General features: G+C 42.4%; 3 protein-coding genes and 1 pseudogene across 3 annotated transcripts; all 4 read right to left on the bottom strand.

Moving 5' to 3' along the window:
• Positions 1-14997: 14997 nt before the first annotated feature.
• Positions 14998-75640, bottom strand: LOC121835149 (actinia tenebrosa protease inhibitors-like). Its single transcript, XM_042289109.1, has 7 exons — positions 75617-75640; positions 75323-75440; positions 29971-30207; positions 27202-27375; positions 19921-20076; positions 18249-18419; positions 14998-15203 (listed from the first exon to the last, which is right to left on the bottom strand). Exons 1-7 carry the CDS (start codon positions 75638-75640, stop codon positions 14998-15000), a joined length of 1086 nt encoding a protein of 361 aa, XP_042145043.1.
• Positions 75641-79350: 3710 nt separating this feature from the next.
• On the bottom strand, positions 79351-89453 carry LOC121835128. The gene is made up of 4 exons (XM_042289092.1): positions 89327-89453; positions 87808-88011; positions 85558-85734; positions 79351-79391 (listed from the first exon to the last, which is right to left on the bottom strand). The coding sequence occupies exons 1-4, from the start codon at positions 89403-89405 to the stop codon at positions 79351-79353; spliced, it is 501 nt and encodes a 166-aa protein (XP_042145026.1). The 5' UTR covers positions 89406-89453.
• Positions 89454-109973: 20520 nt separating this feature from the next.
• On the bottom strand, positions 109974-111911 carry LOC121835148 (annotated as a pseudogene).
• Positions 111912-118008: 6097 nt separating this feature from the next.
• Positions 118009-133695, bottom strand: LOC121835127 (papilin-like). Its single transcript, XM_042289091.1, has 7 exons — positions 133638-133695; positions 133088-133294; positions 130964-131140; positions 128533-128709; positions 126818-126988; positions 122020-122208; positions 118009-118091 (listed from the first exon to the last, which is right to left on the bottom strand). The coding sequence occupies exons 1-7, from the start codon at positions 133678-133680 to the stop codon at positions 118045-118047; spliced, it is 1011 nt and encodes a 336-aa protein (XP_042145025.1). The 5' UTR covers positions 133681-133695; the 3' UTR covers positions 118009-118044.
• Positions 133696-136649: the final 2954 nt, after the last annotated feature.

The following is a 136649-nucleotide window of genomic DNA, read 5'->3' as shown; positions in this document are numbered from 1 at the left end:
TAATATAACATGGAACAATCTTAAACGAAAATAAATGGGGTTTTGCCACACAACCTTACACCGACCTTTACGAAGCCTTCACCAGTAACGTCACGAGTGACGTGAGGAGGGAGGAGGATGGGAGGGGGAGGGACTGAGGGGGAGTAGAGGAGAGGAGGAGGAGGGGGAGGAGGGAGACGAGGGGCATGCCCCTCTCCATATTCTCCTTTCCTCCTCAAGAGCTGCGCTCTAATTAGGCACTAAGGCGAATTGTAAAACGCCTTTCAAAAATATACCAAAGAGTCAGACGAAGAGGACGGACAGGACAAACGAAAGATGTTTGTCCTGTCAGTCCTCTTCGTCTGACTCTTTGTATATTTTTGAATTTATTACCAACGCGCTCAATCCAAGTTTAAAACGCCGTTCTTTCTTTTTTTTTTTTGTTTTTTTTTTTACTCTTTCAGTCTATACTCCGTTTCACTTTAAGTGGTTGGTTGCCGACGCTAAGGCACGATGGAGCCAATCAGGCATCGTCAAAAATGCATTGTCACAAATTCCTGTTTTTTGTCGGTTTCCTACCGCCGACTAAACTAATTACACATAAAAAGCGCGGGCAAGGGGGTTTTCATGCACAGTGATTGGTTTAGCAGCGGCTAAACACTATGCGTGATTGATTCAGCGGATGGTATCACATGCAGATTGGCTATGAGCACCGCGGAGATGCACTTTCAGCACTTCCTGATTGGCTCTATCAAATCGTATCGTCCACAGCCGAAGAACGGTGTATCGCACTATATGAAAAGCAATAAATATCCATTTATGGTAAGTGTCTCACTTAAAACAAACGAAATTCTGACCAAAGCGTATACGGGTGTCGAAAACACAAGTCCACGCGAAACAATGAATGGAATCCGGAAATAATGGCATCACTTCGAAATATATATATATATATATATATATAAAACTGAGAAGAAAAAAACCCTTAGTGAAAAACAGCAACAACGGACGATTTAATCTTCCACGTTTCGGCCGGAGTCCGGCCTTCGTCAGGAAGCTTCCTGACCTTCGTCAGGAAGCTTCCTGACGAAGGCCGGACTCCGGCCGAAACGTGGAAGATTAAATCGTCCGTTGTTGCTGTTTTTCACTAAGGGTTTTTTTCTTCTCAGTTTTATACCCACGCCTTCGGCCTCCCGCCACCATGCCCGTTATATATATATATATATATTTCATTTTCATTCATTTCATTTATTGTTCTCTCAGGGCCCGAAGGCATTACAGAGAGGAGTGGGGCTTTTTTTGAACGGAAACAAATGAGTATAACGATACATAAGGCAAGACATAAAACAAAAGTTATCGAACATCAAAAAACTTAGTAATGGCAATTTTAAAATCAGTAGCATCAGTTATCGAGACTATGGGTGCAGGAAGGCGATTCCAATCTATTGAGGTCTGAGGGAGAAAGGAGGCATTGAAAGATGAGGTGTTACACTGGGGGACGCCCACTTTTAGATGGTGATTAGTTCGTAGCGAAATGTAAGATGGTTCTAAGAATAATGTTTGACGAAGTGTTGGATTAGAGAGAAACATCTTCTGAAAACGACAAAGCCGGACTATTTTCCTGCGAAGAGAGAGGTTAGGCAAGGAAAGGGATGCTTTCATAGATGTGACGCTGGATGTGCGATGATAGTTCGAGAGAATGAAACGAGCGGAACGATTTTGTATGGACTCAACAGTACAGTGAGACCACTTAGTTACTGATGACTTGCGAAACACAGGGTGTGTCTGATGATGTTCACGTGTCCTACTTGCTAATTTGCTCTTCGGCGTGTGTGTATTCGTTTCCAGCCTTCTCTTTAGCACTCGGGGAATTTGGCGAAAAATCATCACCAAGAAATACTCAGTAGGGAAGTGCCAGCGACTCGACACAGTCATTGCATCACTTGTGCCTTTCTCCAAATCAACTCGACTCCACTTCAGAGCGAAGGTTTCGTGCCTTGGCGTTCGAAAACCTACTCGGGTTCCCTGTCGCTCGACACGTGTTAGCATTGTAGGTAGAAGCGTTTATTTCCCTTTTTTGCCTTAATAAATGCTGCGGTGAAAGGGTTTAGGGTACAGGAGCGGGGGACAGAGGGCCTCCATTCTCCTCCGTTGGCCAGGTTGGTGCGACGGCGCAAAAGGATAGATGTACGGAACGTTCAGGCTTGGTGTTTTGTCTGGGCTCAGTGGTGGAGAGCTGAATGCCTTGAGGCCGCGTGCCGACAGGGGGAGCTGCAGGGTCCTGAATGTACGCGAGCAGCGATCGCCAGAGTTCGATGGCGGTCACTTTGGGGAAGGAGGGGTCCGGGCAGGCCCAGGCATGCAGCGAGGTAGGCCTGAAACTCTGCTGGATGGTAGCCAAGGTACGGGTTCGGGGCTCCGAGTATAGCGGGCAGTCCGAGAGCAGGTGCTCCAGATAAGCGTTTTTATGGCACAATGCGCATGTACCAGGAAGGTTAGTGGTGTTACTTTCGAGGGTAACTCGGATCTAATCTGTCGCAGACAGCCTACTATAATGATCAAGGGGTCCATCAAGCCATCAGCACGGGCTCGCGTGTCTTGTGGCTTGAGTGTCCGGAACTACAGGTTTTCCCGCTCATCTTAATCCAAGCGACGGCCAATATAATCTAAGTGCCACCCAATTTATTCCAAGTGCCACAGAATGTAATCCTTGTGCTACCCAATAGAATCTCGGGGTCAGTCAATTTAATCCACAGTATATGTATGTACTTATGGTCTTCAGTGGTCGCGTTTCGTTTAAACATGTGCTAACTTTTAGATTTTGGGGGGACAACTGATAATTTAATCACTGCTGTGATTACTCTGAGTTACTAGTCTCACTATGGACAAGGATTAATCGATATGCTGATTACTCTTTTTGTAACCTCGAGGCATTGCGGCGCACTCGAAATTATTTTAGCTGAATGAACATTTTGTTTAATCTTTCTTATTAGTCGCCTTATTGATACAATTTAGAGAACTGCAATTTATGATTGCTTTTTTTACTTCGCGCTGATATTGACGCACTGATGTTATTTAATGTTTAGTTGACGTAGGTTTTCACTTCTAATCATTTCGATGTATTAATAACACGATAAACATGATAAAAGTTAAACAAGCATTCTTATTACTTAGTCGATTACTTTGACGAAATATTGACAAAAGTATAACTTGGTAGAAGCTCATTTCACATTCTGCTTACTTCTTGATTATATAGCTATATTGACGCGAATCAATTTAGAGTACCAAACATTTTCATTACTCAGTCGATTACTTTGATTTATTATTGGCAAATACGACGTTATATAAGTTCAGCTAAGATTTTGATTACTCCTTTAATTACTTTGTGTTCTTATTGACAGAGTTGATATTAAATTAACCCAATTACTTTGGTCGTTAATTTTTATCTTCACCCGATATGTTAGTCTACACAAATGAATTTATATCAGTATTATTTACGTGTGGATTACTTTGGGTAACTAGCGACCCATTTGATTTTTAATTATTCGTTTATAACTGTAACAATACTTAAAAAACAAGCGAGCCCGTCGTAATTCATGGTAATAAAAACCTGAGGCTCAGGTTTTTATTGCCAGAAATGTTTGTACACCAATATATGTTTTTGCTAGGGTTATATACCAGTATATGCTGTTGCTAACAGTGTATTGTTGCTAACAAACAATGTACTTATTGCTGTTACATTATTGTTGTAGTTGTAAAAATCTATACATATTATGCAATGCTAGTTTATTGCGTATTTTGTTTCTTGTGGAATAAATGTGTAGCGGGCAGATTCCAATCTGCTCAACCAGAGATCCTTGAAGTTCGCAAGTATTTTACTACACCTCTTAATTACAGAAACAGAAACATAAAGCATGACGGTCGAATTGAGCGTCACAGCGAGAACTTGCCAGTTCCATTTCCGACTTTAAATTGAACTACACTGCTATGTTCCTTCCAGACCCCATGCTGCTAAAAAAAGAAAGTGGGAGGAATCGTCCGTTTGATGACGAAACTATAATCCATATACGCATCACTCTGTTTTTATTGATTCAATGCCTGTGGCAATCTTTAAATATTACTATAGAAAATAATGTATGTCTATTATTAAAACAATATCAGAAGCCCGAACAATGCCGTGCAAGTTTGTTTATATCACAATAACTCTCAAAACATCTCAATCGCTACAACAAAACGAAAATAAAAAAAAAACCGTCAAGGTAAAGAATTTTTTTAAACTGTGCTCGCAAAACACAATGTCACCCGTGCAATCCATCCTTCGATCAAGCTACGGTTTAGTTTTTCAAAACAAAACTGTTATAAGCACAGTTCGGAAAATGTTAAACCAGGCACCTAAACTGTCTCCAGCTCGGCAAGTAGAAGATATAAGTTCCAGTCTTTAAGCAAATATAACCAGTTTAAAAAACTGGTAATATTCCAGATTAAATTTTACCCACACTGTTAAGAGGCTGTGCAGATGGAATTATACCAAATCTCTTTACGGAGTTATTTATACAGTTATTTATTTGTTTACTTATGAAAGCAACCCACACTGCCAAAGTATAATCTCTTGCGGAGCCACACTTGCACGGAATTCATTCCAATTAATCGACCGTATTTTCCGGTGTATAGTCCGCGAACTATACATGCATAAAAGTTGAAATTTTACCCGGTGCGGACTGTCTACAGATGCGGACTGTAATTTTTTTTTGTCTAGATCGTTCACTGTGACATGACGTGAAGGATTTAATTAATAACGGAGTATATTAATGTTGACTTATATATAATTCAAGCTTCTCTTTGAGCTAGTAGAGCAGGCATTGGTCAAGGTGTGCAATGTATGATTTTTTTTTACGTCCTGACTAGGCACGTCAGGACTATACACAGCGTGCGGACTTTCTAAGCAGAAACATTTATTTTTATCTCAAATTTTCGTCTGCGGACTATGCTCCGGGTGTGAGCTATAGTCGGAAAGTACGGTAGTTGTAATCGATTCCTTAATTTTTATAATAATAATTTCTTAATAATAATTAATAATAATAATTAGTTATAAGTGGCACAGACCACTCCTGTATCAACCTTTTTTTCTGGCGATGCGTAGATTTTGCAGGAGCGGTGTGACCTGCGTTTCCAAAACACCTTGTATAAATAGGGAGGCGTATCGTCCGTTGTAAAACGAGCCGGAAAATTGACGCCTGCACATAAAAAGCTCACACTCTCAGTTCATGTGCACTGAACAGGTCAGGTTTAGCTCGTGAAATTTCAAGGCGTCGTTCTTTTCCTGTAAAACATGAGAGTAAAGGCTTGACAAAGTTAAGGTTGGGCGCGCTCGCGGGTAACCGAGACAACGACACTACTTATTTGTGGCGCGATCTCCCGACAGGCGGAGCGAGCAGACGATACACTCTGTTGTTTGCTCGCTGCACCTATCGAAAAATGGCGCCGGAAAAAATAGCGTCTTCAACTTGGCCGTTTGTGAACGCGTCCAACTTTGACATTGGCCCGTTATGCTGCTCTTATTGTTTTTACAGCAAGATAACTGCGCGTTGAAATTTCCATTGTAGAACTGAACTGCTTAGTGCACATTCGGGCAAGGTTTGACATTTCTATGTGGAAGCGCTGATTTTTCCTGCTCGCTTTCAGCGGAAGATCTGCTAGGGCCCTTTGTTTTAGGGTAAAACCCAATATAATAGTCAAACCAGTTTATAACGAACAGCAGGAAACGTTACGGTCAGTTCGATATAGCAAGTAGTTTAATATAGTAAAAACCTTTTACAACGAACTTCGGCGACCGTTCGCTGTAAGGCGAGAGCGTATCTTTCTTTCTCATATCTCAGCTTCCACCTTGTAACAAAACGCTGGAAAGTTGTTCTTTTTCGCTTGTGTGCAGTGTTTTTTTTTGTTTTCCTTAGCTTACCTCCCCTTCTCAATCACTTCTCTTCGTTCTCAACCACTTCGGGGTGAAGTTTTTGTTTGCTGTGCGTGCGTGCATATATATATACATACTTTTTTTTTTACTTTCTTACCTTCTGATTTTTGTTTTCTTTGCCAATTTTGTTCGCGGCTTGGGCTTTTGGCATTTTTTTTTTCTTTCTTAATATTTTTGGGGGGAAGGGCCAAGCTAGAAGACGATTGTTTGCGCGTTTCTGGAAGCCTTCACGGGGGGAAAAAGTTCGATATAACCAATATGTTGTTCGTTATAAAAAGTACTTTTACATGCATTTTTATTTAAATATTTTGTGAGTTCTATATCGACAATACCTCGCTGTACGTGGGTTCGTTCTAAACGGGTTTCACTGTATTCCGGTTTATTTACCCCGAACATGTTTTTTAATGCGTTAGCGTAAGAACGCTCGTTTTGACAGAATCCCGACGGTGTCTTTTCTTCGTCAGTGCCTGGGAGAGAGGGAGAAGGAGAGAAGTGCACCCCAAAACAAAAATTCGACGTTCAGTCCGCAGACGTTCAACCGACGATAGCAACTTTCAAGAGCAGCTTGATAGTCGACCGATACAACTCATTAAAATAGCTAATTTACGCATTAAAAGCTAGAACAGTAAGACAATCAATGTTTTTTTGGCCCTGCTGCGAAACTTTAGTGTTTCCTTTTTCTTCTAGTCTTCGATACGCATATTATCTATTTAGTACAAATATATCCAACAGCTGTGAAGCCGATCGTAAAAGTTGGTAACTCCAGCTCAACGTCAGTGGACTGAACTTCAAAATGTAGTTTTGGGGTGTTACATTTGGGACAAGGGGTGTACCCCTATACGCCCCCTATTTCTAAGAGTGTGTAGTTACTACTTTACTTCAAGTGCATAACCTCTCATTTACTTTGTACTTTATTTTAAGTACACTTTAGATATGCTTTACCCAACACTGCATAAAGTACACTTTGAGCCGCATGTGTTGGCTAAGTAACTGTGTCAGCTGTGCTAAAATTTTGTTCTGTTGAATTAAAGCGAAGGTAATGTTTTCTGAAAAATTATTATCATTCAATTTGGGCAATTTGAAATTGATAAAGCAGACGGGTTGTAGTTCTGCACTACTTAGACATAGCTATTTCAATGTTAACCCGTTAATGCTGGTAATGTTCAACACAAGATTTCAGCTTGACTCTTAAGATGTTTTGCAGATGCAATTTTCCCCATAGCTTCTAAATATTATGTAAGGAGTGTTTGGGTAACCCCTTCATAAAAGACGGCTGGTAAACGACACTCATGGTCTCTGTGCACAAGACATGATACAGAAACAATGCTCCAGTTGCAAAGTTCTTCTTTCAGCACTTTTCCACGAAATAAAAAAGTAAAAAAAAAAATGTTTTACTGATTTTTTTTTTTATTTTTTTTTTCAAGTTTGTTTTGGCGGACAAATGTAGCGCTTCTCTAGGGCTTTGTCCCTGCTTTCGTCCTGGCGGGTGAGGAAGGCATAATACAAAACGCGAAATTAAATATATTGACCGATCCCCCAGTGCCCCCCCCCCCCCCCCAACTCTGTGCTCCTCAAGTTTGTTTTAGGCCCATTGCTTTTACTTGAATATAGTAACAAATGCAACCCGTCAGCCACCATTTATTACTTTTTTTTTATTTGCAGATGACTCCGTACTTTACCAAGAAATATCAATACAACAATTGCAGGCACTTTAATTTTATTATAGGTATTTTGATTTTCTCTTCGGGTTTCCAAATTATTGTTGCTGGAAAACGTAAAGAGCGATAAGATGACGTGTCCTATAATTTCTTGACATCTTTGTGCTTGGCTGCAAGTAAAGTAAACAATCGTTATTTGTGTCCTTTTCTTCTATATTTTCAAGAACGAGAGTAAAAATAAATAGTGATTCACTGGTGTGATACGAAGCAAATAGCATCCGATTACAATTTTCAAAACAACATTGCTTATATAAATTGTAAATAAAACATAGCGTGTGAAACGTTGATGATACCTGTTTGTAAAGTAATCTTAATCTGTTAAACTAAATGGAAATACGGTGAATTGCAAAGTAAATTAATTTTACTAATGAATGTTTTGGCCCTTTGTATCTGATCCAAGAAACGTAGATGAACTTTACGAAATACCGACCGAACTAAAGAGTTTTTGAAAGAAATAAAAATGATGATAACGTTTCGATGCCAAAATTGGTGGTGCAAAAAACTCAAACCAGGGAGACGTTATGAACAGAGTTCTATTCCTGTTAGTTGTATCTCTTCTGTTTTTTCATCATTCACGTTAAGAAACGCTCTCTACATACACAGTTACATGGTACATATTGCTGTCCAATTGCTGTACATTCATAACAAAGTTGGGATATAAGGAAAATAAAGCCTGTAAATCAAAATGATCCGACTACTTCAAAGTGTGCGGCGAGTGCATTTTCTAGTGGTTGGCAAGAAGACATTTCATCCACTACAGCAAAAGGAAAGCTGAAGCACTTTTTAAAAACACCTGAGCTGGGAGCTTACTTCTGTACTTTCTTGACCCCGTAAGTTCAGTTATCGTACTTGGGCAGAAGTAAACGTACACCGCATTTATAATGCAAAATATGTGCAGCGACTGCCGCAGGGCATGCGACGAGCCCCTCTGCCACCTGTTATCTGTCCGAAGCGTCCTGACGTCAACGTCGGCATCGCCGAGTCAGCTTAGTGGCCATCAAGAATCACCTGACCCCGTTGATGACGTCACTTCTGCTCGTTTTTCTCTATCCTCTCACGCTCTCCTGCGCTTGGGGCACCGCAACGGCCGGGCCAACGCCGCCTAGAAGACAAGGCCGTAGTGGTGGCATTTTTGCGTTACCTGTAAAGGCCAACGCCGGACACAGATTCGAAACGAATGCTCCGTCAGCGCTCGGGTTCCAGTCAAGTTTGAGCCGAACGTTGCACGCAATCGTCGAGTCGGAACTGTACCCAGCGTTGGCCTTCGCTGATGACGACATCTCTATCAGCACTACGGCTTTGTTATCTATGAGGTGTTTGCGGGGCTGCCTCAAAATTTTAATTGGCGATTACGACGCAACTAATAATAAGATCAAAAGAAAATTTCAAACATAATTTTTTAACCGCCTACATTCGATGTTTTACTGATTTTTTTTTTCCAAATCAAGGACCTCTTCAGCTTCCCTTTCAATAGCGCGGGGGTGGCTTATTAAGTTCACACATTGCTTCGTGATTCTATCTTTGGCGTACTTATTGACTAATTCTCCACACTTATTGGCTAATAGCGAGAATGAGATTCTCGGGATTCGCTATGCCCTACGTTGCTTAAGCGTTCAGCGACTATACATATTTAGGTAACCTTTCATTTATGTATATATTGCAATCCACTTATAGCAATACTAAATATAACGATGCGCCACTTAGTGCCCTATATATATATATATATATATATATATATATATATATATATATATATATATATATATATATATATATATATATATATATACACAGTGTATTTCAGAGAACGCAGGCAAAATCGCTCCTGCGAAAACAACTCATCGCAACTAAAAAAGGCTTGTGGCGTTTTGGTCCTGGGCCAGGGGCTCATTTAGGAAAATTATTAAAGTTCAGGAGAGTTAAGTTTTAGTTATTTTTGCGTAGTCAACGTTTTAATAATGTGTTTAAGGGCATGTTTTAAATTAGGACATTGCGCAGCATAATCGAAAAACACTAGATCAACAAATTGCGGAACGATAGAAGGCACGCGAAGCATTTTACGGCGTTCTGAAAAACCGCACAAATTCGACGGGTTTTTAAGTTTCGGTTTGCTATCGGAGCGCATCTCGGCCCCGGCGGCATCGCGCCCCGTGGAGAGATACTGCAACCAACACGTTCTGCGTTGTAATCGCGCGACGCAGCAGAGTCTGGTTGCACTGTCTCTCCACGGGGCGCGGTGCCGCCGGGGCCGAGATGCGCTCCGATAGCAAACCGAAACTTAAAAACCCGTCGAATTTGTGCGGTTTTTCAGAACGCCGTAAAATGCTTCGCGTGCCTTCTGTCGTTCTGCAATCTGCTGATTTAGTGTTTTTCGATGATGCTGAGCGATTTTCTAATTTAGACCATGCCCTTAAACACATTATTAAAGTTAATTACGCAAAAATAATTCACAATTAATTATCCCGGACTTTAATAATATTCCTAAATAGGCCCCTGGCCCAGGACCAAGACGACCCAAGCCATTTTTCGTTACGATGAGTAGTTTTCGTAGGAGCGATTTGGCTTGCGTTCTTTGAAACACCCGACCGGACATTGGGAGGCCGAGAGTTCAAATCCTGGTTTCGCCGTTTCTTGGCTTTCGGCGGGTTCCTGAAAACTTTGATTCTTTGATTAATTGGATTATGTACGGTTCATTCATCTGCACATATTCGTTTATATATATATATATATATATATATATATATATATATATATATATATATATATATATATATGGGTGATTTAATCTCAAATTGTGCAGGCAAAAAAGGTCGAATTTTTAATTCCGCTGAAAAAAATATTTGTAATGGCGTCGCCTCTAGAAACGCAGTCGCCGCAAACCGCAAGCTCGTCGGATTTTTTGTTCTCGACTTACAAATTTTAAAAGAGGCCGCGGCGGAAAGCAGTGTTTTTCAAAGCCGTCGTGGGTTGGATGTTTCGCTCAATCTCCCGCCATGAATTTTCATTTCACATTATATTAACTTTTTTCAAGCACTCTTTAAGCACAGGTAAAAGGCTCTAATACCATGAAATAATTTTAGGCGTTTTGCTTTTTTTCTGTAAAAATGTCAAAACGCCCCATCGCTTAATTGTTGACATTTGACAATTAAATACTGGCGATCTACATGGGTTGCATCCATATGTTTTATGCCTATGGAGAGCCCAAAACACGCTCTTTATATATATTATGAAATGACTCAGGTGTATAGAATATTCTTTACGGTACGTTTACGTTAATTTCATGCTAAACCAAAAAGTACCAAATCTGAAATAAATTTTCTCGAAGAACCCTTTTTTTTTTCCTTCAGTTTTTTAAATGTAGATATGATAGTTGACTACTCGAAAAGCAAGTCGAGAAAGTGTGTCTTTTGTTTTGTATGTTCTATATTTAAGCATCAATATCGTACAAAAACGTGTTTTTACGGCTCTAAACAGACTTGCGAATTGCGCGTCTTCACAAACTTGGAAATATTTCTGCCTTTTTTCAACGTTCCCACATAAAAATGAAATACAGTAGTTCCGCCCTGTCATATTAATTCATCATTTAAATTTTATTAAAGGCAGCAAGCTACATTGGAGGAGTTCAAACGAGAAAGCAACACTTCTTAACAGACAAGCAGGCGTCGTAAATTTTTAATGTGTAGAAATTGGCAGACGTCGTATAGATTCGGGGCCCTCATTGGCCTGCATGAACGTCCCGCCCTTTCGGAACCAGCAGATTACCACGACCTTTCGCGCTCGTTGTGTTAGATAGGACGGCCCGTGACAGTAAAGCGAGCAGCGCATCCTGTGTCACGAGGAGTGAAATGGTACTAATGTGTCGTTGACGCGGCGAACAGTGACGGCCACCCAGGAGTCAGTCAGTCAGAGTATTGCACAAGGGAAAGCAAAAGAACTGTTGGCTGGGAGGATGAGGACACCACGGCCTTACAGTATCGACGGTCAACAAAAGTTCTGCCGGCCAAAACAACGCCGCGTGCGCGCTAAAACCGGCGGCGCGGGACAACAATCCCGCAGACGCACACACGAAGATGGGCCGGTTCCGTTAGGGATGTGGGGAAATTTTGAAACCAGCCATCCGTGCACGCGTAAAGGGGTGTCCAAGCAGGACACTACAAAACGCACGACTCCGACAAATCGTGAAAATTGAAGCGGGAGCGTCCACTTCAATTTTCACGATTTGTCGGAGTCGTGCGTTTTGTACTGTCCCTGTTTGGACACCCCTTAAAACGACACCGCGTATTTGCCCAAGCTTCGAGCGCCCTACCCTTGAAATGGCCGTGCTTTATCTCTCTCCGCAGGGATCCGATAGCACCGAAGGGTTATCTCTTTTGGAAACAGCAAAGCCCGGAGACTATAGTTGAGCCGAAGTCAGCCTCCCTGTCAACTGTAACCGATTGTGAAGAGTGGTCTTCGTCTGAGATGAAAAGTTAACGCCGGCTGACGCGTTCTTTTGAAAAAGGGAAGGAGAAAGAGAAAGTTGGGGAGTAACCACAGTAACTACCTCGAAAGCTCCTCTCCCGACATGAAGCTCGAGGCATTTTACGTCTCGGTTACCTTCTCGCGCCCCCCCCCCCCCCCCCCCCCCCCATCGCTGTTCAAATCTTTTCTTCACTCTGTTCCGCACAGCCACGACACGCTGCTCAAATCTATTCTTCACTCTGTTCTCCACAGCCACTGTTCCGCACAGCCGTCGTGGCTGTGTGGAACAGAGTGAGGAATAGTTTTGAGCATCATCTGGACGCCGTCATCCTGCCAGGCTTCAGTGTCGTGGGACTGGACTCGGCGTCGTTCAGATGAGACTTTTTTTTATTTGGTGTGTGTTTCTACGCCCCGCTGAACGTTGTTTCTCGGGCGCGGTCCTGCTGAACTTTTTTTTTATGTTTTTTTTAAATATTTGTTTGTTAGCATTGTTTACTTGTTGGGGTTATTTCGTCAAGGCGTAGCGGCCGGACGGTGCTGTAGGGAGCGTGTTCGCGCGCATTTGGTTGTGTCCCGTTTAGGGAATGCCCGTAGGAGCTGGTTTTTGTTCTTGCCGTGTGCGGCTGAGTTTTTGCGTCTCGATTATTTTTTTTTTTTTTTTTCCTTTACGTGTCGTCGGCTTTTTTGTTTGACTCTCCACCAGGTGTGGACCTATCGCCATGCCACCGCTCGAACCTAAATCTTTTACTTTTTTAGCGTAATTTTTGTTAAGATTAGAGTTGGGTAATTTTATTCTTATTTATTTATTTTTATTTTCTACCCCTCTCCATCACAATCTCTCCGTGTGTTTCGGACCGTTTCCGTGTCTTCACTTTTGTGTATTACGGAAGTGAAAGGCCATTTCCTAGTGATCTGTGCGATATGCGGTGAACGAACCCTAGCGTATTGCTTCGGAAAAAATTGTATATAATATATCAATGATGTGGTGACTTTCTATGTCTGAGTAATATGACAGCTAATAGCTAGTCATGTTAGTTTACAGTAAAAGGTTTATAAATCGAAGCAATACAACGTCTGTGCCCACTAGGCCTGCTGATTTGATTAGATATGTTTCTCGTGGTTTCCCGCTCTTATTAAAACATAAATAACTATTTAGTACCACGAATTGCATTTATAATTGATTACAAAACGCAGACAAAAATTCAAGAACGCTTTTTTCACAATTAATAGAAACGCACGGGTCGCTATGTCTGACTTAGGTCTTACAAAACGAGGTCGTCTTTTTTCGGATATTGAGGCTTAAATATATAACATACAAACAAAATACACACTTTCTCGACTTATTGTTTGGGTAGACAACCGTCATGTCTACATTTTAGATAAAAAATTTTTTTTTAGAAAATAGATTTTAAACATTACACTTTTTGGGTTTAGCATGAAACTAAAGTAAAGGTACCGCAAAGGATATTTTATACACCTGAGTAATTTTATAATATCTATAAAGAGCGTGTTTTGGGCTCTCCGTAGACATAAAAAATATTGATGTAACCGAAGTATATCGCCAGTATTTAATTGTCAAAGTTTGTCAACAATTAACCGAGGGGGCGTTTTCGCGATAGAGAGAGAGAGGGAGGAGGGGGGCTTGAGGCACGGGTGATTGGCCGCCAGTGTTTTACGCGCAAACGGACCCCGCCTCGGCGATCATCCCACTCTCGGAGATTTGCTTGCTGACGGCCCAACCGGCGTGCTTTTACGCGCGAAAATTGTCAAGGGTCAGATCCTTTTGGTGCTTGCCGCGGTGTTGGATTTGTTTTCGCCGCAAGAACTGTTGTTTACCACCAATATCCGCCATTCATTTTATCACCGCTGCGCTCCTCAGCGATTGTCCCCATAGATGTACATGTCTCCTCAATGTAAAACGGAGCGCCGGAGCGGCGACCTAATTGCATCGCAGCGCTATCTAGCAGCGCCGGCTGCAACTGAAAGGTGCCGTCTGCGCATGCGCTCGCGCCGTTCGCGGTGTCCTCCGTCTTTCTTGTTTGAGCCATGCATTATCGGCGTGTCGAGCTGCCAAACGCTGTTCCGATAAACACCGCTAGGTGTTCGGCTCACACGCGGAGATAACGCTGAGGGCAAGTGGCAAAGGGCCAGTGTTGTCGATGAGCACCGCCCCTTGTGCTATCAGGCGTCGATTTTAGGAAGATTGTTGCGCCGCTCGAACCACCGATAACGTGTGGGTCGGAAGAAGAAAACGGAGGCCCCAGCGGAAGGCACGTACGCATGCGCAGATGTAGCCTATCAGTTCCAGCCGGCGGTGCTAGATAGCGCGGCGATGCAGTTAGGTCGCCGCTCCGGCGCTCCGTTCTACTTTGAGGGGACCTGTTTGTCGCCGTCAACGCTGCTGTCAAAACCCCAACTTATCTCACACAGCGAGCACAAAAGAGTCACTGTCGTCTCTTGCTTGGAAAAGAGCGGGACGTTCAATTAGGCCAATCATGACCCTAATTTTGCTTCATAATTCTACTCCGTGATAAAGTTTTAATGCGCGTCCCGGGAAGGTTTCGGGAATCCCAATTTGGTTCAAAAAAAACCCATCACAGATTCCTGATAAACTAAGGAACTCTTCTTTTAATAGCAAGAAAGTCAAATTTTCGGTTCCGCTTCAGAATTGTCACCTTAACAAAAGCCATGGCAGAAGTCGCACCGTCTCCGTGGATTACAAAAATATAATTTGCCAAAATATCTACGTCAGGCAGTAGACTACACAAAATATAATAACAACGAAGCTCGTGCAATAGGGATACCCTATGATTTTGTAGCAACCGCTATATTGTTTGAACTGTGCAGCATGGATTCTCGCGGGTTTTGTTTTCGTCAAATATGAAACGAAGACTTACGCATGCATGCCTCCTTACAGTCTTTGAGCCACTTGAAATTATTTTTATTATTTGTATTCTGCCAAATGGCGACCTGAGTGGTTGTCTGACATTCGTTTGCGGTTATATTGTAATAGTAACGCCTTCTTCCAAAACCAAGTCTTCCCAGGTCTGGAGGTTGCAGGCAGCGGCTCTCCTCTTTACCTGCAAATACACGTTTTATTTACTAATATTGTAGAAATATATTTATTATATCTTCTTGATAATTCACAAGAAAGCGTTTTTAATATTTAGAAATGTCCGTTGGATTCTGGGGAACGATTTACAAAGGTTCTGTTTCGACGTCGTAAGCATTATAAGGTTGATTTGACACCGGTATAGATGACAATTGTGTGGCTCCCGAGGCTTTGTACCCGATTCGTTGTAGTATCTACAAATCGACCACAAACATGGTCTTTTTACTAAGCCTGTGGCAACAAAGTCAGGCCTAACATTATTCTTCATATTCAGGCATACGGACACAACAGTTAGTCGAGAACTTAAAAGGATACCGAACCAAAAATCCGGGTCGAAATTATTTGGTGCAATTTATAGCACATCACTAACTTATGAATAACATTTGATTAAGGACAAATGAAGTGTACGCTTAATCAAAAGAGAAAATTGATATTCTGGGGTGCAACTGGTGATTGTTTTCAGAAGCTGGTTTCGTGACGTCACGATCCTCGCCCAGCTCCCTCCTCGACGGTCGGCGGTGAACGCGGCGATGAAACAGCCGACTGAGTTTGCGTAGAAGTCGTCAGGTGTGAAACAAATTTAAAAGTTATCCCATAGCATAGCGCTGCGCAAAACGGTTCATGACAACGTAGGATACAGCAACAGGTCTGCGCGTGCGATTCCACACAATGTCGCAGTGCGGAAACTTTGAACTGAATCTAAGCAGTTCGCCCTTTACGGTTTACGGCAGGCGTTGGTCTCTGTCGAAAGCGACTGTTTTGTGCGGAAAACTATGCAGATAGGAACTATGAAATAAAACACAAGTTAACCAAAACTATTTCGGGGTTTCAACCTACCGGTAAGAAATATCAGCGTGAAACCTAGCGGTATGTCCTGGCGTTTTACACGGAAGCACAGCAAGAACAATTCAGCGGTGCCACGGAGATACACCTCCAGGTAATTGCAGCGCATCCTGTGTCACGAGGAGTGAAATGGTACTAATGTGTCATTGACGCGGCGAACAGTGACGGCCACCCAGGAGTCAGTCAGTCAGAGTATTGCACAAGGGAAAGCAAAGGAACTGTTTTCAGTTCCTTTGCTTTCCCTTGTGCAATACTCGTGCAATAGGGATACCCTGTGATTTTGTAGCAACCGCTATATTGTTTGAACTGTGCAGCATGGATTCTCGCGGGTTTTGTTCCTTTGGATCTCGCATTCCGCACCAGAGCAGGCGCGCTGCTACATGTGCGACAGTTTGAGACGCTCAAGTTTGTACTTCCCAAAACGAGTCCTACCAAGTCCCTTTGCGAAGCAGCCCCTGGGAAACGAGGGAGACCCATAGGCGTAGGTGTACCAAGCGTTCTGCATCCTTGGGTAGTTTCACGCGCCACCGCTTCATGACGGTAAAAGTGGCGCTGCGGCCGGGTTGCCGGCGCATTCCCGCTCAAAGCGACATGGCGTGTCTAGCGGCGAAGCCAAAACTACACGCGTAAGACGTGTCGTGCAAGCGCGTCCGTGCAACGCAAGCGCTGTTCGAGACGGCTGCCTCGTGCTTGCAGCTTTCGCGGTGGATTGTGCGTGAGGTGTTCTGGAACATGATTTGGAATAAACGTCATTTGTGTGTACTTGTGTTCTGCTTTTTTTTTTCTCGGGCTGCAGCTTTGTTTTCACGTACGCGCATATAGCTCATTTCCAGTCCCGTTGATACTTTTCAGATACAATCGGCGATGTTTTTTGTTTTGTTTTTTATTTTCCTTTATAAACCAGGATAAAGAAGTACACCACCTGTTTCGCGCCCCTCTGCAAGACGGGCTGGCTACAAGTCCGCAAGACAATGATCGAGAGTGTCATTTTGTTCTGTGCCCAAAGATCCTGAACCTTTTTTGGAAATCGAAGATCGCGCTTCGGTGGAACGACAAAAAACTTCTACCCAAGTCAGAAATTTCTGAACTTCACTTTGGAAAAAAATTCAGCGTCCAGAATTTCTCCCACGTCATCAATGAAGAGGTCACCCAACTCGTAAGAGGTTGTTTCTGCCTAACCAAGTATGCTATCCCCTCCATCCTGTTTGACGTCTTTGCATACCTTTATTTTTATTTTAAAATTCATATTTACTCCAAGTTTCAAACTTTAGTAGATTAACAGGAATAATTAATTGCGTCCTTGAGTAAAATACCAATTTTCTGAACTGCGAGAACGACTTTTTATAGCAGCCAAACCGCAGCGCTTTCTCGCCGCGCCTGCAACCGAGACCCTTCCGCGAACGCCATTGAGCGGCGTCATGATCGAATGCCTTGTATTCAATTTTCTGCTCGTTACATCTATTCCTATAGCCACCATACTGTTACTACTCTTTAAGCGCATCACAGGCTGCCTGAAAACTTCTGCCGACAACCGTTGTGTGGCGCGATGAACGCGAAAAACTGCAACTCCCTTGTTCACCTTTTTTTATTTTTCACTGTTGACTGTACAACAAGCCTGTCCAGAACGATGTGCGAATCAATGCGTACAAGAGTGACGTGATTGTTACGGGCATCTTATCTTCACGGCAAGACTTAGGCAAGGTCACACAGGTGGTGATGAGATGCCAGAAACGCTTCTCCGCGCCATTCTACTACGGATCCACTTCCTCAATGCGTCATTCTGGCCAGTACGTCTGGCGTTCTTTCTTCGTTCATTTAAAAAGACAAGCGACAAAAATGCGCAAAAAATGAATGATAAGTACTTCTAAGCCCGTTGTCTTTTCTTAGCTTGTTTAAATTGAAGACTGTCTTAAAACTGAAATTGTGGCTTGAACCATTCATAAACTAAAAGTTGATTGTGAGAGTTTAGTTGATTTGTCTTATTATTGTCATACTTATTCGCCAACAAATGTACTACAACTCCGATAAACATGCAGCTAAAGCTGTATCAGTTCCCATTTCTAAATTTGGTCGTGTTAAAAAAACAATCTAAAAATGCGCTAAAATATACAAGATCTTTTTTATATTTTTTAACATTAACAAATTAAGCGAAAGCGTATTCACGACTTACTTGAACATGTCTCCCAACACTTTTTGGCCGTTGGGAAGTTGGTAACATCATCTGAACATCCCATAATTTGTTCACATTTCTTACTCTTTGCATTGTACCAGTACCTAGCCTCCACAGTGTCACAATACTTTGATGTGAGAAGGGGAATATTGCACTTTTTCTGTACATACCCTTTAAAAAACAGAAACACACTTTAAAACACGCATTATTTCGTATCTAAAGGAATTGAGCCATTCAGCGCACCATTGTTTCATAGACGTGAACTCCGGAATGCATCAGAAGACATTTGTCACGTAGTAATGTCAGGTAGATAATAGAAGTACATAAACCATTCTAAAATGCGGATCTTTCAAGCCTTACATATTCCATATATAATCATGAGATACACCATACATACAGTATCCAACTGCCGTCTTATATACTCCGGTCCAACTAAAGATCTACCTGAATTTTCTTCGGAGGGTGTGCCAACGAATTTCTTAAAAGAACATTAAATATTTTAGTAAAAAAGACATATATCTAACTAAGTAGATGCATACCTGGTTAAAGTTACTGCTAGCTTCATTTCACAAAAAAAAAAAAAAAACCTGTATAATGTAAAGCAGCTGTTTTTTCTTAATCTGCACAGTTACGCCACAAAATTCAATTACTTAAAAACATAGCGCACCTCTTTGTTTTTTTTTCCCCTCCGAGCTTAAGAAATTAAATTCACACATTCGCATAATTTTTCCTCGAGTAAAACACCCAGTAAATTTAAACTATCACTATTTTTTTTGTAACGCATCTGATGGAAATGGTTAGAACGTTATACTCGAAGATGTGAAAAAAATTATTTCCAAATCTCCGCTGTCCCTCGTTGAGCCAAGCGACGGCACAAGTTTTCGCCCAAAAATTCAGCTTGCGTGATAACAAGGACCAGGACGTCAGCATGTAAAGCGGTATGCAGAGTGTTACAGCCCAGACGTCTTTTACCAGCTGACCCTCTTCTATATTTTAGAACACAACGCTTTTCGGCCTGGATATTTTCCAGGCTTCCTCCGTAGGCTGCAGTGACTGACTCAACGTGTGTTCTTCTGGCTCCGGAGGAAAAGCTGACGCACATTTCTTATTAGAGTAATGCGTGTTTTTATTAAGTTTATGAATAAACAATCTAACAATAAGCGTATCAGCGAACATCAGTGTGTTTACTTCAATGGTGTGACACCTAGTTTAAGAGGTTTAGTACAATATTAAAACCATCTTTCTGAAACTAAGCATTATCACCACACGCGAAGAGCACATTTGAGAGGTCAGATGGTATCAAGTGGATTGTGCAATACATTTGAACGGCTTTGCTCGCCGACGTATTTCCAAGTATATGCAGTCAACATATATGAATACCAATATCTCAAGTCGCGTTACCTTTAGCTGAATGGTTTCAAAGTAAGGAGGTTAGATAAGGGAGTTGGTTATACGAGAGGAGCATGGTTCTTATACCAAAGGTTTTATACAGGATTTCCGGATATTAAGCAAACTAATCTGTAACGGACTCATTGGAAAAACAAGCCTACGTGAATACAACTTCATGTCCGCGTTAAAAATACATTCAGTGAAACGGAATTTGTATTTTGAAAATAGAGCATATATTGTCTACTTTCTATGAAACAGAAAAACATAAAAATATTTCACTTACTTGCGCAACGTTCATAACAAGCCTCTAAACTGGTAAAAGGACCACATTTATTTACTGGGTTTTTTTCACATGTTTGTGTATCAACATTATACCGGTAGCCGGTTGAGCGGCCGCAATTCACTGCAGCTGATGGAGCACACTGTCCGTATTCTGGATCTTGAAGCAATTATTAAGAAACATCATTAATTGGGATCAGAGTTTAACGTGGCTTCAAAGTTCTCATCAAAATACCTTTGCGCGATATTTTCTTATGGGCGCTTTTGTATATTATTCATCGTTTCTCAAATCTCGAGTTTGTTTCGCAAACACTGGTACCGTGCGTGTTCTCTCCCAGAATGCATCGCACTCGCGGAGTGTCGCGCGGTGAACCGTGGTCGATGGAACTTGCCGAGTGCAACATGATGCTGTCGCCATCTATGTGGTAGCAAGAGTACCGACCTCAAACCGGAACTAGTTCCCTGCTGTTCGACATGACAGGCGGGTAAACGAGACAATGCGGTCACTGCAATATTTAAATTGGCGATGATAAAACAGATCGATTGGCGTAGAATTATCTACAGACGACGTATGACTCCGCCACACAGTGACAACAAAACAACTTGTAAGAAGTGACAAAATATGAGCAATCTTTCCAGTCTAATATAGCTGATTACACTAAAGGAAACACCCTTGATAGAAATCGCGTAGAAGCTTGATCAGGTCTAAGCGTGAACGACTAAAAGGTCACGGTTTCAAACTAGTCCTCTGGATCCCCCAGCAATACGTTTCAAGACACCTTCGATTTTGGTAGCCTACAGGTAAGTGGGCCTTGATTCCTATTGCAGTTAGATCTAGAGCATTCTGGAACACAAAGACGAGGGTGCAAAATAACTCGTGTAGGTAGATACTAAACATGTTGTTTTACCCCCAAGCCTTGGTAAAAATTACCATTTTTATCTTTCTCGGCTGATTGGACGCATCCTCGTTCTGTCGGGCGACCTTTATCGAGAATTATTGTCCACTCGTGAGTCCACAATAGGCCACACTTGTGCAATAAAGTTTCATTCGTAAAGGCATGAGAAATTAGCGGACGCTGCTGCATGCGTTTGTCCCGGACCTTTCTTTACTCGTCGGTAGATGTCAGTGACTCTACGTCAACAAAAGGGCTCAAAACTTGCAAAAGTATTGGTTGTCGATGACGTCCTTTATAAAATAAGAGTATCACAATTCAAGCTCACGTTTGATTCCGTTTCCGCGATTTCTAACAGGAAATCCACTTTTTTCCTTCTTTTTTTTTTTTCGTTCCGCTTTGTGCGATTGTCAGCTCGTAGCAGACGAACGCCCGTCGTCTGCTCCCGCCAACTCTCGCACCTCGCCTGAGCGATGCTTGATGGGATGACATTCTGGTGCACGCTCGATTATCTCGGTACAGCAAGTGCATGCACGCATGGAGTGCCAGCGCCGAAATGAACTCGGAAAGTGCAGTCACTATTTAAGTGCCGACCGGAACGAAACCGCTCCACACTGGGAGTGGGCGCGCGTGGGCATGAGTGCAGTGAAACAAACTCGCTTTTAGTGAACAGGGTATGTTCTTAGAAACACATAGACCCTAAAAGCGGTCAAACTATTCCACGTTCGTTTGTCAACATTTCAAGCTACTTTTTTCTCGCCGCTTTGCTGCAAAAATTTCCATTGTTGTAAACTCTAGCAAATCTTCATCGTCTGCACTAACGCACAACACTTCGGAGCGCTAATCGCTGCAATCTACGGAGGGCGCTCGGCGAATGACGGGGCTAATATTATGTTTCGACTCCAAAAAAACGTTTTTCGCTGTGGCAACCAGCACGGTAAAACGTCATACTCAACGCACTAATGCAGACAGCTGTTTCTAGGTCAAAACATACCCAGCCCCATCATTCTCCGAGCACCCTCCGTAAATCGCAGCGATTAGCTCTCCCAAGTTTTGTCTTTGGTGCACATCATCAAGATCTCTTAGAGTTTAAGTAGCTTCACAATACAACTGCTTAGTATGCCCGGTTGCTTTCTTTATATTCATAGCGGTTTTTAATTTTTTATGCATTCAACATTTCAAGTAAATGAAAGCTGAACTAAGCCAATGCTTTTTGCGAGAGATAATGCCGTTCCTTATCGTAACGATTGATATAAGCCTTTCTGTCGAGTGAACTCCATCGGAAGCGCTGCGCCAGTTAAGGGGATGCTGAACCAAACCATTTCAGTGTCCATGATAAGTGGCGCACGGTATTTTCACGAGCCAGCAGTCGCCGATGTGCCCGAGCACACGTAACGAAATTGACGGCATTCACGCTTAAGATGACAGTTAAATGAAATAAAATAAAGACGCTTTCCATCTCCACAGTGGGGTCTGGTGTAAAAGGTAAGCGATTTGTTGGTCTAACACGCAAGTAGTTTCAATTGTAAAGGTGAAACGCCTGTTTTTATTCTCCTTTAGCCCGAGGCCCATACCTATTACTGTTCTCTCAAGCGCGAATGGGGGACTATAATGTCAATTTCGCTGCGTGCTCTCGCACCACGCCGGCCACTGCTGGCTCCTGGAAAGATCGCGCGCCACTTATTATAGACACTAAATCGTTTGATTCAGTATCCATTTAGGATAAATATTTTTAAACGTTGCTTATTAACTCTTTAATTGTTATAGTCAGACTTCGAAAGTAATTTTGTAATTGCCACGTTACTTCTTTTGAAAGAGATTTGTAATGTAATTTCGTTACAAAACATTGGTAATGGATTACTTTAATTACTAGTTACTCTTTAAAACTATGAGCGTAATACAGTAACTGGAGCAATACGAGCAGAACATTCAGCAGCATAAAGAGAGTAAGTTCAACAAATTAGAAAACACCATGAAGGGGAAAACAGCCGAAAAGAAAACACGATTTTTTGTATGAACGGTCACTAGAACGACTAGAAAAACGAGCAAGACATGTACAAATTATACGAAAGACAAAGATCAAGTAAGACAATGCCGAGTAGGCTCCCCGTCGCCTGGCATCGTGTTTTTCTTCTTCTCCCGGGCAGGAGAAAGCTCTTTGTGTTTATTATTTTTTTTTTTACACCTTTCCAACTTTGACGATCCCCGCCACCTGCACATATATCAAACGCGAGTCGATATTCCCCGATTCGCGGGTTCAGAATTCACGTAACAGACGATGTAGCCTCGCGCGAGGGGGTCGAATTCCCTTTGTCGTTGATATGCGCTACGGTATTCTAGCACACCCTAGAGGCACGGCTGAAGAGCTCCAGGTGCAAGGCTAAGAGCATTGTCTTCGAAGGTACGGACGATACTTCTTTTGGTTTCCTTGTCTGGGCATGGTGGTCGAGCCCACCTACTCACTTTACAGTGGAAGGGGGGGGGGGGGGGGGTTAGACCATCTAAGGAGTGCTGACAGAGAGAGAAAAAGAGAACGTGTAAAAGTGGTGTGATCCTCTGTTGTTTTGTGGGACTGATGGCCACTGCTTCCCTCCCTCTCTATTCCCTTCCCTCCCCTGGCCTCCACAAATATTGGTATGAAAGTGAGAACCAATGATCGATCGATAACACGTAAACGCCACTTTTTCTCTGATTGCTCGAGTTTTCGGTCATCAATTGACCGTCGTCTCCATGGGCATCTCATAATGAGACGCTTAAAATTCAGGGTATTAAATATAACGAAAACCTAGAGTTTCAGTGCATACTTCGTTTGCCAAAAAAAAACACACATCGTCATCAGCAAGAACAACAAACTCTAATATACGGAAACACATCAAGGTAAGCTGGGACACCTGTATTCTGCATTGGCTATACATATTAACGTTATAGCCAAGTTTTTCTTTTCTCGTGAATAACAGGCGAAGCACCCGAGTCAAAAGGGAGCTTTCGTAGGTCGCTTCATTAGCTCCGAATCTCGTAGCGGAGGTAGAAGCTGCTACTGGGCATGCGCACCGCTAGCTTTGTCTGCACAATTCCTGGGATTATTTCTGGAGGCCGTAAGCTATAGCGGTATGGCGGGTGGGGTTGCAGCTTTCGGTGCCTTGTCAGCTTACAGGCGAACGGAGTGCACCTACACTCTTTCACTTAAATACAATATTTTATTTTTACAAGGACTACCAGAATACGGGCGTATGAAAAATGAAATGTTGTGTTGCTGAACATTTTTGACAAATATCAAAATTGTTTCTATTGTTTGCTGGATAAGTGTACAGAAAAAGTAACGTGAAGGTAATTTGTAACGTAACGAGTAAAGTAATACGATACTTTTCAGCAAAAGTAATTTGTAACGGTAATTCATTACATTTGAGGCCTGGTAATTTGTAGTTGTAATCCATTTCATTTTTTCATGTAACGAGCACAAGTCTGGTTATAGTCACCGACAGCCTAAGAGACTTAGGGCGTGGCCTATCGTGTTCACGCTTCTTGCCTGAACGACGTATGCCTTTGTGATTGGCTCTTCTGCGTTCCTATCAGCTACCACCGCAATCTCATTGAATGTGCGGCGATAATGAGATGACCGGGACTCGCCACGCAAAGCGTTCCTGCGCTATCACTGACTATAGATCTTCCCAATATTCGCCTTCTGGGCGCCGCTATCGTTGTCCGCTGGGATGTGGAAGGCGTTCCGAGCGCGCAAAGTTGCTCTCTTCCACAAAATATGAGATGCCGCACAATGACACCCATAGTCCGGTCACTCAGCATTCTACGCCTTGGTAACAGGAGCTGGAAAGGTCTATAGTTTGATCTTTATCATGCCCCAATGGTTCCGTTGAATTCAGTCGCAGCCGATAGGGTTAGCATGCAGGATTTTTAAAAATTTAAACCTCACCCTTTTAGCTTATAAGCTCTAATATACACCTCTAATATACATAAGGTTTTTCTCTAGGTAGAATCTATTCTACCTAGAGAAAATCCTTATGTATATTAGAGGTTTGTCTTCGACGACCGTATGCGAAACGACAGCAAAATCACCATTGAAAGTAATAGGAGAGCGTCCCAGGCTGCAAAGAGCATTGCGCCAATATTGGCGTCGGATCGGAGAAATTAGGCCAATTTCATTCTGATACTGCCGATATTGGCGCTGGATCGTGAAGATCGGACCAGTGTGATGAGGTCGATGTCGGCGGAACATCACTTGGGTCGGCCAGCGCCACGCTAATATACAGTATCTGCAGCGCCGTTTTCCGGTAATTTGTCGGCTCTGAACCGGCTATATCGGCCGGTATTAGGAATTCTCGACCGTTTCTAAAACGATACCAATTATTTGTCGGGTCTGAACCGGCTATACCGGCCGGTATTAGGAATTCTCGGCCGTTTCTAAACGATTCTGAATCGGTCAATCGCGGCTGCCGCCGCTGTTGCCAAGGGCCGCGCCGAGCAATCAGCGGCTGGAACAGCGTTTTTCCGTACAAACAAACGAAAAAAAAAACATTTTTGCAGTAAGTTTTATTGGAGATTAGTACAAAGCGGGGGAGGCGAGACGTTTTCTAAATATTTAGTTTACAAGGTTTTGCGGCACAATTAATAGTGTTTCTATACGACCATGTCTCAGCAGTGATTTCAGGTAGCGCGTCCCGACCCAGGTGCATGCTAACTTCGGCAGCAATTCGCGGCGCGTCCGCTCGGGAATTTGGGGTGGCACCCTTGAAGCCACTCCACCGTATATGTTTCGGCTCCGAAATAGCCGATTAAAGCCAAAATAGAAGTCACGTGCAGTTCGTCGAGTAGCCGGTGGGGGAGAAATGGCTGCGTTGCGATCGCTATTAGCTCGGCTTTCGAATACGAATCGGTGCCATTTTTACAGAGAAGGCTCTATGGCAGTTGCCCAAATAAGTGATTCTTTTTTTTTTGTTTAGTAACGTTGGCTTGGCACAAAGTCCGCTAACACCGCAGCGGCCGCGGCCATGTTAAGCGATATTCCCGCATATCCGCCGAGCTCTCTATCGATATTTCGCCGGTACTGACCCATTTTCAAAACGATCGTTCACCGATACTCGCCCATCTCTGCCCAGTACTCAAATAATATCGCCGATTCTGTCCCGTTTTTAGAACGATCGTTAAACGATATTCGCCCAACACTGGGCCGTGGTGCGAAACATGATATTGACCCAATATTGTGAGCAATTTTCCCCCGACGCTGGTTCAGTGTCGCCGTGCCGCCTGGTCTGTTGGCTGAGCATTTTGAAAGGTTTTTTAACGCAAGTATGGACAAATGACACACAAGAAGAAACACGACAGACATAGACGGCGTTCGTGTCTGACGTTTTTGTCTGTCGTGTTTCTCCTTGTTTGTGCTTTGTTCATACTTGCGTTCAAAAAACATTCAATATCAAAATAACTTTTTCTATATAGCTTCAATGTGTAGTTCAGATTTATCGCACATAGCGATTAATCTCTCTCTTATCGGCTGTGCCAATATATCTAAGATTGAAGCGGATTCGCTTGTCACTTAGAGTGCCAGGCTTCCATCCCTAAAATCGGTAAATTACTTCATGCCTCGCTGGCTAGTCTGCGTTTTTTTTTTTTTCATTCATATACTATACAATTACGGTTTGTTTTTATACAATAACGTATAAAATCAGCGGAGGACACTTATGACTGTTTACGTGTAGGAATGCAAAAGCATTCGTACACGCAGCACATTCCTTCAAGCAGCGCGCCCCGCTGTTCTCCGTAAAGGCCGGCGGGGCCTCTGCGGACGCGCGCGCGCCACCCTCTCTCTTTTACTAGCGCGCGGGCCGCAGCGCCATGAAGAGGGCTTCTCTATGGGGTGGCGGTCCTTGTAACAATGACGCGTCGAAGCCAATGAGAATGTATTGCTCGTTTTGCTCAGCCGAAATTGAGGTGCCGCTTTTCACGATTACACGGTCCATGAAGCAGTTAATACTTTCGCATTAAAAATTATATCAGTTCAAACAAACCACCGTTTAATATACCACAGAGCATTCTAGTCGTCATTTTGCTTGACATTCCTGGACATTTCCTTTGTAAAACCCAGGTAATGTTTACAATGAGCAATAAACAGCAAGTTCAAAGTAGACATTTTGTAAGCACCTCCGGTTTGGTTTCTTTACGGGAAGTGCAGTGGATAACATGGCTTCCGAATGTATAATATATTATTCGTTGCGCAGCATGCTCTTTTTAAACTCCAGTATGTTAAACACCGGTATCAGCATCGAAACTTTAAAATATAAACAAATTTGAACAAAAATAAAATTCGGTATTGTTCTTAAATAAACGACCTTTAAAGTTGCATAATTCGAAGAGTTAGTTTAGGATGCGGTCATACATACCTCTACATTTTTCAATACATTTCATTTTACGTTTGAAGATATTGGGTTCATGTTCACCCGCTCTAACTGTAATATCTATGCATGCTCCTTGGGTTGAATTATACGTTGTCGCTGGAAGACCCCGTGTCCTATTGATGTGTGGAGGCTCTATAAAGCACTCGAGAGGTACTGTCCCTACGAAGTAAAAATAGTAAAAAAAAAAAGATATTTGTTACAAATATTTCATTAATCTTTTTTTTTTTTGCATAACAAGTTTTCTTAAAAGCACATAGGGTAATATCACGCTCATGTTTCTGGAGTATAGATGCGATATGAGACCCTGGTAAACTAGGGGATGCTGAGTCACGTAACTCGTTTTGTGGTTTTTTGCCAGATATTGTAAGATTGTAGTTCAAACTATAGATAAACTCGTTTTCAACACGATGTGTATATATTTAAAAAAAACTCAAGTTGACCCACGTGGCAAAGTGTCAGAACGCTTACACGCTAGTTACGACAAAGCTTCCCCACAAAAAAAACATTGGAGCATTATCAGGAAGTTCGCCCAATTAAATTACAGTCTTAGGTGATGAAAATAAAGTTATTTCGAATATCAGTGGAAAACATACAACGATAACACAATTAAACTGAAGCAATCAAATTGAAGAAGTTTTAATAAGCTGGCAGGCGCATCAATTTGGAACATCCTTATGAGTATCAAGATTGGTCCTAACTGGTTTTTATATTCTTAGTGCATGCTAGCCCGAGTAAAAAATAAACGACATCTAATATTCAGCGTGAGAGGAAGAAATAGGGACTACCCGTTTAAGAGTTGCCACCACGTTCGTGTTTGTTAGGCATTTCGCCAACTTCTACATAAGAGGGGGACATCGAAGTTGAATTAGGTTCCCGAGACTTCGGTGATGTAAAAAACCTAAAGATGTTGGCAATCCCCTGTAACGCCGAATTAGAGTACAGCTCTTGAGGAGGAGAAGGGAAGGGTTCTGAGCGGAGAAGGTGGAAAGTCCCCCGCTACTAACATGGGTGTGGATCGACGTGTGCCTAACGCAAGTCGCAGAAAATGCACATCTTTGGTGACAGCATCGCGTGTAAATTTGACAAGAATTTAGCGGGGCAATTTTTTCCCCTAACTTTGCGGGCAATCTTTTTCCACAAGATTTAGCGGGCAAATCTTTTCCGTTAAGTTTAGCGGGGAAATTTTTTCCACTAGATTTAGCGGAGAAAGGTTTTCCGTTAGATTTAGCGGGAATTTGTTTCCACTAGATCTAGCGTGGATTTTTTCCGCTAGATCTAGCGTGGATTTTTTCCGCTAGACGTCACACGTTCAAAATGCACCGCGCGGTTACGCCGACGGCGACATCGCTTAACCCGGAAACGGGCGCCTGAGAGCTGAGCACTAAAAGACAAAATCCTAAAATGACTACGGGTAAATCATTTATGGTATTTTAAATTTGTGCATTATCTTTTAATCTTTATAGTCAGACCTCCGATATACCCAACTATTGCATCATTACTGTAGATCTTGGTGCAAAGTTGACGTATTTTATATGCTACTTATTCTGTTGATTTGCATCAGATCAATTTTAGTCTGATCAGACCCCGATTAGATTGCGATAAAATTGAATAGTATAAAAACATTAAAAAATTAACTGTGCATGAAATGTACTTAAAATAACAGTCTAAAAGCCTCCAAAAGATTCCGAAAACGGCGTGAGGGATACTTTAGAGTAGCAATAAAAATCTGCAATAATAGGGTATAGTTAAAAACCGAAATTTCGACAAGTCTAGACCAATTTTGGGTTTTATGTGATAAAAAAGGAACCGTCTTGTTTAAAAAAAGCAAGCATCTTAAAAATAAGCTATTTATCTCATAAGCAACAAATTTGAAATACATATTTTCAAGCTTAAGCATGTGAATAGCATCTTTAATGAAAATAAGCTTGCTGAACGTACAACCCTGTACAGCAGCAGTTAAAAAAACCTCGAACAACCAAATTAGAGAGTGGAGCTACTTGTTTGCCAGTCAACTAATTCTAGAAAAAAAAACTACCAAACTTTTTTTTTTTAATATTAAGCCTCCTCTTCTGGTAACATTGAGTAATCCAACATGAGTCTTGTCGCGCGAAGTGGGCTGCTTCCACGGTTTTACACCCGACAGAATTTTTCTGCTACTAGTTATCCTTGTTCCAGCCCTTTATTCATAAGATACGTTTTATAAGTCTTATCTGCCTATATCATTCTCAATACACAGCTTTTTGCGTGGTACATAAAGTAGAAATAAAAACTAAATATATTTTAAAACTCAGCAATGTGTTTGGTTTATATTTATTCTTTGTTCACAGTTACCTTCTGTTCCTAACTGCAACTTTAACTTTTTGCGATAAACTAATATCCAAAATCTGGAATATTTTGAGCTAGATCATAATATTCTTACTTATAATATATTACAGTTTGATAAACGAAGTTTTTTGACGAGTAAAACAAATTGTAGGACGTTTTTAAAGACGCTCCCAGTCATTACCAATAAAGGCCACACCGCCGCTGTGCATTCCCTCCGTAGTCAGTAGGCAAAGGAGAGCGAAAACTAAGTCGTAACTGTGCACGTTAGGTGACGGTCGATTCAGCTTAAGCGAAAATACGGTTTCTTCAACAACTACCGACACAAAAATAGATGGAGTAATATTTACTCAGAGAACTGATCGTGGAAAAAAAAAACATTTCTCAGTGTTCGTTGAGCTAAAGTCATGCAATACGAATGGCATCACTTACCCCTGCATATTCTCCGGCATTCTGTTACAGTTTGAAACTTGTTTTTCTTATGATCAAAATATGGATCAGGAAAGTGGAAAACACGACACTGGTCTCTGCTCTGGTCGTAAAACCATCCTTGTGTAAGCGCCCAGCCTCTGGAAGTATCTGGTGGGCCATAGCATCTGCTTTCTACTGCCATCGACGAGGCATCCTCTCCACTGTCTTGATAAGTTCCCTCGTCACAGTAGCATACTCCTAGAAACAAGATGTTGATATTGATAAAAAGAGAATCAAACTTACTTTTTTTTTAATTCTGAAGTGAACGCTTAAACGCACTATGCTTGAGCATCGTCACCAGCGTGGGTCAAGCAGTTTTTTTATTTAAGTTTATTGATCCATTTTTTCTTAGTCATGAACATTTGTTTCAGACATTTTCTTAGTTTGGAGAGTTGTCATGGGTACAATAATTCTTAGTACTATGTTTTGTGGGTTTTATTTTGTGTGACACCTTTGCCCCTCTAATAAATGCCCGTCACGAACATTTCAGGTGCAACGAAACAAAATTTAATTGGAATGATTGATTTATTTGTTTCTTTCTTTTTTTTGTGCTCATCAGCAGCTGACGCACAGCATGAGCTGTTTATGTTACAATTGAAAACGAGCGTGTTGGTTAATAGATACAAAACTTGAAAGTATAAAACAGAGAGGACGAGGACGAGAACAGGACATCTTTCATTTAGCAACAACATAGAATGGCACAACGATAAAAAACCGCCCCCAAGGGTCTCAGCGTTCTCAAAGAGGGAAAGGAGATACTAGTTATGAAGGAAAGGGAATACACTAAAAGAAAAGTTTGAAAAGCGCATCAGTAATCAAGTTATTTTTCGATTAGTTAGAATTAACCTTGGTCATTGTCAGTGAAATGCAGAATTATTCTTGTTTGCAGTCCAAAAAGGGAATTGTACTATAAATATAAGAGTCTAAAAATCTGTAGCGTCACGACGAGGTGTCAATATTCTAGTTATCTCTGGTGCTAAGAATTCGACCTCTGTCTTTGTCAATGATAATGACGGTGCAGAAATGTTGTTGTTAACAGTCCCCATGGCAAATGACTCGATGATTTCTCTCCCAAATCTGTTGTTGTGCCCTCCCAGTATCTTAGTATTAGAAAAATGAGGAGTACAGTCATCGCATGTGCGGCTGTGAACGACAATGGGGTGATACGACTCGGTTGAAGCCTTTGATGCTTCCAAGTTATGTTCTCTGAGTCGGTGGTTGACGCATCTCCCAGTCTGTCCAATGTACTGACTGCCACAACTTAGTGGAATCGAATACACCTTCCTTTCTTCGCATTCTACGAACTTTTTTGCATGTTTTACATTGCACCCTCGGGGACTGTCGCTGCCATTAACCTTTTTGCACATCTGTTTGAGGCGCATACGACAAGAAAAAACCACACTCGTGTCGAACTTGGACGCAATAGACCTTAGACGGTGCGCGGAATTGTGCATGTAGGGAATCACAGCGAAACGACCTTTCTTTTTTAAAACAACTTGCGGAAGTTGTGGTTTGATAATGAACCTCTCAAGGGTGGAGCGAAGTAGGTCAGCAGGAAAGCCTGCTTTTTCTAACCTCTGCTGCTGCAACTTGAGGCTACTTTCGGAGAAATGCGTGCATGACTTGGAGAATGAGGACTTGAAAAGTGACCTTACTATTCCATGCTTAACGGACTTGGAGTGAGCACTGGTGAAAGGGAGGACTGGCTTCTCCGACCTCTGCTGGAAGGCCCAACAAACACCTGAGGAATGAGGATGCAATCGTAAATCCAGAAATTGTAATCCTTCCACTGAAGGATTTTCCCGGGTAAAAGTAAGCCCTGCCGCACAGTCTTTGAAAACTTCAAAGATGCGCGTCCGCTGACAGCATCTTTGAAGTTTTCAAAGACTGTGCGGCAGGGCTTACTTTTACCCGGGAAAATCCTTCAGTGGAAGGATTACAATTTCTGGATTTACGATTGCATCCTCATTCCTCAGGTGTTTGTTGGGCCTTCCAGCAGAGGTCGGAGAAGCCAGTCCTCCCTTTCACCAGTGCTCACTCCAAGTCCGTTAAGCATGGAATAGTAAGGTCACTTTTCAAGTCCTCATTCTCCAAGTCATGCACGCATTTCTCCGAAAGTAGCCTCAAGTTGCAGCAGCAGAGGTTAGAAAAAGCAGGCTTTCCTGCTGACCTACTTCGCTCCACCCTTGAGAGGTTCATTATCAAACCACAACTTCCGCAAGTTGTTTTAAAAAAGAAAGGTCGTTTCGCTGTGATTCCCTACATGCACAATTCCGCGCACCGTCTAAGGTCTATTGCGTCCAAGTTCGACACGAGTGTGGTTTTTTCTTGTCGTATGCGCCTCAAACAGATGTGCAAAAAGGTTAATGGCAGCGACAGTCCCCGAGGGTGCAATGTAAAACATGCCAAAAAGTTCGTAGAATGCGAAGAAAGGAAGGTGTATTCGATTCCACTAAGTTGTGGCAGTCAGTACATTGGACAGACTGGGAGATGCGTCAACCACCGACTCAGAGAACATAACTTGGAAGCATCAAAGGCTTCAACCGAGTCGTATCACCCCATTGTCGTTCACAGCCGCACATGCGATGACTGTACTCCTCATTTTTCTAATACTGAGATACTGGGAGGGCACAACAACAGATTTGGGAGAGAAATCATCGAGTCATTTGCCATGGGGACTGTTAACAACAACATTTCTGCACCGTCATTATCATTGACAAAGACAGAGGTCGAATTCTTAACACCAGAGATAACTAGAATATTGACACCTCGTCGTGACGCTCCAGATTTTTAGACTCTTATATTTATAGTACAATTCCCTTTTTGGACTGCAAACAAGAATAATTCTGCATTATCACTGACAATGACCAAGGTTAATTCTAACTAATCGAAAAATAACTTGATTACTGATGCGCTTTTCAAACTTTTCTTTTAGTGTATTCCCTTTCCTTCATAACTAGTATCTCCTTTCCCTCTTTGAGAACGCTGAGACCCTTGGGGGCGGTTTTTTATCGTTGTGCCATTCTATGTTGTTGCTAAATGAAAGATGTCCTGTTCTCGTCCTCGTCCTCTCTGTTTTATACTTTCAAGTTTTGTATCTGTTCATGTTATATATCGTTAACATTACGACAGCGGAAATATAAAAAAAACGTCAATCTTTTGTGTCTTTATTGCTTCTCCAGTTTGTAGTCTTCAGGAAGTCTGCATTTAAACATGTTGTGTTTGCATTCTGTTGTAATATAATTCATTATTCAGAATTGCAAATATATTGATGATAATGGAGCGTGACCTGCCCCACGTGATTGGCAAATAGTGGCCATTAAAGCTGACGCGATCCCAAGAGTGAATTTAAGCTGCTAGCACTTAAGAATCGCACTTTGTTGCTTTGGAAGTGATGTCTTCACAAAACGAGTCCGGTAGGTGAATCTGCATTCGAAGGATGCCTATTTTTGTAAGCTTACATGTTAAGAGCACACTATAAATTCTAATAAAGCCATTTGCTACATGCGTACAAAATATATAGTACTACTACCCAAAGATTACTTACAAGGCAGAGTAATGCTCTTCGAGACAACATGCGCCCTGCCTGCTTCAATTACCCTGCCGAAATTTAGAATTTCAACTAAACGCAATGAATACCCATAGTGCGCAAGGTGACTTCAAAAAGCATGTACTTGATAATAAGAAATAAAGTGAATCACTCGGCTCTGGACGCATGCGCGGCGTCTCATATATCGTGGAAGACAGGTACTGCGTGCGTAGAACGAGTCCAGTAGGCAAAGATGGCAGCGCCCAGAGCGCAATTATTAGAGAGCTCTATAGACGCTTTACACACGTGCCAGATTGAGCCGCCATAGCCGCCCTTCTCTTGTCTTACCGAGATGTCGAGCCACTGAACCGGGCGTTGACGGGTCTTCACAAGGGCCTATGCCGGGCACAAGAACACAGTAGCATCTAAAATGGCAATAACCTGTCCTGCTGTGGTAATGATGAAGTGAAGCGAACGGAATAAGAGGGAACAAAAACTGAAGGTCAGTTATGGCGGCGCCCATGCACAGCTGCTGTAAAGCGTCTATACTTCGTTCACATTTAGTCCGACCCGATTGAATCAATCAGGCAGCGCGAAACGTGTATTGCCATAGCTCTCGTAGTCTCTGTGTGTTTGTTATTACCGACTGAACCAATAACGCACAGTGACCGCAGCGTGATTATGAACTTTTTTTGTGTGTGCTTGATTGATTTAGCCGGTGATGATAGCAAACGTACAAGGACGACGAGCGCCATGACGACGCATTTTTGATGCTGCTCGATTGGCTATACCTGCGAAAGAACACTTTGGCGCGGCGACACGAGGTGCGTGCTGAGGCACTTTCCCCATGTTTTTCAATGGACGGACGCGAACAAAAAGAGTTCGAAATACGAACTTAATGCAGAAAGCTGGTTTTCTCCTGCGCCTCATAATTTGACGAGCATTACACAAAAAACGAGTTTTGTTCGCCATCCAGCGCCCTTTTTATTTTTTTTTTTCTTATCTGTAACACGGGTTTAAAGTACCAAACTGCCTTTACGCTATGTTGTATATGAAGACTTGGATAAGTTACAACTACGACCCCCGGTCATTTTGTTTGATTACTCAAGCCCCAATCAGCACGCGTTGTAGCGTGTGCGGCATAAGGGCTCTAAAGCAAAAATCTAAGTCAAAAGGGAAGTAGTGCACGTGCCTTTGCACTTGCGTTAGGCAACGTCTTGTTTTGGATATATACTTCGAATATTTTGTACGCAGAAGCCGAGCTCGTGTGTGCGACGCTGTTCGCGCACACGACATCCGCGCTTTTCAACAATTTCCCTGGGCAGAAAATATACCCTTTCAAAAATTCAATGTCATCTTGAACCTCAAATAGCAATGCAAATATTGCTGTTTCTTTTTTTTTTTTTTCTTGCTAACGGCGGTTACAATCCATTCAGCAACGGCAGACGTACGAAATACACGTGGTCTTCCCTGTAAAGTTCTTCTCTGTATTCGGGTCAGTTTTGTTGGTGTCAAAAAACCTATTGTCATGAGCTCTCTGAGGTAGTCCGGGCGCGGCCGGACTGGATTCACTCGCTACTTTTTCATCCGATATTTTACGTTACATGAGAAAGCATGCGCATCTCTCTGAGTGGAGGCGCTGGCAGACTACTATTCTCGCTGTTCCACTCTGCTAACCCTGCTGCTCAAGAGGCTCTGCTTCACATGGCCCATTGGCGTACTATTGTGTTTTGAATTGCACTTAAGCATCGGGGAGGTCTTGTGCAGTGTCTGTCCACCATCTACCCCAAGGCTTTCAATTTTTGCCCCGAGGTTATCGATGCCCGAGGCTGTCGATCAGTCAAGGCGCGGGTTCAGCCCGATCGATAAGACCACCAGACTTTCCTGATGGACCATCAGACTTTCTTGATGGTCCAACAGACTTTCTTGATGGTCCATCAGACTTTTTTGATGGTCCATCAGACTTCCTGATGGACCATCAAGAAAGTGTGATGGGCCATCAGATACGTTTTGATCGTCCGTCAGAAGTTCATGACGGCGCCTAAAGGCCCGTCGGAAATTATTGATGGGCCACCAAAAGTGGTATGATGGTTCATCAGACGCTCTTGATGGTCCATCAGGCTTCCTGATGGACCATCAAGAAAGTCTGATGGGCCATCAGATGCGTTTTGATGGTTCATCAGAAGTTCATGACGGTGCCTAGTGGTACGTCTGTCAAGACATTCTTGATGGGCCATCAGAGCTAACGTAATGGTCCATCAGAACTTCTGACGGCGCCTGACGGTTCATCGAATTTGTCTGATGGTTCATCAGACTTATCTGATGGCCGGACGGACATTCTTGATTGGCCATGAGAGGTGTACTGATGGTCCGTCAGAAGTTTTATGGTTCATTTTGGGTCCATATATCAAACGCGTCTGATGGCCCGGCCATCACGACTTTCTATGCACACAATGTTTATATCAAAAGTGCTTGATTAATTGTTGCTTACGGTATTCTGACGGCGCCTTCAGAAACGTTCAATAACATTTAATATATGGGTCGCACACGACATATATACCAGAATGTGATGAGTCACGGGCTCGCGAGGTGCTGACACAACTAATGTCACGCGATTTCTTTTTACACCCTGAGCCCACAATTCACCGGACACTCTGGGTGCGTCTGCAATCAATCATACGCCACACGGAAAGTCTTACTTACGGTAGGGTTCATCGTATCCCATATCCTGCATCAACACGTTTGATTGTCAGCTTTCATCGCCAACGAAACGTCGACAGACTTTTCGCCTACACGTGATGTTTTATTAACACCGTATCCCGTAGCCCCGCGACCGTTGTAGTGCGCATCGGACGGTCGCGGCGGCCATTAACTTCGGCTTCAAAAACAGACCGCGCGGCCATAGCTTTGCTTCGCTCCGCTCGAAGGTTATGCAATCGGGGAATGCGCCGCCGCATCGCTAAATGTGCAGGCCAAAGCCAAAGAGGCTCGGCATCTTTGGACACAACGAAATAGGCGATTTGAGGCTATGTCGCGAAAAAGAAGCTGTTCATGAATCTCGCGTATGATATATTATGGGGTGCAGCCACGTGATCAATGGGTTGGTGTGATTTTTTATTAATATTTTACGCGCGCCGGCATCGCATGTTGCCCGCTCACAGACATGCGCGTCCGATCTTGTACGGTGTGTGGTTCGAGGAAACGCTAAACTGGTCATGTCACATAAACCATGTTTGTGGTAAAATATCTAGATCAGTTGGTATTCTGAATAGAATTAAGCGTCTCCTCCCTAGCTGGCTCAAGCGTCAACTATATTGCAGTCTTGTTCACTCACATCTTCATTATTGCGTGTTAGTTTGGGGTCCACTACAAAAAGAAACCTGAATAAACTCGTAATTCTTCAAAAGAAAGCAGTTCGCTGCATCGAAAACTTACCTTTTAAAGAGCATACTGCCCCTTATTTTTCAAAGTAATCCTTATTGCGTGTTGAACACCTTTTTAATGTTAAATTGGCAATAGAAATATATAAAAATATAAAAAATGACCAAGCCACATTTCATCAGCAGTATCCTCGTAAAAAAAAAATACAATTTTAGAGAAGATAAATATGACAAACCAAAGAAGAGAACAAATTATGGAATACAAAGCTTGGAATATCATGTACCTGAATTTTTAAACAGATACCGGGAGATTGAAGAAATTATTATAAGTGCTTTGTCGTTTTTTAGCTTTAAAAAGAGTGCAAAAAATTACTTTTTATCGTACTCTCCTTAGTGATAATTTGTGCCTGCCATTCTGTCATTTTAACTTTAGTATGTATTTAGTATTGTATAAAAGTAATCATTTCTGTATAGGCAGTTATAAGTGTTTTGTATGGTCAATACGTGATTGCTTTTGATATGTCCGTCGTTGATCAGTTATTTCATACATTTTCTTTCTTATGATTATTTTTTTTTCTGCTCAGTGATGTGTAGGGCTGGGGCAGCCTCGTCAGGCGGCGTTAGATCGCCTTTTGCTTCCTCAGCCTAGACGCAATGTCTGAATAGAGATATTGTTATTATTATTATTGTTATTATTATTATGATTATGATTATTATTATTATTATTGTTGTTATTATTATTATTATTATTATTATTATTATTATTATTATTATTATTATTATTATTATTATTATTATAAGAATAAGAATAAGAAATTGCGCGCTCATCGAAAGTTTAAAAAGAACGATACCCCCGAATTAAAATCAGAATTTGGGCACTTTAGGTCTCTCTGCAAGGAAGTTTTTAAACGTGATCGTCAGGCGTACACTGATTCCGTCGAGTTGCAGCTAACTAAAAATCCCAAAGAATTCTGGAAGTATGTTCGCTCTCGGTCCCAGAAAAAAGGTAGAGGAGAGATCACCCTGCTGGACTCACAGGGAAACTCGACGACAGATGTTTGTGAAATTTTTGCACGCCACTTCCAGTCTGTTTTTAAGCATCATCCAATCCCTTCAACTACTGCCGCGCCAGCTGTCTCTGGGAATGCATCCTGTATTGCACTCTTTGACGAGGAGCTACTGCATGAGTGTGTAAAAAAAATGAAACCATCATTGTCTTCTGGCCATGATGGTATTCCGTCAGTCCTCTTGAAGGCATACAGTGCCATATTTATTCCTGTTCTAGTACAGATTTTTAACAACTGCCTAAAGAATGAGGTCTTTCCCGCCATGTGGAAAACGGCACTTGTTGTACCTGTGCATAAGTCCGGTCCAAAAACAAATGTGTCGAACTACAGACCTATATCTCTTCTTTGCACATTTTCGAAGCTCCTCGAAGTGGCACTACACAAAATATTGTCATTCAATCTCAAGCGTTATCTTATCCCTAACCAACATGGATTTATGGCGGGTCGCTCGACCACAACTAATCTCGCCTGTTTTATGTCAACCGCTGCTCACGCCGTCGCTAACAGAGGCCAGCTTGATGTGATTTACTTTGACTTGAGTAAAGCGTTTGACATTGTTAATCATGAAATGTTACTGGCTAAACTGTCAAAGCTAGATATTCACAACTCATTGCTTTCATTGCTCGAAAGTTATTTGCGTGACCGGAAGTGCTTTGTTAGCTCGAATAATAATTTTTCTGCTACTTATGAGGCGACAACGGGTGTGCCTCAGGGCTCCGTTCTCGGACCTCTTCTGTTTTCAGTTTTTGTTAATGATGTTTCGACTGTGATTCGTCACTCTTCATTTCTTCAGTACGCAGATGATATTAAGATGTTTATGGAGGTACGAGAAGACCGAGACTGTGTTTTGCTACAGAGAGATGTTGATGCTTTTGAAGAATGGTGCCGGGGGAATGACCTAAAGATAAATAGCTCTAAAACGAAAGTCGTGTCGTACACTCGTAAGACACATAGCATTGTATTCCCATATGTTATTCAGACAGACCTTTTGGAACGTATGAACAGAATCAAAGATCTTGGCGTAGTGTTTGACAGCACCTTAATCTTCTCCAGTCATGTGGATCACATCGTGAACGCAGCTCTACGCACGCTCGGTAGTGCGTGCCGCATCACTAAAGAGTTTATTAACCCCTGCACATTTCTTATACTCTACAGTGCATTGTGTCGACCACAGCTTGAATACGCTTCTGTTGTATGGAATGGAATTTGTGCCACAAATTCCTTGAAAATAGAACGGGTTCAGAACAAGTTTCTTTCCATCTATAGACATCGTTGCTCAGCGCGCATTGTACCCACCACTACTGATGTCCCTGTCCCTGTTCAGCGTAGCGTGGCACTACCTACCCTGCTTCGTAGGAGAGAACTTGCCGATATCTTATTTTTATACAAACTTGTCCACGCCGTCACTGATTGCACGGTATTGACGTCAAGAGTACTCTTAAAAATTCCTCTAAAAACAACAAGGCAAAATGCGTCCTTCTGCAACAGGCGTCTACTCAACCTCCACGATCCTGTGTCCAGACTTGGGCATACTTATAATTCTTCTTTTTCTGAAACACTCGACATATTTAACAATAACACGCTGCAGTTTGTAAAAACGTTAAAGGCCATCACTTAAATTAGAACTGTATGCACTAACTTGCGGCGTTCACGCCGAAATTCCCCACTTTGAATGCATTTTTTTTTTCTTTCTTTCTAGCAATTGGTGTTGGCGGTAGTACCCTTAAGCTTATCGTATGTTGTGACTTTGTGTTTACTTTTTATAATTTTTAAGTGTATTTTTCTAGGGCTTGTCCGTTGTTTGTGTTGTCCGTACTATTGCTTTATACCCTGTTCTGCCTTACATGTTAACACAGTGCACCTGTACCAAGACCGCAAGGTTGTTCCCGGGCACGAATAAAAACATTGATTGATTGATTGATTGATTGATTATTATTATTATTATTATTATTATTATTATTATCGATCTACCTTTATTTGCAGGGCTAAGCATTCTAAAAAAGGCAGTGGTCCGAATGTCCTTTCACCTCGCCAACTACTCTGTCTCCGTGCTATCGGCATGCTACTGTTCGATAGATAAGTTCTTTTTCATGCGAGATGCACGAACAAACCTTTTCCGCAATCCTAATTGCTGTCTTGGCTTTGAAATATTTTTTTTCTTGGTAGATTAAGCATTATTCAACTAAAAAGGGGCAGCGGTCCACTGCGCTCCTCATCTCCACAACGTTTCAGTCAGCGCGTAGAAGTTACTTGCTCTTCGAGAAATACTCGGTGTATGAAGAGCGCACTTGAATGTCAGTCTCCGGTGGCGCTCCTGTCCGTTTAGCGAACGGAGCGCCAAACTCTTACGCTCCGGAGCACGGACTTAACGCGCTTAATGGTGGCTGACGCGACATGAATGCATGCAAGTCATGTAATGCGTTGCTTGCATTGATCTCGCATCGGCCGCCGCTGCTTGCTAAGCAATTTATTTATTCATAATCCCAAATGTACCCACTAGAAACCCAAGAGGAAATGGCAGCTGAACGGCAGCTCAGGCATCCGCAAGTTCACCCAAAGCTGCGCGTTCCAAAAAGGTCCCCCCTTGTGCCCTCTAATGCAAAGCGGTTGTGGAAATTCTGTCACCAGAATATACATTACCTGTCTACATTATGCGGTGCAGCCTATTCTACTGGGAGGGTTGGAAAGCTAAATTTTAGCGCTAATTTATTTTTAGACGTGGTCTACGTCAGGACAGAAGCTGAAAGTGACGATGTTGCGGGGCTCTCAAAAGCAGCGTCAACGACGTTTGGCTAGCAGTGACCAAAACGAGCACGGAACTAACCGGTCTAACAGACACAGAAAGAGAACCGATCCTGCAGAAAATGCGAGAGTGGAAAGCGGCTTGGGAAAGCCAACACTCAGCGTAATGTCATGCCAAGTCCTTAACATTTATACTTAATCGCGATTGCTCTGTTTCACCATTTACGCAAAGTTTTCCGGTTTACCAAGATTTCTCCATTTCACGAAGGCCACTAAAGCAGTCGGGCGTTACAGGGAAGACAAATAATCAACTAAATCGCAAACAAAAATAGCATGAGAATCCAAACGGACACCTGCAACAATGTGTCGTCATGAGTTTTTTATATGGATGCCGCGCTTTCTGGCTAGACCCCAATGCACATGAGTAATGCTGCTAGGGGGCACACCAGATAGTTTGTAGAGTTGGTGTATACGGTCCTTCCTAAAATACAGCGTATTTTATGTTTTAAAGTTAGGACTCGGATATAACTAATGTAAATAATGGGAAGAACATAAAACACAAGGACGGACAAGACGATGTCCCAACTGGCAGCAGACGTTTAAGAGGATATTGCAGCTACCCAAGCTTTATGCATTTCCAAAGGTAACTTTTTGGTCCGACTGCTCAGCAACGACAGCACAGATTGACTTCGGGGTGGTTTTATTAAAAAGATAATCAGAAACCAATTTGCAGCGCGGTCGCATATTTCCCGGTTTTGGGGCGCGGGAGTTTTTACGGGAGCTTGAATTCCTTCGAACTACCCACTTTTTTAACCTTCTGAAACAAACAGAGGAATTTTTTTACAAGGCGTTGCGGAAGGTATTTTGTTTCTGAAAATATCTCCAACAAGATTTTGGTTCCATGTATTTCAATAGGGAAATAAGAGGATTGGGTTTGCACTCCGATGAAAGCCTGAAAATTGCCTTCCTCGATGGATTTCATTATCTCTCTTGAGGAGCCATTTCTGAGCAACCTTTCATAGTTGTTTCACTATCTAGGTCATCTTTTGTCAGTACTCAGCGACGGACTATTCGCATAACCCCATTTCCTTCACTCGTGTTCAAGGAATCCGAGTGCGAGGTTTGCACAATATATTTATTTTTGTGTTTCTGTGTTTAGTTAGCGATGTGAGCAGAGCTGCGAGTAAATCACGCTGTCGTAGTTTTCGCAAGTACCACCTAGGAAAATGTAAAATTAGCGACACTTTATTTTAAACCGTATATATATTAATATATGTATATATATATTTTTTTTTTTGTCGTGCTATATATTGCTTGCTCGAGTCAGTGGTGTAGCCAGGGAAAGGGCCATAGGCTCCTTCCCTGGCTACGCCACACGCTTGAAACGGTATTTATTTCTTTTGCACTTCTTTTTTTTGCATCGATGTTGTCTTGGTTCCTCAGGGCTAGCAATCTGATTCAGGTAGGTCCAGCATGGCGCCGCAGTAGCATGGTGTCGGAACAGAACAAAAACAAAACTGACAAACGAAAAATAACGATATTTTTAGGCGGAGAGAAAGCGTAATCCAAACGTTATTTAATATTTCGTTCCCGAGGAAAACCAAACACATTTTCTTAGCAGTTTTCGGCTAAAGAAGAAAGTGCGAAGTGTTTCAGCATCTTCTGGTCCCTTGAGGAACCAGAAGATGTCCTTGAACTGTACCTAAAAAAAATTAATCTGACGCTGGCGCGCACCCCCTTTTGAAGAGTGAGCTAGGCCCACACGACATAGCTGAAAATGCCGAAAAGGGAGCCACGCCTTCGAAGAACCACGAATGTATTGAGATTTTGGGAAGAACGAGAGGAACGCCAATCAGAACTGTACATTTTAGCGCAAGTAGCCCTCGGTATATGATTGATACAGGTCAGCGTGAAGAGGATGCATTCTCGGCGTTGAAGCTTATTTAATCAGAACAGAGGTTTGGCATTTCACCAAGTTCACTTGGAGATATGTCGGTTCTTAGATCATACTCAGTGCCTTGGGTCGTTCTAGATGAGGTCGTTCTAGATGAGGGGATGATATTGCGAAACATTTTTGTAGGAATAGGACCATGTGCTTTTGCCAGCAACCGCGCAAAGATATAATGCTTCGAAGTGGGGTACCAGGTTTATATGTTTTTTTTTGCAGAAAAGAATATAGAAACATACTGTAGAGAAGGAGAGCGAATGGCACTTCTTTAAGGAAGAGGGGTTTAGGGCATCAGAAAGACGTTTTGCCTCCATGCGAAGTGATCCTGAAGGACGCCTTTGACCGGGAAGAAGTTCTTGTTTATGGCAGGTGAGACTTTTTCTTCTAGTAGCTGTGTTCGAGGACGACGAACTCTCCTGACTTGTCCGCTTCGGGGACTGTCAAATCCGTTCGCAAATCTCTTGAACAACAGGGCGCACAAGATTCCTTCTGGTCGAGCTTCTCCCATAAAAAGGAACTAATCTTGAACCGGCCGGATAAAACCTCGGTGACTAACCTCTAGAACCTTCGCTTCGACCCGATGAAGAGTAACCAAGTGGTCCCCTTTTGAAACTGGGAGGGGCGGCGAAAACTTTGAACCTTATGAAAGAAGGGCTTCAGTTGCTGTGGAAAGCTTGACGTATGAGAGATTAATGGAAGGGTTCCTTTGGGGCTGGGGTCGAGGCACTTGATTTTCCGACGGAGAAAAGTGACCCAGGAGAAATGCTAGTAGTTACTTTCCGACTTGACCAGGAAGATGTAGGTGCCTCGGGCGAAGAACTCCTCTTCAAGAAGCCTTGTCATCAAGGGGGAAAGCAACGCTTGCAACAAACGAGTCTCGTGTGAGATTTCATCCCGTTCAATCTGCACCTTATTTTGGTTAACTTTCCATTTGCAGGACTGGAATCGAAGGACTTCGAGGAGTAAACCGTGAACCAACTTCTTGCGCAGGCAATAGCTGAAGATCCTCAGTCGTAGTTAAAGAAGGGTGAGCTTGGACATGAAGAGAGAAGTTTAAAAATAATCCTCAGGAGCAAAAAAAAAAAAAAAAAAAAACCGGCGGCTCCGGCGGGTTTATCGGGAAACAGGACAAAACGAGGCTTATGGAAATGTATATATACATAGAATGGAGTTTGTGCTGGTAAGGTAATGTGAATAACGGGAAACACATAAAACTCAAGCACAGACAGGTTCATTTCCACCAATAAAAACTCCGACCGGTTGTTTTTTTTTTTTTTTCGTTTGTGTTTTTCGAAGAAGTAGGGCGAGGGACGCGTTATCAGGGAAGGGGCAATGAAAACCGTACAGCATGGAGGAAAAGGGCGAAGGAGGGGGGAAGGGCTGAATAAACTGCTGGAGGAAACAGGGGGTGGTCATGGCTGAAGTGGCTGAGTCTTGTCCGTCCTTGTGGTTTATGTCCTTCCCATTATTTTTGTTACCCTTACCACCATGTTCTCTATTCCAAGTAAATGCAATTAGCCTTGCGTTTACCCGCTAATCATTCCAGCTAGAGATAGGTGCTCTTACGTCCCCACACCGTCTCATGTTCTCCTCTCTCTCAGTTTCTAGCCATATAGGCACCATGAGCCTGCTAATTATAGCCTTCTAATTATAGAAGTAATCTTTTCATCTCCCTCGAGTTTTCTGTCGCATCATATTATCCTGCTCAAATTTAGAACTTCAACTGAATGCAAATAAATACACATAGTGGGCGAAGAGACAGCACAAAGAAATTATTAAATTGTATCAACTAATTCGTTTGCGGTAAATCGGCATTCTTAGTATTTTTTATGTTAATGAAATTATAAACACATAAATGAAGTACCGAAGCACGGGATAAAAGCACACTGACTATAGCAGAGGTAAACGACCCAAAGGGCAAGAATCCATTCTATAAAGGCATTAACCCCAAAGAGTCCATAACATTTCAAACACAGTGGCACTTTCATACGTCCAAGCTTTGTTTTCTTTAATTCAAATAAAATTTGATTATAGTTTTGTAGAGAACACCAAAGCGCGAAAGTATTAGCGTCAACACGCGATCGCCAATCTTTACTGTTTCTTTTTAAGTGTTATTATTTTAAAACTATTGTTGTGGGAAACGTTCATTTGAAATAATAGAAAAAAGCAAAATTTTAGCCCCACCAATACCCTTTTTAAGTAAAATGTGAAAAAACTGATGTCCCGTTCTGACTAACAGTGCCGGGCAGTGTAGATGAAGCGTAGCACAGCTCTCGCGCCAACAGGCCTGGACGTCAGCGCATCCTCGGCGTGGCTCCAATAACGTAGCGGCAACTATATTTCAGTTCACATTAAGATGGACCGCTGCGGACGTTATGACCCGTCCCAACCAGTTCAGCCCCGTGAACTAATTACGTCACTACGCGTCCCGCCCGTCACGGCGCTCCTTCGAAGATCACGTGCAACTCACACTGCACAGGATTGGTCCCTATGGCTCCTAACGTCCACTCAGGTCTATCGCAAAGTGAAACGGGGTATAACACCACTTCTCAAAACGCGACCAACTATTATTTCTTGTCTTTTTCTAGCGTATTTCGTTTCCTTTTTTTCCCGAAGAGATGAATACATTTTTAAATAGCAAACACGTTTCACCGATGCTCGTCCGAAGCCACATACGCGAAGAGAAAAGCAAAAACACATACTGATGGCCAAAAAGGAAATGAAGGCTAAGGAGCATGTGAGAGGCATGATTTTTGAGCAGCTCATGTTTGCTTTTGTAAAAATTATAAAAGCAAAATTACTTCTGTCAAAAAAACTGTTAAATGTGATTTTAGATTTTGATATTTCACGTGACTTGGAACTTTAGGGGAGACTGAAGGAAGACGAACACACACATGAAATGTCGTACATGAGCTGCATTTGAGTTTGAAGGCTTTCTTGGATGACCGTTTCCATTTTTATGGCGCAGAATGATTAATTTTTAGTATTGTTCTAGCTAATCAGAGTTTTCTGCAAGTGACTTGACCAGTCGTAGCTCGTGAATACAGATACGTATAATAGAAATTTATCACATTAGAAACTGACAGTGCCACGGTATATCTGCAAGATGAGAGAGATATGCAAACTAAATCGATAAGAACATCTAGAGCATGTAAGTTCGAATGGCGGTAGTTTTACAAGGACAGGTTTGCTAGAATGCTGTGCCTGTATATATTGTCTCCAGTAAAAAGTGTTTACTTATTTCAAAGCTTTTTTTTTTATTTTTTATAAGTCTCGCACGCCGCTCAAATCGATAACGTAAAGTTTTGATTGAAGCCCTTGTTAAAAGGCATAAATCTAAAAAATGTCAACCGAGTACAGACATATATGGTAGGGATAAAACTAAATGAAAGATTATCAACTTCGCTGACTATGCAGGCAAAGACGTTCGTGTATTGTCAAAATAATCATTGTATCTGTTTGTCGAGAAAACATTTAATCGAAATCTAAAAAAAGGAAAGCCCCGTAGAAATAAATCAATAGTGTACTTTTAATATCAGTCAATATTTTTTTTCACCGTGAAATGAGCCGCAGAGGGCATTATGACCCATTGAAGCTATTCCAACACCGACCGAGTGTAGCGTGACCTTCGGGATGAGCACACCGACGTGTGGGGCGTGTGAACATGTCCAAAGTGCTGGATTGGCTGGAATAGCCTGTAATATCCACTGTGCTACACCGTAAGCTAAAATAAAGTATAATTAGAAATTAAAGGGCTCTTTAAAAGCAAAATCTGGCAGTCCTAGTTTTCCCGCATCTACCACCAAAATAAAGGAGGGCATGTAAAATAAAAGATTGCATGCATATAGTAAAAACTTGCGCTGCACTCTTAAATAAATACTAACCAATCGCTGCGACGACGGAGATCCACAAAATGTTCCTCTGCATTCTGAAGTTCTTCAAGATTCACACTGTTATTTCACTGAGAATCTGTTGCGTTTTATATTTCTTTACCGTATTTTTGACCTTTTATAGACGGAACTGAAAAGTAAAAGACGAATATAGTAATGCTATGAACCTCTCGAGAAACAAGAGCCAGCTACGAACGCATGCAATTTTGCGCCAGACGTGCGAACTTTAAAATTACATATTTCTAAGTACGTTCATAAGTGAACACATGTTTGGATATAAAAAAACAAAGGTAAGTGTGATTGCCTCAGGAAGCCAACCATGGTTCCGTGATGCTTTCTCATTGTAAAAAAGAAATGCTTCCTTTAAATTGTATTTCTAAATAGAAAGAGGAACGGCCAGTCAGTAATTTTATCTTTTTTATATAGATGGTTGATGCTATCAGGAAGCACAAAGCGGAGCTGCGTTCCACGGCAGGATGTTGACCGACACGTTTACTATACTCTCTCAGAAAAAAAAAAACCGTAGCTGAGTAAGATGCGGGGGGGGGGGGGGGGGGGGGTGACAAACAATATTATGACATAATAAAAGTTGCGAACGTGTTTCTTTGTTATCGGTGTCTCTCAAATGAGCACTACAGAATACAGCATTCTATTTATTAATTTTCTTATACCTATAGGACAGTCTTATATAGGCCTCATATGACTGAAACGGATGTCCTTATTTGGTGGCTCCTGATATGGGCATACCAGAATTTGTACAGATATTGCCGGGCCAGATATGACCTTATATATTATGTATGCCAAATCTGGATATATCTGCCGATATCCTGATATATCCACATATATACTTTTAGAAGTCCACTTATGTCATTTTTGTAAGAGTAGCCTTACACCCTGTTCCGCCCCTCCCCCCTCCCGTCCCATATAAGAACCCAAAACTTCAGTTCGAAATACAGCGTACTGACCGGAGGTACCAACTTGATGCTGAGTGGGGGCTTGATGGCGGCTTGATGGCTGAATGGTACAGCTTATTCAAATAGCTAATGTACGTGGCACTAAGTACAAAAAAAGAATCAGGATTTTCTAGGCCCTACTGCAATACCAAAGAGTTTTCTTGTGTAGTCTTTTATGCGTCCTTTAGCTGTTTCCTAAAGTTTTACCACATTGTTATCAAGCACCTCAAAAAGGGAGTGTCTCAAAACCTCCATTTGCATTTCGTCCCATTCTTATTTGGTCCTTCTCGTTTGAACCTTCTCATAAGATTCGAATTAGTTTTTTTCGCAACTGGGCCTATTCTCATTTGGCACGCAGGCAAACTGTGGAGGCCCTACCCTCCACAGTTTATTAAGTTATCGTGAAACGAAGTATAGTTGGGCATGCTTCTACCGTCGTTAACCCTTTGCGTCTTTGTTGTTGAGCTTCAAACCTCAACCTACCGTCAGATATATGTCCGGCCCTTTGTTTTTGGGTAAAACCCACAATTTTTCTATATTTAAACCCCAAATATGTTTTTTTAACGTGTTAAAAACGAATATTAACCGAATACGGAACACAAATGTGACCATTTTCACGTTTTTTTTTTTTTTTGGCATTGTAAATATGTGGAAACGTGTTGAATGCGTGCATGATACAAGCGATAAAAAACAAATTCATGCAATATTTTTATTTTTGTATGTGATGGCAATGTTCAAAAGAATGCACTGGCCAAGACTACTGAATGGCTCTCTGACGTTGCAGTACGTTTCAGCCGAAAGTTTTACTGTTGAGAAAGCATTCTCTCAGCGTACATCTGAAGACAGGAAAAGTCTTCTTACAAAATTTCTTGAAACTTGAAGTCACCAAGTGAGCTGTTATATCACGCTTTAATTCTATTTTCTGCATATTAATGACTGGTTTGTGTACCTAAAACATTCCATGTCCTAAAACCAATGAATACTTTTTATTCGCGGAAGGCAACGATCGAGTGCTGGTGGCCGTACTTCTGTATTCTCTACCTGTCAGTACTATAGACCTTTCCAAACGTCGCCCTCTGCGCTCTGCTATCTTTGTGTACTGGGCTGTGGAAGGCGTTCTGCGCGTGCGCAGAAGTTCTTTTTCACGACATGTGAAACGCTGCGCAAGCGTCTACAGCCTAGTGAGTCAGCATATCTCTCGTGTGGGGGGTAAGCTCCATCTTTAACACCTTTGTTTTTTGTCAATTTCCTTAGGCAAGTACTAAGAAAGAATAGGTTTTATGAGACTATTTTCATTGAGATTTTAAAGGTTCTACTGTAACGTTTTGGTGTAACGAAAAAGTGACATCAAACAGCGTTATGTCTATAGGGAACCATAGGGGCGAAATGAGAAGGGCGAAACGAAAACAGGCTCAAATAAAAAGGTTTGAAATGCGAAGGACGAAACGGAAAAGAGTAAAATGCGACTGGTCAAAGCGAAAACTTTTTTGCGAATAGTTGTTTTCAGAAGGGCCGAGTGAGAAGAACGAAACGAGAACGAGCTCGAATGATAACCACCCCTAGAAAAAGATCGGTACGTCGAACTTAAGTTTCTTGGGTGCATATTTTTTAACAAAAGGGTGTAAGACGACACCCTTCTTGATTTTGTGGAGAGTATAGTCATTCGTAGCTTACCTTATTTACTCAAGTAATAGCCGCACTATTTATGAACAAGGCCCTTGCGTCTACTTTCCCACAGAACACATACACAGCCAATCATTGCATTTGCGCATGAATAACATAGCGAATAACGAGATCGAGAGCGCGATTCTCCATACAAATTCAATTTTCACAGATTGTATCTTTGCACGAAGACGTTATCTCTGCCCTGTAAAGAGCTGAAATCATGTTATAGATCCCGGTCATTTGCAATCTGCTAGCTCCGCAGAAAAGCGAACCCTGAGGTTTTCTTCGTAATCTTTGAGGCTATTACTCGAGTAAATACCAGTGCGGCTATTACTCGAGTAAGTACGGCATGAAACACGGGACGCGGTGAGTCTTGAGAATCTCATTATCACTGCACAACACCAATAAAATCGCGGTACTCGTAACATGAAAATTCGGAAGACAAATAACGAAGCAACAAGCGTGACCACAATAACCCCCATCCTGCACGTCTTAATCTCTCAGGGGCTTTTTTTTAGTCGTTCAAACTATATTCCTAGTTTCGTTTTAAGCTCCACCGCAGTCGATGCTAAGATACGACATAGCCAATCAGGAGCCGCCAAAAGTTCGTTGTTTTTCACGATTTCCTATCACGGGCTAAGCCAATCACGCACTTTCGCTGTGAGTGATTGGTTCAGCCCGGGATAGCAGATGCACAAAGGCGTTGAGCGCCGTGACGATGCACTTTTGGCGCTTAGTGATTGGCTTCCTTGAATTCTAGGTTCCGCCGATGTTGGACTTGAAGCGAAACGGAGTATATCATTGTAAAAAGCAGACGAAATGCTCACCAAATCATTCGGGAACTCCAAGCACGAGTATTTGTCAAATAATAAATGGGATCTGGGAAGAAGCGAATCACTTAGAAATAATTTGTTAGACCACTATCTAGTCACTGATGTCCTGAGAAACGAGTTGTATTATTTTCATAGAAAATTTATTAAAAATTCGACTTTTACCAGACGACTGTGTTGCATACCTGGTGTGTGTCCTACTTGGTAATGTTTTCTTCGGCGTGTGTACTTCACATTCTCGCCTTCCTTTCAGTACTTCGGTAATTTGGTGAAAGATCGGCACTGAGAGTACAAAATGGGGAAGCGCCGGTGCTGCATAGCATCACTTGTGCCTTCTTCCCAATTTACTCCATCTCACTTCAGAGCAGACTTGGGAAGTAATCCGTTTCAAGTAGCCGATTAGTTATAATTCATTACTTTTTCAAGTAATTTTGTAATTACCATGTTACTTTTTTCGTAAGTAATTTGTGATGTAATTTCGTTACAAAATATTGGTAACGGATTACTTTAATTACTCGTTACTTAAAAATATGAGCATAATACAGTAACTGGAGCAATACGAGCAGAGCGTTCAGCAGCATAAAGAGAGCAAATTCAACAAAATAGCAAACATCAGCAAGGGGAGAATAGCCGAAAAGAAAACACGATCTTTTGTATGGCCGCTCACCAGAACCTCTAGAAAAACGGGCAAGGCATGTACAAATATACGAAAGACAAAGATCAAGTAAGACAACGCCGAGTAAGCTCCCCGTCGCTTTCCATGGTATTTTTCTTCTTCTCCCGGGTAGAAGAAAGCTTTTCCTGTTAATTTATTCTTGTCTTTTACACCATTTCACCCTTTTCAATTTCCTCGACGTCTCCCGCCACCTGCACAGACATCAAACGCGAATCCCTACCCCCTCGATTCGCAGGTTCACAACTCACGTAACATACGATGTAGCCGCGCGTGAGGAGGTCCATTTATCTTTGTCTTTGATGTGCGCTACTGTATTCTTGCACGCTCTTAAGGATCGGCTGAAAAGCGCCCGGCGCGAGGCTAAGAGAATCGTCTTCGAGGTTACTGACGATACTTCTTTTGATTTACTTGTCTGGGCACAGTGGTCCAGTCCACTCCTCACTTTACAGTAGGGAGAAGAGGTTAGACCACCTAGGGAGTGCTGACAGAGAGAAAGAGAGAACACGTAAAAGTGACGTGATCCTCTATTGTTTTTTGAGACCGATGGCCACCGTTCCTCTCGCTCTCTATGCCCTCCCCTCCCCCGGCCTCCAAGAGTATTGCCAATATTCGTTCATATTGGTATGAAAGTGAGAACCGACCAACGATCGTTAACCCGTAATCGCCACTTTTTCTCTGAGCGGTCGAGTTTTCGCTCATGGAGCGACCTTCGTCTCAATGACCATCTCTTAATGAGATGTTCAAACTTTGGGACATTAAGGAGAACAGAAACCTAGAGTTGCAGTGCGTACTTTGCTTGCCAAAAAAAAATATAATACATATTGTCAACAACAAGAACAACAAACTCTAATCTAACTCTGATCTACGGAAACACGTCCAGGTAAGCTGGGACCCCTGCATATCTGTATTGGCCGTACATTGTAACGTTAGAACCAAGTTTTTCATTTCTGTGAATAACGGGCGAAACACCCGAGTCCAAAGGGAGCTTTCGTAGGTCGCTTCTTTAGCTCCGAATCTCGTAGCGGAGGTAGACGCTGTTACTGAGCATGCGCACCGCTAGGTTTGTCCGCACAATTACAGGGATCATTTTCGGGGGTCGTAAGATAGAGGGATGGCGGGTGTGGTTGCAGCTTTTGGTGCATTGTCAGCTTGCAGGTGAACGGAGTGCACCTACACTCTTTCACGTAAATACAATAGTTTATTATTACAAGGACTACCATAATACGGGCGCATGAGAAATGAAAAGTACTGTTGCAGAACACTTTTGAGAGGTATTGCAATTATCTGTAGAGTTTTCTGGATAAGTGTATGGAACAAGTAACGTGAAAGCGCTTTGTAACGTAACGAGTAAAATGATTCGTTACATTTCAGCGAAAGTAATTTGTAACGGTAATTCATTGCAATTGAGGCTCGGTAATTTGTCATTGTAATCCATTACATTTTTCAAGTAACGAGCACAAATCTGCTTCAAAGCAAAGCTTTCGTGCCTGGACGCTCGAAATCTACTCGGGGGCCTTGTTCCCCTACTTCTGTAACTGCACGATGTTACTTTCTGGAGTAAGTCGTATCTGATCGAGTAAGATTTGGAGAACAGTCAACTTGAAGGATAAACTCCTTGGAGCGAAAACAACAAAAAAAAACGAATTTAATTTGGGCGGCGTTCCTTCTGGACGTGGCGTCAGAGAAGTGGCTGTTGCGCTGTGCGCAAAACGAACGTGCCGCCGCGCGAACTTGGTCGGTTCTTCGCCGCATATCCGCTCCATGGAGTTCAGCCTTAACGCAGTCAAAAGCTGCTTCACAAATGGGCCTTGACGAGGCCGTACTACTGGACTTTCTTTACGTCACCGAAGACTACAGCGAGACAGAGATTGGATGCTAATCGTTTGTCAGCGTTCGGTTAGGGTTCGTGTAAAATCAATGAAGAGTCGAATATTGCCTCACCGTTCGTCTTGAAATCCTGCTCGATTAGTGATGTGACAAACTCCACCCGAATGCTCACGCAGCTGCACTTGTGGGATGGTCTTCTGCCACAAGAATGTGAAACCGGAAAGATGCCAGCTGCAGATCACATAACATATCTTCTGTTGAAGTTTATAAGTGCAAGACGTTTGAGTTCAGGCATGTGCAGATGTGATTTTAATAAGCAAGAAGAGGTAAGCGCCATTTCGCAGATGCCGTACATAAAATTCGAGAGATATGATTAATTGCTTTACATTTATTTGGCCGTCAATGGCCATGTATTAACTTTCACAAATTAAAATAAATACGCATAAAAGGTAAAACCAAGAGAAATCAAAATGTTAACTTAGCTAGCACGTCGAATATAAGCGAACATGCGCTGGAGAAAAATAGCCTTTAGACTTATGCGTTACAGTCCGAATTCGTACCATGATTAAATAACGTATTAGTTCCTCGTATTATCGAATTTTTAATACTCTGATCAAAAGAATTATTTGTCAATGTCAATGTTTAATTATAATGTTTTATATAATAAAAAAAACATCAAACGATGAATCTGATCTCGCTTTATAGTTTGCCACACGTCAAAGAATGCAGAAACTGTTTCGTGCAATGTGAACTAGCAAAACATGGAGACCTCTGTTTAGCTATTGACAACCAAATATGCATTGCTGTGAGGTAGACATTATCGCCACAATTGTGGGAGTGCAACTGAATTATAGTGAGAACGTTTTCATGTTGCCGAAAGTGACCAGCAACTCCAATTTGTTTAGGCTATTTACGCGGAAAATTCAATGCACCTAACGGAATTCGCTGTTTCTGATAACCCACATTTCCCTCGGCTGTTGCACATGTGGACACTTCTTGAGCAACACCACCTTGCTATGTGCTCCGAGACCTTCTTAAATTTACTTGTTTAGTAGTATTGGATGACGCTCATCAACTTTTAATACAAACCCCGAGTTAATTTTTAGTCATCATAAAGCTCCTCAGGCAAAACTAATTCATAGCTTCCAATGATAAAAATTGTGTACTTCACTACATAAGTCCCTCATGAATGGCACATTCTCGAACTCTGAAAGATGCTTCCACGAGGGCCTTACAACCTTTTCTGATCAAAAGATTTCAAACTGTTTTTTAATGTCCGACAAATTTTCAAGCGCGTTTATCGCTTTAAACGGATAAAGTGTACTCCTGACTTATTCGGTAATACTTCTTTCATCCCCTTGAGTAGATAGGAATGAGGCAACATGGTATAGTAGTTGGGATGTGTAGTCTTGGAAGAAACGAGATTATCCTGCTCTGGTGCACCTTTACAGTCTCACAGAAGCTGTCGCTACAGTTCGGGGATACTATAGCCAGGAATATTAAAAGTAATTATCTTGAGGGTTCTACTTTATCTATTAATTTGGGGAAACTAAATAGATTATATTTGATCTGCTTTGTTGCGTGGCATATATAATCATACTTGGGTAGTAATTCAATTACCGTGATTAAATTACTGTTATTTAATTAATTTTTCTGGTAATATATAATTGTAATTAACTACTTCCGGCTAAAAGGAACTGTAACTGTAATTTAATTACTTTCTAGCGTCAGTAATTACAAAATTTACGCACAGTTACAATTACTTTTGAAAAACTTTGCGGCGCCGACGGAACCTTTCTGTAAGCCTCAGCGTTCGCACAAGCGGCCTAGCTCTCGGTGAAACACTCGCATAAAGACACCCACTCACACACACGCGCAACATAAATAGTGTCGCATTGCTTGTTGCTTTGTTGCTTACACTGCGGGCTGAGAGACAATCCTCTTTGCAGCCTACCTCAACGGCTTCGTGTAGCGCCGTGTGCTATGCGAGCAGAAAACAATAGCGTAACCATGCCAAAATATTGAAAGTAAAAGATTGAGCTTCAGCGTTCAGCCGAGGTTGGGAATTTTAATTATCTATGAAGTTACATTTCTTCATTTTTTGCCCGTGTTTAAGTCCCTCTTCCAGTACTGTCGCATATTTGTATCTTTGTATTATTGTCAAGTTTATTTCCTATTTGTTTTACTTTGTATTTTATTTGCATAAGTATATTGGAGACACATCGCACCTCTGAATATTGTGTTACCAATAATTCGGGAGCCGCGATTCGGTTCTTATATATTTCGGAGCCATATAATTTCAACTTAATGCAAATAACTTGCAATACCATGGTGTTTGTATGGGAATGCGGTCGTGTTAGCGCGTGTGGATTTTAATTTTATATTAACACTTGCAGAATATTCATATATGACTAATTTTCGCATTTGTAATTGCGTGGCTAACAAAAGTCTGTCAACCCATTTTTTTTTCTTTTGCGATCTGGTGTCTTCCAGCATATGAACTAATTTATTTTACTTATTAAAAATATCAGAATGTGGTACATTATTGCCCCAAATTGTTAAGTTCTATCATTAATTTAACAACATTCATAAAAGGAAAGTACAACACGTGGCATTTACGCAGCGATGCTTATGCCTCTTCAAACATTAGGGCAAGAAATGAAGAAATACGTTGCATTCTATACAACTCGTTTACAGTTATATAACCCGCGTCGGGTCGCTCTCAGAAACAAGTAATTGCAAAGTAATTGCATTACTTTTGGAAAGTAATTTGTAATTGTAATTAATTGCTTTTCACGTAGTAGTAATTATAATTGTAGTTAAACTAGTTTTTAAGGCAATTAATTTTAATTGTAATTAAATTACATTTTGAAAGTAATTTTCCCATATATGTATATAATACAACCTTTTAGGGAGAAAACATGAACGGACGGACAGACATGTATTGATGGTTAGTTTATCTTTTCCCCCTAAATGAGTGCCTAGTATAACCAACCTACTCACTGATTGTGAGGATACAGGGACACTTTGTCATCAAATTTTATTCACCTTAGTATTTCAAAAGTAATGTTTACGCATATTCAAGGAAATCATTAACAAAATCAAGTAAAATATAATTTTATTCATTTATTTACAACAACAAAAAAAAACTTGCAGCACCGAAGCTCTGGCATTATTAGCCCTGAAAGCCAGCACAACTACCGGTGTGGTCATTGTGCCCTGATTGGGTGAGGTGTACCGTGACGTTAGGGAAAGAAATCCGTTACGCGGTCTCGCATCCGGCTGGCTTTTCCTGTTTTGCAATCATGCTGACGTACTGTTCATTGCCGCATTGCAAATCCCGAAAAGAAGCGGAATCAGCTTTCAACACTCAAAGACGTCGAGGTTAAAGAATCAAACTAAGGACGGGAAAGGCACCGTCAACGACTTTCTCAGTGACTTTCTGTCACTTTTACAACAGCCTACTACATGCTCACAAAGCCTGGCAGTTCGACGACGGAGCCACAGAGTGCCCGGTCAAAGATTTGGACCACAGAGCATCACAGAGCGACCCCGCAGAAAGGCGAGACGCCCAGCTGCTGCGTCGAGCCGCAGCGGGGCGCCAGTCATGTAGCTCTCCTCTCCTCCATTGTCTGCCGCTCCACCTTTTTCATTCCGGCAGCCGCTTCTCGTGGCGATCTGCCAGGCTTTGTCAGTATAAAGGAAGCTATGCTATTACATTTATAATTCTAAAGGTTAAAGGTACCGACAGCTATCAGCGGAGGCAATTCGGCCGATGAACCTCCCCGTTTATCCACACGACACAAGACGATCGTGCGAGGGGTCTGTCAAGCGGCGGCGCAAGTGTTTTTGCTGTTCCTTCCATGTTCATGCGTTAGGAGAATATTACACCCCGCTTTGTAGGAATTTAAAATGCATTTATATCAAAGGCCTTTGGGCGGTTGGCAAATTAGCTCGGGAACTCGATTTTGCGCGTGCCACTCTGCATGCGCTGGTTCGCGGATGCTTTAAAGGCCGTGGGCCTGAAGGCCTTTGAAATGCTCATGGACCAGGGTAGTTTTACATAAATGTAGCTTTTTCCTGAATCAATTATATAGTTCGTAAACGTATGCAGTCATTTTTTTTATTTTTTTATGACACGCACAAATACTGGAACTGTGTTTGTATGATAGCAGGAAAAACGGCCGAATTGTCCCCAATTGCACATATGAGATGTATTAAACTGCCCAAACTATGCGCAGCAACGTAGCGCCGTAATTTCGAATGTTTATACTTACTCATGTGACTATTTATTTATTCATAAAATACACCGTTCAGTTTGAATTGTCATTTCCAGACAAAGGTTATCTTTTTTCAGGTCCCCAAATCTTCCTCGGCCACCAAACTCACTACAGCTGAACTGTCTGACAACAAAAAAAGACCGCAAGAACAGCAAGCATTCGAAAAACTGCCCACTCAAGGATGGTGGACTAGTTGCAAACTATGTGGAACATTTGAAGGATGACAGTTTGCCGGAGCAACGCTTCTGGTATTTTAGCTTCACGCTAATTTTGGTTTAGCTAAACCTTATTGTTAGACCCTGTAAAACGAAAATAGTCGAAAAGGGACTAATAACGTTCTAGACATTTCATTTACGTTTGTTGTACCTTACTTGAGGGATAAAATAAGTCCACGTATACCACCAGTAGAATCCACTGAACTGCTATCGGAATCCAGCAGAGGTCAAATGCGAGCAATGTAAACAGATATTAATAAATAACTGACATATGCCCGTGTTGCTTCTTTCTTTACTTTGCCCCTGTGTTCGGGCTGTCTCACTTGTAACTTTCTCTCCATGGCCCGGACTATATTTAACTTGTTGCTCGAGCAGCAACCAGCTTTTCTGTTCCGCCGTTTTTGTTTAAAAGCGGAAATACAAATTTAAAAAAAAAACGCAATAGTACACATAACTTGTAAATTCATACAGACCATCAGCAACATTGATTGTGTGAGTTGTAAGTCTATCGTGATGCTCCAGCAAGTGTGGCCATATTTCTTCCTTTTCATGTACCTGATGTGATATATGCCCTGCTTGCCCTGTCAACCATGCCTGAAATGTTAAGTGTAGTTTTTCCTGCAGCTACAGGCCATACATCAATGACACCATATATGAAAATTCACTCTTTTTGCGAAAAACGCGCACAAAAATGTAAATAGAAACGATCGTGCCGAAAACTAACATCGTCAAAGCCTCCACAAGGCGAGCGGGGCGAGCCAGGAAGAAATTGTGTCCTCGGCGTTGAGTCACTCGGGTTCGCCGTAAGGGGCCGGGGTAAGAGGTTTCACTCTGAAGTGCTGTTTATACTCTGACGTTGAGCGCAGTGAACGCAGCGTAGCGCAGAACGCGTGCCTTTCATTGGCCCTGCAACCAGGAACTCCATATCTGCGACAAATCAATATCTGTGCGCGCTGCGCTACCCCGCGCCCGTCGACGTTACGTTGGAGTATAAACGTACCTTAAGACAAGATGGAAGAAAAAGGCAGCAGCAGCGCGTTTTCCTCCCTCCTACTGAATTGAAATGCTCGTGGAACAGCTGGAACATGTCCGCATGGGCACTTCTCGTGCCCATGCGGACACGAGAAGAAGGGAGGAACGAGACGTTTTTCTCCTTCTCCAGGCAGACGGGAGGAAGAAAACTTCCGTCCTTCTCTTCCATCTTTTTTCGGTGTCGCTTGTCGAGCACGTCGCGCACGTTGTTGAATAAATCTTGTTGAGTTGATTGAGCTTCAGTGGCAGCGGTGGCCGCCTGTAATTCCGTCTTCTAGTCCAAACGTGCAGAACATTTCGGTTGCATTGAAGTTTTTACCACTAATTTTATCGAACGAGCAAACGAAGCCGCCAGAAACAGCGAAGTTCCGGACCATTGCCAGCAACGCTACGTACACTGAGCTAAGAGGGCCGTCTCCGGATTGCGGAACCCACGCGGCACCATGCGGACCATGCGGAACGATGTGTCCACTGCAGTCTTGTTCCCGTTACTTGAAAAATGAAATGGATTACCGTTACAAATTACTTAGACTGAAAAGCAACGGATTACTTTACTCGTTACGTTACAAATTACTTTTACGTTACTTTTCCAGTACGCATATCAAGAAAGCAATAGAAACAATTTCAATATCGTCAAAAATGTTCTGCAACTTTACTTTCACCTTCTCATACGCCCGCATTATGGCAGTCTTTGTGAAAATAAAATATTGTATTTAAGAGAAAGAGTGTAGGTGCAGCCGCCATCCCGCCAGCTTAATGCTACCGGAAATGATCCCTGGAATTCTGCAGACAAAGCAAGCGGTGCGCATGCTCAGTACCAGCGTCTACATCTGCTCGGAGATTCGTAGGTAAGGAACCGATGTTCGAAAGGTCTCTTTTGAAATAGGCCTTTCAAGCGTGAGCGCAACGTCTCAAAAGTTGCGGTTTCGAGGCTCTAGCTTTCACGCACTGTCAGCTTATGCAAGAGCATTTAGTATAGTTGCATGCAGTACTGAAAAATGCATGGGCGGAGCGCTCGTTTTTAAGCTTCGATTTAACGGATGGTCGCACACTCAGACTGTACCGGTTTCTATGTTACTTTAATATTTTTTAAAAGTACCGAGTAATGGAAGTAATCCGTTACAAATATTTTGTAACGAAATTACATTACAAATAACAGCCGCAAAAAAGTAACGTGGAAATTACAAAATTAAAGTAGCAATTACAAAAGTAACGGATTACAAGTAATCTGTTACTTGTACCGGATTACTTCCCATGTCTGGTCCACAGTGGATGAGTCGAGGGTTGACGACGTTATGGAAATCGCGGAAACTGCGTCCAAGACAGGCAGGTTTTGCTGCCGGGTGCCTGGGTGCCTTCTGTGCTGATTTCGGTTCTGTTTTCTGATGCCGAGTGCCAACCGGCAGTCAAAAGTCGTTCTGTATTTCTGCGAGTCAGCAACATAGCAGCAGCAACGCGATGGGACGGTTGCGCGTTGTAAACAGAATACTGGAAATATTGCCAATGTGACCGACTGTTTGCGTATCAGTTGTGTAACAACAAGATGAAATTACGTCAACTGGCGGGCATTGATGCTGCCGGTCGGGCCGTGATCAGAGGGGCGGAGTGCCCCAGGTTGACATTCCGATTCTCGTTGAATAGTTCCGTCCGTCAAGACCACGTGATGGATTACGATGCAATCGATCGACCTGCGGATAGTCATCGTAACGCTGGTCTGAACCATAGCTCCTATCGTAAAGTGGCCAATGTGACTGTCGTCTGCGGTGTCCTGTTGTCTCCTTACCGAGAGCGATTGCGCTCTGGGGAATGGACTGAACAGTATGGAAATATGACGTTAAGAACATATATTTACCTATTTGGAATTTTTGCATTAAAAGAGGATTGTAGGTATAAAATCGACCAAGAATCCATCCCTTCTTTTGCTGTTTCAATATACTACGGTTCCTGGTAAACTGCCCTCCAAGTGGCGCGCTGGGATGAGCGCTAAAAGTTTTCAGGCTCGTTGCGGCGTAGTTGCGTACACTTAACACTTGCCGCAATTCGCGGCTTTGACTGCATTCAAGTTGATCAAAAATCGATTTGTCTGTCCGTGAAGCTTCGCTTCCACCTGATCGAATACCCCCTCGGCTCATATTAATTCAAGACGGCAACGGCAGCCGCACACAAACAACGCGATTAAAAAAAAAAAAATACGACAATAAAAATATTGGTTACGACGTGCCGTGCGGGTAATCAAACGAATGGCGTTGAACTGCATTGGAGCGGCTTGATGTTTTTGCTTTAAAAAAATTACGGCATCAGCGTTTTCTTTTTACTAAGAGAATCATCCCCTGAGCCGTTCAAAATGCTCTCAGAGGCATGACATTGCTGGAAAAAAATCAACATGCTGAAAATATGTTTTATTCCTTAGGTAGGCACCGAGAATATCCGTACCTTCAAACCGACCAGTATTAAAGGCGGAAAAGCAGATCACAGATGTAGTTATCGGGTTAGCGTGCTGATGCATTGATGTCCCGGGTGTCGTATTGTTCATTTTCTTGGGTCGTAAAAATATCACTTTACATGCTGTCAGCCTCTCGAAGGTAACTTTAATGGCAGCTCGCATCAGCTTTCCTGTCTCTATATCGCGAGTCACCTCGGCTTTTATCACAATCATCGTCCCAGTGGCAGATTTCTAAAGATAATATTTCCAGAAAAATTTCTTAAATTTGTTTTCGATTCTGCAGCATACGCTTGACCACCATACGAGAGCAATGGTAGTATTATGTAGGTATCACTGCAGCTTATCATTCCAATCAGGCAGACTTCGGTGTCTTAAGTGGTGCTCCAGAATATAAGATCTTCGTAAAAAGAGCAGCTAAAAAATGTAGGTATAAGATGCACTTAAAATGATTTTCTGTTTCATAATCAAGCTTATACAGTTTTTTTTTTTCGGTAGGGGCGGCAATAAAAATCAACAGGATATTCTTCTGCACTACTATCTTCTTCAGGGCTAATTGCTATTGTGTTACTGCGAATGCGTTCTGTAAATTAAGAGTTTCTTTGTTTTGTTTTTTTCCGAAATGAGCCAAATTTATGTGATGCGAAATGGAGCTAAACAGAAATGATTGCTTAATGGACTAGCTTTCAGCCCTGTACCGTGGCTACCTTTACACTGTTTTGTATCGCATAATATGGGGCCGATTTGAGATTAATACATTTTGGAGACGATAGATATCCAGATAAACGTACTCTAATTTTCAGCCAAAATTCGCTTAATTTCAATTTCTGTATTTGGCTCATTTCGAAAAAAAAAAAACTGCTTCTCTTTAACCTCACATGAAGGAGATCTGAAAGTAAAAGAAAAAAATAGCAATCCTATGAATCTTCCGAGAAACAAAAGCCAGCGCCAAAAGGCAAGCAACTTCCGCATGGTGTATGAACTTTGGAATGACGCATTTGCTTAAGCAAAAATATCCTAAAGTGAAAAAGCATAACAACAAAATATGTTTATATTAAAGAAAAAAACAGCAGTGAGGGTGATCGCCTCAGAAATTCAACGATACTTTTGTGCTGCTTTCCTATTGTAAAATAAAAAAAAAAAAAATATTTTTCCTTAATTTTTTTTTTTTTTTTTTTTTATAGAGAGGAACAGGATTTCTATAATTTTATATTCTTTTTTTAATAAATGGTTCAGAGTGCCTGAAAACACAAAGCGGAAGTCCGTTAAACTGTAAGACAACGACCGGGAAGCAAGGCGCGTGAAAAGTTTAAGACAGATCCTGTATGTTTTATCCGGTCAGTGACGGATCTTTTTTTTCTTTCTGTTGTTTACCTTATACTTTATTTCGCTTGAAGTTCAAGCGAAGCCGACGCTAGGACACGAGGAGCCACTCAGGCACCATCGAAAGAGCATCGTCACGGGGTTCCTGGCCTTTGTGGGTTTTCTGCTACCGGCAGAAGCAATCACACACACACACACACACACACGAAAAAAAAAAATAAAGAAAGCGCGCGAAACCACGGGACATTTACTGTGCAGGATTGGTTTAGCAGGCGATATCATAGCATTGATGATGAGCGCCGTGCAGATGCACTTTTAGCGCTGTTTGATTGGATCTGTTGAAGTTGAATCGTAGCGTCCGCTGTAGAAGAACGGTGTATAGCAATCTATGAAAAGCAGTCAATATTCATTTATGGTAAATATCTCACCTAAAACGAACGATATGCTGACACAGTATACGGGTGTTGAAAGCACAAGTCGTTGCTAAGTAATGAATGGGATCTGGAAAGACTCGAGTTCCTTCGGAAAAAATTGTGAGACCTATATAGTCACTCATATATTAGAGAAACAGGGGGCATGTCGCATTATGTCCAGGTGTACTGCTTGATAGTCTCTTTTTCGGCGTGTGTACATACGTTTCCAGCCTTCTCTTTAACACTTGGGTAATCTTGGTTAAAGATCGGCTGTCAGCATAGAAAGTAGCGAGCCGTTGGTGACCCAACATAGTCGATGCATCACCTTGTGCCTTCCTCCGAAATCACCTCCATCTCACTTCAGAGCGATGGTTTTTTGTATTGGCGTTCGAAAACCTACACGGGTTCCTTGCCGCTCGGCTCGTTTTATTATGTGATGTTACTTTCGAGAGCAACTCGGATATAATCTGTAGTAAACAGCCTACTATCATCATCAAAAGTGCCATCAAGCCATGAGCACAGGCTCGCGTGTCTTGTCGTTCGAGTTTTCGAAACTAGATGTCCTAACGGCCGAACATGCTTAAATTCTGCTCCTCGTCAATAAATATCTTGACGGGCTGAACCAGAATTCAACATTGGCGACTAAAACCAAGGGCTCCTGAGGATCAGCGGCAACTCCAACTACCGAAGCGTGGTGGACACCAGCAACCACCGCTTTCATGGCCCTAGGACGTTTGACTCCGACAAGGAAGTGTAGAAACTCTACCAGATAAGATTTCATGCTTGTTTGGACGTCGCGAAGATGACTGCCGACGTCGACAAAAATAATTTATTGGAAGCTTCACTTTGGTCAACCACGTTTCAGATGTTTTGCACCCTGGTTCAACCTCTAAATTTCTCCAAACTAAGGTATAAAGACCTGGTCACACAGCTCCAGGATCACTTCGTCCCGAGGAAATTAAAAAGGGTTCGAGCGAGCCAAGCTATTTTCGGCACGTCAAGAGGAATCGGAAAACCTGAAAGATTTCCTGACAAGACTGCGGTCTATTATTGTGACTTGCAAATGTGATACTGAAACCAACGCCAGGAGTTGTTCACTTTTGACGGCATTCATTGGTGGTCTCTATGACTTACGCATCCGGGCACGTTGAGTAATGGAGAGCGATCAGTCCCTAGACAGTGCTCTGCTGCTGGCTGAGTCCTACACTAAAAAAAAAAAGCCCATGCGTCCACTTTCCCGCAGAACACTCAAAGAGCCAATCACCGCAAGTTAAGTAGGTAGCACAGCGAATGACGATGCTGAAACATATGCTTAGACCAAAAAATACAGTCTTAGTTATGAAATTATAGAAATGGAAAACGTCACGCTTGCATTGCCTAATGTCACAACTCAGACTGCGTTTTTTAGTCTAAAGATATGTTTCGGCAGTTTCTTCGCTGAGCTGCCTTCGTAAATTTCTGTGATTGACTCTCCAACTGTTGTGAGGGAAAAGTGACGCACGCACGTTTTCTAGAGTGCACCTCAGGCCTGAAGCGGAGTCCCGCCAGTTGAATCATCCAGACAAAAATGCGCTGCACGTCCACGAAGTAAAGCATCCTACTTCTGGCCAAGCCAAGTGTTTCCGGTGCCTCAATAGCAACCACATGAAGTAACATTGTCAATATTGGATAGAAACCCGCCAGAACTGCGGCAAGCAAGGTCAAACAGCGATTTGCGCTCCAGCGACCGCAACAAACACCGGGGAAATCGCAAACGGGACGTCGAAACCGTCATATACCTGTTTGCTACTCGCAATAAAGACGACGAATTCACCACCTGTCTTGCTCAAGGGATCCCCACTGATCTATAAGTGGACACTGTCTCCAAGCTGACGCTAGTGGACATCGAAACCTGGGAGGAGTTAGGATAGCCGCCACTCGAGCAGAGTGCAACCTGTGTTGCGCTTCAAGAACCAGAGAATTCCTCTTAAGGAACCATGTGTTCTCAGTGCCACACTAGGCCACCAGACAGCACCGCGGGAAGCTGTGGGGACAGGAAAAAGACACACGAACTTGATTGGGCGAACGCAGATCGACATGCTCAAGATCGATTTGAACAGACTATTTGTTAGATCCGTTTAACTGATTACACACGCCACTCGGGAATCAATGCTCGCGCGATCTTATATTTCGTGGCCAATGATTGACCAAGAAATCGAGATAGGAGCACCATGGACTACCAGAACAATTCGGTAGCCAACAATGAACAGCAGTTCATAAGTTTCCAAAGTAAGCCATTTCTGGCTCTAAACGGCATTTATCATCTTCTCACGCCACCGAATCATCCCAAATCGAATGGTCAGGGCGAGAAATTTGTGAGGACGTTCAAGATCCGCTCTCCGCCTGCAAAGGTGAAGGACAGCTGGAAGAACCTGCAAGATTTCCTGATGCGACACCAGATTACTCCCCACACCTCCACCAGCAAGCCACCATGCGAAATTTTAAACCACCAACACTAAAGGACGGTCCTCGATTTCTTAAAAACATAATTTAAACCTTCCATGTCTCGAAAGGTCTGCCCAAAGAACTCGCGCTCGTTTGAAGCATACCAAAAAGTATAGATCAAGCACCGGCTGAGAAAGCAGCACTGGATAAAGGGCGGGTTTAAAAAAAGAATTGACAGTTGTTTTTGAGGTCCTGGAAAAGAACCGTAAACTTCGACGTGTTCATGCTTATTACCTGAAGGACCGAGTGACATCAGATGTTTCATATGACCTCGTGTTTCTGGTCAGCACAGATTAACTAGAGGAATGCCCCGCGTCTTCAACAGACCTTCTAATGCCTGCGAGCCTCAGAGGTCCACCGTATGATCTGCAACTCATTCCATGGTATTCTTAGTGAAGACGCATAGCACCCCAGCGGTTCCAGTCTTCGAGACAGGAGAGATGTAGCAGAGGGTCTCATCAAGGGCGCCATCAAGCCCGGAGCACGGGCTCGCGTGTCTTGTGGCTCGAGTGTTCGGAACTAGATGTCCTGACGACCGGACATGCTTAGATTCTTCTCCTCCTAAACAAATATCTTGACCGGCTGAACCAGACTACAACATAATCGAGTAAGATTTCGAAAACAGACAACTTTAAGGTTATTCTCCGCATATTCGCTCCATGGAGTTCAGCCTTAACGCTGTCGAAAGCCGCTTCGCGAATGGGCCTTAACGAGGCCGTAGTGCTGGATTTTCTTTAAGTCATCGAACACTACAGCGGGTCAGAGATTGGAGGCCAATGGTCTGTCAGTGTTCGGCTGCGGTTCATGTAAAATCGATGAACAGTCGAGTATTGTCTCATTGTTCGGCTTGAACTCATGCTCGATTAGTGATGTCACAAGCTCCACCCCAATGCTCACGCAGCAGCATTCATATGACGGTCTTCCGCGTCAAGAATGCAAAACCGGAAAAATGCCAGCTGCCGAACACATAAAATATTTTGCGTTGAAGTTAACAAATGCAAGGTCAGTTCAGGCACGTGTAGATAGGAAGTTTAAAAGGCATGTAGAGGTGAGTGCCATTTCGCAGGTGACGTGTATAAAATACGACAGAGGTTTTTTAAGTTGCATATTTATCTCGGGTCACTATTCATACATGAACTTTTGATAATTGAAGTGAAACACACCTAAAATGTAAGAGCATGACGCACATATTCACGAGAAATGAGTGTGAACTAGCACTTCATAAGTTAGCAGGCATGCGCCTACAGAATAATGACCTTCGAGTTATGCGTCACAGTGTGAATTCGTACCATGCTCAAATCCCATGTTTGTTCCTCTTGTTTACGAAACTTTGTTATTTTAAACAAGAATATTATTTGCTAATGCCAATTTTTAACTTGAATATTCCATAAGACAAAAAATAAATATTGAACTATCAACCTGTTCTCGCTCTAGTTTGCCACGGATCACAGAGGGAATGTGAACTAGTAAAAACATGGGAACGTATTCTCAAATATAGAAGACAAAATATCCATTGCTCTGAGGTACCCATTGTCCCACAATTGTGGGAGTACCAGCGAATTATCATCAGAGCGTTTTCCAGTTGTCGAAATTAACCAGCAACTTCAAAATGTCTAGGTTACCTATGCAATAAATGCAATGCACCTGGGGTATTTTTCCGTTGCTCATCATCTGCACTTTCCCTCAAGTGTGTGACATGTGGAAACTTTTTGTCAACACCACCCTGACATACACTCTGAGACTCAAGTTTACTGATTTAGTGGTATTCGATGAGGCACACCAACTTTCATTACAAACACTGGGTTTATTTTGACTCATTAAAATATTCAACATCCAAATCTCACTCGAAACTTCATAGACTAAAAGTTATGTATTTCACTACATAAGCTCTTCAACAATGATTGATTCTTCAACTCTGAAGGGTGCTTCCACGAGGCATATCCCTTGGAACTTTTTGGGGTCAAATGATTCTACACATTTAGTGAATGTCCGGCAAAGTTTCAAGCAGGGTTATGGTTTTAACCCAATAAAGTGTACTCGTGACTACTCGGGTAATAATTCTTTCATTCCCTTGAGTGGTTATCAATGAGACACTTAATTGTAGTTTGAATGTGTTGTGTTGCTAGAAACCATATTATCCCGAGTACTCAGGTGCACCCTTACGTTCCGCACAGAAGCTGTCGCTACAGTTCCGAGAAACTCTAGACAGGAATATTAAAAAGAATGGGCTTGAGGGCTCTACTCTTTCTATTCATTCGGAGAAACTGAATAGATTACATTTGATAAACTCAGTTCTGTGGTTTATATAATGCAATTATTTAGGGGGAAACATAAACGGACGTACAAACATGTATGTTCGTTATTTTGTGTTTTCTTCGTAAATGTGTGCATCGTATAATCAACACACTGATTCTCACCTCTGCGTTACATAAACACCCTGTCTTCAAATGTCGTGTCTTCTTAGTACTCCCAAAGCTACGGTTCCGCATATTCAGGGAAATAATTTATGAAATCGAGCAGAGATATTTTATTTATTCATTTATTCATCCATTCATGCATTAATTCGTTCGTTAGTTTGTTTATTTGGTTGTTTGATGGTGCTTGTTCATTTCTTTATTTATTTTACAGAAAAAACCTGTAGCTCCGATGCTCCGGCATCATTAGCAACGATAGCAAGCACAAACGTCGCTCCGGTCGACGCACCCTGATTGGGTGAGGCGTACCGTGACTTCAGGGACAGGAGTCCGCTACGCGATCTCGCACCCGGCTGGCATCCCTGCCCCCGTTTCCTGGTTTGCGATCATGCTGACCTGCTGTTCAGTGCCGCAATGCAAATCACGAAAAGAAGCCGGTATCAGCTTTCACTACCGAAACACGGCGAGGTTAAAGAATGCATAGGAAATCAAACTAAGGACCGTCAACGTCGGCCATTGTGTGCCGCAAGCATTTGGAGGAGCGGGAATTCTTTTACCTGGTGTACAAGAAGCTGGATAACACCAATGCCAACGCGCTTCCGTACATTTCTAAGTGTGTTTTTCACTTTTATCATAGACTCCTCTATACTCACAAAGCCTGGCAGTTCGACGACGGTGCCATAGAGTGCCGTGTCGCAGATTTGGAGGGCGAATAGCTGGTGCACAGAGCATCAGAGAGACATTCCTCGGAGAACCTGGACGCCAGAGCACATCTCTCCCAGTGGCGAGGACCCGAAACGCACTTTTTGTGTGTTTCGGGTCCTCTGCGAGACGCCGGAGCAAGGCGAAACGCGCCGCTGCGGCGTCTCGCCGCAGCGGGGCGCCAGTCACGTGTCTCTCCTCTCATCCGTTTTCTGCCGCTCCACCTTTTCCATTTCGGCGACCGGTGGCGCAAGTGTTTTTGCTGTTGACTGCATGTTCATGAGTTACGAGAAAATTACACCCCGCTTTGCGGCCATGAATGGCTTTCGGGCGGTTGGCAAATTAGCTCGCGAACCCGAATTTGCGCATGCTCTGCATATGTTGGTTCGCGGATGCTTTGAAGGCCTTGGGTCTGAAGGCCTTTGAAATGCTCGTGAAACAGGGTTGTTTTATATAAATATGGCTTCTTCGTGAATTAATTATATTGTTCGTACACGTATGCAGTCATGTTTTATTTTTTAGGAAACGCACGGATACTGGAAATGTGTTTGTATGCTAGCAGGAAAAACGGCCAATTCGCCATCTATGAGACCTCATATAAAAATTTACTCTTCCTACGAAAAATGAGCCTAAAAAGGTAAATAGAAGCGATCGTGCCGACAACTAACGTCGTCACAACCTCCACAAGGCGAGCGGGGCAAGTCAGGGAAAAATTGTGTCCTCTGCGTGAAGTCACCTCGGTTCCCCATAAGGGGGCGCCACGTAAATTTCTCGAGGCTAATAGCAGCACCTGCTGTCAGCCTCGAGAAATTTACGTGGCGTCCCATATATAAAAACGCTCAAGAGCAAAAACACAATGACACTTAAATACAGAGGACGGTCTGTCAATAAACAAAATACATACACGTCGCTACATATATTCAGAAAATGTAAAATGACAATCCTTCTAATAATCAATATCGTGGCCTATTGCGTTAGTTTAGAAATAAACACAGTAGTTTCGTGGGTATGTTCTTTATCAAAGTAAGCCTCAATTATTCCAGGCAACGACTGAGAACCTTACTCCTTATAAATTTTATAGTTTTGACGATAACGCAATGATATAGTGCAGATAAAATGTTACAAAAATATCAAAACTCCTACACCTGGCAAGCTATTGACGCAAAAGGCTAAAAATAACGTTTGCTCCGGCACGTTTTAATGCACTGAACATAGGCGAGAATCGACTTTGATTATCTTAAATTCGTTAAATCTAAATTTTCCGTGTTCATGGTTGTGGACGGGGTGACCTTACCTCACATCTGAAAACTGTGCGAGATTGTCAAAAGTAGACTACGTATACCAAATGCCAGTTTCATTTTCATTCCCGTCACGAGTTCTAAACCTTAAAAAAAAAAAAAAAACTAAGATTGAAATATATTTATTAATCTTGCGGTTCGGTCAGATTCTCGCATGTTTTCTAGAACACATCTTATATCTAAAAGTGGCATATACCTTTTTTATAAGACTTTCTGTCTTTAATGGCTAACATATGACAAGGGAAGTGTACAGTGCGTCTCCCGGACCGCAACTGTTCGGAGCAATGATCCCCAATGCGAAAGTCCCGTAAGCAAACGAATGAAATAGGAGGTAACTTTTTTTAACATTTAGATGCAATTTTAATGCCACTGCCCGTGTATAAACTTCCGTGAATTACCAATAAAATACACATAACAAACTTGAAGAGCATGACGCACGTCACCAAAAAAATGTAGGATGTTGGAACGCAAAATAATAAGTAATAAAATGTAAAGCATTGTATACAAAATCCTTCACTTTGCTGTTATGATCCACAATAAGTGAGTGTCCAAACTAAAACAAAATTCCGTCTTAGTTCCTCTCGGAAACAAAATGTTTATTACGCTAAACAAGACAATTAGATGTAAAGGCCAAAACACATACGTGACTTGCTCTGTGAGGTAGTAAATTATCTTTGAACAATCAATCAGTTCTCGTTCTAGTTTTCGACGGATCACAGCGCATGCAAAACTGCCGTGTATTATGTTCATGTTTGCCAAGTATAGCGAATACGACATAGGGGAAGGAGGAGCGGGGGGGGGGGGGGGGGGGGAGTATCACATGGAACACCACTTTGTTGGACGTTGCTCGCGGTGTATCCTTAAAACAGTGCTTCAGGACAACGTTCTCAGGTATTTCAAAAAAAGTTAACGCCGCGCGTGCACAGCGTGGATCGGTGCTCAAGGTACGAGAGCGCACGGCTACCTATAGCTTTGGCTTCGCTGCCTGCGAGAATTGCAGGAAGATACACGTTCAACATCCGCTCTACGCAATCATATTCGTTGATCTTTAAAGACGATAAATAAGAGCTACTTCTCAGCATGCTCTGCGAACACCGTCCAACAATATGGCGCCCCGTGCGTGACCGAACAACGGCGGATGCAACCGGAAAGACCGGCAGGGGAGAGCAAAGCGTGCCACGGAGAAGCACGGAACGCCTTGAGGCCACAGACTGAGCGCGGTCGCAGACCAGAAAAAACGCTTCTCATAACACCAACCGATTGTAACCTAAACAGTTGAACAAATATATCCTTGCATTATCCCAAATTCACCGGTACATTACAACGGCGACGAGGATGGGATTCACGCAACAAAGACGGATATAAAAAAAACTGAGCGACATTGGAACAAAGGAGACAGTTGTAACGTGAGCGACTTCCCATCTCGAACCTAAAGAATACCTCGCATCAGGAAAATTGAAGAGTTCGATCAAAAATCGGAATCATTGTCTTCGTACATCCAAAGAGTCGAAGTGTTTTTCGCTGCTAACGACATTCTGGAGTCAAAGCGAGCAGATATTATTCTCACTATTGCCGGACGAGAAATGCACGGACAAATAAGAAACTTGGTGGCACCTGCAAAACTAACCACCAAGACTTGTGTACACATCGTTCAACCCGACGCCCAATGAAACGGTTGAACGCTACAACTTCTACACCGGAAGCACATGGAATACGAAGCCATCGCAGACTACGTAGCTGAGCTGAAACAACTTTCCCTGCAATGCAACTTCGGTGTTTCTCTCAACAACCGGATCCGAAAAAAGCTCTCTGACGACATTAAGAACGGAAACATCCTCGAAAAGCTGCTGGCTGAACCGACGCTGAAATTCAAGGCAGCGGTGGATGTTACCACTTCGATGGAGTTAGCCACGAAAGAGCGACACCGAGACCCAGCAAGGTGTCAATCACTTGGCCCCCATGGGCGGAAATACAAGACGTCACTTCCGAAAAAGGCAATCGAGGGAAAAGGAAAATCTCGCACAAGCAGGATCCCCTGTCACAATTGCGGCATCAATAATCACGACCCTGAAACCTGCTTTGCAAGGAAGAAGACTTGTAAAACATTCGGAAGAACTGGACACTTCCAAATGATCTGCCGCGACAGGAGAAGTGATCACCAAGATTAAAAAAAAGGAACGATAAACCAAATTTCACTAACCATTTCACCACACAGGACTCGAGAGACAAAACACCGCTTTACTTCAACGACTCAAGCCACCCGAAACCCATCGCAGTAACCGTGGAGATTTGCAACAAACCTCTTCAGATGGAAATCGACACATGCTCACGCGTGACAGTGATCAAACTATAGACGTTTTAAGAAATTTCTTTATATATCCACTTGACACCTTCGGGAATAACGCTGAAGCCGTACACTGGCAAGGTTATCGTTCAAGAGGGAATAATTTAAGTGGAGATGCGGTACAACGGGCAAGTCAAGCGTCATGAAATCCAAGTGGTGAAGAATGGGGGACCTGCCATACTGAGAATGGCATGGGTTCAGGATTTTCAAGTGAACTGGACGGAGGCACACAGCGTGGGAGCAGAAGTCTAACTCTCGCAAGTGAGCTTGAGAAACACGATTCCCACTTTGAAGGTCTGGGAGAACTGAAGGACTACGCCATAAAACTCTGCGTGAATGAACGTATTCAATTAAAGTTTTGTCAGAACAAAATTAGTTCCATACGCTCTCCGAAAAAAGATCGAGGAGGAGCTGGATCGTCTTGAGAAAGACTCAATCACTCCTGTGATGAGGAGTGGGTGGGCGACCACAATCGCTCCAGTGATGAAAGGAAGTTGACAAGTCCATATATACAGTGATTACGAGGTTACACTCAACTCAGCCTTAAATCCAGATAAGTACCCACTACCAAAAACTGGAGATAACTTTGTGAACATTTTCCATGGGGAGAAGTACACCAAGCTGGATTGCGAACAAGCCTACTTCCAAATACCTTTGCGGAAGAATCAAGAAATCTCACCGTGATCAACACACACAGAGGACTCTATCATGCAAACAGAATAAGTTGGAATAACCCTAATGTCAGCTGTCTTCCATCGCGTCACTGAAGATCGGGAAGTTGCCGTGCGGAGGCGCAATTCAGGAGGATATCCTGGTAACTGGCACGAACGATCAACATCACCTGCGGAACCTTGACAGGGTACTGCAAAAACTCAAAAATAGTGGCTGTCGCTTGGGAAAGGAAAAATGCTGCTTCATGCAGAACTCCATCGAGTACCTTGGATATGTCGTATGCATGCAAGGAATCCACCCAAATCCCAAGAACATGTATGCAATCCTACAAGCGAAGGCACCCAAAGACTAAAAAGAACACAGAGCATTTCTGGGACTGCTGAACTACTACGGAAAGTTAATCGGGAAAACAACCGACATTCTACATTCGCTACATTAATTTCGGCGAAAAGGTAAAAGGGGAAATGTCTGAGATTAAGCCAGGAAGCCTGAACAAAGCGAAGGAGCCACTCATTAAGAAAGGTCTGCTAGTGCACTGTGACCCTGCACTTCCTCTGGAACTGCACTGTGACGCATCGAGCCATGGCACTGGTGCAGTACTTCAACACGCACTTCCTAACCAGCAACGGAGGCCAATCGCCATCAAGTCAAGAACGCTTTCCAAATGTGAGCAAAACTACTTTCGGATTGACACAGAAGCGCTGAGTCTAGTAGAAGTCGTAAAGAAATTTCACCAGTATTTCTTTGGACGCCGCTTCAGGCTGTGGACGGACCATAAACCTCTGGAATCGATTTTCAATCCCAGTAAGGAAATCCCAGGCACGGATGCAGCAAGAATGCCGCGATGGGCGATCATCTTGTCAGGGTATGACTTCGACATAAAGTATGTGCGAGCCGATAAGAACGTGGTCGCGGAAAAGCAGCCACGGCTCCTAATGACTGACAACGGCGCTACAAAATCAGAAACTACAACAATGGCCGAAATTAAATCTCTCCATCTAAAAACATATCAAGCACTTCCACTCACAAATAAGCTAATGAGCAGAAAGACACGAAAGGACACCGTGCTGTCAAAGGTTTTACGACTCACCACGGAACGATGGCCGGAACAAATAAATTCCGATGACCTCGAGCATTACGTCCGTCGCAGAACGGAACTAACCGTGGAGCTCGACTGCGTAATGTGGGGAACACGCGTCATCGTACCCTCGAGGTACTAAAAACACGTTTTGAACGACTGGCATCAAGGTCATGCGGGAATCACAAAGATTAAGGGAATGGCACGAATCTAGGTGTGGTGGCCACTTTTGAATCATGATATCGAAACAATGGTCCGAAGTTATCGACCGTGCCAGGAAGTCAGCAATGAGGCACCGAAAGTTCCCATACACCCGTGGGAATACCCAACAAATAAATAGTAACAACTGCCTGCAGACTTCGCAGGACCCTTTCAAGGAAGGAATTGCATGCTGATCATTGATGCCTACTTGAAATGACTTCGGACGACGACTTCGGAGGCCACCAAAAGAGTGTTTTTAACTCTCTTTGCAAGATATGGACCGCCAGAAAAGATCGTGACTGTCAATGGCCCGCAATTTCTTTCAAGCGAATTCCGAAATTTCATGACAAGAAACGGAGAGCAGCAGTCATTCTAACCCCAGAACCATTCCGCAACGAACGGTGCAGCAGAAAACTTCGTGGGAATATTCAAGAAGTCTGCCAAGGCAAGCCTGAAGTCGGGGCTGACCATGGAAGAGGCATGCCATAACTGCTTGGGGGCATACCGGACGACCCCGCACACGACAACTGGCTCAACACGTGTTAAAATGATGACCGGAGACGAATTGTGCACAAGGTTCGATCTTCTTCGACCATCAATAACGGAAGTCGTGTGATCAAAACAAGTGAAACAGCACGCCTCGCGCAACACTAAAGAACGACGCCTACATCATAACGACCAGGTATGTGCAAGAAACTACAGGAAAGGCAAGAAATGGCCGAAAGGCGGCGTCGTCCGTGCTCTAGGAAACTGAACATATGAGATTCGCACAAACGATGGAAATACATGAAACTGATACGTCGAACAGCTGAGACACGTAACCAAGGAGGAAGGGGGTATATCTACGAATCAAGAAAACAACCTCAGGCGCGCAAGAAGATCGAGAAAGTTCGCCCTTCCCGCGGCATCAGTCAGCGAAACGGTCTCCGATTTCCAGTGCCGACTTTCCAACCACGATTGAAGACAGTCAGTACGATCCTGCAAAACCGGAGGCAGGCGCTCCAAGCTGGCCTACCACACCGCTTAAAGGCTCGATCCAACAATATTAACTTGGAAAGAACTTACAGTTTTTCATTTTTGCATTGTTTATGTTACCAAAAGGAACAGAGAAACCGCCTAATTCTTTTGAAATATCGCGATTCCGTTTCGTAATAGACAAGAAAAGAACGGGAATATTTGGCGATTCGCAACCGCGTGGTGGTGGCCACGAGAACTAAGTCGTGACGCGGAAGGTGTATAATGTAACCGGTTGGCAAAATGTGTCATTATTTGCTCAATATTCTAATGTCATCTTTGATCAATATTGTCGCTCCAACATGAGTAAATACGTCAAAAACCTCATGTCCTCCACAAAGTTGTACTATATTCAGTTTTAGGGGTGCCATCCGCCCGATGTGAAAAAAAAAAAAAAAACTATTCCTCCCTTCAGCCTCACCTCGTTGTGCTACCACGTCAGTCGAACTTCCTCGCAAAAAGGCAAGCGCTTTGCTCTAACCCCTCTCCCCTTTTCTATAACGCTCAGTGTCTCAGACAAACTTTCAAGGTCGCAATCTGAATCGCCAGCAGAGGCCGCGCGCGCTGAAGGTTCTTAGTCTTTACTACCAGGACGAAAATGGCAATATGATTGCAAAGAAAACAGTGTTTCCTTATTCAGACATACCGACTCATCACAAAAATATTTTGTAAATTAAAATTTTGAAAATTATTATTTAGAAAAATGATGGTACTCAATTGAGTCCCTGGGTAGTCACGTCGTGTGAAAGTTAAGAAACCAATTTTTGTTTTGCAGGCACAAAAACATGTTGCACTTTAAGCACCTGACCCTGGTCTTTACCGCACAGCCGAAGTTTCTACATTTCATTGAACTCCCTAGTTTCATATGGTCAGTAAAATGCCTGAATCCATCTAACCTGGCATCATTGTTTGGTATTGGAGCAGGTGTTCTGGTATTTCTCTGTCCATCTGTAGCAGACCTCGAGACACTTTCAGCAGGAACTTCACGTGAATTTTTTGCTCTGATGCGAGTTTCTGTAACGTCAGCTTCAACATCAATTAAGCTGAGCTTCTTTCATTCTCTGTCCTCTAATTCAAAGTCCCTCAGGTATTACACCCACGCATTGCATACTGCCATGTCCAAGAAATGGGCGAAGAGACGAATTGTCCACTTCTTAGTCCAAAGCGATACCCGGTAGTACGAAACGTACCTTCATAAGGTCGATGCCTCCCATGTTGATATTGTATTGAGCAACGACGGCAGGTCGGGCAACGTCGACTTTCTTGTGCTCCTCCTTTGACCACCTTTTAAGGGGGCGATGCAACAATTTTTTACTTTGCGTAAATACCGTTAAGAATGGGTCCCTGACGTTAATGACCTATAAAACACCCGTTCGTTTTTCACCCCACGCTATAGGAGTCTCCGAAAAAAAAATAAAAAAAAAACGAGCAGCGTTCACTTCCTCAACTCGCAGCCAAAACAAGCGGCCACGTGATCTGGAGCAAATTATATGCCGCCAATGTTGATCATAGCCACGCGCTGGGGTCGGCAAAGCACAGAACACGCGCTGAGCTCCAGACATTGTTATGATTCGGCTATTGTAGTCGTTGCAGCGGTTGGACACGGGTCACTACCCGAATACCTCTCGAGCTAGTAAGTATTAGAGCACTGCACGGGCCGGAATTTCTAGGCCCGGCCCGACCCGGCCCGGTAGAGACACGGCCCGGGCCCGGCCCGAGCCCGACAGAATTTTAGATTTCTAGGCCCGGCCCGACCCGGCCCGAAAGAGACACGGCCCGGGCCCGGCCCGAGCCCGACAGAATTGTTAATTTCAAGGCCCCGCCCGACCCGGCCCGATAGCTGTAGCCCGAAACAACCCATTTCCCTTTGAACCCGTCCTGTTTCGACCCGCTCCCGAAACGAGCTCCCCATTTGAACCCGTCCTGTTTCGACCCATTCTTTAAACACCCTTCCCATATGAACCCGTCCCGTTTCGACCAGTTCCCTAAAGGCCCTTCTAGTTTGAATTTGTCCTGTTTCGATTTATTCCCTAAACGCCCTTCTTATTTGAACCAGTTTCCGAAACACCCTTTGCGTTTGAACGTGTCCCGTTTCAACCTACTTTTATAAGGCCCTGCACATCGCAACCTCTTCGCAAAAAGTCTCCATCGTTCTAAGCCTGGCCTGCGCACCTTTTCTGTTTAAGAATATGTTCTGAAGTAGCTTTACATGTCAACGCGTTCTTAAAATATACAACCCTTTCAGGCAAGCTTAAGTTTAATATATTCCTAGTTAACCCCTTAAAACGTTTGTTTCAAGATGGTTCCCAAAACGTGCAAGCGCGGAACGGACTTTGTACACTACGCGACACCGATACCGCGAACAGGACGTTGGCTCTTTTTTCGAATTTTACTTCGAAATGGTTTTAGTAGGCACCAAAGTATACCGCTTAGGTCTGTGGCCCAGATGAGCACTTCTAAAGACACTAATATTTTTGAAAACAGCGTTTTGATTCTATGAGATAAGCATAAAAACACGACGATCGCTTGTTCGCGCTAATATTGGCGACGAGATCTTTGGGTGGCGCCGCCTCGCGGATGCTTTCTGTAACCTAGTCAGTAGGATGCTAGCAGACGACGCTATATGTAATCGTATGAGACATTTCTGTTAGTTTACAGCAGGGACGATTGATAATTATTTTTAAAATTTTATGACGTGTCATGAGCTTTTGTGGGACTGAACGGCAGCCCCTCCTAAGCTCTCTTGATAGATACCAGCTTTAAGATGTTTGAGAGCAAGCCTAGAACTTGGTAGCGCGCGCGCAGTCCAACGCGGATGCGCGGTTGCGCTGGTAGTGCTTGCTGACTTTCTTTTGTTCTGGATTAAGCGTGTGGCGATTCTTTGTCTGTTAGTCCTGATTAGTTTAATCTAATTTTAATCTAGCAGCGTTAAGTTCGCATTCAGCAGGGCGTGAGGGGACAACTGTGCACGCGCGCGTTGTCGTTGTGGTGGTATGGAGCTCGCCGATACCGACGCTTCCGTCCAAGGTAAGGAATTAGCACGGCTCTGGAGTTGTTTCCAAGCATTCGTACGGAACTGCGTGAACCAAGGGTACACGAAGTCACTTTCATCGAAGTGCTTACTACATACGCGAGAGCTTTTCGAGTTCGTCTTGCCCATTTTCAACTTGGTCAGCCACTCCTTTCTGACTTTCCTGTCGCGCGGATAATAATAAAAACTTGCGCCCGTCTCACCGTGGTAGGTGTTGCACTGCGGTACCGAGCAGTACACCACCATCTCGGCGCTTCGACAACGCGTGAAACAACCTTTGTCGCGTCTAGAAAACTTTAAAAGGAACGATCTCAACCACCCGAGCACCGAAACGTAGCGCGGCCGACCTAGGAGGAGGCATCCACCAGTCCTACTGCTTACGTCACAAACGATGATGATGATAGCTGGAAAGCGCCCCCTATAGTTCGCACACGCCGCCAATAGTGTCGCGCTCTCTGCAATAAGGGAGTCTTAGAATAACGTACTCAAGCACTTTGGGCAAGCTAAAATTAGCATCGCCATAGGTTTTACATCGCAACGCTATTTTTACGGTACCCAAAGCGCTTGCGTACGTTTTTCTAAATCTTCCTAATAGTGAACTAGATATTTTTGAGAGCGATGAATCAGACAGGCTGACAAGCATATGACTGGGACTTTATTTTGTTTACAACTTATAACACAACCCTCGCTCACACGGAAAAAGCTTGAAGGCTTTCTAGCTTCAAGATGTCTTTTAGTTATTATTTTTAACGACGCTGTAGTGAATTTGCACTTCGCTTTTTTTTTGTATTCAATGAACCTAAAAGATTAATGTGCAAACTTCTTGCTATCAACAACAATTTATGATTTACGGCATAAAATTGCCCAGGCACGGCTCGGGCCGGCCCGGGCCGGCGCGGCCCGAGAACTTTTTTGTTCAAGCCCGAGCCCGGCCCGGGCCCGAGAAAATACGTGCTACCCGGCCCGAGCCCGGCCCGCGGGCCGGGCCGGGCTCGGGCTTTCGGGCTGGCCCGGGCCCGTGCAGTGCTCTAGTAAGTATCACGAGCCCGAATCGAGTGCCCACGGAATGCTCGGGTCCAATCTATGAACCGCATTCAAATATCGTCATATATACGATATACGAGGTACTGCCATCACCACGTTACGTCATCACATTTTGCAAGGGGGAGATTGAGTGAAAACGATCGCTTTTGTCCATGAAATTACACCGTAACAAAAACGTTTCTTGGTCAGTGGCGTTACGTGCGAGTATCCTTGAGTCCCACTTCTGCCAGTAAGCTCGTGTAAAGTGAAAAACTTTAAAGTTTTCAATATTGATCTTTTATATCCTTTCCATAAAGACCCCTACGTTTGATTCTGCGTTCATATTGAATTATCCGTTCATTAACCAGAAAACGTCACCTCTTACGGATTTAATCACTTCCGGTATAAGGCTTCTAACCGGTATTTAAAAAGACGGCTAAATTGACCTGCCAGAAAGGACACTTCATTTGCACCGCTAAACGCTTTAACTTGAAAAACCGGACTTCTCAACAGACAATACAAGCACAAAACTGAGTGATTTCTGCAAAAAGGCTATCGATCAATATATACAAAATGAATATAAAACCGTTAGGCGTAATATACGAGATTTTGAAGAATATGGTACCGCCTTGAAGCTCACTAGAGTTGGCGTAATGCGCCTTCTCAATGTAAAAAAGCCATGCCCATCTTTACTGTAGAATTTCACGCAAAATGTGTTCTCTGAATTATTAAGAAATTCAAAGGCAACGAGTATATACAGCAATCAAGTAAGAAATCTGCGAATGTATTTTTAAAGATTTAATAGAGCTGTATTAATAAAACGTGCACTATATAACATCATTTTTATTGTCAACTGAAGATGTTATTCTTTCAACATCCATTAGGATACTCTTCTTTTCCCGAGTCTTTATCTGTAAACAGAAATTAGAAGAAATATTATACCTGATGACACCAAATCGGCTTAATGATACTTTTGTATTATACTACTTTTAAGAGAATTAATACATCTACACGTCTTGTAAACGCGTCCGACTATGTGTCGCTATTATTAGAGTTCCAGTAAATACCAATCCAAAGGATAACTTTCGCATAATATTCTCCGTAAAGGATCTGCTTGCTTCATGCAGTGTAATATGAGACTGTATTTCTGAAGAAGTGCATATCTGAAAAAGTATTCAACAAATAAATTGCAAACATTTTTGGGACTAGAAGTAAAGTTCCTGTTTTGGGTTGCTAACTAAAATGACTTGGTGTGTCATCGTTCATTTTCTTATGTACACTTCATGAAAGGTGGTCAGTTTTATCAAGTCTACAAGGTGGATACATTTTTATCAATATAAAAAGGGCATTGCAGACAATCGTACGATGTTAATCATTTATAATGCACATTTCACCTTTCATATCTTTAAGATTTTGCTATAGTAATGTGAATTACTACATACTTTCACCCAACTAAAATATGCTAAAACGTACCAAGACGTATTTTAACTTAACATTTTAAGCAATATTAAAGAGTGTAATGTGTTGTAGCTAAAAATATTTTAAAGCAAAAAGCGGACAACTTTAATTGATTAGGTGCGACCATAGACAGCGCAGTGCAAAAATGCATTCCCGATAACCGAAGCGTGGACATTGCAAGCACATTTTACGGGCAATTCTAATGGTGTATCCGCTCGAAGATTTGGAGCGTGCCAAATGCGCTCGCTTTGGAGCCCGCATGTTCCGCCGGCAGATCCGGCTCAAGTTGGCCATCTTCCGCTCGCAGATCTGTTGGTAGCCCAAGTCCGTGGAGCGCTTCCGACCGCGCCGAAACCACTCCGTAGCAATTGAAAACGACCGTGTTGGTTAATAGATACAAAACTTGAAAGTATAAATCAGAGAGGACGAGGACGGGAACAGGACTCTGTAAATTTCGAGAGATCTCCACAGAACTCGCCAGCACGCATGTACATCGCAGGCCCAACATGTCCGGTCTTGTCTAGTCGGTCGATTGTTTACGCGGATGGTGCTTGTACACTGGTACGTCGCATGGTTCAGGGGGTGCGGAGGCAGCACTTGAGTGTGGAAAGTCGTAAGCGCTACCATCTGTGATTACGAGAGGAAGAACAGGAACAGAAGAAGATCCGAAGAAAGCAGACGCAAGGTTGGGGTGTTCATTTATCCGCAACCGATTGTTTACCATTGAGTCACGCATGCCGCAGACTTCTTCCGCAATAAAGCAAGAACAGAGTAGACAACGACCATGTGAGTGATGGTTTTGTACTTCTTCGATTTTATTAAAGTCTCACCAGTGATAAGCTCCACCGAGGGCGATCGCTTTGCGTGCCCCGCCGCTCCAAGGCGGCCGAAATGTATGGCGGTTTAAGACGGTGGCAAACACGGACGCCTTCTTCGCTATGTGCGACATCGGCTCCGTTTTACGCATAATGTGAACGGCCTGTGTCGCGTGTTGCTTCCGCAGGTCGACAGTGACAGTATTGTCTGGCCATCGGAAGGCTCAGTAGGCTGACGTGTTGGTCGAGTTGTGAAGTGTGAGCAGCGCGCATTTTGAATGCCAGACCATCCGACTGTATCCGGGGGGTAGCTCCAAAAATGCGAGTTCATCTTCCGCTCTCCGGTTTGGAGCGGGCCCCACGGAGCAGATTTTTGCTTCCCTCGCGGACTTCGGAAAGAGCCCCGGATCTACCAGAGGAATTCGCCGTAAGTACAATGCGGGTCTTGAGATCAAGAGCTAAATAATACTTTCAGTGGCAGCCGATGTTGTAAATATCACCAAACCATATTATCTTTGGTTAGATCAATTCAACTAAAAAAGTCCGTAGACCTACAAATAAAAATAATCTAATAACCGTATCACCGTATTTCCTGGACTAAAGTTCGGAGCGGTGTATAGTCTGCAGGGCGAATTCGGTGTCAAAAATAAAAGTGTTTTTTAGATAGTTTGCACCCGAAGTATAGTCCGCACGCCGTTCATAATCCGTGCCTGATTCTTAGTCGACACGAAAATGTCATACACAGCACACGTTGACAAATGTATGCTTTCTTATCTCACAAAGAAGCTTGCAAGGCTGGGCAGTATTGCGGCACAGATGTATCGCGGTTGTATCTGAATATAAATTCGAGTATCTGTACCTCTGCACCGAGATACATTTGAGAAATGCATTATATCTAGGACGACCTCAAGGACGACTTCTAGGAGGACCTCGAGGGCGACATCTAGGACGACGCCTACAGAAATTCAGCCTTTCCACTCTGGTGAAAACCAGAGTGGAAATGATGGAAAGGTTGCAACCCTCTATGAGCGAGGACGGAAAGCCTGTTGTCCGATTGCCACCGTCGCTCATAAATAACGGTACCTGTCCGTTTTTTTGTTTTTTTTTTAGAGTGCAGCTTTTAGGCGCCTTTTTACGGCTTCAAATTTAAACTCTTTATTTCTCTCCGTTTGGAGAGGGGAGATAGAGAAAAAAGCAACTCAGTTGTTGCTTGACGAGCCTCTGCCTCCCCACAGCAGCGAAAAGAAAACAGCATGTACTATCGCGGACAATATGAGCTGAAACAACTCTCCGGCCTGTGCACGGTACTACTTGCGCCGCCTGTCGCATCGCTCCGCAAACACTGCGCACCCTGAGGCCGAGATAAATTCCCACTTGCGCTCACGACGCCGCTCCACTCTTCCGGCCGTCTGCTACCGAAAATATTCGCCGACGGAACCACCATCACGATGCGTGTGCCGCGTAGCCCAATGTCCATGTTTTCAGCTAACATGCATTTCAGTGCATTTCAAGAAAGCGCCGAAGTGGAAAATGCGTTGTCACGCTCGTATCTCCTCGAGGAGCGCCGCTTGTCGGAGCTATACCTTGGCCCCGAAAAGGTGCCGATCTGAAAATCAGCGAACACGTTTGGAGGCGCATCAAGGTAGCCATGTCACTGCGTTCCCTCTACCGCGCCACTGCCAGCGAATTGTGGGAAGAGGTGAGAAGAATCGGAGAGGCTTCGGGCCGAGCCAGACATCGTGGCCGCGATCTGATTCCTTACCAGGGAGGATGAGAGCCGTGGTCGCGGGTTAGGGGAAAACGACACGGTATTAAGTTCTTTCGTAAGTTTTACTGCGCCTCAGGACCCCCTGAACCGGACTTCTGCCGATTGAAACAAAGCTTGCTGCTACGGTTGCGACACACTGCTTGACGCCGTTAACCGGCGCATATTTTTCAGTGGTGCATCCATGGCCCTTATCTTCTTGTATATAGTGCAGTTGAACTTCCACGCCGACTATGAATCTTTCGTGCCTGACATCGTCCTCTGCGAATATTATTTCGATGATGTTTCAAGCTCCTTCTCCTGCCAAATATAGGACTGTTTGTCACACATTATTAAGACTAGGAATTTTAAACAAAACACTGGTGTCATTTCAGTAACTTGTTTTGTTTGAAACGAACACGTGGGCCCAGTCATGAATAAATAATATTTTTGAACCTTTTTATACCAATCAAGGTTACAAAATGTTCGCAGTAACATGTATGGTTACCATTTTTTTAAACTGTGCTCAATGAAAAATAAAAAAAGTAAATATCTTGGAGCCGGCCTAAATCAGGTATACAGATGTTGGCGTATTCAAAAATTAAAAAAAAAATTAAAAACAAATTAAAGAAAAAAACCTTGGACGACTCGTGCCACGCCCAAAAGATCGCCCTGGTAAAGAAAAGGCCCAAGGCGTTGTATATAAGATTCCGTGCGGGGTTTGCGCGGCCTCATACATCGGCGAGACGAAGAACTTTCGAGAGAGAATCTGTCAACATAAAAACGACGTGCGCAAGTTCAATCACGAGCGTAGCGCGGTCGCTGAGCACTGCGACGTCAAGGACCATCGCATCGACTTCGACAACGCATGCATCGTTGACGTTGAGACAAATCCTCGAAAAAGACTGTTCCTAGAATCATGGCACATTCAAACAACGCCACAGAACATCAACAGATCTCTAGGGGCTTTACCATCCGCCTATGTGAACGGGCTTCGTCACATTATTGAAAAAGGCAGAGCCGTAGAAGAAGAAGGCCAGACACACACCGTAGAAGAAAAAGAAAAGGACACTGCTCCTCAACGGCCATAGCCGTAGTCGCCCCTGAAGAAGAGGCCGAATTGGCCTTGAAACGTTGGGTCCCTACAGAAGGGCTTGGTTGATGTTCAAATTTTTTAACATTAATTACTCCCAACCAGACAGATTTCTGTCAAATGTTTACTTTTAAGAGATTTTGGCGTATATTTCACGATGTCCTACTTGCGTTTTTTAACGTGATTCTACGGATTACAATGAAGTAAACAAATGCAGACTAGGGACGACGGACGATAACTGTAATCTTCTGTCCCTCCCTCCCTCCCTCCCCCCCTCCCCCTTTGCCGGCCCTACCCTACCACACACACGCCCGCTGTCGCACACGACTTCTCACTAGCAGATGGCCGGAAGAGCGCAGTGGCGCAGCGAGCGCAAGTGTTAATTTATCTCGGCCTCAGGGTGCGCCGTGTGTGCAGAGCAAGGCGACAGGTGGCGCAAGTCGCGAAACAGCGCTCCGGCCCTGCGCCGGCCGGAGCGCTGTTTCAGCTCATATTGTCCGGGATAGTACATACACATAATGTTTTTTTCACCATCACACTCACATCACACTTTTAGCGGCGTCGCCGTCGGCGTAACCGCACGGTGCATTATGGGATGCGTGACGTCACTGATGACGTCTTCAGTGATGTCACCGTCATCGGCATCGTCACTGATGACGTCATCGGCATTCGCATCATCATCGTCCCTGATGACCTCATCAGTGACGTCAGGGATGACGTCATCGGCATCCGCATCGTCATCATCACTGATGACGTCATTAGTGACGTCACGAATGACGTCCTCGGAATCCGCATCGTCATCGTCACTGATGACGTCATCGGCATCTGCATCACCATCATCATCGTCCCTAATGACGTCATCAGTGACGTCACTGATGACGCCATCGGCATCGTCACTGGTGACGTCACTGACGACGGCATCGTCACCGTCCCGTGACCTCATAGGGGTCACGTGACCCCCGTGAGGTCACTTGACACCGGTGACGTCACGTGACCCCCGTGAGGTCACGTGACCCTCGTGAGGCGGCGGCGACGCCGCTCGGAGGGAGGAGTAGCAGACAGGATGAGGAGGTGAGGAGGAGTGAGGAAGGATATACCTTCCCCTCGGTACCCTTCCTCTCCTCCTCCTCAAGACCTGCGCTCTAATTCGGCATTACAGGGAGTTGTAAACGGTTTTCTATTTTTTTTTCTTTTGTTGACATTTGTTTGGTATTAGACACACGATCATCGGGAACCTAGCCCTTAAAGGGGCCATGAAAGCTTTTCCAACTTTTTCATGTTTTAGCTTTCCTCCTCAACTCATAAATCGTGCATTCTACCAAATAGTTCAAAAAGACGAAAAGAGGAAAGTCCCCTCTTGCTCGGCATCTCGTTTGTATACCCGGACAGAGCCATTGTCCCCCTAGAAGATTAGCCCGTCGCTCAAAATTCAGACAAAAGTTGCTTTCCCCACCCCGTTCACCCCGAAGCTGACAGTGCTGTGGAAGCTACATGCTCGCTGGGCCAGCCACACTTTTTCCACGTGATCACGCTCTCTCGGGTATACCCACTCGCAGAGAATGTCTGGTGATGAAAGGGAGGCGGCTGACTGGTCCGGCAAGCGCGTAGCTTCCACTGCAATGTCAGCTTAGGGGCGACGGGAATAAGTGAGGTCCGGTATCGTGTGACGTGCGATAGGACCCGGTGACGCGCTTTGGGAACCGCGGATGTATCACAGTGAAAAGGCAGAGAGCTTACAAGGGGGAGGAGGTACAAAATAGTTCACTGTGTTTTCAAATTTTCGCGCTGAAAGTCAGGCTTTTGACTTTCTACCTTGTTTCTTTTGGCCCACTGAACTACGTGCTATTAGTAAAATCCCAATCTAAAGTGATTTATACCAGTCCAAAATTCGTTTCATGAGCCCTTTAGCAGCTCAACTGTAAAGAACGTGTTTATGGAAAAAAAGCATTATAGATTGCTCTACTCACCCGCGCAAACAGTCATACAGGTTACGTTACGTACGAAAAGGTTCTCCTTGCCCTCGTCTTCTTTACTACCAGGGGCTTCGATACAATAGCCTAGGTTGCTGTCGTACGTGACCATAGGATAATGTGTTCTCCTGTCACGCTCTGGTGCGGTCATGTTGCAGAATTTTTTTAGGTGAGCTTTATTAAGGAGGTCAAAATAAGGGTTATCAGCATGACGACCCGTAAATAGTTTTATCTTAAACTAAAAGCGCAGCAGTATAAATCAACTTCTGTTTCCGGTCAAAATTTAAGAAAAACTTCAGCAGAATCATACATTCTGAAAAACCAGGACAATCCAATATTTACTTTTAACGGTAGATGTTTACTCTTTTTTTCTTAAGCCACAGGTCACGCTTGCTAGATTCACACACCGCCGAAAATACCTAGCATCCAAGAGGTCTCTATCGAGACCTTAATTTATGGTGAAATGTGGCGTTAAAGCTAGTAATAAACTATTCTATTAGAATCATGAGGAGTTAAACCCCCCCCCCCTCAAAAAAAAAATCAAAGAAAACACGGACGAGGAAGAAACACATACAACATGGACTGGCGCTATTTGTTGTGTGTGCGGGTGACTAGCGCCAATCCGTGCTGTAAATCTATCTTCCTCGTCCGCGTTTTTTTTTTCTTTTTTTTTTCTTTGGGTTTTTTTAGATTATAATAAATTATTTTCCCAATCTCAAAGTTTTAAAAGTTTTTATTTCATTGTTTTTTTTTTAACTGAGAGCTTCTAGATGTAAAAAAATGGCAATTAAAGATTTTTGACAGCGTTAGTTTGCTTCAGAAATAGCTGGGAAAACGTTTTTTATTTGGAATCTTTGAGATTTTAAATGCCTATTGACCACTTGTCTTCTTTGTATTCCCCGCCCGTTTGGAAGGCGCAATAAACGCATTTACCCGATTGAATGATCTAACACTCCCAAATAACCACTTCCTCTGCTCGGAATTTTAGGTCCTCCTGACCGGTCTTTCCCCTCAATTGAAACCGCTTCACAATGCAGTTCATTGGTCATGACCCATGAGGTAGCAGCACCAAAGGACCAGATATGCAGTCAATGGTAATTCAACCTCTGGTGGATGCCTCCACATGATAAATGTTTTGAACCTTTTGCGGAGCAAATTATTTTGCACGTCTCGCAAATTTGCAAATGCATCTACGGTTGTAACCAAATTAAGTTTATTCTTGACTAGATTCATAATTAGTATCATACCCTTTAAAAGGGTGGCCAATGTAGCTTAAATTTATTGTGCGAGAAATGTATATTTTTGATCGAACAAAATATTACTCCAAGTATTTAGAGAAACTTAATTTTCACGCAGGAACTGTGCCTAAAATTCACAAATAAACTGGCCAGAAATATAAAAACCGTGAGCTTTGGTACCCGACTATGTCTATTCACTGATATAAATGTACCAGAACATAAGAACCTTTTGCATTTAATTTATTTCTCTGCTCAAAGTTTTCACCGCTTCCGCACAGCCGAGAAACGTATTTGTGGAATCACGAAAAATGCATTTGATTCGTGTGTAACTATGTGTATTCGAGAGTATCGGATTTTCAAAATAACCAGTCTTATAACCGTTAAAATCAGGTGTTTCGGCGGAGACTTTCAATAACTCTTAAAAATAGCGTGATTGAGAAAAGGATTTCTTCACATAAACAAACTGCCAGTCATGACAGACATTAGGCGTTGCAAATATACTAATTAGCAAATAGTTATCGAAAATTGCTAATCAACTTCTCAGTTAGTGAACATAAACATATGGTTACAGTTATAAACTTCTCAAACATTATAGAAAACAATTAAATTAAATTAAATTAAATCATTTTAGAAAGTTCTTTACGCTCGGTATCTCTATTGTTGTCTGCATAGTTTGGCAAATTATTTATGGAATCGCACAATATAGACACTATATATATTTTACAGTGGTGCATATATTTCAGAGAAATCGATTTTTTAAAGATTATCGTGCTTCAAACCGTCAAATCGATTGCCTATTGTATCCACAAAAAGAGCGATCTAGTTTTGTATTACGTCCATAAGCACCCCATATTCAAGACGCCGGCTGATGAGCAAATTTATAAAATCTTGAATCAATTCATGAGAACACATCTATAACTGTCCCGACAAACTATTTTTAAAAAGTGCATATAATGGCAGATTGGGACAAGCTATTCACAGTGAGTGTGCGGCTACGAATAATACTTACTCCGGCACGTTTGAATACACTGAATTTCGGTCGCAAATTGATTTGTTTTTCCCGAAAAATCGTTAGATTTAAACTTCTCTCTTCCACAAAGGTCGACACTGGAATGGTATGCCCATCCAGCGTGAGCACCTCCAAGATTTTCGTTACTTGGCGGCGTATTACAAATCGAATTATCGTTTTCAATTCTCGCAGCGACGCAAAGCCCTGAAAGCAGAATTTAAAAAAAAGTTTTGTTTATCAGCACCATTTCTCCAAAACAGATTTTTTATGTGCCTTCTAACCGTGTTAAATCAGGAAAGAATTGTGAACGCAAATTTTTATCATTATTTCTGCCCACCAAAACAATCTAGAGCGTCCTCTTTCCCGCACAACACATGAACGAGCCAATCGCTGCAGTCTACAGAGGAAGTTGGCAGCATGACGACACCGGAAATAAGTTTAGAACCCAAAATTCGTCCTGTGTTGAGCACTGAGCATAGTGAAATCGCATACTCAGCACCACAGCGCAGACTAGCATTATATCTCAACTTATTTCCAACCTCGTCCTTCGTTGAACTTTATCTGGAGAGTGCAGCGATTTGCTGTGACAAGTACTATATGGAAAGGGTAAGTTTTCAGATTTTTAAGCAAATATCTTTGGCGGTTAACATGCGTACAAGGCACGCGATGTGTACAAAAAGACAAGATATTTTTGTTTTATTGTTTTATATATATTTATTTTCTCTGCCCGAATTAAACCGTTTAAGAATTACAGAAACCTAAAATATACATAAACGATTTTTAAAACAATTGGGGTGAGGTTGTGTGTGTTTTTATACAGCCTAGAACTTGGCCTGCCTCAACGGGCGACGAGTCTCCCAGCTGTAGATAAGCAATTTAGCCCGTGCGGTACAACCGCTAGCCTGGGGTCTTTAACGTGCACCAGGCAGTAGGCATACACGACCGCACGCCAGTACGCACCCAAAATCAAAACAGACAAAAAAAAAGAGATGTTCAAAGCTGAAATAGTACGTCGTTAAATTAGAAAGCAGAGCTTAAGGAATAGCAAACTTTACACTTCTGCTCAAGACGAAAAAAAAATAAAGGCCTCAACAACTAGATAGACCTCTTACTTAATTTCAGATGTGAAATAAGTTTCAGGACTGTAATAAGGAAATATACATGACGGGACATTATTAATATATAATCAGTTTCTTCTCGCTCCACCTTGCGACGAGTCGTATTTTGTTAAAACTGCTCCATTAAATACAACCCGAGAAGCCCAAGTTCTTTTCTTTTGTTTTTTTAACTCAGAATTTGACTGGCAACATCCAGCTACTGTGCAAGCATTCTCTGAAATGCTACGTGTATTACAGGAATGAGTAACTTCTTTTCAGAATACATTCTGAAATATTTAGGCACAAATACCTCGTTATGTAATTTCTGCTGTTATCGTATCCTTGCCTAATATTGAGTCTCCTGAATAGTCACAAAATATTCATAGTGGAAGGTTAACTTAAATATTTGTTTTAGATCATACCAATTACTGCGCCACTCAGGAGGAGGAAAACATTCATCTTCACTGCAGATGATTCCCGGCCGTAGCTTGTTGAGAACATGCCGAAGTCACCAACAATTGCAGACTTGTGAGATGACTGCAAAGTCACGAAGCTAAGTCCGCAATAAAGCGATGTTCGAAATGGCAGGCTGCAATACTGCTAAACCTTTCTAACAATAAAAGGAGTGCCAGAAAATTCCAACCATATGTTGTTTCTTTGCGAGACAGGCACGACATTTTTCATTCATTTTTTTTCTATTTAACGGTTATTTTCATCCAAAATATCATGTTTATTCATCCATGACCTTTCATAATGCACGTCTTAAGAACCGAAAATCATGATCACAAAATAAACGCTTGAATGGAGTTATTCTTCGTGTTTTAGACAGGCTGCACCTTCTTTGCTGACGCTTGTAGCTAGAGATATCACGTCATGAAGGTTAAACGAGGGACAATTCTGAGATGCAAAATATATTTAAGGGTATAATTTAACGACAACATCAAAAGGTAACCTTTTAAGAAGTGTGCGTTTTTTAAATTGGTGATGTCGGTAATGTTTTTATCCTTTGCGCTAATTCATCAGTGATTCCACCACTATAAGATGGTTCCATTCCTGAATAAACAGCAGGAACAAAGGATAATATATTCAGCAAAAAAAAAACAGGCAATTTCAGGAGCGCAATTATGATTAGATGGATCAATTATAGCCTCAGGCGCGTACAAAAAAAATTACGTTTAAATACGTTCAAAATGTTAACAGTGATCATATCCCGGCTACAATGTTTATTATTCCTGATTTCCAACTCTTTTCCTCAAACCAATTTCGGTTTATGTGACTGTGGGAACGTCCAAAATGAGTTAGCAATATTCAAAAGCTGAGGAAATCAATGTTTCTTGTGCAGTCAATTTGGTTGTGCTGGACCACGCTTGTGATTGCGTGTAATTATTACAAGTTTCACTGCGTTTTACACAAAGTGTTAAAAATTGATCCATCGTACCTAAACGGTGAGACTAACACCAAGCTATTTTAATGTTTAGATATAGAAGAGGGCTTTTCAGCGTGCATAAGATAACAATTGTGCATTTTCTTATATTATATCAAAGTTAGTTTGAAACATTTGCCCTAGTGAAATTGCATTTGCCAGCACCATACAAGGGTAAGAAGCCCGACAAAAAAATAATAACACAAAGCTTATCAATTAAAGGGTCTGATACTTTTTTTTTAATCTCAAATATTGTTAACCTTAAGAGTCAACAGTGTTAGAAAACCTATGAGTCAGTAAACACGATGAAAGAGCGCGCAAAAATAGGCAGAACAGACGAGGTAAGAAGAAAATGGAAGAGAAGCACGTACTCACAAATGAAATGTATTGCGTGATGAAAAGGAAGATGAAGCGAGATGGACAGAGACACCGGCACGTGGATATTCAATTCAGTGATGCCCAAAAGACCGCAAAAAGTCTGCTTCTTTTTCGCTAAGTGCCACCGACGGCTGACTAACGCAGTTATCAACTAAGCCCATAATACTATACGCCTCAAGCACCTTGCGCGTTTTTTTTTTGTACCATTCAATAATTGAGGTTTTGTCAAACAATGGAGAAAACGTACGCCTTGTACAATGTACAGAAAGGTGGGCTCCTACAAGTGATGTTAAGGAGAGATTGTACTCACGTAGCCTCTCATTGAGACACCGGCCAGTCTGTCCAACATGGCACCGTCCACTTTAAAGAGGAGTATTCTACAAAACACCCGACGTACAAGGAACAAAAAGGCGCGCATATTTTTGTTGCATGTATGGCGTGGTATGTTATCCAATTTCACACGAACCCTTGAACTAACTAGACCAGCTTACTACCTTACCAGGAGTCCGTGTTAATTTTAATCTATACTAGAGACCTATATTCGAATTACATCCAAATGAATGAAAAGCCACGTATGTCTGCTTTAAACCAGTTGTTCACATATTCAATATTCTTGTAATCTATTCAATGCTCTCACCTTTTTTACTCTTCAATAGTTCAACGCAGATTGCGGCGACAATATTTACAAGGGCAGAAACCGGTTACATTTTCAGAACAGTAGGAAATGTATCCAAAGATCCTGGTATGAATATTCAAAGATATAAAAATAGTTTTGAATCTGTAGCAATGTAGCACTCCGTAGACGACATAATTAAATTTCTCCTTGCGGGGTGTTCGTTGACATCAAAAGCAGATGTTACATATTCGAAATAAAACAGAACATTTGAGCAACAAGCAGAAACACCAATAATATAACGCTCGATAGAAGAAAGGACAGAAGCAGAAACATTTATTTATTAGTCTTCTACTCTTTCGTTGAGGCTTTCATTATTTTGGTTTTAGGTGTAGTTTTTAAGCAGCTTTAAAATAATTCCACAAAGCCGGGTTCTGGGTAAGGGAACGAGGAGGAAAGGTGGAGGAGGAAACAGGCAACGGTGAAAAGGGTACAAGACGGGAGCGGAGGAAGCGAGAAAAAAAGTGGAAAGCGCGAATTTGTTTAAAGTGCAATAGTAGAAATGCACCTCTAGTTTTCGGTAATAATATTGAAATGCAAAGTAGCATACTCCCGCAAAAAGAGGACCATAAAAAATCGTGCTTTAACAGTATATACATAGCTCTTTTTTTTCTGTTAACCCACGTGCCACACTTGTGAGATTTACACCACCGAAACTACATAGCCTCCTATCAATGAAAAAAACATTGAGTGCGCAGGCGAGCTGATGGATGTTGATCATGATGTAGGAAACCCGAGACTGTGGTAAAAGCAGGGAAACGGTGTCGAAGAAGAAAACAGGGGAAAAGAACGTCTCAAACTCAGCTACTGCGTTTATTTCCTCGATGTCTTATATACCCACAACCTAACCACCGACCACCGACGTCACAACGTCAACCTTTGTTATCTATACCAGTGGTTCTCGAATGGGGGTCCGCGAAAGCATTCTAGGGGTCCGCGAAGCCCTGCTTCACCAGTCAAGCCCGGCAATAAAAGTTGGTTGTTTTTTTTTTCCGATCAAGAGGGATCTTTGAAATCTTCAGGCGAGTTATCTCGTGTGAATGTCAATAAAAGAAGTATGCTTAACACTAGCCCTCAGTTTAATCCATTTATTATATCAATATTATGTTTAACCTATACAGTCCCTCTCCCCTCACCACAAAAGTGGTCCTCCATCATCTCCGCTGATTCACAAGGGGTCCGCGAAACATCGATGCTTGAGAACCACTGATCTATACAATCCTACCCACACTGGTCTTCACCTCAACCGTAAACGGTGACCTCAATCCCAAACTGAAAGCTTAGGAGCTTGAACAAAACAAACAAAACAAAACAAACACGCGGACCCATTTCCTTTCTAGCCGGAGTCTGAAAAGGCTGTGCTTTATCTAAACGAGAATTGATAGGACATCCAACCTAACCCCTGCCCGCAAAATGACTAATTCCACGTTCACTTACAACTATTACAAAAAAAAAATAGATTTTAAGAAACTGTTTGGAACTACTTCCGAGGTGCATCGAAGCACGGCAGATACAATTACCGATGGATTTGATAGGAACAGTCTCTCTTATAAGCCTCTTATTGTTGCGTTCTCTGTCCACAATGTCAGTTTGCGACCAATCTGCCGTACAATTGTTACACTCACTAATGTGTTTAGCAATCTCTGAATTGGGTGCGTTTATTTTTACATTTCTTTTGTGCTCTATAATTTATACCCCTTGCCGTTTGCCCCACATACTTGAAACCGCATTCCAGTGGTATTTCATAGACCACCCCTTCCTTGCAATCAACCGACTTATCACGGTTTTCTGACTCGTCTCAAACGGTGTCAAACGGTTCAGCTTAAAGTCGGACTTAAACGCTACATCTATCGAAAAAAAATGTTTTGCATGCTTTAAGGTTGTGAGAAATTGCGTGAAAATACGGAATAACCGCATAATGCCTTTTCGCTTCCTTTTCTGGTCGTTGCTTAGCCTTTTGCTGTAATTCCAATTGTCTTTTTATGAACACACTGTCGTAGCCGGGAACCCGTCGTAGCCTGCATCTTCTAACCTTGACCACTGCCTTTCTACCGCACAACCCATAAAATGGGCACACTACTTATCCAGTGCGTTGCTGATTAGAGACCAGACTACCCCGGTTTTTACTGATTTAGCATGACAACTTTTCCAACTCAAAACGGGTTTTGCGGCCATTTTTCCGTACTCCCAGCATAAACCCCCCTCCACGTGAATGCGTAAATCCAGAAATTGTAAAATACCATTGTCCGCCTTTTCTAAGGTGAACTTAAGTTCCGGCGCCGCTCCCCTCACTGTCCGTTCCAACTCGAGTATATCCTCTTGGCGAAATGAGCAGATACAAATGTCATCGACCTATCTCCTTACAAAGCCCGTACTCGATGAAATACAATTCAATTTATCCGTTACGGCAGCATCCATGTTGTTAAAGTATATTTCTGCTAGCATTGGAGCAACTGATGAACCGATACATACGACATCTCTTTGTACGAATCTGCGTTCATTGCACTCGACTACCGTTGCCTGGAGACACATATCCAGAATTGACAAAAAACTATCTACCGTTACTCCTAAGTTGGATTGAAAATGAGCCAAATTTAATTCCAAAGCCTCACAAACCCTCTGCATTAGACGTTCGGTAGATGTTCGGTAGTCTCCATGGACATAAAGGACTTATATTATTCGTTAGAGAAGGCACGTCTAATGCAGAGGGTTCGTGAGGCTTTGAAATTAAATTTGGTTCATTTTCAATACAACTTAGGAATTACGGTGGATAGTTTTTTTTTCAATTCTGGATCTGTATCTCCAGGCAACGGTAGTTGAGTACAATGAACGCAAATTCGTACAAAAAGATGGCGTATGTATCGGTTCATCGGTTACTCCAATGCTAGCAGAAATATACTTTAACAACATGGATGCTGCCGTAATGGATAAATTGAATTGTATTTCATCGAGTACGGGCTTTGTAAGGAGATAGGTCGATGACATTTGTATCTGCTCATTTCGCGAAGAGGATATACTCGAGTTGGAACGAGGGGAGCGGCGCCGGAACTTAAGTTCACCTTAGAAAAGGCGGACAATGGTATTTTACAATTTCTGGACTTACGCATTCACGTGGAGGAGGGTTTATGTTGGGAGTACGGAAAAATGGCTGCAAAACCCGTTTGGAGTAGGAAACGTTGTCATGCTAAATCAGTAAAAACCGGGGTAGTCAGATCTCTAATCAGCAACGCACTGGATAAGTCGCGTGCCCATTTTATGGGTTGTGCGGTAGAAAGGCAGTGGTCAAGGTTAGAAGATACAGGCTATGACACTGTGTTCATGAAAAGACAATTGGAATTACAGCAAAAGGATAAGCAACGACGAGAAAAGGACACGAAAAGACATTATGCGGTTATTCCCTATTTTCACGCAATTTCTCATAACCTTAAAGCATGCGCAAAAAAAAAAATTGGGATGGATGTAGCATTTAAGTCCGACTTTAAGCTGAACCGTTTGACATTGTTTCAGACGAGTCAGACGGTGTGTCAGAAAGCGCACCGTAATAAGTCGGTTGATTGCAAGGAAGGGATGGTCTATGAAATACCACTGGAATGCGGTTCCAAGTATGTGGGACAAACGGCAAGGTGTATAAATTATAGAGCACAAAAGAAATGTAAAAATGAACGCACCCAATTCAGAGATTGCTAAACACATTAGTGAGTGTAACGATTGTACGGCACATTGGTCGCAAATTGACATTGTGCACAGAGAACGCAACAACACTAAGAGGCTCATAACAGAGACAGTTCGTATCAAATCCATCGGTAATTGTATCAGCCATGCTTCGATGCAACTCGGAAGTAGTTCCAAGAAGTTTCTTAAAATCTAAAGTTTTTTTGTTTTGTTTTTTTGTAATAGTTGTAAGTGAACGTGGAATTAATCATCTTTCTGGCAGGGGTTAGGTTGAAAGTCCTATCAGTTCTCATTTAGATAAAGCACAGCCTTTCCAGACTCCGGCTAGAAAGGAAGTGGGTCCGTGTGTTTGTTTTGTTTTGTTTGTTTTGTTCAAGATCCTAAGCTTTCAGTTTGGGATTGAGGTCACCGTTTACGGTTGAGGTGAAGACCAGTGTGGGTAGCATATTATAGGTAACAAAGGTTGACCTTGTAACGTCGATGGTTGGTGGTTAGGTTGTGGGTATATAAGACATTGAGGAAATAAACGGAGTAGCTGAGTTTGAGACGTTCTTTTCCCCTGTCTTTCTTCTTCGACACCGTTTCCCTGCTTTTACCACAGTCTCGAGTTTTCTACATAATGGTAGCCTCCTAGGGACCGCAGCACCGACCTTTATCTAGGGTAAAAGATGATGTTAACAGTAGTAAATTATTCGACTAGCTTTAAACTATAGGTGTTTCACATGTTTAAATAAAAAGTTTAGAAATATAAGAAGTAAAAGTCTGTCTGCAGCATAAGTTTAACAATATTAATAATAATATTAATCTCTATTTAATTTGCATTAAACTATATGATGAAGAGAACTGAAAAAAAGCTGCTTCATGCAGCTGAACGAGTCCTACAATGGAAGCAGCAGCAGAAAACACACACACACACAAAACATAATGAAACAATAAAAACCCTAACAGCTACCAAATCAAAACACGAGCTACAAAAAAATTCCTAGCACTCTCCATATGATAATTATACATAAACAGCATACATCAAAGAAAAATAAAATCAATACTGCACATTTTTAAGTCATTTAAAAATTCCAATGTCTTAACATAGTCGTTGCATAAAGCTACTATTAAAAAAAAACACTCGAAGATATTTCACTCATGAAACCAAAGGGTCAATATTAGTAGTGTTCAGAAAATCAAGCAAAGTTTGAAGTGTGTTCGTTAGCATTTGTTCCGCCTAGGCTGTTTTTATGCTTGATAGCTGCCGAGTCCGTGCACTTCTACTGGAGTTTGCTTCAGAAACATCTGGCACTAGAGAAGGGAATATCCTTTCGTCCAAATACCCGTGTTATTTCGAAGCATTTGCGATATTTCGAATGCATAATGGCCACATGTTGTTTTGCTATTTCCCGTCTGCTTGAAAGGCACAGTCAACGCTCTTTCCAAACACTCCCAAATAACATCTCTCGTAATGACAGTTGTGACGCTCCCTTTTTCATTGTCTCTCTGTGTGATTTTTTCTGCATCTCGGGCCGCTACCAAGCCTTGTTCATGGGTCACGAGTAGAGTTACCCGTTTTCGGGCTCTTTCTTTCTTTTTTTTTTTTTCTAATTCAAGGGAGTTTTTTTAGGGTTTATTTTTTCAAGTACAAAATAGGGGTTCTTCGCTAAATACTTTCGGTACCGAACAAAAATCAGAGTTTAGCGGGAATTATGTCGAAGACAATTGAAAGGCATGACATTTCCTAACTTCCAGGAATTACGCGGCTAACGTCAATGCATGAAAAACGTCTCTGCACCGAAAATAAAACGTTTTAGTAAATCTTTCTGACTACCCCGATAACGATACCTGATATTCCTCCAACTCATTTGCGCATTCACCGTATCATTATCGGGTAGCGTTAACGGGGGTATTGGATGTATCGGAACGCTCTACTAAAGCCCTCTAATAGATGGACACGATATATCGGACATGGCCCAAAAGGAAAGCAGTCTCTTTGAAAGTTATTTGGGGTTCTCTTTCAAGTCAACAGAAAACGAAGCTGCAGATAAAGATATCTGTTCGTAAATCTTAGGTTTATCATATCCAAGATCAGCTTCAATTCGTTGTTGATGTTTTTTTTGTTTTTAATTGTTGTTAAAACCGGGTAAGGGGTTATTTATCGAGGTTCATCGGTACCAAGATTGCATGCCAGAAAAACGCCTAACTTGGCAAGATTGGCGATCTCAGGGGCCGAACTTGGTCCTAATAAGGTTTTACTCGACAGCGTTAGCTAGTGCCAGGGAACATGTCTGGCGCGTCTACGGCTTTTCTCTAGTACGCCACAGAATTTCCGAAGTGTAGGACTTGATCCAAATGTGCATCCTATAAACCAAAAAACCTGCAGTGAAGCCTTGAATTTAGACTTGTCTGGCAATTTAGGCCCGAAGTTTCCACATAAAAAACGAATACCAGAAGTGAAGCCTATCTCCGACACTAATTTTTGTTGGGAGGAACACAATGTAGGTGAGACATGTAAGAGTACAAACCATTTATCATGCGATAATATTGAAAACTATAAAACAGATTAAATCTTTCCGTTCTACCATTACTGAACCAGCTTAATTGTTCAAAAGAATGTATAGGAAAAAATAGTTAACACGTAGCCATTTTTCTTAGAGCATGCCATCTACTGTACCCGTGATGCAGAGGACCCTCAGTTTCAGCGAGGGTTCTCGGTCGTGGTTAGCGCATCACATAACGAAATGATTAAACATTTTAAACTCGTAAAATGCCTGAAAAGCTTCACAACTCACACATTATGGAGTGCAGTTCAAAATGTCAGAGTGCATTGCTATTAACAATTTACAACAATAAAAGTAATGCAAGCAAGCCCTTCAACATATGTTTTCTAAACCTTGACCTTGTGGTATTCTTCTTTTTTTTTTTTTTTGATTTCAGCTTTTCTGCTTACATAAGCAATATATTTATTTATTTATTTATTTATTTATTTTTATCTATCTATCCATTATAAAAGGTATTCGCCAAACTTCACGCCGCCATGACGAGGGGAAAAAATACTTCCGGTTCTCCTAGGCTTACCTTGAGTTTGACGGGACGCGCGACAACTCTTGGCGTACTAGCGAGCAATTGCGCATTGCGTGAGAGCTACGCTCTAAAAATGCTCTATCATGGTTCATTTTAGTGGGCGACGAGCACCAGCACAAGCAAAGTTTCATAAGAGAGTTTATTTCAATTTTTTCGAATCAAGGGACGCATTGACGTTGACGAGCTTGGGTGATCACAAGACGGCGGCATTAGCAGGCGGTACTCGTCTACTTCGATGTGCTCCCGACAGATGGCGCAACACGAGAAACACGAGGATGGGACGCTTCGACCGAACATCTCCGCACAATAGGCGCCAACCACACCTTTACGGCACGTAGGAATGCAAGGTGACACGAAGCTCTGTAAAAGGAACCTTGAATACCAGATAAAAGCCTCACGCATTACAGAGACTCGCGTCGCGCTGGAGGTAATGTAATACAACGATTTGGAAGATCGTCTGCTATGCTATGTTTCAGCTTACGGCAGACCGCAACGGACGCTACGAGCAACCGGGGCCAATCCATAGCCTCGGAGCGAGTCACGAGACTTCAGGTTCACTCGCGTTGCTCCGTAAAAGTGAAATGTCAAGTGACAGGCTGCAAACTCTGAATTCATTCCAGTGGGCGCGTTAAGGTAGTGAGCTCCAGACTCCGGACATCTGCGCTCGAGCGCGCTGGTTTGGAGCTTAGCTTAACGACCGCACTTTTTTTCTTAGCGAGGCGCCATCTGACGTCTATGTTTAATGTTTCCGGTTCCGGCTTTCCGGCGCGCGCTTAAACATAGCTCCCGTCTCATCGAAACGTCGAAAAAGTGTCAGTTCGACGACGACTTCGATGAAATAAGTGCGCGGAGACAGCGGCAAAAGCAAGAGCTCGTAATTGTGCTGCACGCTTTGGTGCGGCAATTAAAGGTACGCCGAACGCCTTCTGAGTTCCCAAAAACTTTAAATGTCGGCTGAATTACCGAATTCATAGGCTCGCCTGATCCTAAAATTGCGGTAAGGTACACCAAGAACTTCAACAAGCATTTGGAGGATGTTTGCATACCTGTCTACACAAGCATAATTTGTTTTTCCACGATAACAGAACGATCGCACGAGCTGCCAAGTGATCACCGTCGAAGTATCCACGTATCCCAGCAGGTGCGACTCGCGAGTCCGAGGGAGTCCCTAGAGACTTCGCCGCAAGCACGAACGACACCGAGAGCTCCAAGCACTGCATGGTAGCAAAGAACAAGCAGCTCCTACCTCGGTGCCGTTCCTGGCTGCGCCGGAGCCTTTTAGCCGCGGGGTTCAATTGGTGCGGTCACGGTCGGTGAGGTTTGGCGAGGTGAGCGCGCTTGTATCCTTAGAGCAATCGGAAACGATCTCGCTCGCCAGGGATTGCGCACACACGACGCCTCCGGTCCAAAGTGACCCGGCGGCCCGGCCCAGAGCCCAAAACGCTTGGTGTTTTCATGTTTCTTCCGTCTCGTGCGAGACCACCGCGTGGAACCACCGCGAGTAACCGCGAGACTTACCGCGAGAGCGGCAACACCGTCATCTCACCGAAAACCGACCTGTCCGAGCTCTCGCGCACCATCTCCGACGACCGAGCACGCGTAGCGCGCTCCGCCACCGTGCACTCAAAGTGAGACGATGTCGTTAGGTTTAGCTCGAGCGCACTCTGACCGCGGTCTGTTTTATGATGAGACGGAGTGTAGAACCGAGACCCGGCTAGGCGACTCTTGCGGACAAGCTCGGCGTGTATCTTCAGCTCCAGGGGCAAGTAGGTGCACATCGTCGATGCCTTGACATTCATGGAGTAGTTGAACCCGTTTATAGACTTGTATATTTTAAGTCGTACTCAGGTATATGGGCCAGGCTGCTCGAATAGGCAGATTTGTCATTTCCTTGAGGAAGGACACTCATTATTCTCGTTGAAGGGAATAGAAAGGCCGTATCGATCCAGTGATCCAATCACTGTGCACTTACAGGGACGGTCCTCAGCCCCACCACTCGACAGAGACCCTCACGAATACCCGGAACCAAGGCTTCTTTAACATCTGCCGAAGTTAATAGCGTCGATGGGTCTTCGCCGTCTTCGTCTTATTCGTCTTTTAACATCGAGACAAGCTGCTGTGGCAAAATAAATCAAGAGGCCAATGACAAATGCTCTTCGACCTCATCTTCATCGAAGCCAACAGCCACAACTGATTCCGCCAGGATCTAGGCGGTGATGCAATATGCTCACATCACCCCGGCAACATAAGGGGGGTCCTACGGACTCGCTTACTTGCGGACTCGCTTACTTGCGGACTCGCTTACTTGCGGACTCGCTTACTTGCGGACTCGCTTACTTGCGGACTCGCTTACTTGCGGACTCGCGCGACGGTGACAGAATGGGACTGACCAACGTTACCGTCATCTAATTCTGTCTCATTGAACATCGTAATTCTTATAGCCAAAACCCGGTCTCCAGCCTGTCCGTACCGTCTCCCAGCCCTTAACAGGAAGGCGGGGAGGGGGGGGGGGGGAGGGGGGGGGGGAGGGGGGGGGGGAGGGGGGGGGGGACTCTTAAAGGACGCGCTACTAACTGCAGGTCCTCAGAAACAAGCAAATATAATGGCCAACCAGAAGCAACATACCCTCTTCCTTCCCCGGAAGTACTGTTTTGCCCATGCGCGTCTCCGTGGCAACCGCATTGTCTCTTGCGAAAAAAAAAAACAGCTTGTATGGAATACAAAACGACAAGAAAACAGAATGAATCATTTTTTCTTTGCAAACGTTTTTAAAACGATCTACGCGGCTATTTTCATCCCAGTTAAACCAAAAACAAAATATAAACGCTTTCAAAGCAAGTTTTGAAGCATGCAAAGGGGAAGGACGCCAGGACAACGGTGAAAAGTTGCATGGCCACTGCACCAATAATGGCGGCGCTCGAGTCAGCGCTGGCTTCCACGACGTGTTGGAACAGAGGCTACGATCGTTATAAAGTAAGCTCCGATCCGTAAACATGGCCACTCCTGCAACTTTTGATGCTATGATTGTCTGTGGATACCACCCCCTGCGTTCCGAAAGAGTAAGTGCGTCGCTATCGCTGGCCATCAGCGTTGCAGCAAACGCCGCCATCTTGTCCGCGCGTTTGGGGGCTAAAACAGATGCACCCTGTCTTAGGAGGATTAATGACTGCTTTTGCTCGCGCACGCTTCTCGGTTAGTCCCGGTCGAGTGTACTTAGTCCTCAGCATTTCCGCACGGTGCCGAGCTCGAACCAGATGGTCTCTTCGGGGAGCAAATGGGGAGTTCAAAGGACCAAATGCTGCCGTTAGTCCTTTGAGAAAACGGCGTAGATTTTCCATTTTCCCGGGCGAGGGGGGGGGGGGGGGGGGCAGGCTGAGTTCACCCGGGGGAGGGGGGGGAGTGTGCTGCGCGGTATTTTTTTGCCAGAACTGGAGATTGAAGCTAACGAAAACACGCTGGAATTCCATGTCCCATGTATTTTGTCAATAAAGGCAACGTGCGCGTTATTTTGTTTACATGCCGCTACTAGAAGCTCGTTACATGGCAGGTAAACAGCGTCTTGGTAAGGATCATGGCTCAGGCCCAAGGGGGGGGGGGGGCCCTGCCCCCCCCCTTAGATTTCACCATGGGGGGCACGAGCCCCGTTGCCCCCCCATAGTCTACGCCTATGCGTTGAGACCATCTTTTTTCTTAAATAGAATATTAGTGATCTAAGATATGCAGGAAATAAGTGATACTAGACTTGGGAAATAATCTGTTACAAGTAACGGATTACTTGTAATCCGTTAGTTTTTCAAGTAATTTTGCAATTGCCAAGTTACTTTTTTCGGAAGTACTTGTAATGTAATTTGGTTGCAAAATATTGGTAACAAATTGCTTTAAATACTCGTTACTTTTTAACAAATATGAGCATAATAAAGAAACTGGAGAAATACGAGCAGAACATTCAGCAGCAAAAAGAGAGCAAGTTCACTAAGTAGCTAACATCAGCAAGGGAAAAATAGCCGAAAAGAAAACACGATCTTTCTTATGACCGGTCTCTATAACCATTAAAAAAAACGGGCAAGGCATGTACCAGTATACGAAAGACAAAGATCAAGTAAGACAAGGCAGAGTAGGCTCTCCGTCGACTCCATCGTGTTTTTCTTCTTCTCCCGGGCACGAGAAAGCTCTTCGTGTTTATTTGTTTTTGTCTCTTACACCGTTTCACCCTTTCCAACTTCTTCGACGTCTTCCGCCACCTGCACAGAGACCAAACGGGGGTCGTACCTCCTCAAATCGCGGTTTCGCAACTAGCGTAACAGATGATAGAGCCTCGCGCGAGGGGGTCAAATTCTCTTTGTCTTTGATGTGCGCTACACTCTAAAATAAAAGCCCGTGCGTCTACTTTCCAGCACAACACTCGGAGAGTTATTTACCGCAACTTACAGAGGCAGCTCAGCGAATGACGATGCCGAAACATTTGTTTGGACCAAAAAACGCAGTCTGAGTTGTGACTTCAGAAATGTAAAAGTGACGTTTTGTATTGCTTAATGTCACAACTCAGACTGCGTTTTTTTTTTTTTTTTTTTTTGGTATAAACATATGTTTCGGCATCGTCATTCGCTGAGCTGCGACCGTAAGTTGCAGTGAATGGCTTTCCATGTGTTATGCGGGAAAGTAGACGCATGGGCTTTTTTTTAGAGTTTAAACTGTATTCTAGCACGCTCTTGAGCCACGGCTTAAAAGCGTCCGGCGCGAGGCTACGAGCATCGTCTTCGAGGGTACGGACGATATTTCTTTTGGTTTACTTGTGTGGGCATGGTGGTGGAGCCCACCCCTCACTTTACAGCCACCTTTCCACATAAAGGGGGGGGGGGGGGGGTTAAGCCATCTAAGAAGTGCTGACAGAGATAGAGAATGCGCAAAAGTGGTGTGATCCTCTATTGTTTTGTGATACCGAAGGCCACAGCTTCTCTCACTCTCTATGCCCTCCCCTTGCCTTCCCTAATTTTTGTATCAAAGTGAGAATCGATGAACGATTAATAACCCGTAACCGTCACTTTTGCTTTATCTGGTCGAGTTTTCGGTTATGGAGTGTCTGTTGTCTTATGGCCATCTCCTAATTAGACGTTCGAAATTCAGAGCATTAAGGAGAAGGGAAACCTAGAGTTTCAGTGCATGCATTGCTTGCCAAAAAAACAACACGCGGTCATCAGCAAGAACGACGAGCTGTAATCTACGGAAACACATCAGGGTAGGATGGGGCACCTTCATTCTGCGTTGGCTATACACTGTAACGTTAGAACCAAGTTTTTCTTGTCTTATGAATAATAGGCGAAACACCCGAGTCGAAAGGGAGCTTTCGTAGGTCGCTTCATTAGCTCCTAATCTCGTAGCGGAGGTAGACGCTGTTACTGAGCATGCGCACCGCTAACTTTGTCTGGACAATTCCAGGGATCATGACGCACGAGGACACAGCGCACCCGTAACAAACACTAGGACAACGTTCACAGTCACACCAAAAGAGAGGGACACTTACACTTACCTTTTGGTGTGACTGTGAACGTTGTCCTAGTGTTTGTTACGGGTGCGCTGTGTCCTCGTGCGTCATGAACTACCAACTCGCCCGAACTTCTGTTTTAACAATCCAGGGATCATTTTCGGGGGCCGTAAGCTGGCGGGATGGCGGATGCGGTTGCAGCTTTTGGTGCCTTGTCAGCTTACAGGTGAGCGGAGTGCACCTCCACTCTTTTTCTTAAATACAATGTTTTATTTTTACAAGGACTAGCATAACACGGGCGTATGAGAAATGAAAATTAGTGTTGCAGAGCATTTTTCTTAATATCCAAATTGTTTTTATTGCTTTTTGGATAAGTGTACGGAAAAGGTAATGCCAAATTAATTAGTAACATAACGAGTAATTTTTCAGCGAAAGTAATTTGTAACGGTAATTCATTACATCTGAGGCTCGGTAATTTGTAATTGTAATCCATGACATTTTTCAAGTAACGAGCACAACTGACACAAATATTTAAGCAGCACGGCCTCGTTATCGAGGAGGTGTTGGCCATAATCTAGCTCAAAAATGAAAAGGGCGCCGAAAGCAACAAACCGTGCAGATCTACGAGTGCGCGCCATGCCTGCGCCCTTTAACCCGAGCGTATGGCCCAGAAGCATTGTTCTTCTACCAGATGGGTTCGCGGCCCCTCGACAACAGCTGCCGTAGCCGTATGTTTACACGTCTTTTGGCGCTCGCCTTCTGGCGCTTTTCTTTAACGTTATTACATCAAAGTCAGTATGATCAAATAGCGGCGAGGGTCTTTAAATCGACCACAAATGTCGGTTTTTAGCCTATCACGCTACAATTTTGTGCAGCGTTGTCCACGTGTGGTGCATTTCTTCTATATATTTTTGCAAAGAGCGAACTTAACTGAGGAAAAAATACAAAAAGGAAAAGTCTTAACTCCTATTGAAACGCAGCGAAGCCGCCAGTTTAAAAAAATAGGGTGCCCTTTGGCACGGAAAACAAGAGATGGCGCAAGCGGTCGGGGCGCCAACTGCCGCCAAGGAACGAGCGTACGGCTCCGAGAGCCAGCGTGAAATAGCAGACAATGTTTTCGACTCAAAAGTGGCGCGAGCTGGTTTGCTGTGTTTCCAATGCATGATTTTAGCATCCTTACTATTAAAACACATTGAATGGACGTATAATTGATTAACACAATGTTTGCTGGGTCATTTTGACTTTTTTTTCGAAGTACTTATAATAATAATAATAAATCTCTTTATTTCGTTTCGGAGACGAAAACAGGGGACATGGACAAAAAGCTGCAACTGCAGCTTGACGAAGGTCCGAGCCCCCTCTTACAGCAGGCGAAGAAAAATACATATAAATATAATTACACACATACGGGTAAGAAAAATAGATATAAATATAATTATACACATACGGGACTTTTCAATACAAAGAAAAAGAAAATCAAAAACATTTTCGTACCTCAGTCAGTGTCATCCCATCGATATCAATTTCTTTGATAAATAAGTAATTTAATAGAGTAGTTAACTGGTAATTTAATGTTTGATTAAAATACAACGTGCGTGATGGTGCAACAAACCATTTTTCTTTTGGTCTAAGTTGATATGGTGAAGTGAATGGGACAAGACTACATAGACGCATAAAAAAGCTATCTGTAATCAGCAATGATTTCTTATACGTGACTAAAAGCTTATATTCATAGATATTTTGAATAGGTTTAATTTTTAACGAAGAAAACAAATGCTCGGTATGGTGATAATATGAACAATTAGCGATAGCGCGCACAGCTTTCTTTTGTAAAATAAACAGCTTGTTCATGTTTGCTTTTGTCGTATTGCCCCACACAAGGTGACAATAATTAAACTACGAATATACCAATGAGTTATAAAGTAAAAGTTTTACAGATTGAGGTAACAACGACTTAAATTTTATGAGTAATCCAACTGTTTTTGATAATTTGGATAGAATAAAATCAACATGTGCGGTCCAGGACATAGTTTTAGTAAACCAGATACCCAAAGTTTTAATTTTATCTACAAATTCAATTTCTTCGTTGTTTAAAACCACGGGGCTTGAGATCACAACTAGAATATTGGAACTGCTGAATATGATGGCCTTGGTTTTTTGTGAATTTAGTTTAAGCAGATTGCTCGTCGTCCATCTATTGATTTTATCAAGCAAGTTGTTACATTTGGCTACAAGTGTATTAATATCTCGCCCAGGAAAAAAAATACTAGTATCATCGGCATAGATAATAAACTCGATGTCAGGGTCGCGATTTACGTTAACAATGTCATTTATATAAATAGTAAAAAGTAATGGGCCTAATATACTACCTTGGGGAACGCCACTGGTTATATTTAGAATATGCGACTTAAAGTTAGATATAACTACAAATTGAGTTCTATGCTGCAAATATGATTTTAATAACTTTAACGTGTTACCTCGAATTCCAAAACATGTTAATTTTGCAAGAAGTATGTCATGATTTATTGTGTCGAAAGCTTTAGAAAAGTCTAGAAAAATTCCAATTGTTAATAAGCGATTGTCTAGTGCTTTTAATATCAATTCCTTCTGTTTTAATAAAGCAAATTCGGTAGAACGATTTTGACGGAAACCAAATTGAGACTCAGTTATTAAACTGTGTTTTTCAAGATGCGAGGTAATTCTCACAGAAATTAGTTTTTCAAGCGGTTTGGAAAACACTGGAAGTATAGAAATGGGTCTAAAATTATTAATATTGCCTAACTCTCCTCCTTTATGTAAAACGCTCACTTTGGCTAGCTGCATTTTGGCAGGGAACTCACCAGTCTCAAATGCGAGGTTGAAAATATGGGTTAAATATGGCGCTAGAATATCTAGAACAAATTTGGCTGGTTTTATTTGCATATTATAGGCATCAAGACTATTACTGTTTTTCAAACTCATGAATATATTTTGTACTTCAGTAATATCAGTGGGGAATAAAAATATAGAATTTGGTAAAGGTACGGGCATATATTCAATTGCGTTACTTGCAAGGGGTGTGGAGACTGAAGAGGACGAAGACTTTACAAAATGTTCATTAAACGCGTTTGTCATATCTGACTCTGAAACACGAGTATTGTTTATATTAAGTTCGAGCGGGGTGGCAGTTTGTGGTTTATAATTAACTACGCATCTTAGCTTGCGCCAGATTACATCGGCTCTCCGCATATCGTCAACACTAAACATATGAACATAATATTGCTTTTTTGCTTGTTTCAACATGGCTGTCAGCTGATTCCTGTACTTTTTAAACACTTCGAGTGCAACATTATCCCTAGATTTCAAAAACCTCCCGTATAAATTATTTTTTGTGCGAATCATAGTTAGAAGTTTAGGTGTAACCCAAGGTTTGCGAGAATGCCTCGATGGTTTTAAGATTTTGAATGGGAAATGCTTATTATATATGCCGATGTAAGTGTCCAAAAAAGTGTTATAGGCCTGGTTTACCGACTGAATTTCCAAAATGAAGCTCCAATTTGTGCGCTCAATTTCATACTTAAACGCGTTCAGCTGACGTTGTGAAATTGGCTGATACATGTTGAGCGTTGAGCTAGTGACAAGTTTGCTAGCACACTGTTTTTGCACAGTTATAAAAATTGGAAGGTGATCACTGATATCTGATGAAATGACACCGGCAGAAAGTACTGAATGTTCACAGTTCGTAATAAATAAGTCGAGAAGGGAAACTGAGGTACTAGTCACTCTAGTAGGCTTTGTAATAACGTTTGAAAAACCACAAGACTGAAATTGATTAGTAAAGAGTGATTTCAGGTTGTTCTGACTAAGGACATCGATGTTAAAATCACCAGCAATATAAGACTTGTAGTTATTATCAATAATAAACCCGCATAAACCTTCGAAAAACTCAAGGAAAGCCGCTGAACTTGCACCCGGAGGGCGATAGACAACTGAGAATAGTACATTGTTTACAATCACAAATTATGGCGTCTGCTTTGCAGCTAGTAGTTATCGCGCCTGCTTTTCGTTCCGCGACTGTTGCCCCTGCGGAACGCGCGCCACTTTGGACTCAAAAAGATCGTCTGCTAATGACGCCGGCTCTCGGCGGCGAATATATGCTCGTTCGTTGCGGCAGTTGGCGTCGCGACCGCTTGCGCCATCTCTTGTCTCCCGTGCCCAACGGTGCCCTATTGTTTAAAGACCGGTGGCTTCGATGCGTTTTCATAGGAGTTATATGCCTTTTACTTTTTTTTTACTTGTTCGTCGGGTTAGTTCGCTCTTTGCAAATTTTATAGAACCAGATGCACCACTTGTGGGCAACGCTCCACAAAATCGAAGCGTGATAGGTTAAGAAACCGATTTTCGGGGCCGATTTAAGGAGCCTGATTATAATGCAATTAAATGCAAAGGTGCAAGCGAGCTGGACAAGAATGATGAAAATTATTTTCATCATTCTTGTCCAGCTCGCTTGCACCTTTGCATTTAATTGCATTATAATCATAACATTAAACTGCAAGCTTCACCCTTGTTGGTGTACGACTGGTGGCAGCTGATAAAACCCGTTTGCTCTACTGACGTCTAACCCCTGGTTAGCTCAGTTGGCAGAGCGCTCCACTTGTAATGGAGAGGTCCCGGGTTCGATACTCGGACCAGGCGGATTTCCTCGGTCGCGCACCAGTCACCTACCTGTGTTTGGAGATTTGTGTTTGTCCTTTGTTACCCTTGTTCCCCTTCTCCAGGGTTTATTTTCATCATTAAAGAGCCTGGCCGCTATATATTTGAGACTGCCCGTAGAACGTCTGCTGCCTTTTCGTAGCGCGTCCGCTAGGTGGCGCTCGCTAGCCTGTCGGCCCGCCTTGTGGACAAAAGCGACGGAAGCGGTGGAACGGTTAATGCACATTGCTTGCGGTGGAAAAGTTATTCTATTGTGGTTTTTACGCTAAACACAAAGTTTGCGCAAAGGTTAGCTCTAAAAGAGCGTCGTTCTAGAACGGTTTTTGTTTCCGCCGCCTGTAGAGACATTGCCGCTTGCGGCGCTACGAACGCTATCCGCCCGTTCCTGCTCGCGTGTAGGCACCACAGAAGAACCATTTTCGGACGCCGCTTTTCCGTGAAGTTAGTCAACAGAGACATCTAAAAACATTGTTTTTTTTTCTGCCTGAGATACAGTTTTGCGCGTCACAACAGCCCATTTTCCCCACCGAATTGTGCAACACCTAACGTTCATTTTTGCGCAATTGGAAAAAAAATCTTTATAAGTTATCTTTAAGATAAGATATAAGTACAAAATTTTTATGCGCTAGAAAAAAAAATAACCCGAAGAAATTAAAGCTGGCAATAAAATTCTAAGAGTTAGTTCTCCTCTGAATATGTTCCATTATGCCACGATGTCCACCAGGGACGCAACCGTCGTCTTATCTAGAGTAATCAGTATAAAAAAGTCTTGCAAGAACACAATGCCCAGTTCAAAAAGAAAAAAAGTACGTCACCCACAGTTTTAGAAACGCCCGACTTGGTGATCCCCGATCATCCTATTTTAATTCTGGCACCAGTCAGATTGTGGCTTGAGTCATTAAGAACGCCAAATAAAGAAACATGGAACAATAAGTGTGAATATACAAGCCCCGCCGTGCGCTTCATAAGCTGTCTTAAGCAGCTTAAGCTTTAGCCTAATCCGTTGTGTCTTAGGCTACATTCAAGTTTTACATAATAAAGAATAGGCTGGCACAAGAAATGGGCCACCAAACTATGCTGTTTAATTTCATCTAGCACAGTAGTTTCTTGATCGTTCTTTACCCTGAATTGTATTCGCTTTAATCGCTATATTAAATCAGTGAATTCTTGCAAGGTGTGTTGGACCATGATCCACAAAGAGCCGAATGCGCCTAATTGGTGTACACGTGTTAAAGTTAAATTAGACCGTCGTGTACTAAGAAGTAACACATTTGTCAATAAAATTAGATGTCCAGACGGGTGAGTGTTAGTTACAGAAACTCCGTGAAAAACAAAGATGCAGCACCGCTAAAGATTTATATAATGATCTAACGCCAGCAACGGTGTGGCATCACATTTCTGGTGCTCTGATGTCTGGTGAAAGCTTCGTGAATTTGTTGATTGTTTTTTAATTGCTTAAAAATTGTTGTGGCAACATTTGACGTAGAGGTGGTTTGCATATATATATAATGTAAAACAGCAAAAAAATTAGGTAGAAACGGAATAAATGTGAAAAACTCAACGCAAGAAGCTATTTTTTTTACGTTTCCCCCAGTTTTATCAGTCTGTATATCAGGATTTGCCTTATTTGTTATTTGTTGTGAAGAAATATTGCGCGGGTCTCAGTCAATAAAACAAACTTTAACGCACCTCCAGAGCGCTTGTAGCAGTCCTTGGATGTCTGAAATCCACCGCAATACCCATCACTAAATTTCTCGCAGGATTGTGTCCTTGAATTGTACTTATAAAATGGGCTTGTGTTTTCTGAATATTTGCAGATTCTTTCAGACGGATTGAAACGCAAGCGGAAATCCTCGACTGCAAATAAATTATGTTGAATTGTCAATATCTGCACTACATTTGAGATTATCGTTACCCTATCGAAAAATCCGGTATAAATTTTCACTATCCGGAATATGGAACCGGAAATTCGTTACTGGAAACCCGAAATCCAGATTGCAGACAAAGAAATAATTTCTGAAAACCTAAATTCCAGATAGAGTCTAGATAGAATCCAGATAGATTTCCGGTTAGATAATCCGGATAGCGAAAAGTTATACCGGATTTTTCGGTAGGGTATTGTGTGTCATTTAGAAATAATAAACGTATTGTGATGTTCCGAACTTGGTATTCAACAGATGTGCATTTTGGTTGAGCCCATTCATAACGGCCCAGCTATTGTCTATTTTTAGCATGCCTTCCAAGTTAAAGTAGACTGAACAAGTTCACAACTGTGGTTTTTCACCTAAGATCTACCAAAGTATTAATGAAATAAAAAAACTTGGATTCACGCACTAACAAGAGATGTACCTTACTAGTCACTGTCAAGAACCCCATATATTGAAATGCAAAGCGCTTAAGAAAAATGAGCTTTAATTAGTATTAGATAATTCACGTTTTAATACGTTAAAATTAATATATGGCTTCACTCACAAACTGTCTAGGCATAATGGAAAACCTAAAAATCTGTCGATTGAAAAAATGTTAAAAAATTCACTTAAATTTAGCATTTTAAACGAACCATTAGCTCTAATTAAAGTCAACTTTCTGTGTCAATGGAGCCAAGGCTACAGAGTCGCATCGCGCTGGTTCCCAGCGCAGCCGTATATAGTTCAACCAAATTAATTTGCTGAGTGTAATTTACCTAATTAAAAAGGTATAAAATTGTTCTTACTGGCTTTTATATTACAATGTTACTGTAATATTAGTCAGCATATGCTCGGGGAAACCTGGCATCTTCCTCTTCTACTTCTAATAACACTGGTCACGCCGGAATATTGCAACGCTAATTTTAATCAAATACATATAAATAAATTTAAGGCAATATCACGGTTTTACACTGCAAACGTTGCTTACCTAGCCATTCTGACTTGCAATTCTTAGAACTATGAAATCAATTTTCGTCTTTACCCTTTCGGTCGTCCGCAAGCGTGATTTTACAACTTCCGAAACTTGGATCATAGGTCACCATCGAACAATCCCCTTTGTCGCTGCTCGTCGGCGACCTTTTGTAGCACTTTCTTGGAACGTTAGCTTCGGTGCCGGGAGAAATGGAATTCTTAAAATAAAAGTGCAACTCAAAGTACGTCTTTGGACATAATACCTGAGTGAAACTAAAGCTAATTCTAACTTTGCGAATCATTTTCTTACCGGTTTTTATCTCCAGAGAGCACAAATTCATTAGATATAACGCGTTTAGAGTGCATATACACAATTCCTTTGCGTACAATTTAACAAAACAAAAAAAGCCGCAACTCACCGCACCTTTACGCAAATCATGTCAATAGTCTCTCGCCCCTCAAAAGCACACCCGAAATGCGAAACAATCGTTATGTTGCTTACCTCTCCACACTTTGTTGCACTCCGATTTGGACGTAAATTTGTTCTCGTTTTCCTTAAATATAGGGTCCCCGAAACATAGCGCGTAACACTTGTCCAGGCTCTTGCAGTAAGCCCATCCCCTCACCAACGACCTCCTCGCCCAATGTCCGGCTCGGAAGAACAGACACTTTGGCGTCAGTTTTCGTCACTGTAATCATCGTAGGTGATGTCAGCCACGTCAGTAGGCTCACAGTGCATAAACCCTAGACGGAAAGGTGGCCTTACGGTATGCTCTGTGGAAGAATATTTTTCGCCGTGAATTTCATCAAATCAATTTAGTGCTCATTCAGCAGTTATGATACCTAAAACTGCGGGGAACGCACGAGCAATTTTATACGAAGGAGGGGGCGTGTAGTTCTATGCTCCATTTTACACCAAGTACGAGCGCAGACGACTCCACGATTGAAAGGAGCCAACAAAGCAACACCAAAAAAAGAATGTATGGCCACGCCCCTCGTCGTTTTTGTTCGTTGGCCATCACCGGCCAACCAATCACGCAGCGTGTATGTGTCGTGGTCCCGCGTTTTTTTTCTTCGGTCTCAAACGAATTATACAAAGCTCGCCGAGAAAAACAAAGGCGCGATTTTTGCTAAACTACATCGCGCACATGATTTGCTTGTTTTTGTTCAGGTTCCTTAAGGTGGAATTAAATTATTCGTGAAAACTGTTGTTCAAAACAAAGAACTCCGATAAAGACATATTTTTTTGTAAGGACGCGTAAAAAGTAACATTTATTCGACCGAAGCACTCTTAATTTGAGAGTGGCCGCGCTTAAGAGCGCACCCCACTGAGGAAGATGCCGGCGCACTGAGACCTTTAACTTAATATACTTTCAGCTAAACGCATCGAATAAAATTAAAAGCCCCGAGAAAACAAAAAAAAAGACAACGTGAAAGCCACGTTAACACGAGCCACAAGTGCTTTTTTTTTATTACAAAAAATAGCTTCTATGTAGAAAAATTGTATAAACGTATGCTCCTTCCATCCTTGAAACATATTATTTATTATCACTTTTCTCATTAATTTTCGAAGCTGCGATATGGCGCGCTTACTTCCTTCGAAAAAAAAAGAAAAAATTAATAGAAGCGGAAGTAACAGAACCAATTACTCACCGGGCAGTTGGGAAGGCGTAACTCGCAGTCACGTAGCTCGTATGAAGGTCACGTGTCCATAATGTTCATAGCTTTTAACGAAACGTTGGAACCATATATTTCGGTGGCATAAGAACACGCGATTTCCGCGCACTGTTCCACAGCATCACTCGAGGCTCGTGTATACTCGGACCTTGAGCGTATGGCGACCGCAACGTAGAGCAGAACACGCGCCTTTCATTGGCTGCCGAGCAGAAACTCGATATCTGCGACCAATCAGTATCTGCGAGCGCGGCGCTACGCCGCGTTTGCTCAGAGCCTTCAGTGTCAGTAACCGCGGCGTTGAGGGGCCTAGTTATCCTTCGTCGCAGTCTGTTGCAGTGGGGCTGCTCCCGTTTACAGCGCCTCTGATCTGCGGAACGACGCCACGTCTACACTCCACTAATGCAGCTTTTACCACGCATCAACCGGGATAAAAAAATGCCGAGTCACTGACCTCCTGACGCATGCGCGGCGTAGGATGTTTAACAGAAGGGAGCTACTGAGCACATACACAACGCGTTTCACGGCCTGAGTAGATGAAGACGACCGTGTGCCGAAGTTGATTATTGGAATGGTTTATAGAGTCAAGCTTCTCAAAACGAAAGCACTCCATGAAGCCGACGTACTAATCTGCCTTCGAAAATTATCCCCCCTTATAAAAAAAAAACAAAAAACATCGACGTTATTGTAGTGAGTGCGCAGGAGACGTATCCTCGACTGTTCCTTTTTTTTCTTCTACTTTAAAACTTCCTCTTTTCCTGCCTCAGTCTCAGGCTAACATCAGAATGGTTAACATCGACGTTGGCGGACTGCCAAGGAACCCGGTGGATGTTGCGAAGCTCCTCCGCGCTGAGAAAATGCAAAGTCATTGCGACGGCGACGTCCTTCCAGCTATGCTCTGCTTCGTATACTCTACGTTCCAGCGCGACCGACGCTACGACTTGATAGCGCCGCGCGCATCAAGCATCGTCGGTAAAAGTGCTTCGTCACGTCAGCCTTCGTCGTCTCCATGTGATTGCTATCAGCGACGAAACCAAGCACAAATGCGGCAAAACCCCACGATTTTGTTTCGTGTTCTAAACGGCCGAATTGTTGGCTTCAAGTTCGACGCTTTCCTTGCAAAGTTGCTGGACATCCCTCGGTCTTCTATGTTCCTAATTTGCATCGAAAATGCGAGATAAGAAAGGCGCGTTTGGGCATTAGGCGCGAGATCATGATGAATGTGTACTCTTCTTCGTCAAGAGTGCCAAACCGCGTGGTACCGCGAAGTTGTTCAAAGAACATCGGAGCTAACAGACGTTGGGAAATTGACGAAAAGTTTATCCGCTGACGGGGGGAAACCATAGAGTTATTACAATAAACGCTAGAGGCTCAGCTGGCGCTAGTGTCAACAGGGCTTCCGGTTGCAAATTGAAGCAGACAGCATGCAGTCTACATTTCCAGCCTCCCTATGTATTCCTATGGGAAAACGCGCGTGAATTTTGTCTCTTCGCAGGAAAACAACATGAATAACTTTTGTTAATTCGGTTGTAGCGAATAGTATGCACCTTTACTGGTATTGTGAAAGTGAAATTGTTTTAGTTACAGCATTTTTCTTTAAAAACTGACCGATGTTAAACTTCGCTCTATTTCAGGCCCAAACCTCTGTTGCATGGAAGGTATCTAAAACGAGTGACGATTCTAAGCAAACTAACGTTCGAAAGGAATGTAGAGTGTGTTCAAGGTTTGTTAGCATTTCGGTGGTACTTTTATATTTCTAATATGCCCGTACTGTCATTGGATGAAAATGAGTCCGTCGTGCATCTTTACGATCGGTTAAAAAGCATTCGAACGCAAAAAAATAAAGCACATGAGCTACGAAAGGTGTGTATTTTTATTATTACCGATGTCGGGCAGTTTTTATCGGGCACCTGCTCTCTGGCTTCTCTCTATTTGCAAAGATTTTAAGCGTGCGGGTGAAGATTTGAACCCAGAACAAGCATCTTCGCCACTATTCACGAGCAGAAAGAATAAAGCAGTACTTATTGCAAATCTGACTATATTACGTGGCTTTCAATTCATTTTGATCGTCTGCATGCACAAGGCGTTACTTATCCAGTGTTACTGCGTAATTCTCGCCGTCTCTCTTGGTTTTCCAGATGTCCTTCGTTCGTTTCTCACGTATATTCCTCATGCTAAAAAGCGCCCACGTCGTATTCGCGCTATGTGCCCGACAGTGCACAAAAATACAAAGCGAAGGCCGCCGCCAGCGCCGAATATTATCCCCGCGGTCAGAGCGTAAACTAAAAGTGCGACACAGCGTCGACCAATCAGCAGACTGCAACGTCATAGTATTTTTGCAAACGACATTTAATAGAAGCGTTCAATCAAATTTGGTTCAATCTCGGCGTCTCGGTGACAACTGCATCAATAGCAAATCAGCAGCAATTATCGCAACTACGCAGTCTGCTCTTGTTTAGAGCGCACGCTCATTTATTGTACCGTTGAATATGGACGTGACGAAAACCTCACATGAGCCAAGTTTTCAGTCACCAAGAGTTATAGCTTTCTACTCTAGCGACACTAAAACGGCTTAAGTTAGTTGAGCTTTCTAGAGCTCAGGACCACCGGTAGGGGCTGTTTTGAAGGCCTGTGGTTGGCCACCACATGCTCGCCTATTCAAACTAATGAATGGCCGAACTCTCCCAATACACGGATCTTCGTGTTCCGCTTTGAGGCGTCTCTCGCTTGAGCCGCAGCGTGGTTTTCCGCTTAGGACGCGTCGGGGATTCACTAATGATGACGTCATGGACAGGCCTTTGTCTTCTAAATGGTATTCGCAAAGCACGCGTCGCGTGCACCTACGCTGGAAATGGCATCAACCAGAAGGCTCCCGCGAGGACCCGGCAAAGCGAGCGTAAAGCATGACTCGGCATCTTTCATTCCTACATAGGCTGCCGCGTTACTTCAACTACTTAATCTCGAAGGTCTGAAGACTCCATTAATCTCCGCCTTCGAAACGGCGTTCGGTTATTTTACCGACCCGACCGCCGTTCATAATGCACGCTAAATACCGTAAGAATCTAATAGCCACGTTGATTGAAGGCAGAACACGTCAAGATGCATATCGGGTGTATTTTGGAAGTTTGCGAACGGAGGTTAGGCCGGAGGATTTCTTGGGTCAGCTGTGCCATGAACGATGATCCGCGATCTGTAATCAGAACTTCGGGAGCGCCGCGCCGGAGTACGATGGACACGATGAAAAACTTGGCGACTTCAACAGCTGTCCCCGAAGGAAGAACTTTCGTTTCTGCGTAGCGCGTGAGATAATCGGTCATTAAAGTCATTGAACGAACTTCGTTTGGAGTGTCGCCACTCCCTCCTCCGATTTTGTCACTAGAGCCGCCATGTTGGTGCTTAGTTTAGAGAGGGAGCAACCGTCGATCGTTAAGATTCGACAATCCGACTTCTTGAGCTTCGGGCACACTGTCAGGAACGTCAGGAGATATCTTTTTGCTCTACATGTCGCGGACAGTTCAAACAATTCTGGATTAGAGAAAACCGTTTCCCGCGAGTGCTGATGAAGCTTGGGAAAGCTGCTTTTCATATTTAGATACCGAAACTGTAACTGATTACGGTAACTTACATCCTTCTAATTAGTTACTTTACCACCGTGGCTTCACCCTGGGGTAAACTAAAGAGAATCACGAGCCAGTTAAGTGTTACGTGTTGCTTCGACGTGCATCATAGCGCCCGAGACTCGCTCACCGACACGCCAGTCGGAGTGACAAACCGCGTGATTTCAAACTGGCTTGTGATAGGACCTGGGCGTCCCCGTAGCTTTGGCCCTCATTGCAGGATGGGACGAATCCTAAAGGCCGTGGACAGCTAGTGATGCCTTGGGAGTGCCGGCGGGAACTGTCGGGTGTATTCAACCTGAAGGTGGGAAATGTTTGCACCAGATGGCGGTAGTGAGCTCGAGACGAGAGGGGGGCCATTGTTTATGCGGAGCGCGAATTCGTATGCTACTTGCATAGGGGTTGAGACGATGTCAGAAGGCCGAGCTCTCACTGGATTATTGAAAGAAATAGTGGGTAGACCTCAAGGCACCAAGCTTTGAGGTCTACCCCCCGTCCTTTCAATCAAAACCAATCAGAGCTCGGCGTCGTTCTGACGTCACCGCAAGTCGTCCGCAAGGAGCAGACGACTTGCCATTGACATAGAGTTCAATCACGGTCAAGCTCACACAATGGAAATCACATGCCTCTCAATGACGTCGTTTGAGGTAAAGAGCTAAATATAGAGAAAAAAATTATATCCAAAGAAAACAAAAAAAAAATAACGGGGGTGGGCTGCCACATCTGCGAGGCCTTGGAAGAAACGTTAGCCTTGCAGCTCGCCGACTTGGGCTGCAAAGGCTGCACACTGAGAGCAGAGTGAGGGTTACGAAACAAGCAGCAAAGTGCGAGTTACTTATTGGGGTACAGACAAAGACAGCTTTAGCTACAACCCAGGCACTAGACTGTGATGAGCGTTGACTACACGTGCTTGTGAAAACACCTCACGTTTTCGCCTGGCCCTCTACGATGTTCTCCGCTACGGCTAGCAGGTCAAGCAGGAAAAATATCTACCTGCGTAAGTACCCAATTTTCATCAGAATGATTTTAAAGAATTAGAATGTTAGTCAATGTTAAATTTAAAAGTACCGGGCAACGCTCACTCAGCTCTGCAACGCCAATGAACACACTTAAAGAAGGGCGTCCACCCGAAACGTCGTGTATACCTCCTTGTGCGCGTATTTTTTCGAGAAGCACAACCTTATTACTTGCGATTACGTGGTCCAGCTGTCGGTGACAACGGCCACGCGGCCCTTATTCATTATTTTCGGATTTTATCATAAAGTGAAAGGTTACTTGCTTTTGCAAGAATGCACTCGGTAATGTTTAGAGTTGCGCTAAATCAAGTTCGATTGTCTCCCCGATGTTGTGCAGTATGATGTGCATGTTTGCAAGTTCTAGATTACTTCAACCTACTGAGCTCATGATTCGAATTACTATTAAGGTGAAAGTCGATACATGACAAGATGTTTTAAGGGAACTGTCTATTAGCCATGATTATTCCGAAACTGTGTCAGAGATTTATTTTAAAATTACTTTAAATTTACAAATAGAAAGTGTAGAGTTTTGAAGAAATTACAATGACATTTTATTTGAGACATCTTAGAGTTCCTCTTCTTCTGTCGAAGACTCAGCAGCCTTGTGCACACCTGGAAAATGTAGCAAACCAATTTAATTGATATAAAGTACATAGGCAAGCTTGTGAAAACTCAACATATTGATAGCCCGAACCTTGGGAACAAAAAAAAAATGGTCACACACACAAAGAGATCGTGTTTTTTTTTTTTTCTTAAGGTGTGCACTAGCACTATATAGCCTGCGTTTTTTTTTTAATTTACGTATGATATTTTAAATATAATGATCATGTGCTTATATATCTATTACATTATTGGTAAACGTAAAGATTAGGTCATGCTTTGTGGCATTTAAAGATAGTACAAGTTTTAAAGTTCCATCTTAAGCACTTTATCTTTTCACGAAGGTAAATCTGAATTCATGCTCACCACAATTATAGTTTACCGCTCTCCTCTCTGATAGTTCCTTACCTATTTGGTACAGCGTATGCAGCATGCGCCAATTAACGTGCACCAAGATTTAAAAAAAACGGACCTCTCTTTGTATGAAACCCACCATTTGTTGTTAGCAACTCCTTTGTTATACTGACAGTATATTTATCCAGCCTAATTAATTATTTAATAATTATGACTGATTCGCTAGCCATATAAATATTAATTTAAGGGTCGAGGTGTCAATAGACCCTTTGCAAATGCCCCAAAATGCCGTGTGCACCGCGCGACGAATGGTGGGAGTCCTCTGTACGCCCCTCCCATCGTCTTTCCACCCCCTAACACGTGGCATTCGCGAGCAGGCGCAGGTTACCAAGGCAACAACGCTCCAGCACCGGAGTCGGATGAGCGCTAGGAGATAGGGGAGAAAGTATCACGTTCGCTAGCTTGTGAGGCTGCCCCTTTCTCGTCCCTCTCCTTTGTACCACCTACGTCGACTGCTACACCAACGCTTTGTAAAACCTGGTCGAACCCTTCCACGGTTGCGGTGGAGAATAAGTGGATTCGGTGACAATGCAAAACGTGAAGGTAAGTTACGACGCATCACGTATCCAAATAACTGAGTAGCACAGGCAGCATAGATACGATCGCCGCCAACGACGTCGACGTTAATGGCGGAGGGTTGCGCGACCAGCTGCTGCTGGCGCGGCGGTCGCTGAGACGGAACGTGAAAGCGCGGATCTGTATCAAAACTTCCCGAAATTCCCTGCCGTCGTGGCGCTGTACGTACTCCAACAGGTCTACTGAGGAAGCTGTAGAGAGTATTGGGAACATCCGGTTCAGGCTTTTGCAACATAAAACCTCTAAGTAGTTTTTTTTTTTTTTTTTTTGTTTTTGTTTTTACATAAAAATAAGACTTATTAATTTTTTTTATTTTTTTATGTTACCACGTGAGAACGCGTCCACGCTACGTGATTCCAGCGCTCTCGGAACTTTATGGAAGGAACGAATTCCGGCTTATATCTGGTTCGCTGTTGTATCCACATTTTCCACGAAACGTCAGCAATGTTCGCGTCAATGTCGAGGCTACCCGGTCAACACCACAACGAATCCTTTTGAGGCTCCTCATTCAGAAAGTAAGTCACATTTCCTCAGGACTGCCACTAGTCTATTCAGATAAATTCAGCTATGTAAAACGTTTTTCAATTAAAATTACTTCCAGCGTTTCATGCCTTCTATATTTAAGCACGGAACTCATATTTGCAATTGTGAATATGTGTAGTGCCATCTTTAAGATTAGTGTTCTAGTCAAATTAATAGTTTTTATTTAATTTTTTTAGTTGAATGTTTGGAACCCAGTAGTGAACGACTATATGCGGGAGCTTGCTTTAGCCGACTCCAATATAAATAGTCGTAGTCCTTTTTTTTCCTTTTGTTGCTTTTTATATTAACTTTTTTTTTTTGCTTTTGTTGCTTTTTATATTAACGGTGGATTTCTTTCAAGGCTTCCTATAAAAATATACATATTACTTATATTGCCACGCGCGTTGCCGAGCGAACGCGTGCGTGGCCGAGTGGTTGCCGTGCTTAGCTTTCGTGCGGAAGTCCCGGGTGCGGTTCCCGGAGCGGAGCGCCCTTTATTTCGTTTTTGTTTTCAATTTAATGTTCTCGAATGTTCTACGCGCCGAACGTTCTACGCCGAATGTTCCAAAACCCCACGTGGGTACATAAGGGACTCCAAATGGCGAGCCGGGTTAGTCTCGCCCCACCGCTCGATCCTGCTGTTCGCCGACATCGACACCTTCGACGCTAACCTTCTTGTATTTTGTTTTGGGCACAAGTTCGTCCCATTGAAACGTTTAGTTTATCCAGTTATTCACCGCCCCATCATTTGTCATTCGTGACACTATCGAGACTTGTATCAAGACCGACCTCTATGAAAAATGGCTATCTTAGCCTTATTTAATTTCTATGCAGTGTTGATTGGTAAATCACATATCAAATGGTGGGTTTAAACAATGCTTTTGAGGCAGTTAGGGTCTATGCGGTGACTGCATGGATCACAACTGTAAATTGAGCCCGAGAAATTGGCGCCTGCACATAGAAAACTCGAAATTTAACAGAATGTTCATTGAGACAGGCATCTGTATTCTTTGAAATTTCAACGCAGAGTCGTCTTCCTGTAAAACTTAATGCCTACAATCTTTTCTTGTCAACTGTGGACAAGTTCGTAGACGACCGATTTAATGATGAATGCCACCCGTGGCGCCAACTGCCGCAAGTCGAAGCGAGCAGATGACGCAATATCTCCGGTAGTACAGTTCTTTTAGGCCAAAATTTAGTTTTTGTCCGGAAATTTAGACCTTAAAAATCCCGAAGAATCAAAAATAGATCCACGCTTGTCGTTCTTTGGCCACTGTTTCTTTATGTTGGCCCATCTGTCATACAGGAGCCAACGTCTGGCTTCGCCGCTGGTAGTTTTGCTGTCATCTGGCATATTTGGGCCTAAATCAGCAAACACGTGCCAGCAATATGGTCTGCTTTTGGTTGTTGAGTTCTAATGTGAAAATCTGGGACCGAAATTGCTAAAGCTGTCAAGTTTAGGCTTCACTGCTGATTCTTGGGGGTTATACGTGGCAACACTAGCTTAAGTCCAATACCTTGGTAATTATGTGGCGAGCCAGAGAAACGCCATACAACCGTCAGAGAAAGGACTCTGGCATTAACTAACTTCCTACAGCAGAACCGCATTAGGCCAAAGTTAGGCCGTTAGGAGTGCGAAACTTGTGCCAAGTTACGCGTCTTTTTCGCGTGCTCCCTGGGTTGTTGTCTGCTCGCTACGCCTATTGGTAGATGGCACTACAAAATAAATTCAAAATTCGGTCCTCTGCGAGCACGTTAGCCGTTTGCTTTGTCTAGCTTATTGGTCTCATTTTTACAGGAAGAGAACTACGCCTTGAAAATTCTGAAGGTACCACAGACAACGTCAAAGCACAACCGGTGAAAGTTTGAATTTTGTACCTGCAGGCGCCAATTTTTTTGCGACTTGTTTTGCAGCGTACAATGCGCTGTAGCCACCCTTTACATTGCCCCCTGCATGTCCCATTTGGCAGCGTACGCGGGCAGTATTATTGACGGGATTGTTCTCGTTCCTTATATCCGTCGCTATTCAGCCAGTAATCATTATCTGATTTCTCATGAGCTCATATGTTTTCTAAAAAACAAAACTTCTGTTATAATAAAAAGTAGATCATCGCATGTTCTGAATACCAATGATGATCACCCTAAAATGTCACGTTGCTGGCCTTGAATAACAAATAGTTCACCAAGTAGGGGTTAGCAGTTTTATATCTTATTTGGCAGATACTTTCATTATTCTTTAATGGTTTGGATAAACTATATCACATATCAATTAAAATTGCCGAAATTTAGATTTATGTTTATTGTGTTTATTAAGATACGCATTTTTAAACACTTTAAATATCACTGAAGCATGATGCCTTTTACCCATTGTAGATCCCATGAATCCTATACTGAAGCAACAATAATCGGAATAAATTGTTTCACTTACGCTTGCAAAGTTTCTCGCATTCCTCCTTAGAAGCGAATAAGTTAGTTGTGCCGGTGCCTTTCGAGACCGATGTTTGTTTAGTTTTATCGCACTCATTTTTAGTTATATCATAATACCACCTGGTTTTTCCTATCAAATTTCCCAGTATCCCTTTATCGGGCTTCATGAGACAGCGGCGGTCTAAGTCTTCTGCAAGCAAATGTAAACAAGGCGGTGAGTCGCTGCTGCAGCACGGGATGACGACGGACAGTATTTTGTTAATTGTTCATTAGTTTCTCACTGATGCCAATTGATATATAAATTAATTAAATCCGATTTCAATGCAAACTGATGTTATTGTATTTTATGCATATTTTAGATTGTAATGATTTATTTACATACAAAAGGCGTTTGATTTTAAGTGAAACAACTTTTTAGAGGAGATGAAAGCTAAACGAGAGCGGTCTTTACCGAGTATATTTATTAAGTGCGACAAGTATTATGCTATAAAATAATCGTCAGGGTACGTTTACTGATTAATTAAACTCTGTTAATTAACGTTTTAATTGTTGGTCTAACGGTCGCATTTTAATTGAAGTATAGACGGTAATCATCTTTGGAGGTCAGATTAGTTAAAAAAAAACTTGCAAGAGGTCAATAAATTTTAAAATATTAACCGAATAGTTTTTCTGTTCCTTGACCGATTTAAGAATTGCTCGCAAAAGAGCGCCGCAAGCCCTGCCAAAGAATGACGCTTAAAAGAGTGACGCAGTTGTTTCGGTCAAGTCGTTCCTAGTGTCGTCCACGCATCCACTATGGACACTCTGTTGAGATTAGGGATGCCGCGAACTTTTTTCGAAACGAAGTTTCGATGATCGAATCAAGCGGTTCGAAAGGTTCGAAAGATTTCGATTTTTCGAATTGTCTATATCGTAAAATTCGACGGAGGTCGAATTTTCGAACTTGTGAAGCTAAGAACTTCGACGCTTTTCGAACCGTCGAACTTATTAGGTTAAAAAATTCGATCTTTTTCGAACTTTCGAACTTATTGCGCTGCAAGGTTCGATGCTTGTCGAACTTTCGAACTTGACTGACCAAAAAATTCGATGAATTTCGAATTTTCGAACTTATTTATCAAGAGAATTCGAAAAGTTTCGAACTTTCGAATTTTGAAATGTCCGAAGTTCGACGATCTTCGAACTTTTAGGGTAAAAGTTCGACGTTCGTCGAACTTCGAAAGACCGGCGGACGGTTTCATTTGATTTCAAGTAGTGGGGTACATTCGTAATTTTTTTTTCTCGAACTTTTACACGCGGTGCTGCGTTCCTTACGAAATACAATGTCGTTTATTTCAATGTTCTGGCATGCTTAGGTTTAAAGAAATAAATCCCCGAAGGGGCGAGGAAGGACGACGGGTTTTTGACGATTATCATTTGTGCCAGATTTGAAGCACGCTGCAGCCGGAGCTATTTATGGTATACATTTTTAAGAATGATCTATGTATATCCTAGGTAAGTGTCGACTTAAGATGTGATGATTGTTATTCAACGTGAGTTCCGAAGAAATGTCCAAACATGTATCTGCATGCAATTATGACCTAAACTTGATATTTATTTTCGTCTAAGTTGTTTGAGGTATCGCATTTAAATTAACACCAAAGACAGAACATATCTAATAGTGTTTAAGTTCAGCACGTCATTAAAAGAAAACTTTTTTTTTTTTTTTCGCTTCACGTTCCTGGGACGTGTTTCTTTTAGCCTGTACACATTTTGGTAAAAGAAACTTGTTTCGAAGTTCTGAACCTCTGAATATGCAAGAATAGAACACTTCCGACGAATTCTTGATAGTTTTGTTTTTCTCCTGCTTTTTAATCCCGCATTTATTCTTTTTTTTTTTTTTTTTTTTTATTATCGGCACAGGTATTTAGGTCGAAAAGACAGCTTTGAAGTTCCGAACCACTAAGCATGTGACGAGTAGTGCCTTCTGACAACGAGTTTCTAACAATGACCGTCTACGCAACGTTTTATGCAGTGAAGAGCGACAGTAGCTACACATATGCATAAATAATTTCAGAACTGAAGCCAGCCCCCCCCCCCCCCCCCCGCTACCCTCTTTCCCCCCGTTTTCCCTCTTCCGACGCCACTTGTATGGTAGAACGCTCCTTGACCTCGAGTTGTGTCGGCTTTTGTGCTTTTTGCGAGGCGATTCCTCCGTCCCAGAAAATAAACCTCCAGGACAATTATAAACTTCACCGGATCGGATTACCAGCGTGCAAGGGGTGGCGAGCTAGTTTGCCAGGTCGCTTCAAGGTTCTTTTGAGCCTCAACCTCCTGCTCGCCCCTGGCCGTTTCGAACTGGATGAGTCTCGTAAAACAGTGTGTTCGTGTAATCACTACTGCGTGATGCAGGCTAAAGACCCCCCCGGCGGCTGGCGGTCACAATTCTGCACTGGCAAATATTCTAGCACGCCCGGGGCACTCGTCGTCTCATTTAATTGCCTGACCAACTTCGCAGAATCTAGATATCGCACCCTAACTTCTCTAAACTTGATTTTGTGAAAACCAGTGAGTCGTGAAAACGTTATTTGAAACTGAAACTGTGGAAAAACTTGAAAATCGGACTTCATACTTTGAAAACTTGGATTAGAAAGAAATTCAAAATCTTCGAAGCTTTTTTTTTTTTTTTTTTTTTAATTTAGCGTAAAAGAGAATCGAAACTTTCGAACTTTTCGAACTTTATGCAGAAAGAAATTCGAAATCTTCGAATTGTTCGAACTTCATGTCTATAAAAATTCGAAGCGTTCGAAGTTTTCGAAGTTTTTTTTCCAAAGAATTTCGAAATCTTCGAATTTATCGAACCTGAAGTAAAAAAATATTCGAAATATTCGAATTCGAAATTTTAGAAACCGTGAAAGCTTCGAAATTTTCGAATTCGAAACTCCGCTGTGGTCAAAAGTTGCGAATTTTTCGAATTCGAACCTCGGTCGGTACGAAAATATCGAAATTCTTCGAAATCGAACCTCAGTTCGCTTCGCAAATATCGAAACCTTTCGAAATCGAACCTAGGGTGGTTCGCGACATCCCTAGTTGAGATAGTGACAACATGATTGAAACGACCAAGTAGCTTTACCAAACATCATTGTGGGCAGGTCTCGCGACACTCTTTTTGAGCTGAATTTTAAAGTGGGGCAAAAAAAAAATGTATCAAGTGTTTTATAAACAAAACAAAAAATTACAATTTCGTGAATTCTTTAATATGGTCTGGCCTCTTATTGTAATTAGCGGCAATATTTTTTCCCACATGATCCCCAAAATTAATGGCTAAAATTGTGAACTAACTTACCCTAAATATTACCTCACATCTAATGCCAGCCGAATCTGGTAATTGGATGGTGACGACAGCACTCTTCTCTCACCATCTCTTTTTATAAATGACAGTCCGAAATAAAATCAAGCGCCTTTTATAAAAACATGTATTTCTGTTAAACTCTCCTTAGTCCGATGATTAACACAACTTCTTATCTAGGTTTCCAATAAATAATACTTGAACTGTACATCAGTCGAACCGCAATATATTCAGGACTGAAAATATAGGGTACTCAGTATTTTCAAATAGAAATTAATATCAAAAGATGTAATATTGTCTGGTGCAATTCTATCGCTTCGTTTAACTTCAATTATCACCACGTCAAGTTTTGAGGTCTTACACTGTTGTAGCTATCAAGATGAAACAATTAATTAAACTATAAGTTCATAGTATATTCAAATAAACTAAGCATTATGATTCTACTTTGAAGAATATAAGCTCGTTTCGTTGTGTGTTGGTGTGTGTGTGCGTGTGTGCGTGCACGCGCCTCTACGTGTGCACGCTTGTGCGTGTGTGGTTCTTTTCCAGTCTTTCGTGTTAATCTTTTTACACAACTGTTGTTCAACATGTCGTTCCCGGCTCTAACTGTCGTTTATAATAATATTAATAATATTAAAACCCGTTAATGCTGCGTTCACAGTGATAGGCTTAATTTCTCGATTATGTTGCTAAGTCTCATTGCCATTTTGTACATTGCATTTGTTTAAGTCACTAGTAGATAACGGTTAGAATTTGGCTCGGTCTCCTGGAATTCTTTATCTATATTACAGGCAACTCCAACCGAAAAGTTACAGAAACGAATGATAAGAATAGTGTACAACCGCAATATTGGAAGAGGGCGTTTTTATCGTTATAAAACATTCTAAGACATTTCGCCCACAAAAGCTTTGCGTAATAAGGCAGTTTAGAGATTTTATGTATATTCACAAAGTTGTCCACGGCCATGGTAATTCGATGAATATCTATTACGATCCATAGACTTCCATGTTCCGTCAAGCGTTAGAAGAAATTTATCAACGTTTTATTCAACTTTTATGTCCCCTTTGTCACGGATTCAGTTGACCTTCAATAAAATACGGCATTTGAATATGTTCATGTCCCTTAAGGATTTTATCTTGGTTGTTCGCGAATGGATATCTATCGCCTATATATGGCAAGACGATTTGTGTTGTGTTTCAGCAATCTTTGGCTCTTGTATTACGTGCACCACTGTGAAGACTGTAAAGTTGTTTGTGGGCACAAAAAATAAATGAAATATTATTATTAATATTATTATTTACACGTGGCCTGTTCAAGATAGGTATAGTACATGATTACATGGCATGACGCAGCATTTCAGACATTAAAAAAATGTTTATCAGTTAGAAGTTCTACATGACCGCCTTTGATTAAAGTGTCCACTTGTAATGTTGCAACTAGGTCAACGACATGTAATACGATATATATGACTTACTTTTGCATGCATTGGTGCAGTCGCTTTCCTTGTAGAAGCCGATACCATGATGATCGCAACCAAAGTATTCCTTGCATGTCTTGTCATTTCGATCGAACATAAATCGTTTGCCATACTGGCTACACATGCCGAGGTCCTGGGCAGGCAGCTTACATTTATTCTTTACGAATCCTTGTTGAATAAAGCGCAATAAAACATATGTATTATGCATTCAAGCTAGAATCATCGAAGTACCACTTCAGCCGCCGTTCAATGACAAGTAATAATGACTACAGTAGTCCAAAGGGTGTTTTGTTTTAAGAATAGATTGTTGCCTTGACGGTGACAAAGTATATTATGAGTAGCTTGTACGCCCTGTCCTGTGGTGACTCACTTTCTTTTCCGTGTTTTGTTTTCGTGAAATTTTAGCAAGCTTTAAGCTTGCAAGAACAGACAGGCTGTATATTGCCGCTAGAGGCCTTGCTTTATGCTAGTAAACAATATAAGTTTGAAGGTGTTGATTCTTCTCTACAAAGAATATATTAGTACAACAGCTGTCATTATAGCCAATAAACATAGCACTAACCTTCATAAAAAAAAGGCAACTTACTTTGCCATTAAATGTGTAGGGACAATTCGAAGTCCGCCATAAAAAAAACATACTGTTTTATATATAATAAACTTCCAGTTCGCACTTGTACCACCGTCAAAAACTGCAGTTACATTATAAGGTAGATAACAAAATAATAAACAATATTCTACAGAACTTTACACAGGTACCAAGATATCGAAAGTCGACAAAATGGTATGTCAGCCACGTAGTTTATATGACGACAGAAGGCTTTTTTATCTCAAAAAGGTAAGACAAGATTTAACTCAACTGCATTAATTCCTTTGCACGCTTCGCGCAGAACCCCAAAATCTCAGGGATTTTCAGGCCGGTCTCTTTGTAACCGTAGTAACATATTGCACGGGTTGTTCTGTTTTTTTGTTTTTTTTTCAATCCATGTAAAGTGGTGTTCGTAATGCTAACTTTATTTTCCTAAGCGTTAGCTAAACAAAGCTAGTAGTTTCGGACGCGCTATAAAAATGATGAAGGTATTTTTGAGCCCAAAACCAAAAGGAAATGAGCGAAAACGTAATCTCCTAGGAAGCATTCCTGCCGGTTCAATGCTGTTTTTAAAGTTTTGGTGATGTTTTAATGAGAACGTATATTCGCATATTAGGAGGCTCACTAAAATTAGGGTGACGTTTGGAAACATGCTGTAAAATGGACGAAGGTATGATCTGAAAATATTTCTTGCCTGCAGAATACTCAGTAAACGGGAGTGTCACGAACATATATGTGCTTGTAAATACTTTAAATTCGAAAAAAGCACTTGTATGCAACAAGAAAAAAGTAACAAGAAAAATGGGTTTACAAATATTTGTTAAAAATTAACCTTCTGGAAATTCCAGGGTGACATCCGATCTTAAGCTATAGGTGACATAGTTTTATCAGACTCAATAAATGCTAAGCCTTTTGGCGAAACGCTTGATGCCGTTCGGGGGATTTCAGAAGGTTTCATTTTAGGTTCTTTATAAAACCTCTCACCGCATTCTTGATATTATTCGGCATTCACCTGGCTTTATTATATATTCTTACAAGGGTTAATAACTATCGAATCAGACATTCACTCAAAAATGATAAGCAAAAAAAAAGCAAATAAACATGAATCAGCTAGGGCTTCACTTACTTCCACAACGTGCGTAGCAGGAATTAAGGGTTAAGAATGCGTTGTCTCCGTCTTGGCAACGGTATTTGGTATCAAGATAGCAAGTTTCACTAGTTCGATTGTACCGATAATATCGGGTGCCATTTCCCTTGCATCCCATATCAGTAGGTAGCTGTGCACAAGGACCGAAGTCGGGATCTGTAAGAAAAGGCGGTTATGTGAACTTTAGTTTGAAATTAAACCAATTGTTATGAGGTCATCATTTGATATCACGGAGAGAAAAAAAACACACAAAAGTAGCAAGAAATCAGGCAGAGCGCGCTCTTCTACACATGAAAAGAAAAAAAATATATATTTGCGTAATTACTACTAATATGCAATGAAATATTGTGAATTCCATAGATGTCAAAAAAGGTGTCAAATTTTGAGGAGCATCTCGTACGCCTTCGCACTCAAAACGACTGAACGAAAACAGTTATAGTTTTAGTTTGTAGAGAGTCTGTCCCCGGCGGCTTTATTTTTTTTTAAATAAAGCAAATAGAATCTATATAATCGCATTCGAAGAAATATGTTCTAGTTCATTACGTTCACTAAAATACGTGGCCAACAATTTAATAGTCTCCGCTCAGCGATAGTGGCCTAAATGCTCTATAACTTCGAGGCGGTCAATCGAAGTCAGTAATTAACTATTTTCAAATTAATGGATCGAACCTTTTGTATTGCCTGTGCGTGCACGCCATTTTCGCTTTTAAAAGATATTTCTGCGGAATTAAGAAAATGCTGTGAAAACACATCTTTATACCGCAGTCTTGCAAATCATCGATTAAAAGAAATCGTTGAGAGTCAAACTTCACAGGATCGTCATCTCTCCTGTATAAGCACAGAAGCGAGCATACAAGCGAATACTAACTTGTGTGCTTATGATAGCTTTCCCCTGGCATCTATATGCAACACCTTTCGCTTTAAATCTCACAGACGCTTACGCGCAAACAAAGCTAGGGGAATGCAAAAACATTATGCTAAAAGCACTATTCATTCTCGAACACCTCAGAAAATCCCGACAACTACGGCGATACAACTGATGCTGTCTCACAAGTGCTGACATATAGTGCGATCATGCCTGAAATACGTACTATTCTCATTTCTTTAAATATTCCCGTAATACCTGCGTCAAAGAGCACGAAAAACTCTGATATCGTTGGTAAACAGTCGCATATTACAAACCCCAAACCCCGAACCAACTCGCATCAACAGGGTCTGGGCGTTGTCATCTCACCGGTTACGTCACATATTTTTGAGGTTACGCTACGAGCAGTAAAAAGTGTGTAAAACATAGCGGAAGCCGGGTGCGGAGGGGGGGGGGGGGGGGGGTCACTTTCGGGCTTCTGGTTGAACACAGTTAGCTGCTCTAACTCGTCCCAAGTGAATTATAGCTTTAGCAAAAATAAGATTACATGGAGTGCACGAAAGTGGCAAGCTGACTATAAAGAAACTTCATTTTATTCTCATGTATACGATCAACTAAGCCAATCTGTACTTTTGACGCCACCAAAGATTGTCACGCTTAGAGCGTGAACTGAATAATTTAAGCAGGTGCAACAAGTTATTCGTGGTTTTCTCATATACAGGTTTTGCTTTTTTTTTAAGCTTAGCAGATTTGTTGTAAAAAAGCCATGAAAGTTACACTTATGCCGCTTGAAGAGGTCAGTTATATGGCCAGGGGGACATATTATAGGGGGCTAATCGCAACCATCAGTCGGCTAATTAAATAAAGTTCGTTAATTAACTTTTTAATTAATTAATATAGACATATGGTTCCAATTAGAAACTTGCTCAGCGTCATCGAAAACCACTGAAACAGTCATTTTCATAAAGACTTTCAGCGCGTGAGAAGCGTAGTAGTGCACTAAAGTTTCCACTCGTGGAGAAGGTACAAAGCTAGCGGTTGCGATAAAGCGCCCGCGCGACTTTTCCGTCTCTTATCTAGCCTTGTACCTGCTCCACGAGTGGTCAATACTACGCTTCTCAAGCGCCCAAAGTCTTTCTAAAAATGCCTGATTTAGTGGTTTTCGATGACGCTGAGCAAGTTTCTAGTTGAAATTATATGTCTATTTCCATGAATTGAAAAGTTAATTAACGAATTTCAATTAATTAGACGACTGGTTGTTACGATTAGCTCCCTATAATATGTCCCCCTGGCCGTATAACTCACCTCCACAAGCGGCATAAATGTAACTTTCACGGCTTTTTTTAAAGAAATCTGTTAAGCTTAAAAAAAAACACCCTGTATATATATATATATAGTGCTAGAGAGAAAAGTTAGACAGATATTCCTCGTTAATGGCATATACAAAGATGAATGGGGTGTTAGATAAGAATATTTTATGCAATCCGACATTCTTATTGACCTCTTAAACTCAGATATGATTTCGGAGTTAAAAATATTTATTACCTCGGCATCTATTCAAACAGTCAGCTTCATTATCGAAGACATTAGAGCCTGGGGTTGTTACCGCGTTCGTGTACAACTTGACACACTTCCCTCTGGTTGAATTGTAAGTCCACTTGGTAGGATGCTCTACTTTTTCGGTTCCCTTTGGTGTCGCAAAACAAAAGCTTGGCACGTGTCCTGTGGGAAAACGTTACGCATATCGTGCCTAAAATATTTTATGTTTACGTTTACTTTTTACGTATCACTTCATAGATCACATATCCCTTTATTAGTAATTTACCCAGGTGATACTCCAGGTCTAATGAAGTCATCAGCTGGAAATTCCAAATGCATGAGGTTACTTATTCAGTTCAAATTTAATTTTAGTGATGTGCTTTACGCAAATTAGTAAAAATTTTCATCAGAAATGCGATAATTGATTCTGACTCTCAAATAAATTGTTAAACTGTTAAAAAGTATTTTCAATATTTCCGCAATAAAGTACACACCAAAAAGTATTTAAAATTACCTTTCAAAAAAATATTCAAGGATTGTATCGGTATGAGGAGCTGGTAGAGGGGGTTTCCAACACAAGAAACCACGTTTATGTCCTATGGTTATTTAATAAACGATTTTATATAATTTCTTTCTACTTCGAAAAAAAAACTGAGATATTTTGGTGTCGCATTCGACGCCTTATTGGTTCCAAAATGTTTCCGTGTAGGTGTTTCCGGGTTCTATTCATATTATTATGTGCATCAGCCTCGCTGACCAGCGTTAAGCAAGCTGAGCGTGGAGTTGATTAGTTTCCCCACTTTAATCTTACTCGCACTTACATTTTAAAATATATATACACGGCGTTCTTTTTTTACCTTTTCACTGATTAAAAAGAAAAGTCGTCAGAGCTTCACAATGTAGTTTGTGCAGGCCTGTTATACGGTCAGATTGACATAACATAGGGGCTAACTGTAATCATAAGTAGAACAATCAATTAAAATATGTTACTTAGCATCTAAATCGGTAAAATAAATATCGCAAATTGTCCTACAATTGAGTTGTATACGTAAAACTTTCTTGGCTTAGTGCTATTAAGCTCGTGGCATTTATTTTCAAGATGTGCTTCCAGGCCTTTCCACTCCTCTTAAGGAAAAGGACCACCAAATAATAGCCGTACCTTAGGTACCATTGACACACCTCACAACGCTTGAAACTCATAACTTTCGGGAACTAATTGGCAATGCAGCAATATGTGGTAATCGCGGCGATGGTAAAAAGCTCGTCATCTTCACTGTCAGAAGAGCTGAGGAAATCTTCGAGTGCCGCTGTGAGGCGTGTTCGTTTTCGCATGGTCGCCATCTCGACAGACTGCGCGTCTGCTATTTCTGCCATCTCCTCGATTTTCGCTCCGGGACCCAATGCCTGATGGGACTGCACCCCGGTGCACCGTCGATTTTCTTGGTGCGCGCATGGGGCAACGAAAACCCGTACCGGGAGGGTGCGCTCCCCCGATGAAAGACGTCCGGTGCGCAACGGTGCGCGCCGGTGCATTTGATCTAAGATGAAAGGGCGCAGCCCGGTGCGCTGGTGTTCACCGGGGCGGATGATCGAGGATGCTACGAAACTAACTCGATATTTCGATGACATTAAGTAATCAAAAATTACAACCACGTTTACTTATTTTAAAAATTGTTGTATAGACATTTATATCACATTCGGCTACAATTAGACAAGAATTAACAGTTGGGCTAGTTGGTGAACGTTCATAATGGAAAACAGCGCGAAAAACAATGACGCATAGCAGAGAAATGCATACAGGACAAGGCGCTGACAGCGCCTTGTCCTGTATGTATATCTCTCCTCTGTATTTTTATGTTTCGCGCTGTTTTTCATCATACACCTAAACAACTAGAGATCGCGAACGACTGAAGTGCAAGAAAGTTGAGTTATTAGTTGTGCGTGAATTTCTCAAATTCATCCTCCAACTGTCGTGTCGTACCGAATGCAAAATTTAAAAGCGCTTTCATCCAAAATATTAAAATAAAAATTACTTTGACTTCGTTTTTTCGAAATTATAGGATTTACCTTCCTCATAATCTATTGGAAGTTTAAAAAAAAATTCAAACCAGATACTCCAGGACTACTTACTCCTGCACCTTTTGCTGCCATCCGATAAAGATGAAAACCTGTTGGCGATTTCATTTTTGGTGGATGCGGCACCAAACTCGTAGTACTGACAGAGGTCAATAGTCTCATTGTAGAACCAGCCGGCAATAAGTGCTTTGCCTAGCTCATACGGAGGGTCCATTTTGCAAACATCCGTTTTAATCTCACCTGTTCCGCATTCAGAAAAACCTATAAAAACCACACAGTTACATCAATTAGCTGAAGACGCTGATGAATGTACTACGGCAAGAATGCATCCATACATTTCTTATATATCCAATATGTGTTTCAAGTTTATATTGTGTAGCCGATATGCGACAGAAATGTTTTTCAAGGTGAAAAGTCACCTCTGTTTGATTTTGATTAGAGCTGTAAAGTTAATTAAATGTTACATGTGAGTACGAACGGAAATTTAACTTCTAATTTTTGATATAGCCATGGGCAGTAGCAGCTCTGCACTTTCATGAATCATACTTATTCGTTTAAAACGTTTATGCAAAGTTTAGGAAAAAATTTAGAAAGTGAAACTTACCAAATGCTGCCGCAATGAATATACAGAGGTACTTTATCTTCATATTAACACTAATTAGAATAGCAAGCGCTTCGATTACGACACTAGTTTAGCTGCTCGTACTAGTGTCTAGACTTGTTCGTTTATATCTGCTTTACATGCAATATGTATGGAATGCAAGGGTGAATATTAAAAAAAAAAACTATCAAATGTAATTGCTGGACATGCGCACGCCACCCTTCCGGCATGACGTGCGCATGAACTGACGTTGTGTTCACGTCTTCCGGGTTGCTTCACGCATTGCGGTTACGCAGTTTCAACATTCATCTGAATTATAGCGCGAGGTCAACTTCCTGCATTGTTCACGCCGGCCGCGAACAAAAGCATTTGCTCAAGACCATTCTACATGAAAGAAATGCCTCTGACAAACACGATTTCCGCAGTTTATGAAAAGATTCTTCGCTTAAATATGATACTCACAAAAAAAAAAACAGTTCGATCCTCACTTTGTGATCTATGTATTCATTATAAGTTCAAACAGATATACTTTTTACGGTCGATCATTCGGTGGAACCCTATGGTTAGGGCCCTACATTTCCGGGGACTACCCGCAGATCATCCGTGGATATCCGCAGTAAACTGGAGGATGCGGATAAAAATGAAGAAGCTTAGGCAGATTGCGGATCGGATAGGTATGCAAGGAGCTGCTAATGCGTATCGGATACGGACATCCGCGGGTCCGGATCTACATTTTTACCGAGGCGAATAAACGTGTGCGACCGCAGAGTGTAGCGTAAAAAGGTGAATGATGCGGAAACTTGCACCAGCACGCGTTTCCGTACCTCACTTTTGCACCGCAGTTTGTGCAGGAAATCCCAGCATCAAATACACAAACGGAAATATACTTCTCATAAGCCGGCCTTAATTTAAGAGAGGCGAACCAGTCTGGACCCGGCCCATGCTGACTGTATTCTGTTTCTTCTACACAGCCACCTCGGCCACTAAAACGTAGCGCGTGTGTTCGTATTTTTTTTCTCCTATTTTGATAGTTGACATGTTGTTTCTAAGTATGTTGTTCTGACCATGCAGTTGAGGTTTTGTGATAAACACTAAAACCGATAGGAGCTGTTTTAATTATCTAATATTGTGATATTTTTTCAGCGGTGTGCTCGCGCCTTAGGTACGAGTACTTTGCTGCTGTGAGTAATCGCAATTACCCTCCCACTTTTTTCATTGTTTGGTCGAAATAAACTGACGCAAATTCCTTTGTTAATTTTTTATGTTTAAAAACTATGAGTCTGCTTAAAATTGGTTTTACAGAGCAAAAAAAAACAATTAAAATGTATTTCCTTTTGAGCGCATCTTCTAGACAGCTCGAGCGTCACAGACTCCCAAGACGATCTCATAATTCCGATCTTCTTCCTAGAGATGCGAAGTGTCTCTAGAAGTATGATAGCTTATAACAGAAACCAATAAAACAAAATACAACAAAATGACTTGCACCGTATTCTGACACCAAACGTTCAATGCACAAAAGTAAGCAGACGGATTATGGGAAGAGTTGTGTGTTTCTGGATAGATCCGACAAACTCCGTAAAACAACCGCCGGTAAATTTTTCATCAATTTTGATTTATCCGATAAAATCCGAATTCCAATCTACCAACGCGAAAAAAAGACGGTATTTTAGGTTTGGTCACTGGTCCGCAGAAAATGCCGTCCGTGGTTTCTTTCAAATTTCGGACCATTGACAAAATGGATGATGCCATTATCTCAAGTTCATTCAGAACAACAGGTCATCGTACTTTCGTGTCGTGACAAAGGCCATTGTTCCGATTTCCAGTTTGAGTCATGCTATTTGTGCTGCTTAGAGAATAGAGGGGTTGCGTTTTTGTAACATTGAAAGTTCTTAAACATAGAAATTTTATAGAAGGTGAAAAAGGGGATGGGCAGTTGAGGATCTCATATTACACCCTTTACCAACTCACACCGCACAGCCGGGAAGAAAGTTGATCGATGTGGTGGAATTAATACGAGCTACTCAGCGAATACCTCCAGGAGTTTAGTGATTTTCAGGTATCGACATACATCGAAGGAACACTTATGTGCAACGTTTATCGTGGGACAAATTAGTATTGCCAATGGCAATGGCGCCATCGCTAAATACACCTAAAGAAGTATTAATACAAGCGCGCTCCCTTGAATCTGGCATACGTTTAGACCAGTGGGCTATATTTTGTAAACGGCTTATTTTTCGCGGGCTCAGTATTTCGCGATTTAGGTCAAAGCTGAAGTTTTGGAATAATTCGCGAGTTCTAATTTTCGCGACGCTATGGGATCCCAATATAGATTCCAATCTGTCTACATTTTACCAGAATTGTTCGCGGGAGCTATTTTTCGCGAATTGTAGGCGAATCGCGAAATTCGTTAAATTAGGTCCTCGTGAAAATTAGGTCGATTAGAGTATTTTTAGTTTCAGAAAATTAAAAAAAAAAAAAAAAACATTACAAGATTTAGCTCAGAATTTCTAAGAAATATGAATGAAAGAGAAATAAACTCCGGTGAACTTCGTATTTGACAAAACATTACCTCCGAAAACACGGAATCCTACTTAGAGAATACCATACCGGCAATTTAATTTTCATCCTTGATTTCATGATTTAAAATGAAGGCGCGGATGGCGGATAGGATGCGGTTCCGAATTTCACGGATCCGGTTCTGATGCGAATGATCAAACTGTTATCTGCGCAGGGCTCTATCTGTAGCATGGCTGGAAATAATGGCATCGTCAATAAACATATCTATTGATGTGATGTTACAAGTACTCCTTACATTATTTTTAACCTTTTTTAGAAATGCGTACCCTTTGGTCAAACTGAACTTGTAAATAATTTTAAATTTTAGGTTTTTTTGAGGCAGACGTGCATTAAAAAAGTTCATTTTAACATTTCGCTTTTTTTTCAACCGTTGAAGTACAAAATCTGTTTACATTGCAAAGTAAAATAACGGCACCGAATATGTTCTAGAACTGTCAT

Source organism: Ixodes scapularis, unplaced genomic scaffold, assembly GCF_016920785.2.
Source record: "Ixodes scapularis isolate PalLabHiFi unplaced genomic scaffold, ASM1692078v2 PGA_scaffold11__112_contigs__length_91849675, whole genome shotgun sequence".
Lineage (NCBI taxonomy): Eukaryota > Metazoa > Arthropoda > Arachnida > Ixodida > Ixodidae > Ixodes > Ixodes scapularis.
This window is presented reverse-complemented; position numbering and strand designations above follow the sequence as displayed.

Coding starts and splice junctions, on each gene's coding strand:
- LOC121835149 (XM_042289109.1), bottom strand. CDS start 75,640: ATGGGAGGCATCGACCTTATGAAG. Junction 30,208..75,322: donor ATACCAAACAATGATGCCAG/GTTAGATGGATT, acceptor TCTTGTTTCTAG/GAGTATGCTACTGTGACGAG. Junction 15,204..18,248: donor GTGTTGGGAGACATGTTCAA/GTAAGTCGTGAA, acceptor GTGTATTTGCAG/GTAAAGAGGAGAGCCGCTGC.
- LOC121835128 (XM_042289092.1), bottom strand. CDS start 89,405: ATGTTCTCAACAAGCTACGGCCGGGAATCATCTGCAGTGAAGATGAAT. Junction 85,735..87,807: donor GTGTATTCAAACGTGCCGGA/GTAAGTATTATT, acceptor TCCTTAATAAAG/CTCACCTAAAAAAATTCTGC. Junction 79,392..85,557: donor CTGTATGACTGTTTGCGCGG/GTGAGTAGAGCA, acceptor TTCTGTTTACAG/ATAAAGACTCGGGAAAAGAA.
- LOC121835127 (XM_042289091.1), bottom strand. CDS start 133,680: ATGAAGATAAAGTACCTCTGTATATTCATTGCGGCAGCATTTG. Junction 131,141..133,087: donor TGGCAGCAAAAGGTGCAGGA/GTAAGTAGTCCT, acceptor GTTTTCCCACAG/GACACGTGCCAAGCTTTTGT. Junction 128,710..130,963: donor CTGTTTGAATAGATGCCGAG/GTAATAAATATT, acceptor CTTTTCTTACAG/ATCCCGACTTCGGTCCTTGT.